Genomic DNA, 144,179 nt, shown 5'->3' with positions numbered 1-144,179 from the left:
GCAGCTTTCATGTCTTATTGCGCTTAAACTGTCAAATACACACAAGTTTATGTTAAAAACACACATGAGGTACACAAAACGGTTATGTCTGTGACTAAAAAGCTGGGAAAATAATTGCATGTTTATATTAGTCTTGTTTCCTGTGGCTGTGACTATAAATAATTTTCTGTGCTCGTCTGTGTAGCCAATGACAGAACAGTTAGCATGCTTAGTTTATTTTTTCACAAGCTTGCAAAGAAAGGCTTACCAAAAAATTTACTGGGTTGTTCTTTTTCACATTTTTTTTTCACGGCAGATGCACTGGGGACCCGATTATAGCACTTAAACAGTCAGATTTTCATGATATGTCACCCTTAAAAGATTAATCAATCAACTTAAAATGATTTCTAAAATTATGTCTGCATTATATAACATAAGTTTAAAAGTAATTTGCTGGGTTTATACTGCTGCCTTAACACAGCCTGAGCGAAGCAGCACAATTATTCATAGAGCAACAGTGCTTTTGGTGACCCATTCCCTGCTGTTCCTACTTCACAACAAAGGCATAGATGCTTAAAATATATTTAAATAAGAATGTTGTCGTAATATCTTAAAAGTCAATAAAAATGGAATGGACAAATGCCACTTCTATACTGTACATATGCAACCACAAAGCAAATACTGCTTGTGTAAAATGTATATTGTTTTTATTTTTGTATGTTTTGTTGGCACACCTCAGGCGAGGCACATCGGATTCACAAGGATCTTCCCTCAATTAGCAACTTCCAAGTGGATTTTCTTGGTTGCCATGCTCATTTCCCTTTGAGAAACTGACAGACCTCACAACACATGGCCCAGATTTGCACTCACACAGCCTGGTCCTATTAAAGCACTTTGCCACATCTCAGTTTATGACATGTATGACACAACTTCAAAGTCTTTTAGTGCTTCTTTAGAACATTAAATTCTCCTTCAGGGTGATGTCAATGGTAATTACAATGAAAATTAAAAAATTACAACCTAACAACCTAACCTTAACAAATCATCTTGAATGTTAAACAAAAACACTGAATCCATCCAAGTGGTTACTGAATCATCAGCTGATTCACCTATTGAACATCGTGTGCTACTTGAAATTAAGCAAGAACTGTTTTCGTAATACTTCAGGGTAAGTTCAGGAAAAGTCAGCATCATTTCTGACTGGTTGTTTAAATGACAACTGTATAAATAAAAATTTGAATTTGAATTAAAGCAGCATTGAGCTAAAAATGTAAATATTTAAAACACTAAAATGTTACCAAAACTGCATTGCTTTTTAATATATAATAATGCACAAATGTCAGGGCATGGAGCATTTTAAACTGACACAAAAACAGTATTTTGCAGGAAATACTGACTCATGAAATGCACACCAAAAATGTGCTTTTGGCTTGACACTCCTGACATCTGCAGTTAAACACATTAATAAGAAACGCCCTACACACCATGCAGCCGCTGTTCAACACAGACACCAACTCTCATATACTCAAATATATCATAACTATCACTAAATGCTTGCTAATCTCTTGTGACCAAACACATAATAATGCTTAAATGAAACATTCTGGCCTGGTTCACATGGCTCGTAAGTTCTCCCATCTATTTTCTTCTCCTCTTGCTCTTGTTGTGAGCTGCTGTATCGGTCTGGTTTCTGACCTCTTTTCATTTTGAACTTTGTGTTTGTTTTACTCCTGGGGAATAGCTAAATGTTTTCATGAAGTACATCTGTTAGGGGTCACCACAGGACTCTCCGCTGAATATATCAAATGTGTACTTGACCAGTTTTTCAGACCAATACAACATAAAAACTGACAGTTTTACTTGACAGTGACTTGTTTCAGCTCCAGCTATTTATGAGTGTGAATGTGTGAAAGAGGGATGTCGCTAAAAACAGTTCACATGACATTAGGAGCACTTATGTGCTCAAGATCGATGAAACCCGGTAGACCGGTGAGTTAACAGCATCACCGCAGGAAATAATCAATATACCACAAACTGAAAGCACCTAAAAAGATTTCTGAATCAGAGTAGGAACATACACATGTCCTCTACAAACATAAATATATATATAGAAAGTCATGAGGTAAAATGATAACATAATTTTCATTTTCATACACAAACACCAGAATATACCACAGTTGTAGCTTCCTCTGTTATATCAACCACATAACTAGACGTCAAGATTATGTAACATTTCACAAGCCTTCAATTACAGCTGCATGCATTTTCTAGCTTAGTTAGTTGGCGTCACACTGACATGAACCCTGACCTCCCGCCAAGGACAGAGAACGTACCATGCATAATTTATTCGTAATTATCATGTCAGACTTAATTTTATTGTGCTTAAAAAGTGTCAGCGGGGGCACAGCACAAAAAAGCATGTTCACTACGCTCAATTAGGTTTGGCTGATTAAATTATCCTAGAAACATAAACCCTCAATACGCCACAACACGCACAACCATTCGCCTATAACACTGAGCTAGCTAGCTCTAAGTTCAAAAGAATGATAAAAACCAGTGTGTGACACGTGAGAACAAGGAAGGGTCTGGGTCCAGGTGCAGGGAAGTATTTTTAATTAATAAAACAATAAACAAACAAACAAAAAGCCACACGGCAGAACATAAACATAAAGTCAAATCCTAAATAACAAAACCAAGGCCAGGATACAGGAACGCAGAGCAGACAGAGAGTTGACAGAAGACAATGCAGCCAGAAGGAGTAGTGGGAAATGAGAGTTCTTATAGACAAGATAATTGTGAGCAGGAGTGAGTGTAATCAGTGCTAATGACAAGACATGAGTGTACAATTAGGGGAAGTGCAGTGGAGGGAAGGGAAAACAGCGACCTCAGGTGGCTGAGGGAAGCCCCACAGCCCCGATCATGACAGTGTGGGCCATCACAATTTGTTTAATCTTAAAACAAGGACATATGACTAGAAAGGGGTTTTCGCACTGGGAGAACCTTTTGATAAATTTCTAGAACTATTGGTGGAAGTTCAGTGTTAGTTTAGTTTTGTTCTAGGAAATCTGTTTTGGGGAACTAAATTAGTTTCTACTTCAGAGCAGGGTCTAAAACCTATGGGTGAGAGTTCCAGTTCATTAGCTACTACAGGGAAATAACAAGCAGAATAACAACGTGCAGTAAACGGTAAAAATGTTTGCACTTCAAGCCATATTCATACTTAAGATAATATATTCAAATAATATGGTAAGACACACCAGTTTGCAATATTAAGCAGCAAAATGAGCTGCTTTGTACAGCTAAAAATAGCTCAATGTGGATGAGACCGGAAGCCAGACCCATAAAATGTACAAATGGCCATGTCCGCTCTTACAGGAAAAATAACTGCCAGTGACGTAAGTGTACGTGAACTGGCCAAACGCATACGAAACACTGGCTACACTGCATTTTTAAAAAGCAGTGTACAAATATTTACTCCACGAACATGGAAAACAGCGATAACGGCATTTAGCTACCTGTTGTCTGCAGCGTTGTGTTCTTTCTCAGCCTCGAAGATATGTAACACTGAAAGTAGTCATAGGAGTTTTAGTACGATTTTTGTGCTCTTTTATTCACGTAAATTCAATCTCCATTATCATAATACCAGCAACACACAACAAAAACATCTCAGACCATGGGGTCCTTCTTTACTGGTAGGGCTAGGGAATCGATTTAAAAAAGAATCGATTCCTTGATTCTGAGGTGTTGGGAATTGAGAGTCGATTCCAAAGGTTGAAATCAATGCCATCAAGGGGAATCGACTCCTCATTCAGAGCCGCTTTCAGTTCAACAAAGCTTATCTATTTGTGCCTCTCAAACACAATCCCTGAGTCTCGATTCATGAAAATAAACTGAACGAAAACGAGTCGGTACTGAGTTTAAGGATGCAGCCTTCTGTTTGAGAAGTACCTGCAATTCGCCTCTTGCTCGCTAATAGTAAAGTCTGATTCGTTTCCATGAAAAGGTTCTTTCGGACAGATCATTTTAATGAACCAGTTCAAAAAACTGATTCATAGGTTAATTTATGGTGGAACTGGCTTATGTTGTCTATAAATGTGAGCGCTATACGACAGATAAAATCATGACGTGATCGAGAGTCTTGATCTTATGTCCATCTTAAATAAAAGACTGTTTTTTAACCTTTCTACAGCCAATGATTATTCTGAAAGAAAATGCCAAGAGCACATATCAGTGGCAGAGAGCGCATCTGACTGACAGATAAACCACAAATGTTCTGGTTATTTTGTGTCAGTGTACAGTTCGTAAATTTTGTGCAAAGCATACAGTTAAAGTATACATCATTCAGCTGAACTGTGCACATGTATTTTAGGGTGTGTTCACACTTGTAGTTCAGTTCGTTTGGTTCATTTGGTCCGGACCAACAAGGAAAATGAGACATTTTGTCCTGGTCCGCTTAGCGTTCACACTGGCATTTTTGACAGAGAACCTAAAGATACCGAACCTAAAGGCATAGTGATACGTTCACAGCATGATTGGTCGAGTTGAATGACATATATTTCATGACGGAACTCAAAGGTGTGTTCGACTTAGAAGCTTCAAGTCGAATACACCTAATGCCATCTGTTTGACTAAGCACACTAATTGTTGTGTGTATATGAATTTATTTTCACCACCTGCGAACTCACAAAGAGCTCATAAAAGGCACTTTACCTCCTCGTTGCTCCATGTTTGCCCTCTGTTCATTTTGTTTTGGATACACCACTTGTTCCCTTCGTAAAATCATGTCATTACTTCCTGTTTTTGGTTCGTTTAGAAGCATTTGGTCCATGTTGCATTCATATTTAATTTGAACCGCACCAGAGTTTGTTAGGAAGCGGACCGAGACCCATCTTTTTAGCAGTCTCAGTCCGCTTGTTTGGGGCGCACCAGGGTTCGGATGGCAGTGTTCACACTTACTCAAATTAACAGCACTAACAGAGCAATTGCACCACAATTTGTATTAGTTGAACCAAACATGACAAGTGTGAACACACCCTGCATGTCCACTGCTGAGCAATTTCATGGGCAATGCAGACAAAATTACAATTTAAAATCAATCAGAGCTACAGAATTGTATTGTATTTTTTACAAATAAAAATATGAGAAGGCTACTTTCTATGATCTTTGTACCGGCAGTCATGGCAAAATTAGGCTCCTCCAATCTAATAAAAAAAAGAAAGGAGTCTGAATCGGACTCAAACTACTTCCCTAATATAAAATGCTTGGCCACTTGTAATGGTGCTCTAACACCTTCAGTTGTATATGAAAAGTGATTTTCATCACAGGTTGATAACATTATTAATCTGATAGGAGAATACAATAAAAATAAAGTACAAGGGTGCTGAGATATTAAAAACATCATCATGAGCTAAATTTAATTGATATCCGAGGTTATTGACATTAGTGATAACAGAAGGTTTATCACTGTAGGTTGCAACCCAGATTCACACACTTTTATATACACACTTTTAAATACAACATCAGCTATGGATGATGCTGTTGACTGCCTTGGGAAAAGCATGATGAGAAAATAATATCCTTGGGGCTGTTCTTAGATCAAGCTATTCAGACACTCGCCCACAACCCGGAGACAGCACAGTTGGGTCTCTCTTTTATCTCCCACCCCCATTACTGTGTACAACAAGACATTCAGTAATGAGCAATAACTATCCGTATGTAGATGGGCAGTGGGCATCCCTTAGCACAACCGCTCCGTCTGCCTTGAATAGCAATGTTACAATAACTCAAATCTATGTTAATTCCTAATGACATGCAAATGGAGCTGCAGAGCAAATGTCAGTAAATCTACAGGATAATTGTTCAAATCCATTTGTTCGTAAATAAAACATAAATTTACATGAATTATAAATATACTCGCATTTATTAATACATTTACATTTATTAATAAAAATACATTTACATTTATGCATCCAAAGCAACAATGGACATTTATGCAGTAACTTTGAATCAAATGCATGACCCTGTTATTGCACCATGCTTTTCTGGTTAAGTTACAGTGATGCGTATTAAAATTTAGCTATAACAGATGAAAATATTGGAATCAGTGATTTTGGTTCTGGATGAGGGAAACACTCATCCAAGCCAAGGTTAGAGTGAACTGAGCAAAACAACTGCCAATATGGTACATGTGTTCTCATAACTCATACATTTTCCTTCCCCAGTTATTAAAAAGTGTACAACAAACTAATAAATAATTCACTATAGGGATCTTAAAGTGCTCAAAACAAGCAGATGTTGCAAACGCTCTAGTGATCACTATCTTCAAAACACCAGGAGGTCAATTCATTTGCTGCTTATATAGTTTAGATCTAATTAATTGAGAGAGTAAATGTATGGAACACCAATGATAAAACACTACTATTTTATTTACTTACGAAGCATTACCACCTTGGTGTTTTACAGTGGATGAGGCCCAGGGGAGTTTCTTATTAAAATTATCATGAGCGTGAAGTAGAATGTGTTTTTGTCCGTTTCTGCTGAAGTGAATTTCCCTCAACCAACAAACTCACACCCACCACTCATACATACACTCCTTAAAACACACACACATACATGGTTCCAGTTGCAGAAACACAAAGCTTTATTGTTAAAGTCTGAGTTAGTCAGAGCCCACACAGTCCTGTTAAGGCTTGCATGCAGCTGAAAACACTATCATGAACATGAGTCGGGAATTTATGTGTGCTACTGGGACTGAACATATTATTTTGAAAAATTGCAACATCTTTAAATATTTCAGGCACAAATAAGCAAGCAGGTTATTGATGCCAAAAATACAAAAGGTTTGAGGAAAAAAAAAAGATTTAATGATCCTAGCCTTAAATAAAAATGGCAAAATAATGACTGTTTTCAAACAGGTTTTATAAACACAGTCCTGTCTGCCATCGGTCAGCCAGCCAGTCCCACCTCAAACTCAAGCTATTTAATGAGTCAGTGTTGTTGCATTGAACTGGTGTGGATGCTCAAACAAACAGACCAATGTTTTGAAAATGCCACTGGCCATTTGGTGTTAGCTGTTTTTGATGAAATATTAGCAACCAGAGACATTACTGTCTGGTACAAGGGTGTGGTGTTTTGTTTATGCTTGTTAAAGAGCTGCTTTTACAAACCACAGCCTCTCTGGACTGTAATGTATGTGTTTGAGAACTGCTGGTGGCAGAAAATAATGTGTGGAGAGACAATATCAAAATCTGGAAAAACACATACTGTTCTTTCTGTGATCTTCTAAACTGCACCACATTTAAACACTTAGAAGAGAAGTGACAACCATATTTAGCTGTAGAGGTTTGGGATCAGTCAGTTTTTAATTACGTTTCTAAGGCATCAAGGCTGCATTTATTTGATCAATCCAGAAAAAAATTGCAATATTGTGAAATATTATTTCAATGTAAAATAGTTGTTTTCTATGTGAATATATTTTAAAATGTAATTTATTTCTGTGATGCAAAGCTATATTTTCAGCATCATTACTCCAGTCGTCAGTGTCACATGATCCTTCAGAAATCAGTCAGTTGTGCTGCTTAATATTTTGTAGGAACCTGTGACACTTTTATTCTTTTTAGGATTTTTCAATAAAAGAACAGTTAAACAGCATTTATTTAAAATAGAAATCTAACAATATAAAACTACCATTTAAAAGTTTGCGGTCAGTAAATTTTTATTTTTTATTTTTCGGAAAGAAATTAATACTTTAATTCAAGGATGTGTTAAATTGATTTGTATAAAAAATGATAGTAAAGACTTCTATTGTTAAAACAAAAAAGAAAGAATCACAGGTTCCAAAGAAAACATTAAGTGTTTTCAGCACTGATAATAAAAGTAATAAATTAGTATAATCGACTGATTTCTGTAGGATCATGTGACAGTTAGGACTGGAGTAATATCTGATGAAAATTCAGTTTTGGATCACAGAAATAAATAATATTTTAAAATATATTAAAATAGAAAACCATTATTTAAAACTGCAATAACATTTCAAAATATTACCGTTTTTTCTGTATTTTTAAGTAAATGCAGTCTTGATGAGCATGAAAAATCTCCTTAAGAAGTATTAAAACGGATCCCGACCTTTTGAACGGCTGTGTATATATATACATATATATATATATATTTATTATAAAAAGCCTACAGAAACAACACCAAACAAAGAATTAAAATTAAACATTACAAATATACTGAATAAATAGAAAGTAATTAAAATGCAAAAGTTTATGGTTAATCTTTATCTTTCTTTTTCTGAAAGAAATTCTTATTTTTATTCAGCAAGGATGTTTTAAATTGATTGTTAAACAAGATTTCAATTTTGAATAAATGCTGGGTTTTTTTTTTTTATTCATCAAAGAATCCTGAAAAAAGTATCACAGGTTCCAAAAAATATTAAGCAGTACATCTGTTTACAACATTGATAATAAATCAGCATATTAGAATGATTTCTAAAGGATCATGTGACACTGAAGACTGGGGTAATGATGCTAAAAATGCAACTTTGCATCACAAGAATAAAATATATTTTAAAATATATATTAAAATAAGAAACTCTTATTTTAAACTGTAATAATATTTCACAATATTACCATTTTCTAGATTCAAATATAGATTTTTTACCCTTTCATTTTTTAAATATTTGTTATAGAAAACTTCCAGAAACAACATCCAAAAAATGTGTCAAATTAAAAATTAAAAATATACTGATCAAACAGAAAGTGACGGCAAAATCCATAAGATAAAATAAGAGATCAGATCTTGTTTATTAGATCTGACTTGAGTGAATTCTAAAAAGATATCTAGAGCTGCATGATGAATGTGATCAGCAAAACTAGGCATACAAACAAACACAACGTCCTGCCAAAAGAAAATGTAATCCAAAAAGAAACAGTCCTTAGAGAAAAAGTATTCTGGTTAATTGTGCTTTGCCTTGTGCTCAAGTGCTTGGGAGTTTGCTTGAGTGAACTGAAACTTTCATTCCCCTTGAGCCAACCTCTGCAAACCCCCCACAGTGATGCTCCACACACACACATACACACACACACACACACACACACACACACAGACAGAAATCCTGAGGGACACATTTACAACTTCTTGCTATTCCAATCTCTCTGCCTCATCACCCATTCCATCTCATTCACACTAGAGCCTCTGTTCTAAAGTCACTAGATGCTCTGCATTCACTACTTACGTTTGGGTCAGTGCACATGAACAGGTGCAAGAAATCCTTTTAAGTGTCATGAGAGCAGATTACAGCATCTAACCAGCCTGTGTTTTTTCAAGGAGTGAAAAGTCTACACTTTTAACATGTAAATGCGCAACTCAGGTTCATAGCACACACATAATCTGCTGGTAGTCGGTGATGTTTGAGAATAGTGAGTTGGAAATGTTTGTGAAAGAATAACAAACACTTCAAAACGGTGTAATTAACTTTTGTTGAAAGGTAATTAGCTAAGCTATAAAGAAAAGGACCTCTTACTGAGTACTATTATTGCAGCCCTAGAGAGAATGGCAAAGAGAAAGATGGAAAGAGATCCAGGGAAGAATTGAAAACAAAAGCACCGCTGGAGGCCTGAATAGCATTGTGAGCATGTGAAACACACAAGACCCTTGGAGCACAAAAGACAACTACTGGAAACCTCTGTGACTTTCACCAAGAAACTCTCTCTTTCACAGCTGTATTCAGTGAGGTCATGCGGTGCGTTTTTAAATGCGATTCATTCTGGTTAGGGTCAAGGCGTACTTTTACCTTGCTCTTCTTTTATGGCTAATGTAACTGAACAAGTGAACAAATTCATACTACTTTGAGCGTGACTTTTCATTCATAAAGTGTGATATTAGTTTTTGTTAATGGATCAGAGGATGCATGGTGGTGTGTCTGGGAACAACGGTCAGGCGCTGCAAGCATACCTTCCCAGAAGGACCCCCTCTATCCTTCTTTTCTTCATAGCTCTATTCATGCTTTCTTAGGAATTCATTCAAGGAGAGATAAAGCCTGACTCAAGCTATCCATTCACTTAGCCGCCAAGGAAAATTGCAGAGCTTGTGATGTAGGATCTCCCTAGGCATTCAAACGAACTCATTCATTGCAAATGACTGTCTTGCCCAAGATGTACTCTTTATCTGTGTTTTCTTTCCCATCATCTGACAATTTAGTGCTGTTTTCTTTCTTTTTGGACTATGTCTTATCTCTCTCCCACTCTCCTTCTAGGATCTTCCTACAGTCGGCCTTCTCCCCATACAGCAGTCACTTGTGAGAGACATGAAGGTCAATGGAAGTTCCACTGGCTGCCTCCGCAGGGCTCGTTTTTTTTGTGTGCATGAGTTTGTGTGTGTGGGAGGCTGCTGCTTTTGGCATTATGATGGATGATGAACTTAGAACCAGGCTGTGTATTAGAAACAGGCTGTGCATCAGTGCTATGGTCAGTTAACTTGATGCCTACTTGATGCCAGGAGGCCTAATTCTGTCTTGTGTGTGAGAGAGAAATGGAGAATGGGATCCATATCTTAGCCAAGTTAGGGAAAATTAGGAATGAAAAAATACCCAATGAGGTCACGCTGTCTTCCATACACGCACATATCGGTCATACCTACAGGCTTCATTCAAACAGACTCAGGGTTGGGGAAGCGGCAGACAGTCTTATTAGCCGAAAGATTTACAGAAAAGGACAGAGGGACAGAAAATATGCAGAAAGGATGTGCAACTCTAACGATGTCCAGATGGAGCAGCCACAACTATCTGTTACTAAAGGACAACTCCAACAGTAAACACTTGGCATGTTATAATTCTCATTATATAAATTTAAAGGATAATTTCTTACTTTGAACTTTGAAAGGAATCTAAATAATAACAGGACGTTTCGAGCAAACATTTAAGGCGGTTAGTTCACCCAAAAATGAAAATTCTGTCATTAATTACTCACCCATATGTCGTTCCAAACCCGTAAGACCTTCGTTCATCTTTAGAAAAACAAATGATGAAGAATTGATTAAATCCAAGAGCTTTCTGGCCCTGCTGCATTGACAGCAATGCATCTGACACATATTAAAAACATTGTTAAAATAGTCCATGTGACATCAGTGGTTTAAAGGCATAATATGTAAGTTTTCACCTCTAGAGGGCACATATTCAAAACAAACAAAGTAAGTAACAAAGGTGCAGTTTGATGACAACATGATTGAGTATGGAAACATGGAAGTTGTCTTCATCCTCACAGTCGATGCAATCCGACGGGACTCGGGCAGAAATCACATTCATGGATGAGCTAATGTGTTAAAGACCTCTTAAGGTCACTGCACTGCATAAATGCTTGATTTTTGGATTATTTTCAGCCAAAATATCTAAAAATTCTTAAATCAGGAAGGATTTTCTAGACAAGTAAAAATTATCGTCTTGTTTTCAGAAAAAAATAAGTCAAAATAACGTGAGTTTTTGCTTGAAACAAGCAAAATAATATGCCAAAATCTTATCTTGTTTTCTGTTTTTGCTTACCTCATTGGCAGATTATTTTGCTTGTTCTAAGCAAAAACTTAATTCTTACTATTTTTTTCTGAAAACAAGAAAATACTTTTTACTCGTCTAGAAAATCCTTCTTGATTTAAGAGGTTTTTTTTAGATATATTGGCTGGAAATCAGACAAATGGTCCGTTACACTAGTTAAAATAGCTTATTTCTCTGGATTTAAACATTCTTATAAACATTTGGGATAATGTACGTACACAAGTCAGCACAATATATAACACTGTTCTAGTGGTTTATAGATATTTTAATCAAAAAATCGTACATACTGTATTGTGCCTCTACCCGTAATTTTATGAAGCTGCGAGAATACTTGTTATGCGCAAAGAAAACAAAAATAATGACTTTATTCAACAATTTATCATCTACTGTGTCAGTCTTCAACACTAAACCACTTGTCTTCGGATGAACCACTGTTGTCACATGGATTATTTTAACAATTTCCTTACTACATTTCTGGGTCTCGTCCATGCAGGGTCAGAAAGCACTTGGATTTCATCAAGAAATATCTTTATTTGTGTTCCAAAGACAAAAGGTCTTTTGGGTTTGGGGCATGAGAGTGAGTTATTATTAACAGAATTAGCATTTTTTGGTGAATTAACCCTTTAAAGTTTAAATGAACATTTTCACAGCCAGTACATGTGCTTACATGCTAACTTTCTACTTTCTACAGGTTTAGAAACCTGCAATAATCAGTTGTGATTCTCTCATGTGGTTTAGGATCACATAAACCCATTTGACACTATGAAACGATTTATTACATTTATTAATTAAATCCTTAATAAACATCTGCCATATTCTTGACTTGCATGAGAATAAGAGAACCAGATGTGCTTACATGCTAACTTTAAATTGAGAAGTGGGCAAAAAAGAGATCAGAAACCTGTAATAATCAGTTGTGATTCTCTCATGCGGTTTGAGATCACATGTACAAAACGCTACGTTCACACTGCGAGCCTCAGTGCTCAATTCTGATTTTTTTGAATAGCTGTTCACATTGTTGTTTTAAATATGGCCAATATCAGACTTTCAGTGTGAACAGATCATGGTTCTGAACTGGCCTGCAACCAACAGGGTTTCCAGGTTTTCTCAACAAAATCTGCCCAATTGCTTCTCAAAACTAATCCAATTCATGGAGGTAAATATCGCGTTAGTGGGGTCACGTCAACCCATGAAGTTGAAAAACAACCTGCAACAGTGAAAAAAGTAGCCCAATTCTGCAGGCAAACTGTGGATTTGGCAACACTTCCACAGTGCACTGTCATACAGAAGTAAACACGGAGAACATAAAGTAAGCGGTTATGCATTTATTCATAGTGTGATCTGCTACAGAAGCCATCGAAATTATGCACAGGCAATATGAAAAATAAAGACAAGGATGTGACAGAAGAAAGCAGAGTTTTGAAACTTTTATGATACGAGCTCTCATGTTTCACTTGTATATAGAGGTGTCACTGTAATACTTACTGTACTTCCACTGACTACCTCTGCAGCTGTCTTGAAAACTTTGGGTATGTAAAATCTTTAAAGTGTCTCGACACGGAATCATGACAAATGCTGATTTAGAGTGACGCAAAAGTTGCATGAATTCCGATATGACTGTTCAGACTGTGGTCACATTACAAAACATCGGATTCAGAACCACATATGGAACTGGCACAAATCAGAGTTGAAAAGATCATATTCCATGTGGTTTGTGCTGTTCACATTGTCATGACAAAAACAGATCTGAGTCACATGTGAGCAATTTGGGCCACATTTGCCTGCAGTGTGAACATAGCCTAGTAAACAGGATAAACTACTCAAGTGTGCATGTCTTTATCATCATAGAATCTAAATTAAAAAAAATGTAATAGCATTTACTGTAAGAATTTAGTTTATGGTCCACAAATGGGATATTCCACATGTGTGACCTCTCACTTGCTCGACTGAATTTAGCAACAAACTATTAATACTGTTGCATCGGTAGGGAGAGAAACACCCAGCTCTTCGCTCCTATTAATAAAGTCTTTTCTGACACAGCACTGCAGATGGCCAGCACGCTCTATAAATAATGCTTTATCTGGGCCACGAGCCGAGAGACAGCCACTTTATGTGTACAAGAGATGCACATCTCGAACACATGAAGAGATGAAGTTACCTGACTGCTCATGTGAGCTGTGAACGTTCAAGTAAGAGGAAAAACAACACTGGGTACAAGCAGACAAGCAAGCAATCTAGCGATGCTCAATGTGATGGGTTCGAGCTGCCAAGATGTAGTTTATATGGCTGCCAAGGTATAATGGATTGATAATCCAGGGCCAAAGACATCGCCCAAACTCTGAGGTGGTCTACAGTGCAGAAGCAGCTCTGGATTCAATGTTCTGATAAGATATTACAGCTCTACATCACTCCCTAAGCGATTTCACAGTGAGGTAATGTGCAGTGGCAATGACTAAAAACAGAAAATTTGACCTATGCAACGGGTAAAAATCTCCACAGGGTAATGCTTTGCAATTTAAGACTGACGCTACACAATTTATTCCCTACAAGAAACAAACTCTCAGCCTTCAGGCTTTAACTTTACATGGATTGAGAACACAGACTCATGTATGGAAGGAGTCCTTTTTAATACTTAATGTTTTTTGTTTTTGACAAAATACAATCCAAAAAGGCTTGTCATGCTCACTAAAGTGAAAAAATGGTAATGGTAAAAAGCATAACCCTCAAGAAGAAATTGAGGGCAGAGAGAGAAAAGGAGAGGAGCCAAAGGGAGGGGGTGACAAAGACAGACTGAATACAAACCTAAACCCAACCCACTGGATGAACTACTTCAGAATTGTGGGGGCCCCACATTCTCACCATCTATCCTTTTCTGCATCTCTGCAGTTTCAGAGCTGCTTTTCCTGAATCATCTAAAGCAGTTTAGTGACATACATTGCAAAAAATGCCTTTCTTACTTAGATTTTTTGTATTGTTTCCAGCCAAAATATCTAAAAATTCTTAAATCAAGAAGGATTTTCTATACAAGTAAAAATTATTTTCTTGTTTTCAGTAAAAACAAGTCAAAATTAAGTGTGTTTTTGCTTGAAACAAGCTAAATTATCTGCCAGTTGGGTAAGAAAAATAATCTTGTTTTCTGTTTGAAATAAAAAAAATTGCTTACACCATTGGCAGATTATTTAGCTTGTTCTAAGCAAAAACTCATACATAATTTTGACTTGTTTTTTCTTTTTACTTGTCTAGAAAATCTTTCTTTTTTTTAGATATTTTGGCTGCTTTAATTAAAAAAGCATTTTTGCAGTGTACTTGGTTTTAATAAACATGTAAACTACAATTCATAAACCCTCCTTGTTGAGTAAAGCAGTTTCTTCACCTTTTGCTTAATAAAAAAACAAAAATCTAAAATTGTATAAAAATCATTGTGAGAGTTGACTCTGTTTTTACCAACTTTAACTGTTTTGGTATTCAGAATTGTCTGAACACGTTTGCCATTCTCTCATTCTCAGGATCTGTATCTGCATGAGGCAGGAAAGTCATGGATATCACAATCTTATATGTGAATCACCATTGTGTAGCTTCTGTAATGTTTTACAACCTTTGGCCTACTTTTTGTTGTTTTTTTTGTTTTGTTTTTCTCTGTCACGAGAAATTAAAGATCAACTTTTATGCAAAAACACACACATCCACGTGCACAAGTGAGAGAAATTACTCTGCAATGTTTTTTTTTTTTTTGTCCAAATCTCACATGTAGTTTTCATCCTGCCAAGGCCTGTAAAGTAGGCTACAAACTAGGTCACAGAGTTATGTTTCTGTTTTAGAATTTTGAATACTTCATATTAAAAAACAACAAGAACATTAAACCACCTCTCCAATGGTGCAACACCCATTACACGGCAGTTAGTTCCGGTTCGATTGGCCAAGCGGCGTGAGTGCTGATTTGTACATCATGTTGCCTTCCAGTCCACTTGGAAATCCCCTATTTCCAAGTTGTGCATTCAGTGTTTTGACATATCTAGCATTCAAGCTGAACAAATATGACAAATCTATAATAACATTTATTTTAATTTATCAAATTTTTAAATAAAGAAATCATCAGATGTCCATTTTCCACAAACTGATATGATTCTTTATGGTCTTAATGAAAAGTCTATAACAAACAGTGTAAAACAACACCTTTTTAACCTTGTCAAAAACAGCTCTGTTTATAGTGACCCGTTTCAATGCATGTCCCTTTAAATGCTAATGAGTAGGGATGCACCGATCCGTATCGGCCGATCACTTGCGCGTTTTGTCAGTAAAGCCGGTTCTGTAATCAGTGGTAAATGCCATCAGGTGCGTGATTTCACGTTGAGCCGTATATACTACACACAGCCGTTGTTCACTGACGAGCTGCGCACATTCACACTGATAATGAACACTGATTTGCGCAGCTCGTCGGTAAACAACGGCTGTGTGTAGTATATACGGCTCAACGTGAAATCACGCACCTGATGGCATTTACCGCTGATTACAGAACCGGCTTTACTGACAAAACGCGCAAACATGATCGGCCGATTTGTATCGGTGCATCCCTACTAATGAGCTCTGCTCACCCCACCCCTCTCTTTTCCGTGAGGTGACAAGCAGTTCTCTAAAACTTAGCCACATAATCTAACTAGGACATTACTAGGAAAGGTGATTTCCAAAGATTCATTAAAAAAAAACTTACACTGTACTCAATTCTTCTGTAGGTGAAGCTGGATCACGAATGATTTGTGAGAACATAGACGCATTTAGGGGGTGCATTCCCTTCAAAAACCAAAGTAATCCTTTGCGTCTTCAACGGTTCAGATGTCAGATTAAATGACGACTACTATGTTCATTATTACATCCAACAACAAAACACTTCAACTGCTTAGAAGACTTCTTGTCTACTCCTGCTCCTGTGTCGAAACAACAGTGGATGCTTTACAGCTCACTCAGAGCGGGTCTATGCTGAAACATAGTTTTGCCTGTGAACTGAATCTGTGAACGGCTTGATCTGAGAAAGTGGTTATGATTTATAAGGATTAAAAAAAAAACACTGGGTGGATTTTTTATCATTATAGGGTGGTTGTGTACACACACACTGCCAAGACTCATTTCAGTTCAAACAACATTTGAAAGTGAATTCCTTTAAGAATGGTATCAAAGAAAAACAATTATTTAACATAATGCAAACCATGAAAGGTGAATGATTAAAGTCAGCATGAAATGGAAATTGTGATAGTCTTTTCTCTATTACTGTGATATATATCCGAGTAAAACAGCTTCCTAAACAGGGCTTGATTTTGTACATCGGAATTGATTGGATTATTGGATTGTTGTCGTTTGGTAATTGCTGCGATCTAATATGAGTTGCAGGTTGCTGGAATGGAAGGATTATTGTAAAGCTCCCACACCGGTATAATAAGCACTGCAATATTCTATAAAAAAAGAAGAATCATCAATTTTGATTTCATTTGTTGTCTAAAGTTTAATTTGTACAGGGCACTTTAATGTTCGAAAAAATAAAGTAAAATATTATTAAAATAATCCATTCCCATTCGGTCAAAGAGCAAAAGAAAAACTCCATAATAGTGTTTTCACAACTTTCAAAGGGAGAAAAAAATAGAATGAGAGATTGATAGGAGCAGTCAGAAGAGAGAACGATTCTCTGTCACTCCAACAGCTGCTTTAGAAACACCCTTACAGCAGCGTTTACTAGTTTTTTTTGTAATTTGATGAAAAGGTAATATGTGACCCTGCACCACAAAATCAGTGTTAGGTAGCACAGGTATATTTGTAGCAATAGCCAAAAATACATTGTATGGCTCAAAATGATAGATTTTTCTTTTATGCCAAAAATTATTAGGATATTAAGTAAAGATCATTTTCCATGAAGATATTTCGTAAATGTACTACTGTAACTATATTAAAACTTAATTTTTGATTATAATATGCATTTCCAAGAACTTCATTTAGACAACTTTAAAGGCAATTTTCTCAATATTTAGATTTTTTTGCACTCTCGGATTTCAGATTTTTTAGATGTCCTAACAAAACATACATCAATGGAAAGCTTATTTATTCAGCTTTTAGATGATGTACACATTTCAATTTTAAAAGAATTACCCTTATGACTGGTTTTGTGGTCCAGGGTCACATATAAAATATAGTGTTATAAATCTACATATTTTTTTTTAGAAATTAAAGTATATAAAACTTGTTGATGACCACTGAAACCTATCATCGCACTCTGTGAATAGGGTCCATTGCTTGGAGCAGGGTTTCTCTTACTAGTTGAGAGGAAATTGAAAACCCAGAGTGGAGTCTGTTCTGTTCCAGTGTTTGCGCTATTCTCTGACAAGCCAAATGTTTTGGCTTCTTTTGGAAAGAATTTCTTTGGCAGAGAGAAAAAACATCAAATTTATCTGAAATAAATAAATGTACTCTAGATTAACTTTTTATTTATGGAACTGTTATATTGAAGGGATAGTTAACAGATAAAATCGCTATTAATTTACTCACCCTCAGGCCATTCAAGATGTAGGTGACTTTTCGCCTTTAACAGATCAGTAAAGAAGATTTTTGCTAAAAAACTGTGGTACTCTGAGATTCATAAAATGCAAGTCAGTAGCTACCAGTTTTTGAGAAAAAAAAAAGCATATCAAGAAACACAAAATGAATACCCCTGGCTTCTGATGATATATTAAGGTCTTATGAAGTGCAATGATCAGTCTGTGCAAGAAACTGAACATTATTACCTGTGTTATTAAGGCCATTGCACACTGAGTCCAAAAATTTTTTTTTTTATATTTGTCATCCTTTCCTATCAAAATGCTTGTCACGGATGCGAAAACGCAGAAAATCAAACCTGATCTGATTTTTTTTATGACGGACGAAAGTTATGGAGGCAGTGTGTAAACTTGATTGACATAACATGAGGTCGTATTTTCTTTTTAATGTGCAAAAATTTCGGATGAAAATTTGCTGTGCAATGGCCTTTAGGCCTACATGTAATCCGTAGCCTTAGGCAAATGCTCCAGTGTGATGTCCAGGTCTTTTGGATGAACTAGTTCACCAAATCGGACTAAAACCATCTGGAACAGTTCGTTGCACAATCAGCAAACTCACTTTTGTGCCTGACAGTCGTTCCAACATGAAATGAGCCAAAAATGATCATATTTTTTGCCAACTCATTCAGAACTCTAGTTCTTCCAAAAGTCCACTGAATTGAGGCAAATGTTCAATCTTGGACCGAAGAAACGATGAGTGCAAACATGAACCAAGCACTTGAATGAAACCCAGCAGGCACTGGACGACAATATAATGTCAGGTTAACATTGGACCCCAACGTCGGACAGACATTGCATTGGCTTGAGAAAGAAATTTGGATCCTGATATAAATTTGACATTGGCTTAATGCTGGATTTTAGTTACAACACAAGCTAAAAAACAAAATATAAACATCAGCTGATGTCAGTATTGGACATCAAATTAAGGTTGACATTAGATGTTGAAATGACATTCAATTTTGGTCACCCGAAGTTGCAACTGAAATTTAACCACATCAACCTCTTACGACATTTACGGTTTCTCATTGTTTTCGCAAAAAGGTGAGCTGATAAAGTTTCTTCCACAGACAGAACGTTTCGCTTCATAAGACCTAAATACATCGTCAGGAGCCATGGGTATTAAATTTGTGTTCCTTGATATGCTCTTTTTTATCTGCTGACTTGCAAATTATGAATCACCATGACTATGGTTTCACCCTAAAATCTTTACTGCTGTACAGAAGAAAAAAAGTCATGTACATCTTGGATGGCCTGGTGGTGAGGAAATTAACAAATTTTCATTTTTGGGTGAACTATACCTTTAAAGCGGTATCACATATTGTTCTGTTATTCTGAAAATCGCCCTGATAATCAGACCTACAGCGATATCGGTCATATAGTATAGAGTAAAGACCCAGACAGATAGACAAAGGCAGGTTATAAAACGGACAAAATGAGCTCAAGTCGGATAGGTCAGAACATGGAAACACCTCGGAATTTATGACTTGAGGAAGAGTAGGCTAAATTACTCCAGTGTACTTTCCTCTTCAAATGTGTACATGACGAATAACAATTTCAGGACAGTCTGTTGAAGCTCCTGTGTCTCGTTAAATAACATTGCGCAGTGTGAAACGACACGGTAGAAGGTGGCGATTAGAAACCCAATAGCAGCTCCAGGGACGAACAGGTAATGTGCTTTAGGGCAAAGTCAACGAAAGCAATCCTGCTCCACAAAAAGAAGCAGAAGGTAAAAGGTTTCCCACTCGTAGCCTATTCTTTCTGCAGGAAGCGATAATACATTCACATACCGCTTGAAAACAGAGCTGATAAACATCGCCTCTGGCATACAAACAACACATCAAAACAGCACGGCAAAAAACATGCTCAATATTATTCGCTGTATTATTCAAAATGAATTCAGTATTAATAATAATAGGCTAATAATGCGTAGAAAACCTCAAAGTTCCCACGAGTGAGAAATGAAATATGCACAGACTCGTCAGCCTTTTTTATGAAGTACTATCAACTTCTTATGAAAAGTCCTATATATCAAAGGTATAACATGAAGAACAGATATAGGCTCAGGTCATGGTGCGAATACCTGATATTTCTCATCCCCAAAACAAACTCCTGTCATCAATATAGCGTACTCGAGTGAACAAGCACTCACCTTCCGCCGTTAATTCTCCTCGGGTGATCTGGAAAACACTTCCCAAAGCGTGTAAAACTAGAACAATTCCCACAAACACATCGAGCGTGCTTGAGCTCGCCATATCAGATATCCACTGAGGTAGATGTCCTCAGTTTCTTTTGCTCTGTCCTCGCCAAAGAAAATGTAAAATAAAGACAAAACAGCGTGTGGTCAGTCGCTGAGCATTCCGCGCTCCTTCCCGGACTCTGAGTGTCGCGCCCGCTGCTGAAGCTACTGCCTCACCGCTTCTGTGATGCTCCCGATAACGCGTTTCCTTGAGACTCCAGACCCAAACAAATCCTAGCAGAGTTCGAGATAGTCTAAAAACAGTCCAGTCTAGCTCGCCTCTTATCCATGCATTCGCCACAAAACCAGGAGGTGTAGATGGCGTCACACATGCACCACCAATAGTGTCCTGACTCTGCCTTGCATGGGGGCTTCTCAGTCATGAAGTGGATTTGGAATTAGTGCCGCTGTTTTCATTAACACGGTTCACTGATTCTTAAGACGTAAGACAAAACATGTCACACGATTTTAAAACAGCAACAGTTCCACTTTAAAATTCACAAGAGGTTACTAGAATGTAATGAACAAAAATAAACAACTGATTTCATTTTTCTCGTTATTTTATCAAAATAATAAAATAACATTATCACTAACAACCCCGTAAATCACCGGTCCTTAACACTTCATAAAGAGCGACAAACATGAAATAGAGAACAATGTAATACAAAAGTTTACATACACCTTGCAGAATCTTCAAAATGTTAATTATTTTACTTAAATAAGAGGGATTATACAAAATGCATGTTATTTTTATTTAGTAGGCTACTGACCTGAATTAGACATTTCACATAAAAGATGTTTACATATTTATAAAATGTATAAAAATGACCCTGTTTAAAAGTTTACACACTTGATTCTCAATACTGTGTTGTTACCTGAATGATCCATACACTGTAAAAAGTAGTCATTAGATTCAACTTAAAAACCTAAGTTCAGCAGCTGCCTTAAAATTTTAAGTTAAATCAGCTTAAAACTACAAGTCATTTTAACTTATTACAATAAAAATGAGTTGATTTAACTTCTGAGTTGAAATGACTTAAGTTGATTTAACCTAAAATTTTAAGGCAGCTGCTAAACTTAAGTTAAGTTGAAACTGGTGAAAACATTTTACAGTGTAGCGGTGTATTTTTATTTTATTTTTTTGTGATTTTTTTAGTAATGAGTATCTTGTTTGTCCTGAACAGTTGAACTACCCTATGTTCTTCAAAAAAATCAGTTCCAACAAATTTATTTAATTTTTCAGCATTTTTGTCTATTGAAGACAACTTAAGGACTCATATGCAACTATTACAGAAGATTCAAACACTCACAGACGCTTCAGAAGGAAAAACAGTGCATTAAGAAACTTTTGAACGGAATGAAGATGTGTACATTTTTATTTTATTTAGTCTAAATATCTTCTTTTTTTCAGTACTGCCATTTAGAAGCTACAGAAGATACTTATATGTTTCCAGAAGACAAAATAAGTTAAATTTACCCTGATCTTTAAATTCTCTTAATGCATTGTGTTGCATTAAGAGAATTCTTCTGAAGCATCAGTGAGCGTTTGGACCATTCTGTAATAGTTGCATATGAGTCCCCCAGTTGTCCTCATTGTGAAAAGATGGATCTCAAAATCATACAGTTATTGTTGGAAAGGGTTCAAGTACACAAAAATGCTGCAAAAAACAAAGAATTTGTGGGACATGAAGGATTTTTTTTTTTTTTTTTGAAGAACTGTACAGGACAAACAAGGGACGACTATCACTAAACACACACACACAAAAAAAAAAACAGCTGTGGATCATTCAGATAACAACACAGAATTAAGAATCAAGTGTATAGAAAATTTTGATAGGGGTCATTATAATAAATGCAGCTTTCTCTTGTGGATTATATGTAAACATCTTTTATGTAAAGTGTCTTATTCAGGTCAGTACTAAATGACAAACAACATGCATTTTGTATGATCCCTCTTATTTTGGTGAAATAATCAACATTTTGCAGATTCTGCAAGGCACATGTAAACTTTTGACTTAAACTTTATATTTTAATATAATTATATTAAAACAGGTGTAATTTAAATTTCTATTACATTAATATAAACAGCACTAATATGCTGTTAGAAAAATGTAATTAAACAATAATTGTCCACAGTTGTGTTGGGCACATCATCAGACATTTATGATTACATTTAAAATTCAGGTAATAATTGAAACCTGACCAAATGCACAGTATACCAGAAATGTAATACCTAAATTTTGTAATTTTTTCTAATAAATATTCGAGACATCTAAATGTTTTAAAAAATCTAGATAATATGAACATATTAAAACATAATTTAAGAATAAGATGTGAAATATCTTACTAAAAAACGGAAATATATTATTTATATAATTAATTTATAATAATTAAATAATTTATTATTATTATTTGTATTATTTTTGTTTTCTTTGCACACAAAAAGTATTCTCGTAGATTCATAAAATTGAGGTTGTACCACTGATGTCACATCGACTAATTTAACAATGTCCTAACTACCTTTCTGGGCCATAAAATGTGACAGTCGCATTGCTGTCTTTGTTATCTTAATGTTTGTTCCTAAGATGAACAAAGGTCTTATAGGTTTTTGAATGAGATGAGAAAGTAATTAATGACAGAATTATCATTTTTAACTAACCCTTTAAGTTTGATTCAGTTTAATTCAAAGCACTTCCCACAATACATATTGTTTCCAATGTTACAATCAAGCCAGAAGTGACTGCGTCAAGTTGTTATTCTGTTTTTAGTTGCCATTTCAAGCAAATTTCACCAAACAGCATTGGTTCTTACATGTTGCACAACATTCTGTGGCAACAGAGGGCAAGATTAACATGAAATATAAATAAACACAAAACTGAATATATCAGGTTTCTACAGTCTGTTTTGACCCATGTGTCAGGAACCAGTGAAGTGATTCACATAATTTAGCCTATTACTAAATTATATCTTACATGAGAATTATGTATCACAAATGGTCATTGCTCTCAGTACTGATTGTCCTTGATATTTGTACTGTAAATTCTAAAAAAGCTTGCTTCTGTTGTCTCCTCCTGAGAGCCCAGAGGCAAGACAGGCAATGGAGGGGGTGAACGGGGGGATCATTAATGTTTGGGAATGGCACTGGCAGGCTTTTCCACACTGTCTGCCAAGCAGAGTCCCTCTAGAGGGCCGAGAGGCAGTGAGCTGTGGTTGAGTGCTAACCACCTCCCTCTGCTCCTTCAGATCAGGACAAGCAGCCTAGCAAAAACATTTAAGGATGAAGCATGCTAAAGCCGCCACATTAGCATTCCAATTTAAACACCCTTACAGTGTAGCATCAAGAGCCAAAACACGTAGAAGCGCTGACTGAAAACCTTGGTTCCCCCTCAGTCAAATCACTCCGACGTTACATGGGAACTACCCGAGAGTCCAATCACCTCTGAGCCTTATACAACAGGCCAATGAAAATTGGCGAGTGGAATTTGCATACCAAGCCACTCCCCCGTACATACGGGTATATAAGATGGCGGTTGCAACACACTCATCAGATTCATGCTTTCAGAGCCGTTCACATGAGCCGCTGCTGTTCTCCAAGCAAACGAAAACAGACTTCTTCAGAGTTCTTCAAGAGTTCTCACTCTCTTTCTCTGCTGGTGCGCTGCCAAATCACTAAAAGAGCTATAAGAGACTGTTTGGCAGCCACCAGCGATCCTCCCGCGGGCTGCCGTTCTAACGGCATCAAGCCGCCTGCATTCCAGCGAGCAAGCCCCGTCGACTGCACAGCCGCCCCGCGGCTTCTCCCTGGGCAGACCGGGAGCTAAAAGAGTCAATTTCTCACGGCCGATTCAGACGTTCTTTTCAGAATGCCTTTTCGGCCGTGCGCTTCAGGATGTGGCAGTTTCCTCTCCTCTGCGGACGGACATGATCTCTGCCTCACATGTTTAGGATTTGAGCATGCTGAAGCGGCGATCATGGATGGTTCATGCCCGCACTGCGAGTGCATGGCCATGGCCACGCTGAGGTCCCGCCGCTCGTTCGCGAGCCGGCTCCCCCCACCTTCCTCCCGCGGTAAGTCGTTAAGCCGTCAATGCTTTTCGGCCACCGCGGCGAGATGCGGGGGGGACCTAAGAGTCACCGTGCGGAACGCACCGCCGGCTGAGAAAGCCCTGCGGTCTTCTGCACCACAGCGTGACCCCGTCGAGTTCCCGCAGCAGTACGCCTCCCCGCCTAGCGGGCTGGGCGTCTCCTTCGGTGCTCCTGCAGACGATGAGATGTCTACCGCAGCATCAGAGGGAGAGTCGGTGGGCGAGGCGGACGCCTCGGCGGCGCGGCCACCTCGCTCCGTCTGACGCGGACGTCGAGCTCTCGGGTATGCTCCTCCGGGCCGCCAGGGGGATAGGTCTTGAGGTGCCTCCAGCGCCTCCGGCCGATCCCTCTAGGCTGGATGATTGGTTTTTAGGGAGGGCTCCCGCGGCTCCGCCGCAGTCCCCCCCCAGTCCCATTTTTCCCGGAGGTGCACGAGGAGCTGACTAAGACCTGGCGGGCCCCCTTTTCATCTCGGGCCCGCCCCAGCTCCTCTCCCCTCGCCACCCTCGATGGCGGGGCGGCCAGGGGGTACGTGGCCATCCCCCAGGTTGAGCGCGCTGTGGCGGTGCATCTCTGCCCACGCGGCGCTGCCACCTGGCGGGATCGCCCGCATCACCCGTCCAGGGCATGTGAACGCTCGTCCGCGCTTGCGGGCTGCGTTTATCACGCTGCTGGGCAGCCCGCTACCGCCTTGCACGCCATGGCCACTCTCCAAGTCTACCAGGCGCAGGCGCTAAAACAACTGCACGAGGGTGGTCCTGACCAGGGGGTTTTGGAAGAACTCCGCGCCGCCACCGACTTCGCCCTCCGGGCCACGAAGGTCACGGCGCGTTCCCTTGGTCAGGTGATGTCCACGGCTGTGGTCCAGGAGCGACACCTGTGGCTTACTCTGGCCCAGATGGCAGACGTCGACAAGGCTCGCTTTCTTGACGCTCCCATCTCCCAGAGTGGCCTCTTCGGCGACACTGTCGAGGACTTTGCCCAGCAATTCTCGGCAGTCCAGAAGCAGACGGAGGCAATCAAGCACATCCTGCCCCGCCGCGAACCTTCCATCCCGCCGCCGGTGGCCCAACCTCCACCTGCTCGTCGCCGAGGGCGCCCCCCCGCGGCCTCCAAAGAAAAACCCAAACCTGCTCCGTCCCCCGCCGAGCTTCACGAAGCCAGGCTGGCTCGACGTCGAGCTAGCCATGGGAGAGGTGCGTCGCCCGCCTCTCAGGGACCGGCTAAGAACACACGCAAGAGATCTGTGAAACGTCCCTGACGCGGGCAACCCAGAGGTGAAGAAGATGGCTCTTCAGGCGACGAAAACATCTACGTCCCCGCTCCCGGTGGAGGGCCGGGAGTTGCTGTGTACTCTGACGCTGCCCAAAACTTCACAAAAAGAGCCAATTTTCTCACCTCTGGGGTCTCGGCCCCGTGTTCCCGTCTCGAGCGGCACACTTCTGCCCTCTCGGTACCGGACGCGGAGCTGTCTATCGCCAGCTCGGGAACCGAGGAAGAAGGTAAGCACTGCCTCCCAGGACGCTATTCCTTCTGGACAAAGTCCCCTTCCCGTTCCCCCTTTAGGCTGCCCCACCACGGTCACGTCGGTCAACGTTCCCTTGATTCCCCTGGCGACGCGGCTGGGAGCCTGGCTTCAGCTTCCCAGCCCCTCGTGGTGGTTGAAACGGATGGTACGTCTCGGCTATGCGATTCAGTTCGCCAGGCGTCCGCCCAGGTACAGAGGCGTTCTCTACACTACTGTTTATTCGGACACACATGCCGCTGTCCTGCGTGCGGAAGTCGCAGTCCTACTGGCGAAGGACGCGATCGAGCCAGTCCCTCCAGCCGAGATGAAGTCAGGGTTTTACAGTCCCTACTTCATCGTGCCCAAAAAGAGTGGTGGGTTAAGACCCATCCTGGATCTCAGAGTCCTGAATCGGTCCCTTCTCAGGCTGCCGTTCAAGATGCTGACGACAAGACGCATGCTGACTTGCATCCGTCCCCAGGATCGGTTTGCAGCCATCGACCTGAAGGACGCCTACTTTCATGTCTCGATTCTTCCTTGCCACAGGCCCTTTCTTCGGTTTGCGTTCGAGGGTCGAGCGTATCAGTACAAGGTGCTCCCATTTGGCCTGGCCCTCTCTCCCCGCGTCTTCACGAAGGTCGCGGAGGCTGCCTTGTCCCCTCTTTGGCAGACAGGCATCCGTATTCTCAATTATCTCGACGACTGGCTTTTGATAGCTCACTCGCGGGATCTCTTGTGCGAGCAGAGGGACCTGGTGCTTCAGCACCTCAGCCATCTGGGCCTTCAGGTCAACCAAGAGAAGAGCAAACTCTCCCCAGTGCAGAGGATCTCTTTTCTCTGTGTGGAGCTGGATTCGGTCGCTATGACAGCCCGCCTCTTCAACGAGCGCGCGCAGTCGGTGCTGAGATGTCTGAAGTTGTTCAGACACAAGACAGCGGTTCCTCTCAAAACTTTTCAGAGGCTCCTGGGGCATATGGCTGCTGCAGCCGCGGTGACGCCGCTGGGCTTGCTTCATATGAGACGAGTCCCGAGACAGGCATGGCACCGTGGCACACTCCGGATTGGCGTTTCCCCGCAGTGTCGCCGCCTATTCAGCCCGTGGTCAGACCTTGCCTTCCTTCGGGCCGGTGTGCCCCTGGGACAGGTATCCAGGCACATTGTGGTTTACACAGATGCCTCCACCACGGGTTGGGGTGCTGTATACAACGGGCAAGCAGCTTCGGGCTCCTGGACAGGACCTCGTCTGCAGTGGCATATCAATTGCCTCGAGTTGTTGGCAGTCCTTCTGGCCCTTCGTCGCTTCCGATCGACGTTGCGTCAGAAGCACGTGCTTGTTCGCACCGACAGTGTTGCGACGGTGGCTTACATCAACCGCCAGGGCGGTCTCCGCTCTCCTCGCATGTCACAACTCGCCCGCCGTCTGCTCCTTTGGAGTCAAACGTGGCTGAAATCGCTACGTGCCATTCACATCCCCGGGGAACTCAACCGTGCAGCCGATCAGCTCTCACGGCAGTCCACCCTCCCTGGAGAATGGCGACTCCACCCCGAGACAGTCCAGCTGATTTGGAGCCATTTCGGGGAGGCCCAGATAGATCTGTTTGCCTCCCCCGAATCCTCCCATTGCCAGCAGCATTTTTCCCTCAGCAGGGATGCGCTGGCTCACAGCTGGCCTCCGGGGCTCAAGTACGCCTTTCCCCCAGTGAGCCTCCTTGCACAGACCCTGTGCAAGATCCGGGAGGACGAGGAGCAGGTTCTCCTGGTCGCCCCATACTGGCCTACCAGGACATGGTTCCCAGAACTCATTTCCCTCGCGGCAGCCCCTCCCAGGAAAATCCCCTTGAGGAAAGACCTTCTTTCTCAGGGGATGGGCACAATTTGGCACCCACGTCCCGACCTCTGGAACCTGCATGTCTGGCTCCTGGACGGGACGCCTCAGACCTCGCCGGCCTTCCCCAGGCCGTGATAAACACAATCACTCAGTCCCGGGCCCCCTCCACCAGGCAGGCTTACGTACTGAGGTGGGGTCTGTTCGTCGACTGGTGCTCCTCTCGAGGAGAGGACCCCCAGAGATGCTCGATTGCAGCCGTGCTTTCCTTCCTGCAGGAGAAGTTGGAGCGCAGGCTGTTCCCTTCAACGCTCAAAGTCTATGTCGCCACTATTGCTGCACATCATGACGCAGTAGATGGGTTATCCCTTTCCACGATCAGGTGGTGAACCTGCAAGCTCTGCCCATGGAGGAGGCAGACCCAGCTTCCGCGCTGCTGTGTCCAGTCCGGGCCTTGCGTATCTACGTAGACCGCACTCGGCACTTCAGACGCACCGAGCAACTCTTTGTCTGCTTCGGAGGTCAGCAGAAAGGGAATGCTGTCTCCAAACAGAGGTTGGCTCATTGGGTGGTAGATGCCATCTCCCTGTCTTACTTGTACCAGGGACAGCCGTGCCCCTTGGGTGTGCATGCCCACTCCACCCGGAGTGTTGCATCCTCCTATGCTTTGGCGCACGGCGCCTCACTAGCAGACATCTGTAGAGCTGCCGGCTGGGCGACACCTAATACCTTCGCCAGGTTTTACAACCTCCGCGTAGAGGCCGTCTCCTCCCGTGTCTTAACATAGACACCAGGTGAGCGGGAGGACGGCTGGTGTCGGCTTGCTGCGCCATTCCCCACAGAAAGGGATCCGTGCGCTATCTCCAGTAGGTTACCCCCGGTGAACCCTGGGTCCTCCATGCCCCGCAGTCAGGGCTAGATGCGGAGTAGTTCTCACTGTGTTCCTGCCTGGGACTCCTTCGCCCCGCAGGTAGTGGCTTATTTATTTATTTTTCCAGCGGAGAAGACCGCTGTTTCCCTCGTATATCCCTAGCCTTATGGATATATTGAATTTGCTCAATTTCCACATGCGTAAGAATTGTTCATGTGCTCCGCCCCCCCAACCCGTGCTTCAGTTCTCTGGCATCCCTGTGGGACCCCTTATTGGCCCCTAGGGCGTTGGGAAGGTTACGTGACATATCCGCCTGCTGGCACGTCCGCCTGCCGGCACGTGGGTCTGTGCGTAACGCGGCGTCTGGGACGTGGCCTGTTCCAGAGGGTCTGATTTATTGTGCTCATGTTTATGACAGCATTCCTTTGATAGGGGTTTGCAAGGTAATGAATTTAACTATAAGCCAGTTGCCAAGATGTTATCAATAATCCTCTTTAGTAACTGTAACCTAAATATGAGTCTTCATACATGCTGTATTAATAAACACAATGTATGACCACAATGAAACCACAGCATGTGTTAATAAGTACTGTTTGTATAAGAATAAAAACATGATATCAAAAGAGAGAAACAATAGGTACAATTTAAAAAATAAATCTGTGCTTCTGTAGATTCAATAAAAACGCAATACATAACTCAAACTAAGAACATAATTCTGTTAAATAATTTTTGTTTTAAATAACATTTTTGTCAAAGCTATAATCAGTGTGGCTGAACAATATATGAATACCATATGAAGAGATTACCGAGTTAATCCAACATGTTGCAAATAAGCAGTTTTACATTTATAAGCATTCCCAGACTAAATGCTTTCTATTCTCTCTTTCCAGCATGCACTTGAACACAAATCATTAATAGTTGCATTGTTTGACCATCTTCATGTACATTTCTGGCTGAAAAATACGTATTATTAAACAAATAAAACTGACAAGCTAGCTGTTTTTGTTGTGGACGTTTTATTCGATATTTATATATAACTGTGAGTGAAAAGAATAAAAATAAAAAATGTTATATATCAATCCACATATGTGATGGACATTGGTTATGGTCATCTTTAGTGTCTACTTTGAAGGCATCTTGAGTAAATCAGCCTTCTATTTAAAGGGGTCATATGATGTTGCTAAAAGAGAAAAAGAGCATTATTTTGTGTATTTGTTGTAATGCAATGTGTTTATGCAGTTTGAGGTTCAAAAAATATATTATTTTTTACATACTGTACATTACATGTACATTATTGTTGCTCCTCTCTTCCTGCCTTTCTAAAACAGTTCAATTTTTACAAAACTCATTGTTAATGGAAACCGAGGTGTTGTCTGATTGGCCAGCTACACGGTGTGTTGTGATTGGCCAAATACCTCAAGCGTGTGACGGAAATGTTACGCCCCTTACCATGCCGTTTCTCGGTGCGACGAGACAGTAACAATAAAACCCATTATAAACAAGGCATTTGTTGCATTCAGTGGGGACATAACTACTGATTATAATGACTCAAACGAATCTTTACTGCACAGACTCTGGCTCCAAACGAATCTCTACTGCTCAGACTCTGGCTCCAAACTAATCTCTACTGCTCAGACTCTGGCTCCAAACGAATCTCTACTGCTCAGACTCTGGCTCCAAACAAATCTTTACTGCACAGACTCTGGCTCCAAACGAATCTCTACTGCTCAGACTCTGGCTCCAAACGAATCTCTACTGTGCAGACTCTGGCTCCAAACAAATCTCTACTGCTCAGACTCTGGCTCCAAACAAATCTCTACAGCTCAGACTCTGGCTCCAAACAAATCTTTACTGCACAGACTCTGGCTCCAAACGAATCTCTACTGTGCAGACTCTGGCTCCAAACGAATCTCTACTGCGCAGACTCTGGCTCCAAACAAATCTCTACTGTGCAGACTCTGGCTCCAAACGAATCTCTACTGCGCAGACTCTGACTCCAAACGAATCTCTACTGCGCAGACTCTGGCTCCAAACGAATCTCTACTGTGCAGACTCTGGCTCCAAACGAATCTCTACTGCGCAGACTCTGGCTCCAAACAAATCTCTACTGTGCAGACTCTGACTCCAAACAAATCTCTACTGCTCCGAATCTGGATCCAAATGACGTAATTTCCCCCAAGATGGCATTGAGATGCTTTGGCTTCACTTTTCTATAGTGGAATGAAGCTGAGATGCGTTGTCCATCTTATTTTTTTACAGTCAACAGTGTTCAGCAGCAGCAAGCGTCTTTACTAATATTGAAACTTATACAGTTCGTTTTCCTAAATAAACAGCGCCGTTGTTACCTCGCATGTGAGAAATGTCATGTAGTTTTTAAGTTGCTAAACTATTTTATTGATAAAATCGTCAGAGTAGAGCTAACAACATCAACTATGTGTGCAAACTGTATGTGTGTGCGTCTGTGAGGGAGAGAGTGTGGGAGAAATAGAGTAGTTTTATGTGTTTTCCGTATATAATAAAACTAAAATTTTTGGCAAATGGATAAAACTAATCTGTCGTTTTATCCTGTTGATTACTGGATTTATTTGTTTGGCCAGTGTTGTTTTGGATTTTGGTTATTTTGGTTATTTTGCTGTTTGGCTGTAAGGACCTTTGAAATAACTGAAATCTTGTGGTTAAGTGATACAGACATTTAATACGGTCAAGACTTGCCTGGAACTACACTCGCCATGCGTTTCCCTGAAGATTAAAGTATTTAACGGCCCCTTAGTATAGTTTAAAACAAAAATGAATTCCCATGAACTCAGTCATGTTTTACAACTTGATTCCTTCTAAAATAAATTATTTATTACTTCTAAACTGTGGGTTTAATGAAAAATATTGCTTGTGATCTGTTGCCAGTAAATAAACGATATCAAACTTAACATGAATAATGCTGAGAACTGGCTGTTGTCAGACTCCTTGTGCAAACAAAAATCTCACTGAATCATTAGAAATAACGGCATAATTAATGTTTGGAAATGTAAACTGATGTGTCCTGATGTGACACACTACAGCAAAACATAGAAATAACTTACTTTAAACTTTTTTTAACTGGTAAAAATACTAGGGTTCTAATAATTTTGGCTACTATCTTTTTTTCTGGTGCTTCTCTTTCAATTGCTGAGAAAAAAAGCAGTCTCTAAAACACTGAAAGAGATGGCAAGATAAAGAAAGACATTAAAATGAAAGTGCGGAATTGATGAATGGACTAGGTTATGCTGGCTGCATATTTTTTATTCCTCTGAGATTCAGATGAACTGACTGTGCATTTATGCACAATAATGAAACACCTCGGCGCATGTGAGCATGTATGTGTATGCGTGATGAATATTATGCTGTCTCTTTCTATTAGTTTTTACACCTCAGCAATAACACTTAAATCTGGGAAAACAGTTCCACTGTCTTCAAGCAAAGCTAATTTGCTGTCTCACATGCTGTTAAAAGGAAAATCCCAGCTGTCTGCACACACATCAGGGTACAGACGTTCCAGTTTGAAAAACAAAATGATTATGGACATGATTAAAAAAACGAGACAAATAAATATATGAAGAAAAAATATCTGTAGTTTTAGAGAAGGATAGATGGAGGTGCTCTAGTGTGTTTTTTTGTTTAGTTTAGTTTGTTTTTTATTTACTAATAGATAGTTGTTCATGAGTGCCTTGTTTGTCCTGAACAGTTAAACTGCCCGCTGTTCTTTAGAAAAATCCATCAGGTCCCACAAATGTTTTGTTTTATCAGCATTTATGTGTATTTGAACCCTTTCCAACGACTGTATGATTTTGAGACCCATCTTTTCACACTGAGGACAACTGAGGGACTCATATGCAACTATAACAGTAGGTTCAAATGCTCACTGATGCTCCAGAAAAACACAATGCATTAACAGCCGGAAGAAACTTTTTGAATTTGAAGATCAGGGTAAATTTAACTTGTCTTCTGAGGAACATGTAAGTATTCTCTGTAGCTTCTGAAGGGCAGTACTAATTTAAAAAATATAATATAAAATAAGAAAAATGTACATCTTCATTTTGTTTAAAAGTTTACACCCCGACTCTTAATGCATAATTTTTCCTTTTGGAGCATCAGTGAGCATTTGAACCTTCTGTAATAGTTGCAAATGAGTCCCTCAGTTGTCCTCAGTGTGAAAAGATGAATACAGGATTACAAACACCAGAATTTGACATTAACATGACATATTTCATCATACATTTATAGTTTTTGTTTCAGTGTTCTGGTGCCAAAGAAATTTTCCTTTTCACTTAGACACTGCCACTGCACAGTTAACTACTTCACTTGTCTTTGTTTTGGTATCATTACAGTTTTCAATTTTATCATCTGTCAAAATGTGGTCTGCTTGAATCCAAAAGGAGACCAAGTGGTGATTGAACGCACAGTTAAAGTAATGAAAATACAATATTTTCAAAACCACAGGGATCTGGAAGGAGAGCAGGCTATGAAAACAAAACATCTCTGAAATGGCACCCAGAGTCCTTGCTAGATTTAATAAACCTTCCCAGATTAATGTTACATTGTGGTCATCTTAAATATTTACTTTCATTTCAATAAAGCTGTGATTTTCTTAAATTTACCTAATTTTCTAAATGAAACTGTTTAGCATCTTCATAAAAAAAAAAAAATCAAAAAACGCCTTTCAACTCATAGGAAGAAATGTTAAAAGTCATAAAACTTAACTTGAATATTTGCCAGGATTATATCAGATACTATTAATTAAGCTGTTGAACATACAAAGTCATCTATCAGCATGTAGCTTGTAAAATAAAGATTGGAGGTTAATTTCAGTAGCTCAGAGAGATTTCACAACATATGGAAGGTGTTACATGTCACAGATTATTATAAGAAACTTTATATTTATGAGTGATATAGTTTAACTGCTTCATTTTGCTTAATTGGAACTTGTTTGTGGTCACAAGTTTTCCTCCCACAAGTTTGTGTTTCTTAAAAAAAGCCCTCTAAACCTTAAACAAGTACAGCCATGTTGTCAGGGAGGCTCAAATTAAGTGAAAAGCACTCTAAATCTATAGGGACATGACAGCCAGTGTTTGTGTGTCTGTGTTTCTTCAAGCTTCAGAACTGTTTGAGCACTTGTAGAGTGGGTTGGAGAAAGAGAGTTTGCTTTCCTTTGAGCTGGAGACCTGAATAACACACACAAGCAAAGACAGGCCCAGATGAACAAAATGAAACCACTGCCTCTACTTATAGTCCATTTATGTATACAGAGCAATTCTGGAACACTCGAGTTGCCAGCAATTGCATCTCATCATTACTATTAGACATTATGATGGACATTTCTTCTGTTAAGATTTATCGGTTGCCTTCTCTTCTACCTTATTTTCATTTATTGCTTAAGCAGAAGAATAATGTATTAGGTCCTCTGCTCACAAGCCTTGGTCAAATCACTACATATCAAAACTATAACTGCAGTCAGTAAAAATGAGCGCAGAGCAATAAAGCAGTCCACAGATTGCATTGTACATCAGCGGTATGTCTTTTTAAAGCAGAAGTGCTTTTGGGGTGAAACTGAATGGTCACTATGTTAATTATGACAAATAGAGTTTCATACCTCTGGATTCTCTCTCCAAGGGTAAACGCTGATGTTTAGTTGAGGGTGTACTGGCCACCTGGCTCTAACGTCAGAAGAGGGCAGCTGAAACAGGAATTACACAGTTCATATTCACATATCATATTTAATAAAATGACAGCAATAGGAACAACAATATATAATAGTAACACATGAGCAAAATCACACATATTGCATGGCTACTCATGTGATACTGCGTTTATACAACAGTTTGATGGTACGAGTGTGTAAATACATAAGATACAACAACAATGTCTTTCTAAAACCCTTTTCTGTGCAGAACTACTTCCTTCCACCACGAATTCAAGTTTGTTATACTGTCGAGTTTGACAGTATAACAGCTGAGCCCAAGCCTCTGTTACTAATTAGAAAACGTCACTTTAGAACTAGTAACAAAGGAACGTTGCTTCATTGAAAGCTTATTGTATTAAAAACTCACTGTATTATGTACAGTATTATGATGGACTGAGCAAGTGTGATTACCGCCATCCATTCATTCTTCAGCTCAGTCTCATATTCACAATAAAACATTAGTTTGTATGTCCACTAAGGAAAGCGATATCTTTGTCGTACTATCCTTTCATCTGTTAAGGGTGATTTTCAATGACAGCGCTGCTCAGTGCATTTGTTGACTGCGTCCTACAAGGTGTTGCTGAAAGTAAAAACAACTTCCTTGTTTACAACCCTGGTTCAGTTTCTTTCAATATAAAAGTCTTTACGGCTGACTCCAGTGTTGCCACAGCCGTGGTTTTCCTGTGGAATTAGGCTCCTTTACACAATGTGGCCACTGGTTGTTTTTTATGTCCGTGGGTTGAAGCAACCACAATAACGGTATATTTAACCCCTCTAATGCGAACTGTACCAGGGGAACCCTGCCAAAAAAAAATTGTATTTTACCCCCCAGAATGCGATTTTTACTGGGCGACCTCCCTTGAAACCTGTTTGGGCTATTTTTGGGTCAGTTTTGAGTAGCAGTTTAGTTGTAAAAATCAGGCAACCCAGGCCAACACATTCATAAAAATGGCATTTAATGGCAGAACAATCTAACAATGGCAGAACAACTAATCACAAACACATACCCCGATTCCTAATACTAAATACTATTATTAAATACTACTATTATTTATAAAAAATTTTTTTTATTGAATAATAATATTAAATAAACAACAGCAACAGCCAACATAAAAGTTGCTAGGCAATTCAGTCAAAAGTACAAAGTCAGCACTGTGATATGCAGCTTTAATTAAATTGACATAAAATATAACATGATGAGATTTTCCCCTTTAGCCAATACTATTTGCTCTGGAACAAATAATAGATTAATGAGACCAAAGACTGCCCTTAGATTTACCCAAAACGAATTACATCTCATGTTTAACCACTATAGAGATATCAGAGCCAGCTGCAAATTCCAGAAGATCTGGCCAAAGTAAGACTGCTCTCAGTGGTTTATTGAGCGCTGACGCCCTCAGCCTCACATCTCGGAAAACATCAAAGCAAATTTTCAAATAGACATCATCTTTATTACCAAATTGCATATTTGAAGTCTAGACAAGTACATGCTCGCCTAAAAAAACTCTTAAAACTACATTCCATGACACAAAAACAGTATTACTGTATTTGTAAAATTATAGTGAATTCGGGCGTATGGCATGCCATGACACTCGCTGTGAGAAATACTGCAAGCAGAGTGAAACAAACAGTGAAATGGTAGGAGTTTCAATATCACTAGAATTTTGCACTCCTCTTAGCCAATCAGATTCGAGGACTAGAAAGATCTTTTGTATAACTTAATTTTATATTTAATTTGTATAATTTAAAGCTTGCCAAAGCCGCCATATTTCTCACAGCGAGCGTCATGGCTGACGCCCAAATCTACTATAATTTTATAAATAATACTGTTTTGTTTCACAGAATATAGTTTTAAGAGTTTTTAATGTGAGAATGTACTAGACTGGACTTCAAATATGCGGTTAAAGATTTGAAAATTTGCTTAGAAGATTTTAAATGGCCGTTCTGTGCTCATGAACCCGTCGAGAGCACCTCACCTCAGCCAGATCTTCTGGAATGTGCCGTTGGCTCTGATGTTTCTATAGTGGTTAAACCTGAGATATAATTTGTAATTTGGGAAAATCTAACAAGCAGTCTTTGGTTTCATTATCTGTTATCTGTTCCAGATTATTTGTTTCAGAGCAAATAGTTTTGGCTGAGGGCAAAATGTCATCATGTTATATATAACTTCAATGCTGTATATCAGAGTGCTGTCTTTGCACTTTTGACTGAATTGCCTAGCAACTTTAATGATGGCTGTTGTTGTTTATTAAATAATATTTAATAAATAATATTTAATATAAATAATAGTAGTATTTACTATTGGGAAACAGTGTGTGTGTGTGTGTGTTTACAATAGTGATTTTAGTTAAATTTTTCCGCAATTAGATGGCGACAAGAGACTGTTTTACGAGTCATTAGCCTTCCTTTAAAAGTTTGTTTGTTTTCAGTGTTTTCTTGTCCGGCAACAAACGTTACACCTGTTTTCCTTCGTTGTGCATGTGTTCTCCTGCATTTCCTGTCTTATTGTTACCCTGCCTAAGGATGTAATAAAGATTTTGCATGTTACTCCTTCGTTGTTTGCCCGTTCCTGTACGCACCGTGACAAAGTGGAGTTCTGAACAAGGAAGTTATTTTTTCTTTCAACACCAGCTTGTACGCAGCCAACAAATACACCAAGCAGCGCTGTTATCAGAAATCACCCTTAACAGATGAAAGAATAGTATGAGCCTATCGGACATTCAAACTAATGTTTTATTGTGAATGTGAGATTGAACTGAAGAATGAATGCTGTATCACATGCAGGTAATTACACTCCCTCAGTCAATCTCTCTCTCAAAATACTCTACTACGCATAATACACTGCTTTTATGACAGTAATACAGTAAGCTTTTAATGAAAACTACTCCATGTTCCTTCATTACTAGTTCTAAAGTGATGTTTTGGAATTAGTAATGGAGGCTTATGCTCAGCTGTTAAACTGTCAACTTTAGATTTAAATCCGTGGTGGAAGGAAGTAGTTCTGCACAAAAGAGCGCTTTTAAAGACACGCCATTATTTTGTTTATGTTAATATTATTGTAATATTTATTGTATAAACGCAATATCACACTCATAGACATGAGATATGGCTGTATATCAGCATGCAGTGATTACCTACGGCACTGTTGAGACTTTGTTTACAAATAGTTATTTTATTTTTCTTTGAATAGAGACATGTATTACAGTTCATGTAAATAACTGAGAAATGTCTGTTACTCATATGTTTGTTCAGTTAAACATTTAGCATATAAGCATTGTATTTGTATATGTGAAGTACATACTAAGTATTCATATACGTTGATAATACGCAGCTTGAAGTAGTGCAGCGGGTTGCTGACACGAAAAATAAAGAGAGACATATGATATACGTGTAATCGTCTGGAATCTTTTCCCCCGAACTTTCACTAATATTTTTGGTGCCGAAACCCGGGAACAGTATCGTGGAATAAGAATCTCGGAGTTAGAAGAAAATTGGAAGTGAAAGTGAGATCAGAGAAGATGGCTGCGCAGTTAGAGCATATGAAAAAGAAGAGGAAAACGATTTGCAGCTCGGCAACAAAGCTGCTAACTAATTTGGAAGAGGAGATTAACAACGAAGAACCAGACTGTGATAAACTGCGAGAGTTGCTTTCAATGTTATCCGTGAAGGAGGAAAGTTTAGTGGATCTTGACCGAGGCATTGAAAACGAAACTTCAACGGATGACTTGGAGGGTGAGATAACGAGCGCGCTGGAGTATCAAGACCGCATCATCATGTGGAAATCCCGGGCAAAGAGACTGCTTGAGAGAGCTTGAACAGGAAAGCGAACGGATAAGAAGTCCCGCAAATCACGAACGTTTGCCAGAAAAACGGTATGTCAAACTACCCAAATTAGTCATTGATAAGTTTACTGGGGAAATCAGTAAATGGCAGGAGTTTTGGAGTCAGTATGAAGCCGCGATTCATTCTAACGAAACGCTGAGCAAGAAAGACAAATTTGCTTATTTGAAAACGTACTTAGTTGACGCAACAGCGAACGCAGTATCAGGACTAACTCTAACAGACAGTAATTACGATGCAGCAATTGAATTACTACAGAACAGATTTGGAAGAAAGGATATTGTTATCAGTGCTCACATGTCTAAATTGCTGAATTTGGCTCCTGTTAAGAGATCGTCAGACATAAGGGCTCTGAGAAGTTTATATGATGAGTGTGAAATTCAGATTCGGAGTTTGGAATCTCTGGGTGTTCCATGTGACACTTATGGCAGTCTTTTGTGTCCAGTATTAATGCAACTGATGCCAGAGGACGTCGCTTTAGCCTATACTCGTCAGTTGGATTCTGATGGAGAATGGAAAGTGCCTGACCTTATTCAGTTTCTGCAAAGGGAGGTGCAAAGTAGAGAAAGTGCGCTGCAACTTACCAGATCAGAAAGTGCAAAAAAGGACAAACAGTTCAGCAAGAGATGCTTTATCAAATCAGAGATGACTTATGAAACAAGACCCAAGAAATGGACAGTGTCTTCTGCAGCTGCCTTATACACAGCTAGTCATGCTTCTAAGGCTTGTGTATATTGTGAGAATCTGAATCATAAACCTGAAAACTGCTCTGAATACTCAGTGGCTGCTCGAAAGGAAAGGCTGAAGAAGTTGGGAAGATGTTTTGTTTGTTTGGGGCCTAAACATATAGCAAAGTTCTGCAGGATCAAGGGAATTTTCTGCAGTAAGTGTGGACGTAAGCATCATCAGTCAATTTGTGAAGAAAACAACAAGCCGCTTGATGTTAACAGGGACAGTGCGGAGGATAATGATGCTAGTACTGAAGCTGTAGTGTCATCAGTGTCTAGCACTGTACAGCCAGAAGCTGGAGGGCAAACGACTGTGCTGCTTCAGACAGTTAAGGTGTGGCTAGAAGGTCCAGCAGGTAGAAAATTAGTGCGTTGCCTGTTGGATGGAGGAAGCCAACAAAGCTTTGTGCAAAAGAGTCTAGTGAAAACACTAGAACTACCAGTGATAAAAAAGAGACGTTGAATCTTCACACTTTTGGAGCTGAGGGTCCTGTAATTACAGAATACAGAAATGTGAAATTAGAAATTGAAAGTGTGTGGAATCCAAATCAAAGAATAGAAATCACAGCACTTGAAACTCCTCAAGTCTGTTCGGCTGTTATGAAAGTGCCTGGAGAACATGTGCATCAGAAGCTTGAAGCTAAAGGTTTGCAACTTGCAGATTTTGTATCGGAGGATACTAATGATTCTGAGCTTTCAGTGTTAATAGGAGCAGATTACTACTGGCAAGTAGTATCAGGAAAAGTCGAGAGATTAACTGAATCTCTTGTGGCCCTAGAAAGTATTTTTGGATGGGCAGTTCAAGGGCCAATTCCCATGTCTAGTGTAACAGACACGACTTACATGCAAATTTGTTTAGAAGAAGATATGCAGATATCAAAACAGCTACGGGCCTTTTGGGAAGTAGAGTCCTTGGGCATACTGAACAAGACGAATGAAAGTCCAGAGAAATCAGACGCCGTACAACACTTTAACCAGACTGTAACCTTCGAGAAGGGATGTTATCAGGTGGAGTTACCCTGGAAACCAAATAAACCAGAACTACAGAACAATTTCAGGGTAGCTAAGAAAAGGTTTGAGAAGCTGCAGAAAAACCTAAAAGCTGATGTAACCTTTTACACAAAATACAGAGATGTATAGAAGACTATGTGCAAGAAGGCATTTGTGAAGATGTTCCAAAAGAAAACTCACAAACAAGGAAAGCAGAAGCTGTTGAGTACTATCTACCACACCACGCCGTGATCAGAGAAGATAAAACAACAACAAAATTAAGGGTGGTGTTTGATGCATCCTCGCATGAGGAGGGTTGTCCATCATTGAATGACTGCTTGCTTACTGGACCGAACTTGAATCCTGATCTGTTAGATGTACTTATCAAGTTTCGACTACACAAAATTGCATTTACTCTGGACATCTCAAAGGCATTTTTGCAGATTGCTCTGGCTGAAAAGGAAAAGGATGCCGTCAGATTTTTGTGGCATCATGGTCCTCCAACTGACGACAAAGAAGTTGAGCTGCGCATTATGAGAATGTGTAGAGTGGTTTTTGGAGTTTCCCCAAGTCGTTCTTGTTAGCTGAAACCATTAAGCATCATATTCAGAAAAAGGAGTCAGAACAACCGAAAGCAGTAAAAGCCTTGAGCGAGTCGCTCTATGTAGATGATTTAATTGTAAGTTCTCCTGATGTGGATGAGGCATATAATATCTCCACAGCTGCCAGAGACATATCCTGCTAGAAGCGGGTATGAAACTGTGCAAATGGGTGACAAATTCAGCAGAACTAAAAGCAAGATGGACGGAGAATGCAATGGAGCAAGACCTAGTACCAGATCGTAGTGGAAATGTACTAAAAGTATTAGGTTTAGTATGGAGACCAGAAAGAGATGATTTTGTGTTCGATTTCAAGCAACTGTTGAATATTGTGGAGGGCAAAGGAAACACCAAGAGAAATGTTTTACAAACATCGTCACAAATTTTTGACCCCATTGGATTTCTGACGCCCTTCACTGTAAGAGTGAAATGTCTTCTTCAAGAAATGTGGGAAAGAGTTTGTCAAAGTTATGGACTCAGTGGTGTTGTGAAGTGCCACAGCTCCGCTTAATGAACATACCAAGGTGGTACGGAATTGAGATCCAACCTAACGTTCATGTGCACAAGCTACACATATTTTGTGATGCTAGTGAAAAAGTATATGGTGCAGTTGCTTATCTGCAAGGAGAGAATGAAGGTGGAGAAACTGTAACCAGTTTTGTAGCCTCTAAAACAAAAGTTGCTCCGTTGAAGAAGCTAACTTTACCACGTTTGGAGTTAATGGGAGCTTTAATTGGAGCTCGGATCGGAAATAATCTGCTTCGTCCCTTGAATAAGGAGAAAACCCACATATGCATGTGGACAGATTCACTAATTGCTTTACACTGGATCAAGAGTTCTGCACAAAGATGGAAGCCGTTTGTAGCTAATAGAGTAGCTGAAATTCAGAATCTCACGAACACTGAATCGTGGTCACATTGTGATGGAAAGAACAATCCAGCTGATTTAGCTACACGTGGAAAAAGTGTAGCAGACCTCGCACAGAACCTGCTCTGGTGGTGGGGCCCAGAATCCTTTACTCACGCTTACTCAAAAGAACCTGAGGAAACCTGCCTTGCTGAAGTGAACACTGAGCTAAGATCCAAGTATCAGGTCACCGTACAGTTTGGCGGTGTTGAACCAACAGAGCCTCTCTTGGATTTAGCAAAATACAGTAAGCTGAAAACAGTGTTGAGAATAACTGCATGGATAAAGAGATTCATAACAAATACCCAATCCAGGTGTAAAATTCAAGGCGAACTCTCAACAAATGAACTGATCGCAGCTGAGATATATTGGGTAAAGATAACTCAGGAACAGAGTTTCAGCAAAGAAATGCATTTGATTAAGTCAAGTCAAATGGTTGACAAAGATTCAAAGATCAAGGATTTGAACCCATTCATAGATGAGAATGGACTAATCTGCGTAGGTGGACTACAGCAATCTGAGTTCAGTTTTCGAGAACAACACCCATGGGTCCTTCCCACAAAGTCAAGATACTCTGAATTAGAGACCTGCACGGGACAGATTTTTCAGTCCCGCGCCCGCCCGCTCCCGCGGAAATAAATGTTATCTCGTCCCGCTCCCGCCCACGACATTCACGTTTTGTCCCGCTCCCGCCCGCAAAAGCCCGCTTAAATTAACCTATATAGATTTTTTCAGTACATCGGTTGAATTTACATGAAAAAGTTCTGTAACATCTCGTACGTTCCACTAGACCCCAGCATAAATGCTCTGGATAAAATATTTGTTATTTAGGCTAAGCATCAACATTCACAAACCACTGTTATTCTTAACAAAAAAGCAAACATGAGCTACTGCGTGCATCCACGGCAGAATGCAAGCAAACAAAGCTCCTTTAAAGCTGACATCTCAGTACATACACAATCTCATAAAGCTCTTATAACACAATTGATATTATGCACAATTAACCTTTCATAAATGTCTACACTTTGAGTGTTGTAATTCATAAGCACCCAATAGTCAGCACTGTTCAATACTTTTGAGCATTGAGTGGATTTTAACTTGAACACCACTGCCTATTCTCACACTTACTAATCATATTTATGTTGTTCTTGCAGCTTTTGTGCAATAGGTGAATAACAATTTTTTGTTTTTAGATATTTTATGTTTAGATATTTCTATTTTGCGGGAGTCCCGCGAATCATTTTATTTTCCCGCATCCCGCACACACACGAGTCTCTACCCGCCCGCACCCACACTTGTCCATCAAGTTTCGTCCTGCGCCGCACTCTGTTGCGTTGGGTCCCGCAGGTCTCTACTCTGAATTGCTAGTTCAGAGTTATCATGAAAGAGTGATGCATTCAGGTGTAAGAGATACTCTAGTTCAGGTAAGAGAAAAATACTGGATTCTACGTGGTCGCCAGCTTGTGAAGTACATTTTAGGACGCTGTAAAATTTGCAAAAGATTGACAGAAAGACCAGCTCAGCAAATCACTGCTCCTCTGCCAAGGGACAGAGTGACTGAAGCTTCCCCTTTTGAAGTAACAGGAGTAGATTTCGCAGGTCCATTGTATGTCAAATCGAACAATGTATCAAAAAAGGCGTACATTGCACTTTTCACGTGTGCTGTTACACGAGCAGTACATTTAGAATTAGTGTCAGACCAAACTACAGAGAAGTTTCTACTTGCTTTGAAAAGATTTATAGCAAGAAGAGGTGTGTGTAAAAAAATTTACTCAGACAATGCAAAAACATTTAAAAGGGCGGATCAAGATCTGAAAGAACTGTGGAAATCCTTTAAAATTTCTGAGCTTACAGAATTCTTTGCTTCAAGATCCATTGTTTGGAAATTCATTGTAGAACGTGCTGCTTGGTGGGGAGGTTTTTGGGAGAGACTTGTTAGGTCAGTAAAGAATTGTTTGAAGGAAGTCCTAGGGAAAGCTTCTCTAAACTTTGAAGAGATGACAACTATTTTGACAGAAGTAGAAGCAGTTTTGAATTCTAGGCCACTTTCCTACTTACACAGTGAAGCAGATGAGCCCCAACCTTTGACGCCTTCACATTTCCTAATAGGAAAAAGACTAACATCTCTGCCACCAAAAGCTGTGGTCTCAGAGTCCAGCTACTCAAACTTGACTAAAGAACATGCAAATCGGTGATGGAAGTACCGACAGAGACTGCTGACTACCATCTGGAACCGTTGGCGACAAAACTATTTAATGGATTTAAAGTCAGCGCATAAAAGTGATTCAGTAAAAGCTACTGTGTTAAAAGAAGGTGATGTTGTCTTAATTGGAGAGGACAGAGTACCACGTCAAACATGGAAAATGGGAACAATTGAGAAACTACATTCAGGAAGAGACGGCCTAGTACGCTCATGCAGTGTCCGTACTTCATCAGGCAATGTGTTAAGAAGACCTGTACAGCTAATATATCCCTTGGAATTAGTTTAAATAAACAACCCTAAAATGAGAGTATGAACCTAGTTCATCGGGTGGGAAGATGTTGAGACTTTGTTTACAAATAGTTATTTTATTTTTCTTTGAATAGAGACATGTATTACAGTTCATGTAAATAACTGAGAAAACTATGTCTTTTACTCCTATGTTTGTTCAGTTAAACATTTAGCATATAAGCATTGCATTTGTATATGTGAAGTACATACTAAGTATTCATATACGTTGATAATACGCAGCTTGAAGTAGTGCAGCGGGTTGCTGACACGAAAAATAAAGAGAGACATATTATGACATACGTGTAATCGTCTGGAATCTTTTCCCCCGAACTTTCACTAATAGGCACTCACCCTGTGGCCTTGTCTATTCGTGTGATATTGCTCTTATATTATCACATTACAAGCAAAGTACATACAAATTACATTAGTGTGTTAAGTGGCTACAATAAAAAAATACTAACAATTATGAAAATCAGTAATTGTTTTCAAAACACTAGGGTTCTGCATTAAATTTTTGAATCAGCTCACTAACATAAATGCATAACCTAGCAAAATGTGGAGAAATCTAAGTTAGCCATTAAATATTCCAGACTCCCTAAAACTACCCCTCACTGCACAGGAGTGAAATTTACTGCATGCCGCATACAAAATACAGCAAGTTTAGCAGTGAGCACTAAATGTACACATACTCACACCAACACAAATGCACAAACTTAAGCTTGCGGGTCAATATTTCCTATCAGAAGTGTGACAGTGCTCTCTCTCACACCTGCAGAGCAGTTCAAATTACTGAATAACACTGTTCCCTCCAAAGTGGAAAAAAGGCAGTAAGTGGAAAAAAAGAAATGGAGTGGGAGGAAAAAGAGAGTCTAGGGAGTGTATTAAAGAGATGTAACATATGAAACACGGCAGGGAAAATGAAAGTCTTTAATAAAAAACAAACAACTTAGAGAAATCGACTTATTTGATCATAGCTTTATATATTGAGGTATATGACTGACCTTTTTCTGTAAGTCAGAGGTTGAGCAATCTAACTCTTCATTATCAATAAGACTGGAGTCTCTGTTCAGTCAAAAACAATGCAGTCAGTATCCAAACATCTAACAGACACTTTCAGATTATGCAGAGTTCATTTGAATGGACTTACTTTAGTGAATGTCTCCTTTGAAAAAATAAGAACAAAATGACTCCAGTTGCAATGACCACCAGGATCAACGCTGCACTTAATCCAACACTGACAGCTGCAGAGTTCACAATTACACACACATATTGTTGCTCATCTCCTCATGGAAAATAGTATAATTATATTCACATAAACGCATGCGCATATACTCACCGATCTGACTGCCTAATTTACTATCCGGTATCACAGTTGTTGTGGAAGCAGTTGTGAGAAAAGGTTTCTCTTCGATATGACAACGATTACCAGTCCACTGTAATGGACAACTAGAGAAAGACAGAGAAAAACATCATTATTGCAGAATCACGCATACACTGACTTTGAATGGCAGAGATAATTCATAAGGGAATGTTGGCTCCTTGACTTTCCAAAAGAGAAATAAATAAATAAGTGTATGAAATTTTGCCTGGAGACATGAGCTTAATATCAGCAACAGCCTTCCCTCGGCTCCTGTAATGAGAAAAAGACATGCATTCTCTCTTTGTCTCTTCCTTTCTCCTTGTGTTTTCTTTTCCTTTTCTTGCATGTGGGGAAGATCTTTTCACATAAAGAATGTCCTTAAGCTATTCTGCAATCAACCTCATGCACACACAGATACATTAGTGTCTATGAACAAGAGACTTAAGTAATTCTCATAATTTATTAGCAATGACATACACCATTTCAAAGAGAAAGACAAGGAGAGAGAAAACATTTGAGGCTTTGGGGGGTTGATTTAAAACGGAGAAAGATTGTGTTTCTTGGCACGAGCAGAACAGTAATTACAGAAAGCCGCCGTTGGCAGTCCGCTGAAAAGTACACGTTTGAACTGAGAGTCAGGGTGCTGATACTCTTTGTATAACTCGCTCACATTTCAATGTGATATTCGGCTGGCACTGTAGGGTAGCATGAATAATTCAATGCAAAGATCTCCAACAGGGTCTTGTCACCTGCCTGACCATGACCGACAGGTGAAGGTGGGGATTTTTTTTTCCACAGGTAAAACTGAAAGGAGGTTTCAGGTCAGAATTTTGACTTTTAGTAAACACTTTCTGTAACCCAACAAAAAAACATTACGTATTTGTCCTCCACAACAACCATACAGTTGAGGTCAAAAGTTTACATACACCTAGCAGAATCTGCAAAATGTTAATTATTTTACCAAAATAAGAGGGATCATACAAAATGCATGTTTTTTTTGTATAGTGATAGTTGTTCTTGAGTCCCTTCTTTGTCCTGAACAGTTAAACTGTGCTCTGTTGTTCAGAAAAATTCTTTGGATCCCACAATTTTTTTTTTTAGCATTTTAGTGTATTTGAACTCTTTCCAACAATGACTGTATGATTTTGAGATCCATATTTTTACAGTGAGGACAACTGAGGGACTCATATGCAACTATTACAGAAGGTTCAAATGCTCACTGATGCTCCAGAAGGAAACACAATGCATTAAGAGCCGGGGGGGGGGGGGGGGGGTTGAATATGAAGATCAGGGTAACCCTTCTGTGAGACATGTAAGTATCTTCTGTAGCATATGAAGGGAAGTACTAAATGAAAAAAAAAAAACTATGATATTTTTACAAAATAAGAAAAATGTAAACATTTACATTCTGTTCAAAAGTTTTCACCCCTGGCTGTTAATGCATAGTTTTTCCTTCTGGAGCATCAGTAAGCATTTGAACCTTCTGTAATAGTTGCATATGAGTCCCTCAGTTGTCCTCAGTGTGAAAAGATGGATCTCAAAATCATACAGTCATTGTTGGGAAGGGTTTAAATACACAAAAATACTGAAAAACCAAAGAATTTGTTGGACCTGAAGGATTTTTATGAAGAGCAGTTTAACTGTTCAGGACAAACAAGGGACTCATGAACAACTATCACTAAACAAAAAAAAAAACAGCTGTGGATCATTCAGGTAACAACACAGTATTAAGAATCAAGCGTATGTAGACTTTTGAACAGGGTCATTTTTATAAATTCAACTATTATTTTCTCTTGTGGACTACATGTAAATGTCTTTTATGTGAAATATCTTATTCAGGTCAGTACTAAATAATAAATAACTTGCATTTTGTATGACCCCTCTTATTTTGATAAATAATTAACATTTTGCTGGTTCTGCAAGGTGTATGTAAACTTTTGACCTCAACTGTATGCTTTGAATTAATCTGTATTTGCAATACATTATAATCTTATGTTAATGGATAGCTTCTGTAATACTTTTAAGAAGAGTCAGTATTTGATTATTAATATTTTGGGATACAAAGTGTGTGCTTGAGAAACTCACATGCACACTGGTCCTTTTTCCTGTACTGCACATGTCCCTCCATTGAGGCAGTATCCAATGGGACACTCTGAAAAATATAATAATGACTTATTATAATCATATAATCATATTATAATTATCATACTGAATAATTAAGTGCAATTAGGAAGTCATTTTTACACTATTAATTAACACAGATCAAGTGCTACTTTCATAGTGGTTAAAGTTATGGGCTAGCAGCTAAACAGTACAGGTCCCAAGTCATTTCGGGTCAACCCTTAACAAGGGAGTCACAGGGAGTCTCCATTAATGATGTGTCCTTGACCGAGGCACTTCACCCCGACAGTGCTCCTGGGCCACAGCTCCTTTAATCTGAAGATTGCAGGGATAGTGCCCTGAAGAATGTGCCCACTTAATGAGAAGTAATATATTATGTAACTCCTAAAAAGTCACTTTATTTGATGGGCTTTATGTTGCTCATAAATTTTTAAGCTATAAATTTAACCTTTCATTTATGGAGTTAAGGAAAAAAAGTATGTACTGATCTTGTCTTTGTCTATCCCTTTCTTCCCATCCTCTCTCACATGATGAACAATAATTTGCAGTCTCAGAATCACTCAATCGCAATCATTTTTTGACTCAGATCAGTATGAAAACACTATTCAAATGAAATTCCAGAATTATTTTTATTCTTTTTAAAAAATAGATAAGAGTTATTGTGAAGGATTAGTTCACTTTCATAATAAAGATTTTCTGATGATTTACTCACCCCCATGTCATCCAAAATGTTCATGTCTGTCTTTCTTCAGTTGAAAATAAATTAAGGTTATGAGAAAAACATTCAAGGATTTTTCTCCATATAGTGGACTTCAATGGGAGCCAATGGGTTGAAGGTCCAAATTGCAGTTTCAATGCAGCTTTAAAGGACTCTACACGAGCCGAGGAATAAGGGTTTTATCTAGTGAAAAGATCAGCCGTTTTCTGAAAAAAAGTACATACTTTTTAACCACAAATGCTTGGCTTGTACTAGCTCTGCGATGCGTGTCCTCAACGTCATGGATTACATAATCACATTGGAAAGGTCACACGCGGTTAGTTCTCTGTCTGTGTACTGTGGTTTGAAAAGGTAGGGTAGGGACAAAAAAACTCATTTTCTCCTCCAATCTCAAAATCGTCAGACATCGTTGTTTTGTAGGCCGTTTGTTTGTTCCACTTTGGCTTTGTAAACACTCAGTATTTCTGCCTGAAGTCAAGCTAGTGCAAGACAAGCATTTGTGGTTTAAAAGTATATAGTTGTTGTTTTTTTTTTGTAGAAAATTTCTTATTCCTCACCTGGAATCGTGTAGAGCCCTTTGAAGCTGCATTGAAACTGCAGTTTGGACCTTTAACCCGTTGGGCACCACGGGTCCACTATATAAAGCAAAATCCTGGAATGTTTTCCTCAAAAAAAAGTTTCTTTTCGAATGAAGAAAGAAAGACATAAACATCTTGAATGACACGGGGGTGAGTAAATCATCAGGAGATTTTTATTCTAGAAAGTAATCTAATCTTTTAAATTTCTATTTCGCACAATATTACTAAAATGGTTAATTTCTAAAAGAAAGGGAGATACAAGTTTAAAGATGTTACTTTATGCTTCTTTAAATAATTAAGCGAGATAAATGAATGTGTTTTACCATAGCAGCTGGACTCATCAGAGTTAAAAGGAGGGCAGTCAACAATATGGTCACATCGACTTTGATAAGCAACACAGTCTGCTGTCGCCTCACACACTAGTTCTCCATCATCACAATCCTTAACAGCTACAGAGACAGACAGAATTGCATCAGTTTGTTTTACAGCTGTGATATACTACAATGTATATTAAACAGATTTGTGCTTGGGTCTTACGGCATCCATATTCGTCTTCTCCATCAGGGCAGTCTAAAACCATATCACAGCGCATTAGAGCTGGAATACAGCTGTTGTTCATGCAGCGGTATTCCCCCGTCTCACACCCTGTTTGAGGAGGCAAAGTGCCAGGAACCACACTCGCACACATCTCCTCATCCGAGCTGTCCAGACAATCCACCTCACCATCACACTGCCAACTCAGTGGTATACACTCAAACAGATACAAACACTGGAAGTGCTCCTTGTGGCATGTTTGTGGGATGGGGGTCACTGGACCTGAAAATAAACAGAAACAAAATGGTAAACCCAGTTTGAATTCAGCAAGAGATAAAAATCGAAAACAATCAGTGATTTTGTACCTCCAACAAGACATTGTCTAGTGAAAGAGATGTCATCCACGGCAATGTCAGTCCACTGGTCTGCACCCACTTCTGCGTGAACGATCACTCTGAATGGTGATGCATTTGATAGGATGACACTAGCATAATGCCAGCTGTCTCCATGGTTTCCGCAGGTTGCCCACATTAGCAGGGGTGTTCCACTGCGGCCCACGGTATACACCTGCAATATAGTACCCAGACTTCATTACGCAGCCTTCAAGAGGTGCTTTAAAGCTCAGTGTTTTCAATATTTCATTGAACTCCTGCATAGTTGGCTCCAAAACTTTAAAGCTTATTTTTCATTACTCATTTTATGAACCATAATATATGCACTTTTTTTTCATGGAATAAGACCAAAGAGGGAAATGTACTTTAAGACTGCTATCTAGCAGGATGCAGTGCTCCAATATGCTCAACTTTGTAAGGGAAATACTGCCCAGAGAGAGGTGAATATACACTAGAGTTAAATTTGTTTATAATGTTTAGTCACGTCACAATTAGATCATTAACACAGATGATTAATGTTTTCTAGTTTAACACAGGGGTGGGGCTAGGGTTGGCCACTCTACTCTGCTGCTTCTGTCTCTTTTTTTTTTTTAAAGAAATGCATTTATTTAGCCACATAAAACAGGAGACTTTATACTGTGCTCGTAGCACCTAGCAGCCTGTATCATTTCATATTAAAGTGCAAATGAAACTATGAGCATGCATGTCTGATTCGCGTCACATTTAGCAGTGGCAGCTCTTAAAGTAATAGCAGTCAAATAACCCAGTTGCTGTGATGTCTATTAATCCAAAAGACCAAAAGAAAAAAAAGAAAATCAATAACATTTGTAGCCAATAACATTTAAGGAGCCCACTATATTTAATTTAGTATTTAGTGTTTGATAACTTTCAATTTCTGTATATTTTCTACTCGCTGAAAGACACAGGTAAATGGGTTTATGGGAAGATTTCATTAAGTTCACTTAAATTAAAAATTGTTATTTTTTAAAGTCTACTAAATTGTAAAATTGATAGCTCTCAATTATACTGTAATGTTGAATGGCTATACAGTGAGGGAAAAAATAATTTGATCCTGTGCTGATTTTGTACATTTGTCCACTGACAAAGAAATGATCAGTCTATAATTTTAATTGTAGGTTTATTTTAACAGTGAAAAACAGATAAATCTATAATATAAAATATAAAATATATAATACAAATTGATTTGCATTTTAATGAGTGAAATAAGCATTTGATCCCCTATCAATCAGGAAGATTTCTGTCTCCCAGGTGTCTTTTATACAGGTAACGAACTGAGATTAGGAGCACTCTCTTAAAAAGAGTGCTTCTAATCTCAACTTGTTACCTGTATAAAAGACACCTGTCCACGGAAGCAATCAATCAATCAGATTCCAAACTCTCCACCATGGCCAAGACCAAAGAGCTGTTCAAGGATGTCAGGGACAAGATTGTAGACTTACAAGACCATCGCCAAGCAGCTTGGTGAGAAGGTTAAAACAGTCGGCTCCATGCAAGGTCTCAAGTTTCAATGATCATGAGAATGATGAGGAATCAGCCCAAAACTACACAGGAGGATCTAGTCAATGATCTCAAAGCAGCTGGGACCATAGTCACCAAGAAAACAATTGGTAACACACTATGCTGTGAAGGACTGAAATCCTTCGAAAATCAGCTGGGTATTTCAGCATGACAGTAACCCAAAACACACGGCCAAGGCAAGTGACTCAAGAACCACCAAGTACTATGTCATGTTTTGTGAAGGGGTCAAATAATATTTCACTAATTAAAATGCATATAAATTTTTAACTTTTTTTAAATGCGTTTTTCTGGATCTTTTTTGTTGTTATTCTGTCTCTCACTGTTCAAATAAACCTACCATCAAAATTATAGACATTTCATTTCTTTGTCAGTGGGCAAACGTACAAAATCAGCAAGGGATAAAATATTTAGTCAATGGTTAAATATTAGGAAAAAAAGAACAATTTCCTAAAAACATCAGTAATATTGGTATTAGTGATACTCACCTTCAGTCATAAAAAATATTTACCAAATATTAAAAATATATGGTCTTTATGTTGTTTCTACATTAATTTAAAGATTGAATGTGAAATTATTGCAGTTTAAAAGTATACTCAAAAACTTTAATGCTAGGTGGAATTAATCGTCATTAATCGCAATTAATTTTAGAAAAAATGTGTGGCTAAATTTTTTTTTTGTCTATTTCCAATAAATGCTGTTCTCTTGAACCATCTAGTTGTCACAGTTTCACAAAAAATACACATATAAAGCTAATTATAAATAATGTTTCTTGAGCAGCAAATCAGCATATCAGAATAATTTTAGACTGGAAATTCAGCTTTTTCATCACAGGAAAATATATTAAAAGAAAAAACAGTCATTCTAAATTAAATATTTCACAATTACAGTTTTTCTGTGTTTTGAATAAATAAATATAGCCTTGGTGACCTTTTCAGAAACATAATAAAAAATACAGTCTGCAAACTTTTGAATGGTATGGTAAAAAGAACTTATGCAAAAGATGTTGTGTGTATTTCGAGATTTATTTGTATTAAAGTACATTATTATCTCACCTTCAGTGCACCCACGTGACGTGAGCCGTACATGTGGAACCAAAAGCGCAGATGACATATACCAACACCCGCAGGAAACTCTGTCTGGCTTATTAATCTGGCAATATCTCCTTTTCTCTGAGCACTGGTGTTCACATACAGGTACCCCCCTCCTCCATCTGAAAGAGTAAACCAAATGTCATCTTCACCACATTAAATATTGACTTCAGCAAAAATCCCTGCTAAAATATGTAGGTTTTTAAAAATTACCATTAACAATTACCATGGAGTTTAAAAAATGTAATCATTCACAAGCATAAAAAACCTATTTAATACCTTTACACCACTACTCTCCTACAAATATTAGAAACAATTTCCTATCTTGTCAAAATGAGATTATATTATTATAGTATTATGATTGTAACAATAAACATTATATTTCACTGCATGACTCCTCCACAGCTTTACTCGAAAGACACACTGTGTAGCAATTTCCTTGACTCTTTGTCTGGCATGAAAAATCAATAGTAGGTTCAGTAAATCGATCACCTTTTAGAGGGCAGACTCATTTTCACAATTAAAATAATGTACACTTAACACTTTCAATGAGAGACACTGGTCTTTCAGCAGAACAGGACATGAGTATATGAGAGGCAGAAATCCAGCTCTTAATTACACCCACTGACGAAGTAGCCAGAAAATGGCTTTTGGTGATGGATTATTCTGAGCTTTAACCTTTTGGTTTTTAAATCATGCAACAATTCATTAGATGATTCAGACGGCTGGCTTCAATTTTAGAGAAACTGCATCTCATATTCATGGGAAACTTGTACGAAAATTGCTATTTTGTCCACAGATATTTACATGAAGTAGAAGGGTTTGGACTTAGATTCATATGTGGCTTGTTTTGGATCCAGAATCAGGTATTAATATTATAAAGCAGTCTGTATCACTGTTAAAAGGAGGTAAGAAGAGTCACTGTATTCACAGGGACTGTCAAATAGCCATTCAGAAAAAAACACTCAGTATAATTAGTGCTGTCAAACAACAAACAAAATAAAAGTTTCTGTTTACATAATATATGTGTGTGTGTAGTGCACTGTGTATATTTATTATGTATATATAAATGCACACACATGAATGTATATATGTAAGAAAAATATGTTGTGCTTATATATTAAAAAGTTATTTATCAATATAATATTAATTATATGCATATAAATATATACATGTAAATATTTTCAAAATATATAGTTTATGTGTGTGCATTTATATATACATAGGCTAATAAATATACACAGTATAAATACATATAATGTGTAAAAAAAAAAACATTTATTTTGGACGTGATTAATCACAACTAATTGTTTGACAGCACTAATTATAACAATAAACTTAGTTTTTAGCACTTAGTAATGCACATTTTCTTATTACATGAAGCAAAATAAAGATTTTATGATGTTACTCTTTGATGATGATATGTGTGTGTTTAATAGACATATTTGTATTACCCTGGTGATTTAAGATCATAGGTTTTACTAACCAGGGCTGTGGTCAGCTGATGGTCCAGTCCCATTATGCATTCTGCCATAGCCTATATCCCAATCAAAGTCATCGTAAGGATCCTGAGACAGCTGACAGGTCTCCTGCCAATGGTCGCTGGGCATATCAAAGTTACAAGCTCCTGGAACATTTACTAAGAGACCACATGAACAATTGAGATATTAGCTCCACAGATATTGTATTAATATCTATTTCATATTTTCATTGTATCTAAAGTCGAGGTCAAAAGTTTACATACACTTGATTCTTAATACTGTGTTGTTCCCTGAATGATCCATGAGCTTTATTTTTTTGTTTAGTGATAGTTGTTGAAATCCTTCAGGTCCCACAAATTCTTTTTTTTATTTATTTTTTTAAGCATTTTATGGTTTTTGAACCCATCCAACAATGACTGTATGATTTTGAGATCCATGTTTTCACACTGAGGACAACTGAGAGACAACTATTAGAGACGGTTCAAATGCTCACTGATGTTTTATTAGGAAAAACAATGCATTAAGAGCCGGGGGGTGAAAACTTTTTGAAATTTGAAAATCAGTAAATTTAACTTATTTTGTCTTCTCGGAAACATGTGAGTAGGGATGTCCCCATCAGGTTTTTTTGCCCTCGAGTCCGAGTCATTTGATTTTGAGTATCTACCGATACTGAGTCCCGATCCAATACTTCTATAATACGTAAAATAAATAAATAAATAAATAAATAAATAAAGAAGAGCGAAGAAACTGATCCAGGATGTTCCTTATTTTTTATTTAATTCACCTTATTTTAACATTCAGCAACTCTGTTAACAAACAGAGCACTTCTGTGAGGTAGCTTGAACAATCAAGTAATAAATTACATAAATTCTTCACTTCTGGACTTTAGTGCAATAGTAAATGTAAAAAAAAGTCTAATATAAAAACAAATAGCACCTCAACTTAAAATACCCGGCAGGCATGTAAACAAATAAAAAAATAAAAGTGCCACAGTGTTTGCTGTGTTTCTGTGTGGAGTCAAGTGGTCTAACTCTGTGCCACCGCATAACTATAGATGTGTTAAAAAATAATGAGAATATATATACCAGAGGTTGCGTTAGACTGTTACATTGCCATCATTTTGACGGACAGGGTCGTAAAAATTCATCATAATTCATTATTACCCGTCATTTTAATTTTCATATTTTAATTATAACACATTTAATTGCATTTATTTTTGTTCACGTTTTAATTTTAAATATGTTGAAGAGAACAGATGAGACTGCTTAACTTTTCATGTTCAACACCACACCCCGCAGTGACATCGATTTTAATATATTCTCATTTTAATGAGCAATATTGACCAGTAAATCCCAGTCGATCTTTTGGTCTATGCTGTTTTCAGTCGATGACTAACAAGTACATATAGTGCGCCTCCCATCCAATAAATCGTAATGAAACAAAGTCTCAAATTTCAAATTCAATTTCATTAGGAAATTCAAGCAATAAATACCGTTTTGGCGCTCTTTAACACTAGAACCGCCACGGGGTAGATTTTACCCGTACCTGTTATTCAAATGTAGCTACATAACAGATTTTCAGTAAAACACTCAAGTCTCCCAGTCATTGACTTTTACTATAATTGTGTAATTGAAAATCACCTGGTGTTCAAAAGTGTTTAGATAATACCAGATCCAAGGATTTACAAGGTCACAACCGTCACTTGCAGTTCAGAACTTCACTGAAAAATGAGCTGACGCGTATAGAATGTGCGCGTCCGGTGTGCGATACCTCCAGCTGTCCTCGGCGCGACTCGACGTTGCGCTGCGTTTCTCGTCCGGTGTGCGACCCCCTTTAGAATTTATACCTAAAAGCGCCAGCGCGGGTCAAATTTACCCACTATATAACGCGTGTATTTTAGTGCTGTCATAATCTTGCCGGTTATGTTTTTACATTGTACATTGCTAGGCAGCGCCTTTTACTCACTGAATTAGTGGTTATCAGTTTCATAAATAAAGTCAATATGAGTAAAAGAAGGCAGCTGATTTTTGATGAAGAGCTATTACAAGCACTAAATACCATGATTATTGGAGAGTCTCTTATGCGTCCTGGGTCGCCTCAGCATCTGACGGCTCATCTGAAAGTGATCTAATATTTAGATGTTTTAGCCTAACGTTACACATATTGTTAAAACTTTGGATTATTTATTTAATTTTTGTTTTGCAATTTCTATTGTTTATTGTTCGCAACTGTGTTGCTATTTATTCTAGTTTGATCGTTTTCTAAAAAAATCAAAATAAAAAATCCGATCTTGTATACTTTTTTTAATTTCTTTTTTTATTAAGTTTATTTGTGTTGTTCTCTTATTCATATTATAAATTATATAAGTAAACAAATTAATAATTCATTAGGTGAAGCTGTGCACTTGAATTTCACATCTCATCATCCTATGCAGTGTGCGCAAGTTATTATTGCACATTGTTGTCTATGGGCTATTTTCGTAATTTAAATAACATGAATTGTCTAAATTTATTGAATAATGACAATAAATTAATATTACACCACACAATTATGTAGTTACATCCTTTTAATTCCCTTTGTCAGCGCAGTCTTTATGTTAAATTGACTGTTATGAAAACTGACTGTAGCATGCATAAAAATCTATAAACAAAACAACAGGGCAAAAAAATAAGTTGATGACTAGACAATCATTTTTTATGACACTAGACACTTCTTTATCAAGACAGTGGCATAATACAGTGAAATAAAATCTTCTTTAGCCATATCAAAACACTTCTTTGCGCTTGGGTAAAATTTACCCGCATGGCGGTTAGGTATACAGCGACCTCTCATAAGTCGCGTTAAACGAAAATTGTCCGTCATTGACGGAATTTTTGTTGCAATGACAGAAAAATCTGAAGGCCGTCCGTCACTTTGACAGATTACACAGAAAGAGGGTGATCTAGTGTAATTATTAGCTGTAATTCCCACCCCTGTCCAGTTGGTGGCGAGTGCGCTCCAGTGTGGCAATAGAGCACTTCTTTACGGTGGCCGAGAGAGGCCAACGCGCTGCAAACAGAAAAAACGACAACAAATTAAGAAAACATCATCAGTTTGAAAACACAGGCTGCGAACACACGAAGGCGCTGCAAACTAACAAACGCGCTGCATATAGCTCGGTCCACAACGGAAATGTTTCAGGGGGACCTCAAAAAGTGACAAACTCATCTGGGACCTGATTATTTATATCACTGTATTACCTGATTATTTATATCACTATCACCTTTAAGTGATACTATACTATCACTAAAAGGTGATAGTTCACCGATAACACCTCTGCTCTGACCAACAGTCACTGAACAAATAATCAGGTCCCAGATGGGTCGTCACTTTTTGAGGTCCCCCTGAAACATTTCCGTTGTGGACCGTGCTATATGCAGCGCGTTTGTTAGTTTGCAGCGCCTTCGTGTGTTCGCAGCGCGTTTCCATATTTGTGTTTGCGTTGCAAGGATTTGCAGCGCCTGTGTCTTCAAACTGATGAAGATGTTTTCTTAATTTGATGTCGTTTTTTCTGTTTGCATGTGTTTTCTTGTTTGCAGCGCGTTGACCTCTCTCGTCCACCGTACTTCTTAGTACTACTGCGCCAGTGCGTAATGAAACGCATAGCAAAAAGCAAAAGATTAGTAACAGTTTATTTTCAGTTCTGGAGCAAGTGCTCTGTTGCCACACTGGAGCGCACTCGCCACCAACTGGACAGGGGTGGGAATTACAGCTAATAATTACACTAGATCACGCTCTATCTGTGTAATCTGTCAAAGTGACGGACGGCCTTCAGATTGTTCCGTCATTGCCACAAAAATTCCGTCAATGATGGACAATTTTTGGTTAACGCGACTTATGATATATATATAGGTAGGTAACGTCCGATTCCGATCGAGTCTGAAACCACGTGATCGGGCCCGATTTCCGATCACGTGATCGGATCGGGACATCCCTACATGTAAGTATCATCTGTAGCTTCTGAAGGGCAGTACTAAATAGTCATCGCAACTTCATTGTGTTCAAAAGTTTACACCCCTGGCTCTTACAGCATTGTTTTTCCTTCTGGAGCATAAGTGAGCATTTGAACCTTCTGTCATAGTTGCATGAGTCCCTCAGTTGTCCTCAGTGTAAAAAGATGGATCTCAAAATCATACAGTCATTGTTGGAAAGGGTTCAAATACAGAAAATACGGAAAAACCAAACTATCACTAAACAAAAAAAAATCATTCAGGTAACAACACAGTATTAAGAATCAAGTTTATGTAAACTATAAAACGCGGCCAACTATTATTTTCTCTTGTGGACTACATGCATACATCTTTTATGTGAAATGTCTTATTCAGGTCAGTGCTAAATAAAAATAGCAGGCATTTTGTATGATCCCTCTTATTTTGGTAAAATAATTAACATTTTTCAGATTCTGCATGTATGTATGTAAACTTTTGACCTCAACTGTATATTGTATTAATAGTCAAGGTGCATATACTTACTGCAGTCTATCTCATCAGACTCATCTGAACAGTCAGCTTTACCATCACACTCCAAATGATACTCAATACAGTCTCCATTATTACACACAAAATCTGTAACAGCAGGGCATGAACCAGGATGCACAGCTCCTGAAATACAAGGAAACTCTTTCAGTCTCGCTGATCTGAAACAGCAGAATTAAATCTTACAAAATGATCATCTAACAATGAAAAGATGTGAAATCCAAATGATCTATGAAGCATGACCATATTCAACATTATTGCTCAAAAAGCAATAAAACATCATCCAATCCAGAGCTGTTCAGTATGAATATCTTCAAATTCATTGAACGTAACATGACTGTAAAGTAAGATCATTCAGGCTAAAATCTGTCCTGTTCAATTCTCAGAAAATTTGAATTATAATGCCATGGGGATAAAAAGTCTTTATCTAGGAACAGAAATTCCTTCCAAAGCACATATTCCCACAAGAAAATAGGTTGTAAAAAATGGATTCCATTGCTCTGTTCCTCTTTACGGTTCGATAGAGCTCATTTATTTACACTGTACCACTGATCCAAGTTATACAGCCTGTTATATTACAGACAGCTGTGAGTAACTGTAGTTTAGTTTAATTATTTATTGGGTGCAGGGAAACTTGCTGTACATTTCAAAACCAAAAAAGAAAAACCACAACTGCAAAAAGGGTCATGTTCCTATACCTAAAATATATGATAAAGCCATGAATGAAAAAAACAAAAAAAACAAATTATGCTTTGATCACAGATCTGCTTCTCACATAGTCTTACTAAACGATCCACAAGCTCAAGTGTAATTACTGTGATTCAGAAGTGCCAGTATGCAAATTAAATCTGACATTTTCCATGTCAAGCCTAAGAAGCAAAAGAGGAACTTATTCTGACTTTCATGTTGTTCCCTGATGGCTTGTCAAAATTAGCAAATCAATTCTCATCCAATTAAACGGTGGTACTGCTTTCCATCAGGCGCTGCCGAGCACAACCCTCAGAGCCCTGAGCTGGTCAAGCTTATGCATGAACATTAAGCAAAAGAGACTCGTGGGAAATAAATGTGGAGATGAGAACTGGAGGCATTGTTGCTTGCCTCTGAGCATCACTGCTCAAACTAGACTTTCACTCATTGTCCGTAGAGCGTGTCCTCAAGCGTACATTGACATTTATGCTCACATCACCTCAGGTAGTCAGAAATCAAATTTCAGCTTGTTTAAAGCTATATTAACAATAAGAATGGAAATCAACTACCTTGAATGAAAAAAAAAACACTTACGTGGTGCACAGTCAATGAACTGCAGGTCGTCCAGAGCTGCTCCACCACTCACGTCTTGTGTTCGAACAGCTTCAAATATGAGAATAAAGTTCCTCAGGCTCTTCAGGGGTACCTCCGCTTTTCTCCAGTCCCTTCGCATCTGCCGCTCTGTCCACACCTCCCTCAGCTCATTTTCTGTCTATCCATGACATAGCAAAAATTGTAATTTTTTTGTCTTTTCTGCATAAGATGTATGAATTCTAATCCACTTTATTTTTGCTGTTTGTAAATTTAATGTATCTGGCTTCCAGTCTTATCCACATCCAGCTATTTTTAGCTGTACAAAACAGCTCGTTTTGTAGCTTGATATTGCAAATTGGTGTGTCTTACCATATTATTTTAATGTATTATCTTAACTATGAACACACTGGTTTGTAGTGCAAACTGTTTTACTGCACGTTGTTATTCTTCTTGTTATTTCCCTACAGCGGCTAATGAACCGGAAGTCTCGCCCATAGGCTTACATACGTTGAAGAATAAGGTGGATTATACACACATATTTTTATTTATGATCTCTAATAATCTTTAAAGGTGGAGTATGTAATTTTGACAGTTAGCAGTTAAAATAAGTACTGCAGTCTAAATTCAAAATATTAAAAGATTACTCAGAGTTACAGTTTCTCCCGCCCCCTCTTCCACAGACTTGATGCTCATGTGGGTTGCCAGATTGAAGACAAGCAACAGGAACAAGTGCATATGACAATAGAAGATGACAAGCTTTATACTATACGCTGATGAGTTGATATATCCATAATTTAATATGCCTATTGTCATAGAGCTTTTTAGATGGATGCCTTGGCTTTTTAGGTCAGGTTGAATCTACAATCTCTGATTCAATTTGTTTAATGGATTCCATGGTTACAATACGCCAGGGGTGTCAAACTCAATTTAGGGTGAGGGCCGGATGAAAAGAAATGTGACCATGTGCGGGCCGAATCTCCTTTTTTCATAGAATCTCCTTTCAAATCATAGTGCACCAAATTACAAATGAATTTGCAAAAAAAATAAAAAAATAAATAAAGAAAGAAAACTAGAAATACACAATATTCTGTAAAACTGCATTAAATAAGTCCTCAGAAGAAACTGTTCATTAACACTTGTATTCCTTTTTGGGAAAACAAAGTTGTCTAAGTAATGGCAAACAAAACCCTTTCCTTTTAACATTAATATTATTTGTCAGATACTTTTTAGTAATAAGAAATAACAAATGCTAAAGATTATGTGTACAGACAGTTACATTAAATATGAAGCTATATGCTACAATATAATTTACAAACTAGAAAAACACTTGCCAATTAAAAAAAACTGCCTTTAACATATTTAAGAACTTAAAAGCTTATACATAAAAATTACATTAATACATAAAACACAGTGGACCAGCAGCTGACATGGCACCCCAGACCATCACTGACTGTGGGTACTTGACACTGGACTTCAGGCATTTCCCTCTCCCCAGTCTTCCTCCAGACTCTGGCACCTTGATTTCCGAATGACATGCAAAATTTGCTTTCATCCGAAAAAAGTACTTTGGACCACTGTGTTTTATCAAGGGCAGGGTCAATGCAGCTAGCTGTCAGGAGATTTTGGAGCACTTCATGCTTCCATCTGCTGAAAAGCTTTATGGAGATGAAGATTTCATTTTTCAGCACGACCTGGCACCTGCTCACAGTGCCAAAACCACTGGCAAATGGTTTACTGACCATGGTATTACTGTGCTCAATTGGTCTGCCAACTCTCCTGACCTGAACCCCATAGAGAATCTGTGGGATATTGTGAAGAGAAAGTTGAGAGACGTAAGACCCAACACTCTGGATGAGCTTAAGGCCGCTATCGAAGCATCCTGAGCCTCCATAACACCTCAGCAGTGCCACAGGCTGATTGCCTCCATGCCACGCCGCGTTGAAGCAGTCATTTCTGCTAAAGGATTCCCAACCAAGTATTGAGTGCATAACTGAACAAATTATTTGAAGGTTGACTTTTTTTGTATTAAAAACACTTTTCTTTTATTGGTCGGATGAAATATGCTAATTTTTTGAGATAGGAATTTTGGGTTTTCATGAGCTGTATGCCAAAATCATCAATATTAAAACAATAAAAGGCTAGAACTACTTTCAAATGTGTGTAATGAATCTAAAATATATGAAAGTCTAATGTTTATCAGTACATTACAGAAAATAATGAACTTTATCACAATATGCTAATTTTTTTAAAAGGACCAGTATGTAAAAAATAATGGTTAAATCTAAAGAAAAAAATACTTTGGATAGGAACAATAAGCAGGCACTAGAAATGAGAACTTTAACAAATAAACATCTAGAATGCATTTGTAATGCATTAGGTTTGACATACGCACGTATACATGCGTACTGAGATGCGCAGATGAGCTCAAACGTCACTCGAATCCGCAGCTTCAAATAAATTATCCGCCCCTGTATATTTCTCTGATTTAGCTAACTTTAGCCGATCTTCCTATTGCAGTTATTCTATTCTAATTCTTAGTTTTGCATGATGATATGATGAATGGATGGTTCATTTTAACAGCTGATCTGATCACACACTTATATACGCTTAATAACTCGTGCTTTTAAAACAAATCCACGCTGAAAAGAATGACGTTAACTGACATCTGGACGTGACTCTCCGCAATCTCTGATGAAATCGGTCAGGTTTTCTCTATATTAGAGCCGTTCTGAACTTACTATATGAACGCATACTGGATCCTTGGACTAAAAGGGGTTCACCAGTATAAGAAATTTCAGATGGTAAAATTCTGTCTGTTTTCATTTTTAAGGTATTATTTTAGTTGTAATGTACTGAATAAAATTAGTAATCAATAATAATTGTTATTTTACCACTCGCCTCCCGGACGGAGCGGGCGGGGTAACGTTAACGTAAACAGTGCATCAACATCAGCAACCAGCTACGTCGTTAACGTTAGTCCTCTCATCGAGTGTTACAGAGAAAGCAATGAATATCTTAACTTTGTCTTTCAGCTGATGGTTCAAGTCTCTTGCAAGGTCCCCAATTCTTTCAGCCACTGTATTTCTTGACAAGCTAATACTGGCAAAAGCCTGTTTTTTTTTCTCAGGACACACAAGCTCCGCTGTCTTTACCATACACGCGAGTGCTTGCCACACATCTCTTCAGTTAGCCGACGTGTTCGAAATTTGATTTAGGCGCCGCCGCTTTAGAATGCGCATGCGTGTTAGCGGTTCCTGCTGAAGCGCAATAGAAGCCAAATGAAATTATCAATAATAAAATAAAAATGAATAAAACTAAAGACGATATTGCCGCGAATACTCGTACATAGACTTTATTTAATACTACTACTACTAATAATAATAATAATAATGATAATAAAAAAAGATTTAATATTAAATATTATTGTTCAAAGCATTCCGCGGCCGTATTGGACGACTTAGTGGGCCGTACTCAGCCCGCGGGCCGCATGTTTGACACCCCTGCAATACGCTGTTGTTTCAACCAACTGGCCACCCAGGGGTCCAAATACTATTGGGTAGACTGGCAGTGGGCAGAATCACAATGACCAAAACAAAAACAGACATTCTGACACAAAATGTGCATTTCAAAGTAGAATAACTGGGTGTAGCATTGAACTTAAAGGGTTAGCTCACCCAAAAATGAAAATTAGCCCATGGTTTATTCACCCTCAAGGCATCCTAGGTGTATATGACTTTCTTCTTTCAGACAAATCCAATCAGAGTTATATTAAAAATTGTCCTGGCTCTTTCAAGCTTTATAATGGTAGTGGGTGGGTCTTTTTATTTAACAGTCCAAAAGAAGTCCAATAAAGTGCATCCATCCATAAAAAAGGTGCTCCACACGACACCAGGAGGTGAATAAAGGCCTCCTGTAGCAAATCGATGCATTTTTGTAATAAAAATATCCTGTTTCAGGCAGATGACCTAAAACGTATGCATAGCGCTGGCACCCATGAGAATATTTTAGTCTCGCAAAAAACAACGTTTGTTTACAGGAGCAAAGGAAGCAAAATGTCCTTACTTTAGCAAAGGAAAACCAGTCTCCTCTTGGCTTATATCGAAATCATCCGACATTTTTCTTTACAAATCGTCATTTTTACTTCTAATTCGTAACCGGTGCTTACGTCATCTGCCCGAAACAGCTAGTGTTTATATTATTTTAAATATGGATATTTTTCTAACAAAAACGCATAGATTCGCTACAGGAAGCCTTTATTCATTCATTATTTTTATCACATATAATTTTTTTGGTTTATGAAGCCGTTTTATTTGGGTATTCCTCTTGAGGTATGTTTCATAACACAAACTTGATGTGCTAAATGGTTTATCTCAGCTTAGAATCACACATAACACAGCACTGAGAATTCATGTAAGAACATGTTTCGCAATTTGACATAACTAGTTTCAGCTCATGTCAACAAAGCTCTAAAGAAGACCTACATACTTTCCCTGATTTATTCCAGTGGCACTGTGTTTTTGCTCCGCTTGCTAAGATCTAATCAGGTACCTTAAGGAAGAGCCGGATGATTCCTGTGGCTTTCTCAGAAATATAGTACCAGAAGGTGAGTTTACATGTGGCACTAGACTCCTTCCACACAGAACTTCTCATGTGAGCTTTATCACCCTTCAAACCCACAGGAGTAGCTGCCAGATATACAAAGTGGCCTGTGTGGAGAAAGACTGACATTAGTAATACCCATGTAATAGCTTTTATATCATCAACAAAATTCCTCATGGAACAAACCTACTAAGTGGTAGAGGTGTTCAAACTTATATCCTGGAAGCATTCATCAAGATTTAATGCCACAAACTTCACACACTTTTGTAACTTTGGCTGGGTCACTTTTAGAAGAACTAATTTTAGCAGTCTTGCAACTAACAAAATGGAACAGACTGATAAAAATCTGCATGCACGCACTCCTGAAAGTTTTATAGTGCAAACTCCACCTCTTGAATTGATTAGAAGAACAGAGCAAGGATTTGTGGGCATTATCAGTCTAAAAGGCATGCTTCCATGAGTATTTCAAATATTCACTAAAAATAGCACAGTAAAAGGAACTTTGATTAAATATTTTGAATATAACAGAATTTTGGATGCACAAATCTTGATCTGGCAAAAAACAAACTGAAGTGTAGTTATTCTGAAAATTACAAACAGATGAAGCTAAACTGCAATTGTGCATGCTATTGGAGTCAGAAATAATAGAAATATAGGACTGCCAAATGCTGATGTATAGACTCTGCTAGGACATCTGACTATCAAGAATGGATTTCTCACTTACTGTATCTTTTTTAATGGGATTTTGGGATCATGCAGGACTGTTAATGCTAGAAAACTTTGCTTTTGGAAAAACAAACAGAATCACAAGCTCACAGCTACTTTATTAATAAAGATATCTTGCTGAGATAAAGTGAAGCAGAGCACCAAATCAATAAAGGAGGCTACACTGAAGAGACAGTGTTTGAAATCATAAAAACATGTCTAGGACTGGTAAGACTTCATAGCTTGCAAGAGAAATTTTCATTTTTTCATTCCACCGGACTGGGTGTATTATTTAAAAAGGCTAAAAAGTGCTAAACGCAAGTTAGAGAAGAGCCTGATCAGTAGAAGCCATTAAACCGCCTCATTGACAATTTTTCCAGCATCTCTTCGCCTTTTCTATTTTTCCTCATTTTATCCAATAACCTACCATTATTAGTGGTTTTAGCTTGATTTTAGCTAGTGAACTGAACACTGTTTGAGTGAATATACTTACACTCATTTAAAAGGATATCAGATCAGGAGTGTTTGCTTTCTATCTGTTTTATAATGTGCTGTAGACACATTATTTACAATATTTTTCTAATGTGGGTATGAAGTTATTAGGGTGGCAGTTTGGTTAGGCCTCCACATGAGATCCATGCATTTATTGTACATATTCAGTGGTATACAGTGAAGTCTTACCGCTTTCATTTTTAAATGTGTGATCATAAGGAGGTCTGGTCATAAGAATGGAGCCAACCCCATGAGCCCAACTAAAGGTGTCTGCCAGACTGCTTTTCCAACCACATAGCCCATGTTCAAATGAGCAGGATGTCCCACAATCCAATTCATCAGCTCCATTTCCACAGTCATCAGTGAAGTCACAATTCTGCTCTTGTTTGTAGCAATTGCCATTGTTACACTGTAGAGAACCTGGTGGACAGGATCCTGCCAAAACACACACATAGATACATATATTAATGCATAAACAGATGCTAATGTTTACAATACTGAATGCTTATCTTTTTTAGAGTTTTTAATGTTTTTAAATGTTTGTTTGAAAGATCTCATATTTCACATAAATTCAAGACAGAATTTTTGTGAAATTTGTGTGAATTTATGTGTAAAAGGTTAATATTGTGAAATATTACAATTTAAAAGAACAGTTTTTTGTTTTAATATATTTTAAATGTAATTTATTCCTTTGATGCAAATCTGAATTTTCAGCATTATAACACTTAAAAGTCATAATTAGCATTAAGTATTATAAATCGAACTCTATATTAAGTATTATCATCTAACTACCACACAGCATCTGATTCTGCCTGCAAGATATAATGTATACTCATGTTTTGTTTCGAGGAATAGATGATTTTCTACGGTTTCTCTACCCTGCTTTTTTTCTCTCCTTATTGTCCTGAACCTACTATTGGAAAACAATTATGCTGAAAAAATAAATAAACAAAAAGGATGTTTATTGTCAATAGTAAAGCTCATAGATTGATTATGCATTTGTGGAGCATCGTTACACAGTTACTTTACACAGATAGCACTGCATGTACTGTATATATGGCACCATTAGTACAACTGTACCTGGAAGAAACCGGGGATTGGAGTCTATCTGAAATGTGCTGCTAAGAACACAGCCTGATGAGAAGATGATGTCATCCAGGCAGATGTGAACTCTGGTATTTTGGCCCACCTGGCCTTCAAACATAATGCGGAAGTTGTCAGTAGATGAGATAGGCAGTTCCTGTCTTCTCCAGTAGTTGCCTTGATTACCAGTAAGGCTGAGTAAGAGTGAGCGGTTGGAGTTTGTAGACATGTACACATTCAGAGTGCCAATGCCATCACCAGACATATGGACATAAAAGACCATCTTGGAAATCAGACAAAAACAAAACAATACTTCATCAATATTATGACAGGAGCAAGAGTGTTATATGCAAATATGCCTCAGTAATCACAGCAGTATGATTACTAGTTTAATATTATTTATTCAACAGTTACAGTTGAGGTCAAAAGTTTACATCCCCCTTTCAGAATCTGCAAAATGTTAATTATTTTACCAAAATAAGAGGGATCATACAAAATGCATGTTATTGTTTATTTAGTACTGACCTGAATAAGATGTTTACATATAGTCCACAAGAGAAAATAGTTTAATTTATAAAAATGACCCCATTCAAAACTTTACATCCCCTTGACTCTTAATACTGTGTTGTTACCTGAATGATCCACAGCTGTGTTTTAGTGATAGTTGTTCTTTGGTTTTCCAGCATTTTTGAAATCTTTCTAACAACTGTATGATTTTGAGATCCATCTTTTCACACTGAGGACAACTGAGGGACTATTACAGAAGGTTCAAACTGATGCAGGCTCACTGATGCTCCAGAAGGAAAAAACATGCATTAAGGAGGAGGAGGTGACATGAGGCCAAGTATGGTGACCCATACTAGGAATTTGTGCTCTGCATTTAACCCATCCAAGTGCACACACCCGGAGCAGTGGGCAGCCATTGCTACGGCGCCCGGGGAGCAGTTGGGGGTTCGGTGCCTTGCTCAAGGATCTCACCTCAGTCGTGGTATTGAGGGTGGAGAGAGCATTGATTATTCGCTCCCTCCACCTACAATCCCTGCCGGACCTGAGACTCGAACCCGCAACCTTTGGGTTACAAGTCCGACTCTCTAACCATTAGGCCACAGCTGCCCCCCAAAAAGCAGGGGGTGAAAACTTTTGAACAGAATAAAGATGAGTATTATCTTGCCTAAATATAATTTTTTTTTTTCATTTAGTACTGCCTTTCAGAGGCTACAGAAGATAGTTACACATTTAAGTTAAGAAAAAATAAGTTAAATTTACCCTGATCTTTAAATTAAAAAACGTTTTCACCCCCGGGTTCTGAATGCATTGTGTTTCTTTCTTGAGCATCGATGAGCGTTTGAACCTTCTGTAATCGTTGCATATGAGTCCCTCAGTTGTCCTCAGTGTGAAAAGATTAATCACAAAATCATACAGTCATTGTTGGAAAGGGTTCAAATACACAAAAATGCTGGAAAATCAAAGAATTTGTGGAACCTGAAGGATTTTTCAGGACAAACAAGGGACTCAAAAAACACAGCTGTGGATCATTCAGGTAACAACACAGTATTAAGAATCAAGTGTATGTAAACTTTTGAACAGGGTCATTTTTATAAATTCAACTATTATTTTCTTTTGTGGACTATGTACAAACATCTTTTATGTGAAATCTTATTCAGGTCAGTACTAAATAAACAATAACATGCATTTTGTATGATCCCTCTTATTTTGGTAAAATAATCACCATTTTGCAGATTCTGAAAGGGATATGTAAACTTTTGACCTCAACTGTATTTGAAAATAGTTTGTCTACTGCTGCTCAGCCATTATAAATGGCTTCAAGTCAGAGCCAAGCCTTCAATTAAAAGGATAAATCATTTGTCAATGTAATACTATAATCCAACCCAAAAAATATTCCAGATAAATTCCAGACTCTCTCTACATCTTAACTAGCAAATCTGGAAACACAGTTCGCCACAACGGTGTCTCTCTGGGAGAGAGCCTTGAAAGGTTTCTCTTTTATTGATTGATTTTGCTTGTTTTGGCGGATGATATTTTTCTTTTGTTTCTGTATGTATGTGTAAATGACTCCTGTCATTGTTTGACTGACTGGTGAGTTAGTAGGAGAGTCTGACCTTTTAGGATCAGACAGTTGATTCTGTCACGCACAAATTTGATACTTTACTAGGTATATAACACAAAATATAAAACAACAACAACAAATGGCTATGTTCCTAATTGTAAATTACAATTTTAAGAAACGTCTAACCAAGGCTGACAAGTACACACCAAAACTCCTCCTTCAGCTGCTTCTTGTGATTGATTGATGCAAGCTGAATGGGATGACAATGGGAAAACGAGTCTCCATGGGCTAATTATCTCACACGCACATACACACCTCTAAAAAGGATGAACACAGTCTGTCAAGTTAGAGGAGACCCAGAAACATGATTGCCTTCACACACAAACTGATGAGAGCTTTGAAAGGTGCTCCTCTTTCTCACACAGACATTTTGTGTGTGTGCGCTTGACAGGATGATTGAGTGCTGCCGGCTGGCTCAATGACTGCGTTATGTGCTCCACAGTAACACAGACAAATCCTGACATTCACTTCCTCCCAATATATTCAGCAAAAGCTATGGATCCAGCAATGAAAAGGGAATTAAATACCCTCATTGTGCAAATGATCTAATTGGAAAGATCAATCTGTAAAACCTTCCTTAAACACAAGTATTATTCGAAGAATCCCTTTGTATTGTCCAGGGCAATGAAGCCACCTTGCTGTAGGTAGGCAGAATAAAACTTTGCAGAGGTAAAGCTTTTTTGAACCAGTTGATGATTGGCAGGTACATTGGAACATTTTGAGAGGTTAAATGTAATGCTGGAGGATTTTTGAAATTAAAAGCAGGGAAGTTACAGAAATGCTTCTGACTCCTTATAGTTTCACTGTTGTGTATACCTCATAGTTGTAAAAAGTGTATAACCGGGGTCATCAACTGGCGGACCGCGGTCCAGATTCGGACTGCAAGATGATCCATGCGGACCGTGAAAGCTTTTGACGTAATTAAATGCCAAGCCAAACGCTAATTTCTAATAAATAAATATATATCAAGCACACCAGGGTCAGCGTTTGGGTGCAATCTTCCGTGCAGTGATGAGGGCAGAGATCTGCGCTTTGCGTACAGACAGATGTAGCTTTCAGTGAGTGAAAAATATTGATGTAGAAAACGCATTATGTTGGGGTTACGTCGCAAAATATTGTAAATATATTTTTATACTGTATTTTTATACATATTTATGTTTTAAACCATGAAGGTGAGCCAATGGATATCACACAAGCAAAGTGAAAACGTACTCGGTTACTAACGTAACCTCGGTTCTCTCTAGAGAGGGAACGAGTACTGCGTAAGAAGTATCTTACGCTAGGGGAAAATCCTTTTCTGCGAGATATTGAAGCCAAAAATTATCCTTAATTTTGAAATAATGTAAAGCGCGTTGCAGCAGCATACAGACATAGGCGAAACAGCTTGCGCGCCTATTGGCTGCTCTGCGGCAACTGCAGCAGCCTATTAGAGCGAGGCCTGACGCGACGCCAGATCCAATGGGGGCATTTCGCGCCCTTTGCGTCGCTTCGCGCCCTTTTCGTAGCTTCCCGCCTAAAAGGGCATGGTCTAGACCTATAAATATCGCTCATAGGCAGCTATTATCTGGTTTTTCATCATCAAAGCAACCAGAGCGTGCGCATGCACGGCAAGATACGCAGTACTCGTTCCCTCTCTAGAGAGAACCGAGGTTACGTTAGTAACCGAGTACGTTCTCTTACGAGAGGGAACGAGTACTGTGTAAGAAGTATCTTACGCTAGGGGACCCAGTGTAAAACGCCGTGCATGCTGAGATCTGACACCAAAGACCCAAGGGCGAAAGCCCGGGGTTCATACAGTTCATAATCACCTATAGAACTCACAGGGAGTCCGGGGAAGAGGGAGGGGCAACGCCGCACTCTTCCACATAGTGCAGCGTCACTCAGACGCTAAGTAAACGTACATACAGGGCGGGGTTACGGCCTGAGCTGACGTAAGAATAAGGGTCATCACACAGTTTGCTCAGACACATCTTGTGCTATCACTTTCACTGTCGACCCTAGAGCTGTGCTCAGTAGACGCAGCATTCCGAGCTGATAACATCAGGTCAGACAACACTGAACATCTAGACTGACAGCAATCTGGCCTGTAAGGCGGGAACCTCCAGGTTGTAAAACCTTATAAATGTAGACGGAGAGGCCCAGCCCGCCGCCGTACAAATATCTTGCAAGGCAATCCCACTCGACCACGCCCACGATGAGGCCACGCCCCTCGTGGAATGTGCTCTGACACCTGACACTGCATGCCCTTGGAAGCATATGCCAACGCAATAGCATCAACTATCCATCTGGATAAGCTCTGTTTCGACGCGGCCAGTCCCTTGGGACGCCCGTAAAACGAAACAAAAAGCTGCTCTGTCTGTCTAAAAGCAGACGAGCGAGACACGTAAGCTCGTAATGCCCTGACTGGGCATAGGAGGCTCGCGTCCGTTTCCTCATCATTGACCGGTAGGGCTGACAGCGCGATGACCTGTGCCCTAAACGGTGTGTTGAGTGATTTTGGAACGTAACCATGTTTGTGTTTGAGTATGACTTTAGAGTCATTAGGTCCAAATTCCATGCACGTCGCGCTCACAGAGAGTGCGTGCAAATCCCCTATGCGCTTCACTGAAGCGAGAGCCAGCAGAAACACGGTCTTAAGAGACAGGTATTTCAAATCAATCGTCTGCAGAGGCTCGAATGGTCCACCTTTCATGGCCTCTAGTACCACAGAAAGGTCCCATACGGGGACTGTGGGAGGTCTGGGGGGATTTAGTCTTCTAGCTCCCTTCAGGAAGCGAATAACTAAATCGTTCCTTCCTATTGACTGACCTAGCGTTGTGCTCGAGAACGCTGTTATGGTCGCCACATAGACTTTGAGCGTGGACGGGGTTCTGCCCTTGTCCAGCAGCTCTTGTAGAAAGGGAAAGCACCTCCATCACACCAGAGTTAGTGGGTGACGAGCCGCGAGCTGCGCACCAGCCCGAAAACACTGACCATTTTGAGGAATAGAGCCGTCTCGTAGACGGGGCTCTAGCCTGCGTGATCGTGTTTAATACTCCTTTAGGGAGTTCATCATATATTCGCTGGTGGCCCAGACATGAAGGGACCACAGCTCTGGGTGAGGATGCCAAATCGAGCCGCTGGCCTGAGAGAGAAGGACTCTCCTCACTGGTATCGGCCACGGGACAGTGCTCGTCAGCTGCATCAGCGCTGGGAACCAGGGCTGGTTTTCCCAAAACGGCGTTATCAGCAGTATTGAACATCCTTTTTCCCTGACCCCCTCTATCACCTGAGGTAGGAGAGAGACGGGGGGAAAAGCATAGAGATGACGGCGGGGCCATTCGTGGGCCAGCGCGTCTCTGCTTTTTGAGTAAAATTCCAGACAGTGAGCGTTGTTCGGAGACGCAAACAGGTCTACTTCCGCTCTGCCGAATTTCTTCCACAGTAGTTGTACTGTCTGTGGGTGTAGAGACCATTCGCCTGCTGGAACATTGTTCCTGGACAGTCTGTCTGGCCTTATGTTTAGAAGCCCCGGCACATGCGCTGCTTTCAGCGAGCGCAGGTTGCGCTGAGCCCATACCAGGAGGCGTTCTGCAAGTCTGTATAGGTTTTTGGACCTGAGACCGCCCTGGCGATTTATATAGGAAACCACTGACATGTTGTCCGAGCGGACTAATACATGGTTTCCTTTTATTTGGGGACAGAAGCGCATCAGCGCGTTCTGTACTGCCAACATTTCGAGGCAGTTGATATGCAGGAGCTTTTCCCGTTCTGACCACTGGCCAAAAAACGGTCTGCCCTCGAGCAGAGCCCCCCATCCCGAGGTGGACGCGTCCGTAGACACCACTTTTATTCTCGAGGAAGTCCCCAGGCTTACACCTAACTGGTACCAGTCGATTGCTCTCCACGGATTCAGGGCTGTGACACATTACTGATTGACCGTGATACGAAGCCGACCGGGCGCCCACGCTTGACGCGGGACGCGCGCTTTCAGCCAGAGCTGCAGTGGGCGCATACATAGCAGACCCAGCTGCAGAACTGATGACGCTGAGGCCATGAGACCCAGCATTTTCTGAATTTTTTTTTTTTTTATTTATTTTTTTTTTTTGAGCGGGACAGACGCGCCGCAGCGGAACGAGCCCGCTGTGCGCTGAATGTCTGCTGCGCGCTGTGGTGACAGCCGCGCTATCATTGACAGCGAGTCCAATTCTGTGCCCAGGAAGGAAGTTTTCTGACTGGGGGACAGTGAGCTCTTCGCCCAATTGACTCTGAGACCCAAATTCTCGAGGTGATCGAGTAACATGGTCGTATGCTGTACAAGCACTGAGCGAGACTGCGCTAGAATCAGCCAATCGTCCAAATAGTTCAGTATGCGCACGCCTTTCAGTCTGAGAGGAACGAGCGCTGCGTCCATGCACTTCGTAATGTACGGGGTGCCTGGGACAAACCGAACGGCAGGACTGTGTACTGATATGCCTGGCCCTCGAAGGCGAATCTCAAAAATCGCCTGTGACGTGACGCTATCTGTATTTGAAAATACGCGTCTTTCAGATCCACTGACACGAACCAGTCTCCTTGGCGAACTTGCGCGAGGATTTTTCTGGTCGTGAGCATCCTGAACCGACGCTTCACCAGCGCTTTGTTCAGTTGCCTTAGATCTAATATGGGTCTGTGACCCCCGTCTTTTTTCGGTACCAGGAAATATCTGCTGTACAGCCCCCCTTCGCTTTGAGCTTGAGAAAGGGGCTCTATGACCTCTTTGCTCAATAGTTTCGCCACTTCGGCTCGAAGCAGGTGTGCTGCTTCTGTCTGCATTGTGGTCTCGACGCGCGCTGTATAGCGGCGCGGGCGTCGGTGAAACTGTAGCGAATAGTCTCCTTTTATAATGTCCAGCACCCATTTCGAGACCCCTGGAAGCTTTTCCAATGCGTTTGCATGAATAGCTAGAGGCTGAATACGAAGCGCGCTCCGTTCTTTCATTAACGGAGTGGTTTCGGTATGCTGTGGCACCAGAGACGTGCTCGTGACATTCGGGGCGTGGGGCACGCTGATAGCGGGAACTATTATGTCTGTGTGTGTATGTGGTTGTGTGGCAACAGGCACATTTAACACACTGCAAACACCGTTCGCCTGCATACACGTTAGTTTCGTTTGTACAGAAACCTTTTGACGTGCATAATGTGATGTCTGTGGGCACTGTTAAGTGGACACGTTTACCACATGTGAAGCGCAATCGATCTGAGCCGATTTTATGCGCGCAGGGTGTATGACAGGTTGTGCTTGTGTGTAGAAATGGGCACTGGAGGAGTGGGCATTTTGTCTACACGTGAAACACCATCGGCCGTGGCCGGGACTCCAGAAAATACACTCTATTGGGGATTTATCTGGGTAGCCGTGAAAACAACCTTTGTGTGCAGGCAAGCGGGCGACAGAACCGGCTTGTTGGCTGCAGCAAACACTGGAACAGTCACATTTAACACACTCCAAACATCGTTCGCTTGCATGGAGCGAATGCACGCTGATTTCATGCAAAACGTGCTCGTGATATTTGAGGCATGGGGCACGCTGATAGTGGGAACTATTATGTCTGTGTGTGGATGTGGCTGTGGGGCAGCGGGCACATTTAACACACTCCAAACAACGTTCGCCTGCGTAGAGCGAATGCACTTTTGGTTTCGTTTTCACAGAAACCGTTTGACGTGCATAATGTGGTGTCTGTGGCCACTGTGAAGCGGGCATATTTACCACGTGTGAAGCGCAATCGATCTGAGTCGATTTTATGTGCGCTGTGCTTGTGTGTAGAGATGAGCACTGCTAGTGGGCATTCTTACACGTGAAACACCATCGGCCGTGGCCGGTTGTGAAGCGCAATCGATCTGTGTCGATTTTATGTGCGCTGTGCTTGTGTGTAGAGATGAGCACTGCTAGTGGGCATTCTTACACGTGAAACACCATCGGCCGTGGCCGGTTGTGAAGCGCAATCGATCTGTGTCGATTTTATGTGCGCTGTGCTTGTGTGTAGAGATGAGCACTGCTAGTGGGCATTCTTACACGTGAAACACCATCGGCCGTGGCCGGTTGTGAAGCGCAATCGATCTGTGTCGATTTTATGTGCGCTGTGCTTGTGTGTAACGTTAGAGATGAGCACTGGTTAGTGGGCATTCTTACGACACATGAAACACCATCGGCCGTGGCCGGGACACCAGACAATACACTTTATTGGGGGTTTATCTGTGTAGCCGTGGGAACAACTTTTGTGTGCAGGCAAACGGGCGACGGAGCCGGTTTGTTGGCTGCAGAAAACACTGGAACAGTCACATTTCCTGGAACTGGACGAGCGAATAACTTTGGTGGGGGTCCGGCAACAGCGGGACTCGTACACCGTTGTTTTCCCAGTTGTGCTAGGACGATTTCGGAGGCTCAGGTTTCAACTCAATCCTGGGCCGCGTCTGGCGGGGCGGCGGCCAGACGAGAAAAACGTCAGAAAGCGTTAACCACGGGTGCCTCTCAGCAACGGTGAGAGACCATGTTACGCAGCGCTGACGCGGCTAGGCGGCGGCGAAAGCGCGGCGAAGCAGGTTTGACGTCTGACGGCAAGCTTTAGAGGGGAGGGCCGACTTAGCACGCCGTCCAGCGGAGGGCAGACATAAGTGGGCTGCTATCGCCTCTTCTGAGCAGCATGCGCGTTCCCGCTTTGGCGGGAAACGGAAATCCTCTTCCTCCTTCATGGCCCCCCTCGTCAGCGGCGTCGATGGAAGCGGTGGCAGACAGCGGCCGCTTTACGTCCGGAACAGAGGCTGACGAGGTCGATGAAGCAGGCGGGCGAACCGGCGAGCTTTGTCGGCTGGGGGAAGTGTCCGGGGCCCGCTGGGCACGGCGCTTTTTACGGCGCTACACCGCGGCGGGCGGGGGAGCAGTCTCAGTGAAGAAGGCAAGGCAAGTCCTCAGAGTCACCATTGGCATCTGCACGAGCCGTATGAAGGCATCTTTAAAAAGACGCTTTGCTCTTTTTAGAGAAACAGTGTGTATCGCAGCGGCGAAACACACTGTAGATTATAAAGGATATAGGCGCCGGAAAGCGCAGCAGGAAGGCACGGAAGGCGGCGTGGCCAGCAGCTTCAGTGGCTCGTCCCGCTGAGATGCTTGCAGTCAAACGGCGGCTTCTTATCCGGCTCCAGCGATGCGTGTGCTTCGCTTGAAGGATGAAAAATCAGATAATAGCTGCCTATGAGCGATATTTATAGGTCTAGACCACGCCCTTTTAGGCGGGAAGCTACGAAAAGGGTGCGAAGCGACGCAAAGGGCGCGAAATGCCCCCATTGGATCTGGCGTCGCGTCAGGCCTCGCTCTAATAGGCTGCTGCAGTTGCCGCAGAGCAGCCAATAGGCGCGCAAGCTGTTTCGCCTATGTCTGTATGCTGCTGCAACGCGCTTTACATTATTTCAAAATTAAGGATAATTTTTGGCTTCAATATCTCGCAGAAAAGGATTTTCCCCTAGCGTAAGATACTTCTTACGCAGTACTCGTTCCCTCTCGTAAGAGAACTGCGCAATATGTTAAAGTGAAAGTAAAAACAGCGCTTTCAGCATCTGACATGCACATTCTCTCAGGACAATGATAGACGAATATACTTCATATGCTGATATTAATTTACTTCCTAATATTTCTCTTGTGCGCCAAACACAGTGGGGAAAAAATAAAAAGAAACGTATTTTGTGTAGGCTAAGGGTTTGTTTTTGAAAGTCCTGTTTAAAATAAAGCTCTTAATTTTCATTAATGATTATTATTAGGGGGTAAGAAAGTCTTAACTATGATTTCAGGTTGTCTTAAATTGGGGACTAAAAGGCAAGAATTGCGATGAAACTTTAAAAGGCTATCCATTGAATAAATATGAGCGCTGCACTTTCAAAGTCAGCTGCGGCGCTGCTTTGTGTATCATTCTGATAGCGCCTCCTGCTGGAAGAGAACGATCTGCCATTTTTAATCAGCTTGTACGTCTGCTGTTGTCAAAAAGACAAATGTAAAAAAATCAATCCATGGTTTTAAGCAGCAAACACGCAGAGCTGTAAATGTAGACTGATGGATCAACACGATAATGTGTTATACAAATTTAAACAATTAAGGCAGTAAAATATATGTATATGTTAAATACTTGATTGACAATAATTGTTTAAATTAATATAAGAATTGATACTTTTGACTCTTGAAGGCTGGAATGTGAAGTTTATAATTTAAAAAAATCTTTTTTGTTTTGTGAAACCTGCATCTAAATTGTAAATCATGTTTTTTTACAGTCATTTTAATTATTTATTTATTTGTTTATTTTTTGTTAAGGTCTTTAAATGTCTAGAATTTAAGATAAAATAAGCTGCAGATACCCTGGTCTTGCAAAAAACATAAATAGTTTTTTATATATTGTCCGGACCTCGGCTGGTGAGCAGGGTTCATTACTGGACCTCAAGCCGTTTTAGTTGAAGACCCCTGGTGTATAACAAAGAAGCTATAAAATACCCAACCAGGAAAAAGTCCCAGATTTCAAATTTGTGTTCTGATGTTAACCAAAAAACACATTTGCCATTATCTTTTTAGAGAAAAAGATAGTACTGATTTTCGGTACTATAAAAAACTCAAAACTTCCTACCCACTTACAAAACAAACACTATTTATTGAAAATTCACTGTAAAAAAAAAAAGCATACTACTTTCAATTGCTCTTCTTTATAAGCCCAATAATAGGATTGCATTCAGTCAGTTTTTAAAAAAGGGAAACTCCTAAATGTAAACTTCTGCAAATAGTGTCCAGACGTCGGTAATATCTGCACCACAGATGTCAAAGATGCTGACCTTAACATGGAAAAAAATAACAGTTTTCCATGAAAAAAGAAAGAAGGAACATATGAACAAGACAAGGAAAAATAAAAAGCATGTACCACTGGTCAAGTCTATGGAAATGTCACAATAGAGGGTTTACATTTACGTTACAATTCGGTCAGTTACCCAGATGCGAGGCAATTTTTGGAGATACTCAGATGTAAACAGCATGGATTACATGGTTACTGTACTACTGAATATGTTGTTCTGCTAATTTATACTGTCTAAACCACAGACAAAAAACGTGTGGAAGCTGCTAAATCATTTAGTGAAGGACTTAGTAAGCAGGAAAGGGCGCAATATTTTGATAAACTAAAGTTAATAGGTGGTAAATATATGTACAAGCAGTATTAATTAAAATATTAGCCCAATATTTCACCTACCTGACCGGAAATGATAAGAACAAACACGAATGTTGTCAAGATTCTTTCCCTGGAAATTCTGGTTCAGTTTGGTCATCCACAAATGCCTTTTGTTCCTCAGATTTGTTATAACTTTTGTCAGTCTATAGTGCTCTAAATCTTTTTCTCAGACCGACCGATTAGTACAGCCCAAAACATGACAATAACTGACCATTTTCAGCAGCAATAATTAGCGAGTTTCGCTCAGTTCTGTGGCACTGTTTACGTTCAGTGCCGCCAATATGGCCGGTTGATGATGCGTCGTGAAAACAATATTATCATTCATTTTGTTGATTGTTTCCATTACTGAATATAATGCAAGTACAAACTCATCCTGGACTTTAGTGAATTGATCACATAAAAACACCAACAAGAACTTACTTTACAATCTTTGCTGCAGTAGCGGAAAACAGGTCCTACGATTCGGGCAGTATGTCCAGTTGTCTGTGGGAAGGACCCATCTAGATATAAGTAGTGGCCTGACGGGTTACGGAGGGTGTGATCAGTGGATGGCCCAGTCCCATGTGTGTCCATATTTCCTGTTTTAATCAACCAATCAAAGTCATCATTTTGGCTCTGTCTCCAGGAGCAAAGATCAAATTCAAAATTGCAGCGACCACTGAATCCCTCTGTGGAAAAAAAACATGAATATTATTAATGGGACAGAGAAAGTCACTCATCAGTCACTCACCCTTATGTTGTTTCAAACCTGTATGACTTTTTCTTCTGCCGAAAACCAAAAAAAGATATTTTAAAGAACACTGTATTTTAAACAACAATAGAGCCCATTGACTTGTTGAGTATATCATGACAGTATTTTATTTTTGGGTGAACTATCCCTTTAAAACAAACATGAGTGCACATACAAAATACATGTCATACTAATCGTATAAATTCACTACAGTGTGTGAGGTGTAAAGTTATTCCATACATAAATTTGGTGACTGACCACTGAAATACATTTGAAAAACATCTGTGTTAAAAGTGTCAGGGAAGAGGATGATAGATTTGTTTCTTACTGCATATGTAATGATTCTCATCTGAGCCATCTCCACAGTGATCAATAAAGTCACACAAGTTGTCCTCAGAAATACAGTGACCGTTGGCACAGATGAACTCGTTGATACCACAAGGAAGATCAGACGTTATTGGAGGGGCACAGTTCACAAATGCCACATCGTCAACAACAACATCACCCATGTAGCTGATGCCTCGCTTGGCTCGAAAACCCACCTATTGAAACCAATAAACCAAAATGTGACCAATTATAAGGGTTAAGCATCTCACAAAGCTGAATAAATAAGCTTTCCATTGATGTATGGTTTGTCAGGATAGGACAATATTTGGCCGAGATACAACTATTTGAAAATCTGGAATCTGAACATGCAAAAAATTTTAAACAAAGTTTTTAGCATTGCATATTACTAATCAAAAATTCGGTTTTGTTAAATTTATGGCAGGAAATTTACAAAATATCTTCATAGAACATAATCTTTACTTAATATCCTAATGTTTTTTGGCATAAAAGAAAAATCAATCATTTTGACCCATACAATGTATTTTTGGCTATTGCTACAAATATACCCGTGCTACTTAAGACTGGTTTTGTGGTCCAGAGGGTCACAAATATGCATAAAATCAACATGTCAGGTAAACACGCTAAAGTGAAAAGCTGTCACTCAAAATCAACTGATTCTCTTAAAAGAAATGCAACAAACAAGTATATGTCTGAAACACTAAAGGAAAAAACTACACATAGAGATTGTGAATTGGAAGTGCTGCAAGTTAAAGACCACTAAGGCCCCTGATAGTACACAGCAAAAGGGCAGTCAGCACTAATGAGTGAGGGTGTCATGAAGCATCTAGCACAAGGAAAGAACTACATTTGTAAGGGTGTTTCTATATAAGAAGTGTTGATAAATATTAATGATGCAAGAGCCAGATGGAGAAAAGGTCATGATATTTCTGATCAAGCAGCAACAGTCCAAACATCAGTTTGACACTTAACATTTTACTGTGCATTTCAGGAATACTAAACACACACAGTTCTCCCATCACCTTTATAAAATGTAAATCAATTTCATATTTTTTAAAGGGGATCAAGACATGAGAAATCAAATTTGCCTTAATCTTTTGGCATATAAGAGGTCTGTGTATACCATTAAAACATCCTGCAAGTTTCATAGCTTAAATCCTCCTCCTCATTATAAACAAAGCGTTTATTTAATCAAGCTCCAAAAACAGCTTATTTGGATCAAACATTTGCATAAACTGCCTCCAGAGCAAGACATTGACAAAAAGTCTTCTTCTCACCATAAGCCCAGCCCATTGGAGTTTAATAGCTTAAAGGGATAGTTCAGCCAAAAATTTAAATTTAATGTTTATCTGCTTACCCCCAGGGCATCCAAGATATATGTGACTTTGTTTCTTCAGTAGAACACAAACAAAGATATTTAACTCAAACTGTTGCAGTCTGTCAGTCATATAATGGCAGTCAATGGGACCCACGGCTTTGAGAGTCAAAAAAACATACACAGACAAAACCAAATTAAACCCTGCGGCTCCTGACGATACATTGAGGTGTTAAGACACAAAATGATCGGTCTGAGCACATTGATGCATCACGCGCCGGCTGTTGTGAACGTGCTCAGGATAGTTGGACACAGCAGTGGTTTAGAGGTAAAATATGATATAAATATTGTTCAGTTTCTTGCTCAGACCAATCGTTTTGTGTCTTAACACCTCAATGTACCGCCACAAGCCGCAGAGTTTAAATTGGTTTTGTCTGTGTATGTTTTTTTTGACTCCCAAAGCCGTGGGTCCCATTGACTGGCATTATATGACTGACAGACTGCAACGTTTTGAGTTAAAAATCTTTGTTCGTGATCTACTGAAGAAACAAAGTCACCTATATCTTGGATGCCCTGGGGGAAAGCAGATAAACATCAATTTTTTCTATTTTTGGGTGAACTATCCCTTTAATGGCTGACACGCTGAATTAGAGTGCGTCAAAAGCAAACAGAAATTACAATCACTGCCGCTATCTTGTCTACACTGAATACAGTACACAGATGCACATTCGCTTTCTGACACAGTCCAAGCACTCAAATCTTTCATCAGTTGGACAAATGTAGTAAAAGAATGTTCATGGAGTATCATGGAGAATTCACAAAGAAACATTTGTTGAAAGATCAAGCAGAACTAGATCTGATTGCAGCTGCATCACAAACTGTAAGTAAATGATTTCGCAATGCTTTGCCTGGAAATTACCTTTTTTTAATCATGTTGTCAAAACACTCACATGCAATAGCGACAGGGCGTTTATACTGTTTTTCATGCAATTAGCCAATCACAAAAGTCGTGATTTTTTTTAAAGGTTTAGGCACAACAGGAGAACCAAAGGGAAGAAACTGGACATTCAAAATCTTATTTATTAAATATGTGAATTTTGCCTATTGCTACAAATATACCCATGCTACTTAAGACTAGTTATGTGGTACAGGGTCACATATGTATTTTCAAATGTATTTTCATTTCATAACAGAAACACTGACCTGGATGTTATGACGGATTCCTATGAAGACCTCACCCCGCCTCCAGCCGATGCCTTGGCTACCACTTTGGGACCAAACTTCATGTGTGACAGTACGTGATTTGATAAAGACCTGCACATACAATTTTGAGATTGTTTTAAAAAAAACTGCTAATTGTTCTCTTCATAACAATCCTTCATAACACAATGAACACAACGGAAGACAAAATGAAGCATGCAATTTATTCTGTCACATTAATAATATGTTTTGATGTTTTCTAGGCATGGGTTACCAGTGCAGCAAATGAATAACAATTAAATTCATAATTTCTAGATAACTGCACCTGCAGCGTTCCGACAGTGAAGCCACTCATGTGATACCAGAACACAAGCGTGCACTTGGGTCCTGTTATTTTAATGGGAGCAGTCAAGAGATCAGTGGTGTGACCATATCCTCCATTGGAGCTGTCTGCAAATATATACCAGCCCTCTGAAGAACCACTGCAAAACACGTGTACAGATGAGTAAACACACAGACACATATACACACCTGACCATGCATTTATAAACAAAAGCACAAGCACATTTCCAGCAAATGATGCTGTTTATTGCTCACAGTGTGTGGTCATTATCAGGTCTGTGGTTCTTTTCTCCTTGGTGAATACTCTCCCCTTGTCCTCTCTGCCAGCGAAAGCCATGAGGAGGAACAGGAGTGGCTGGGGCACTTAAATACCAACCACAAAGAGAGTCCCCTTCAAAATCACAATACTCCTTCACTGAGAACAGAGAAAACAGTAATATCAGAAGAATGGATGGATAGTTTGGGGTTGGTTACAATTTAAAATAACTGTTTTCCATTTGAATATATTTTAAAATGTTACTTAATTCTTTGATGGCAAATTTGAATTTTCAGCATTATTACTTCAGTCTTCAGTGTCACTTAATCATTTAGAAAACATTGTAATACGCTGATTTGCTTTTAAAAAAAACATTTTTATGATTATCAATCAGGATTCTCTGATGAATAGAAAGCAATTAATTTGAAATAAAAAATATTTAGTAAAATTATAAATGTCTTTACTGTCACCCTTCATCAGTTTAAGCCATCCTTGCTCAGAAGTGTAAAAAAAAAAAACTTTTAAACAGTTGGTAGACAGATAACTGAGATGCCTACCACAGTCTTCTTCATCAGAGCTATCGGAGCAATCTGGTTTGAAGTTACACACTTGGCTGAGGCTCACACACTCTCTTGTAGTTGAGCACACAAACTGGTCAGGAGGGCAGCTATGAGGGGGTGCTTCTGACAAGGTGGGGATGGGGGCAAAGGTGCTGGGCTCCTTTGAGGGCAATTCACCTACAGCATACAAAGATATGTACACAAAACTACATTGAAACCAAGAATTAAGAATGTCCTGGGCAACTGGATCCATATTGACACTACCAACTAGGGTTGCCAGGTTTTCACAACAAAACCCGTTACTCAAAACTAGCCCAAAAGTAGCCTAATCGCATTTCGAGGGGGGTCCCTCAGGAAAAAATTGTGTAAAATTGTGTTTTCTGGATTATTTCCGAAGGTAAAATTAGCATTCCAGGGGGTAAGTATTACATTATTAGGGTCGCTTCAACCCGCAGACATGAAAACATGAAAAACAACCCGCGGCAGCAGTGTTAAAGTAGCCCAATTCCATGTGAAAAATGCGGACTGGGCAACACTGCTAAAAGCTGGATACATATCGACAGTACCAGTCCTAATAAGAATGTCATTTTTTAAATCTGATGCTTTAGAGAACTTTACCATCATATGGCTGACAGCCAAGGAAAGACAGATCGTCTATGGCAATATCTCCTCTGAAGTCATCACCAACAGTCCCCTCCACTAAAATCTGTAGCACCAAGAAGAAAGAAAGTTTTTTAAAGAGTTTATCTTTATTTTGCAGCCTGCATATTTTTTGGATGGCAAAGAATATGCTTACAACGTTCTAAAAATAAGTTGACTACAATGGACATTACACATACACTGATCAGGCATAACATTAGACAACTGACAGGTGAATAACAGTGATTATCTCTTCATTGTGACACCTGTTAGTGAGTGGGATATATTAGACAGCAAGTCAAAATTTTGTCCTCAAAGTTGATGTTTGAAGCAGGAAAAATGGGCAAGTGTAAGGATTTGATCTCCAAAACTGCAGCTCTTGTGGGGTGTTCCTGATTTGCAGTGATCAGTATCTATCAAAAGTGGTCCAAAGAAGGAATAGCATAGCTGCAGACCATTCAGGGTGCCCATGCTGACCCCTGTCCACTGCCAAAGGCGCCAACAGTGGGCAAGTGAGCATCAGAACTGGACAACAGAGCAATGAAAGGAGGTGGCCTGGTCTAAGGAATCACGTGGATGTCCAGGTGAATAAGCGTCGCTTACCTGGGGAACACATTGCACTAGGATGCACTATGGGAAGAAGGCAAGCCGGTGGAGGCAGTGTGATGCTTTGGGCAATGTTCTGCTGGGAAACCTTGGGTTACTTGGACACGTACCACCTACATAAGCATTGTTGCAGACCATGTACACCAGGGATCCTCAAATCTGGCCCACAAGATCCATTTTTCCGCAGAGTTTAGCTTTAACCCTAATCAAACACACGTGAACATGCTAATCAATGTCTCCAAGATCATTAGAAAATCACAGGTAGGTGAGTTTTATCAGGGTTGGAGCTAAACTCTTGCTCCCAAGGCAAGATTTGAGGAACCCTGATGTACACTCTTTCATGGAAACGGTATTCCCTGGTGGCTGTGGCAGAATAATGCGCCCTGCCACAAAGCAAAAATGGTTCAGGAGTGGTTTGAGGAGCACAACGAGTTTGAGATGTTGACTTGGCCTCCAAATTCCCCAGGTCTCAATCCAACTGAGCATCTGTGGGTTGTGCTAAACAAACAAGTACGATCCAAGGAGGCCCCACCTAGCAACTTACAGGACTTAAAGGATCTGCTACTAATACAGCGATTTCTGATTTATTTTGGAAATATGAAGCTGAAATGTTGTGTTGGTTGTTTGAAAATAATGTTTTTGCTCTTGCAAAATTTGTGGAAAAGGCCTGGTGTCTGCGGCAAAGTATTTTGTATCCCACTTGACAAATTTTTTCCTTTTTGTATGTGTCCATATGTTGTGCTTTGCTTAGTATTCTGCCACGTGGCTATTGTATATGATCTGTCAAAGTGTCTAATAAGCCCATGAGGGCTGGGCACCAATTAAGGTGTTTGACACTCAAATAAAATATATCATCATCATCACTAACATCTTGGTGCCAGATACCACAGCACACCTTCAGGGGTCCAGTGGAGTCCATGCCTCGATGGGTCAGGGCTGGTTTGGCAGCAAAAGGGGGACCAACACAATATTAGGAAGGTGGTCATAATGTTTTGCCTGATCGGTTTATATGCTTTGGTTACGGCTTGTCTACTTAATTTCTTTCTGTGTTAAAAATAACACTTACTAGACCTTTAAAATGGACACATTTATAGCTAGTGAATCAACAGAGTTACATTCACTACTCATAATTATGATCAATAACTCACCTGAAAGTGGTGGGCGCTGTTGATCACCAGTGTGTTCCTGTGCCAGAAGTTGCCTTGGTCACCATAGCGAACCCACAACAAGTTGCCCCGTCCACTGTTACGTGTGCGTATGTACACAGCCAAACGAAACACATGCTGGCCAAACATGTGATAGTGGAACCTGAAAACACAGGGCGGTTTGGATTCAGGACCTCGGCGAGGAGTTTGGAGAAAAGGCCTGCTGATAAGAACGGCGGTGTCTTTGAACTTCTGTGGCTCTGAAGATTCGATATAGAGGAAGTGGCCATCCGCACTGGCTCGTGTGTGGTCCTTCCATGGGCCTGTGTTGAAAGTAGGAGTGGGTCCTTGGATACGGGTCCAATCAAACATGTCCTCCTCATGTTCCTGAATCCAGCTGCATAGGTCTTCCTCAAAATCACACATTAGCTCCGGCGCTGATAAGAGAAGAAAAGATTGCTGTAAACCAATTGACAAAAAAAGACAGTGCTAACATCAAACAATACAATCTGCTTCAATGACCATTTTAAACTCCACCAATACTGACAGCAGTTTTCCTCATCTGTTCCGTCTCCACAGTCATCGATCAGGTCACAGATCTGGTAATAGTCCACACATGCTTTGCTTCGGCTACAGTGAAGGTGATCAGGAGTTGGGCACATCTTCACAGCCTCAGGCATTGAGCAGTTATGGAACATAATATCATCTAAGGCCGAGACTCCTTCATACACAGCCAGGCTCATTTTTGCAATGGAGATGTAGAAAGGCCTGGTCTGCCTGCCAATCTGGATGGTCACTGGGTGCCACTGGTTTCCTTGGTTGTAAAGTGTTTGCCAAAGTATAGTGATGCTGTCTAAGCCCTCTATCACCAGGTGCATTTCAGCAGCACCAACAGAATGGCCAAAATTATAGTGCCTGTAAGCAATAAAATCACTTTAAATATTAAAATCTAAACAATGGATGCTAGAAAATGATGAATATTGAGTGATGAATAGTGAAGAATATTGTTTTATTAGTGTTTTTGTAAATATTACAAAAATATAGTATTTCTGGTATAGTAAAATATAGTATTTTTTACAAAAATATAGTGTATTTTTAAATATAATACACTACCAGCCAAACATTTTTGAACAGTATGATTTTTTATGTCTCTTTTGCTCACCAAGCCTGCATTTATTTGATCCAAAATACAGCAAAAGCAGAAATATTGTAAAATATTTTACTATTTAAAATAACTGCTTTCTATTTTAAAATGTAATTTATTCCTGTGATCAGTTGATTACATTTTTTCAAGATTCTTTGATGAATATAAATATCCAAAGATCAGAATTTATCTGAAATAAAAAGCTTTTGTAACATTATACTTTATACCATTATACCAGCTTGGAATAAGTGTAATTATTATTTTTTATTTTTTGAAAAGAAATAATAGAAATTAATACTTTTATTTAGCAAGGATGCATAATAAAATATATTCAAATAGACAACTGTTATTTTAAATAATAAAAATATTTCAAAATGTTACTGTTTTTTTTTTAATGTTACTGAGCTTTGGATCGAACAAATGCAGGCTTGGTGAGCAGAAGAGACTAACTAACTAAAAAAACATTCAAATTCCTACTGAGTTAAAGTCTGAGCCTTACCAGAAAGTCATGATGCAATCTGAACTTGTTTGCTGGAATGTAGGACTGCGCAGCAAAGCCTGTTGGGAAAGCCTGCTGCTCCTCTTGAGAATAAACATAAAGTGGCCTTGAAGGGGAGAAAAGGAGATAGTAAAACATTAAAAAGCAATAACAGAAACTTAAAAATGGAAATAGCATTTGCAACCATTCCAGTAATTCCTATTTAATTTAATTGTGATTTGAACACCCAGAGGCCAAACACAATTATCTATGAGAGCACAATAAGAAAAGCTGCACTATTTTTCTTTGCCAGAGCACTAAAATTTAGTGAGAACTTGCCTAATTCTCACACAAATTACATTCCCAGATGATTTGTTCATGGCTAAACTAAAATTTTAAGAAGTGTGCACATGGAATAAGTGGATGCGGTTTATAGTTTTTGCATTCTTTGGGAGTGAGAGTAAATTAAATTTGAGACAAAATCCTTTCATGCCCTCACCTGCACTTGTATTAGTAGAGTGGTCCTGAGGTGGTGTTTGGTCTATATACTCTATGGCGATTCCATCAGATGAGCCTCTCGCCCATTCAAATCCATCATCCTGGATAAGCTCATACCAGCCACATGAGTCAGACTCGAAATCACACTGTGCCGCTGAAAGTCAAACATCATGAGATAAGTATGAAATAATAATGAAGCAATACATGAAAGGATAAAACCTTTCATTTACAAATAAAACTGTCAGAAAATGTTATTTATGTTCCAAGGAAGACAGAAAGCCATATACAGTAGTTTGTAACAACATGAGGGTGAGTAAATTATAATAATCATTTATGGGTATTTATAAATGTCTATGCAGAAACTTGTCAATTGCTCAAAAAATGTATTTGGTTTCAATCAAAGTAAACGTTTCTTAAACAATGACTCATGTTCCAGTGAAATCATGTCTGCTTTGAGCTGTTTTAATCTTCTAGTCTCTATGTATCTTATTCTGCAATGCTGAAGTAATCTATTTTCTTTGAATGTGTGAGACTTACAGTTCATTTGCTGCTCTGAGTAAATAACTTTAAGAATAGCAAAGTGCAGTAAATGGTAAAAATATTTGCACTACAGACCAGTGTGTTTGTAATTTTGATAGACTGAAATGATATGATAACAATTACCATTTTGCAATATCAAGCAACATGATGGGCTATAATTACTTTAAGCGAATGACACTGAAATCATTCATTTCATTTACAAATGCCAGTTCATAAGGTTACGTTAAAAAAAACAAGGTGGATACTCACAACATTTGGCCTCGTCCTCTCCATCGGGGCAGTCTGAAGAGAAGTCACATACTTTCACTCCGTCTACACAGACATTTGCCCCACAGTGAAACTGAGATGCGAGGCACTGAGTTGGAAGAGGTGCCTTGATGTCAGTCTCTGGTAAAATCAATAAAGCCAAAATACATATTTCATAGAAAAGGTAAGCTGAAGGTCAAGATGGGACTTATAAAGTGAAGTGTGGCTGAGAGCTTCTTCCTGCATTATCACTTTTGTTAACAATGTCATGTGATGTAGATCTGAACATGGGAACATTATTTTGATTAATCTGCCTGTGCAGGATGCTACTGAAATAAATCACAATAATGCGGTATCCTAACACACATTTACAGCTAAACACATAAACTTTCCTCTGATGCGCTTGGTCATAGAAAAGATACAATCAACCTTGTTCTGTTCTGTGCAGGCCTGTATTTATGGTGGAAAATAAAGCATGATTATCTTTTCTCATAAACAGTTAAGCATTTTATTGTGATAAATGTGTAAAGTAAGAGTTTTTGACTTACTACAAAGCTGTGTCAGCAGCTACATGTTAAAATGTAGATCTATAAAATCTTCAGGAGATAATAAAACCACACCATGATTTTGTCATGGCACTTATATATACTCCAAATTAAAAATGTAACTGATGTCTCTCCCTCTTTCTATCTTGGGCTGAACTGTAAATTAGAAAGTTGCTGAGGTTCCCTTCTGCCTGTCACTGTTGTCTCTCTGGTGTCCCAGTCTATCCAGCACAGGCTGTAAATGTATTAGACCTTATTTACAGCTTTATATTCCTGCATCTCTTGAGCTGTCTACTCCTCACACCCTTCAGGAATTTCATCTCAGTGAGAAAAGCCATCACATAACTTCATTTATGTGCTTTTACAAACAGCTGCATTATAACCCAAACATGGATATCTAAAGCAGGAGCATATTCATACAGTTGAGGTCAAAAGTTTACATCCCCTTTTAAGAATCTGCAAAATGCTAATTATTTTACCAAAATAAGAGGGATCATACAAAATGCATGTTATTGTTTATTTAGTACTGCCCTCAATAACATATTTCACATAAAAGACATTTACATATATTCCACAAGAGAAAATAATAGTTGAATTTATAAAAAAAGATTCTTAATACTGTGTTCTTATAGAAATGATCCACATCTGTGTTTTTTTGTTTAAAGATAGTTGTTCATGAGTCCCTTTGTTTGTCCTGAACAGTTAAACTGCCTGCCGTTCTTCAGAAAACCTTACAGGTCGCACAGATTCTTTCGTTTTCCAGCATTTTTCCAGGAAACACGATGCATTGAGAGCCGGGGATGCATTAATGTGATGATCAGGGTAAACTTAACTTATTTAATCTTCTAGGAAACATAACTATCTTCTGTAGTATCTGAATGGTAGTACTATATGAATTAAATATAATATTTAAGCAAAATAAGAAAATTGTACACATCTCTATTCTGTTTTCACCCACCCCCCGGCTCTTAATGCATGGTTTTTCCTTCTGGAGCATCAGTGAGTGTTTGAACCTTTTGTAATAGAGTCCCTCAGTTGTCCTCAGTGTAAAAAGATAGATCTCAAAATCACAGTGTCATTGTTGGAAATGGTTAAATTACACAAAAATGCTGAGGATTCAGAATAAGGGGGATGGGGGCAAACTTTTGACCTCAACTCTACATACTTGATTTCACAGTTTATTAAGTTTTTTTTTTTTTTTCCTGACTGTGCCTTGAATCAGAGTGCATGAAGCAGTTGCGGAACCACTGCATTTGAATCACAATCCAAACAAACATGTTACATGTCGCATGAGCAGTTTTTGATGTAAATTAGATTGTATAATTTGAAAAATTAGCGCAAAAACAGAATGCTCTGACCTTAGCTTTGTGAAAGCAACAGGTGGCAGCATTTCATTGGTACCGCTGTAAACAAACCAGTGCTGCACTTTTTTAAATACTATGTTAATATGCATTATACAGAGGTAAAATGAAAATAAAATACCATCTAAACTTTTCTGAAGACAATCAGTACTTTTCAGAGATACATTCATATAAACCCCCACCCCCAATTCAGTATTTAGGATTTTCATCCGATATTTCACGCATCACGAACAGTGAGCTGATCTGCCTGCTACAGTATTTTCTCCTCTTTGCATTCATCTTCAGCATCTCTGACTTCTGTTAACACCCGTCTACAGTTGGCTTATCTGCCCAGTTAAAGGTCCACTGAAGTGCTTCAAAACACGCAGTGTTATTCTATGTTTTAACATAATTTCAACTGAAACAGGAAGACAGGGCGAAAAATATCAAGCAGTCAAGCTTGAGCCAGAGCCACTGAGCTCAGTAAAGTCACATTTGACAGCGTATAACTGCCACAATCTCGCTATAAAATATAGCATTTTGTGTATAATTCAAATGGGCTCGATATGTTTGGTGGTCTGGTCTCTGGACCAGAGCAGACTGTGACACAACATGAAACCAGACTTCATTTACCCCAATGGATATGTCTGAATCCCTATATAGTGCACTACGTGCCATTCACCATACAGAAAATAAAAATTTTGTGAACAACTGACCAATTTCAGCTGCAGCTTCAGCATCTATTTATACTGTAGGGGGCAGAACACTTCCGGTTCTAGAGAGCATTTAATTGGACAGAAAGTTTGATGAGAAGCTGAAGTGCAGGGTGATGTCATCAAAATCGTTGATCTATATTGGCGGAAGTTAGAGACTAGAGCTAGAGTTTTTAATGCTTATATCTTCTAAATGCAAATCTTTTTTTGGAGCACACTAGCTTATAGGTAACCCTAAATCTAACACATTCATACAAAAAGCCAAAAAACGTCTCAGGTTACGTATGTAACCCTGGTTCCCTGAGGAAACGAGACACTGCGTCCTGAAACGCTATGGGGAACGCCATTGGCGAGCCGCACTCTGAGTCATAGTCCAACAACCAATAGAATGACGGGAGTGACGGGGAAAGTGATTCCAATCCTCAGAGGAGAAAGAACGACTGCGGGTAAGTTGCTGCTTAAATACTATTTTAATAGGCGAACGTTACATTGAGCTGCAGTTAAAAGCACTCGTTTGAATTTATTAATTTATTCGTTTCTGTTTGCTTTGTGCTGCTGATAAAAGCACTCTGTCGTTGGATTCGTTCATTTATTCGTTCTGTTTACATTGATCTGCTGTTAAAAGCACTCTGTCGTTGGATTCGTTCATTTATTCGTTCTGTTTACATTGATCTGCTGTTAAAAGCACTCTGTCGTTGGATTCGTTCATTTATTCGTTTCGGTTTACATTGCGCTGTGGTTAAAAGCACTCTTATATTTATTTAACTAGGGTATTCGTTTATATTTACATTAAGCTGCTGTTAGTTAAGCACTCGTTGGTCTGTTATTTGCCTTGCTAGTGGTTTCTGCGTTTAATAGTAGTTTTGATTGTGCTTATTAAAATTCAAAACTGAGCGGACGGCCAAGGGAAGCTTTGGTTATTCATATCGCGCCCTTCCAGAGCAATTAGAAGTGCGAAGTTTGTTGCATTTAAGTTTCGATTAGAGACATTTTGCGTGCGTGCAATACATTTGCGGCTGTACTGAGCCCAGGAGGCGTGGCTAGCGAGAATACTGCTTAAATAGCTGGCTCACTTTCCATATTGTGGGAAAGTGATTCCAATCCTCAGAGGAGAAAGAACGACTGCGGGTAAGTTGCTGCTTAAATACTATTTTAATAGGCGAACGTTACATTGAGCTGCAGTTAAAAGCACTCGTTTGAATTTATTAATTTATTCGTTTCTGTTTGCTTTGTGCTGCTGTTAAAAGCACTCTGTCGTTGGATTCGTTCATTTATTCGTTCTGTTTACATTGATCTGCTGTTAAAAGCACTCTGTCGTTGGATTCGTTCTGTTTACATTGATCTGCTGTTAAAAGCACTCTGTCGTTGGATTCGTTCATTTATTCGTTTCGGTTTACATTGCGCTGTGGTTAAAAGCACTCTTATATTTATTTAACTAGGGTATTCGTTTATATTTACATTAAGCTGCTGTTAGTTAAGCACTCCTTGGTCTGTTATTTGCCTTGCTAGTGGTTTCTGCGTTTAATAGTAGTTTTGATTGTGCTTATTAAAATTCAAAACTGAGCGGACGGCCAAGGGAAGCTTTGGTTATTCATATCGCGCCCTTCCAGAGCAATTAGAAGTGCGAAGTTTGTTGCATTTAAGTTTCGATTAGAGACATTTTGCGTGCGTGCAATACATTTGCGGCTGTACTGAGCCCAGGAGGCGTGGCTAGCGAGAATACTGCTTAAATAGCTGGCTCACTTTCCATATTGTGGGAAAGTGATTCCAATCCTCAGAGGAGAAAGAACGACTGCGGGTAAGTTGCTGCTTAAATACTATTTTAATAGGCGAACGTTACATTGAGCTGCAGTTAAAAGCACTCGTTTGAATTTATTAATTTATTCGTTTCTGTTTGCTTTGTGCTGCTGATAAAAGCACTCTGTCGTTGGATTCGTTCATTTATTCGTTCTGTTTACATTGATCTGCTGTTAAAAGCACTCTGTCGTTGGATTCGTTCATTTATTCGTTCTGTTTACATTGATCTGCTGTTAAAAGCACTCTGTCGTTGGATTCGTTCATTTATTCGTTTCGGTTTACATTGCGCTGTGGTTAAAAGCACTCTTATATTTATTTAACTAGGGTATTCGTTTATATTTACATTAAGCTGCTGTTAGTTAAGCACTCGTTGGTCTGTTATTTGCCTTGCTAGTGGTTTCTGCGTTTAATAGTAGTTTTGATTGTGCTTATTAAAATTCAAAACTGAGCGGACGGCCAAGGGAAGCTTTGGTTATTCATATCGCGCCCTTCCAGAGCAATTAGAAGTGCGAAGTTTGTTGCATTTAAGTTTCGATTAGAGACATTTTGCGTGAGTGCAATACATTTGCGGCTGTACTGAGCCCAGGAGGCGTGGCTAGCGAGAATACTGCTTAAATAGCTGGCTCACTTTCCATATTGTGGGAAAGTGATTCCAATCCTCAGAGGAGAAAGAACGACTGCGGGTAAGTTGCTGCTTAAATACTATTTTAATAGGCGAACGTTACATTGAGCTGCAGTTAAAAGCACTCGTTTGAATTTATTAATTTATTCGTTTCTGTTTGCTTTGTGCTGCTGTTAAAAGCACTCTGTCGTTGGATTCGTTCATTTATTCGTTCTGTTTACATTGATCTGCTGTTAAAAGCACTCTGTCGTTGGATTCGTTCATTTATTCGTTCTGTTTACATTGATCTGCTGTTAAAAGCACTCTGTCGTTGGATTCGTTCATTTATTCGTTTCGGTTTACATTGCGCTGTGGTTAAAAGCACTCTTATATTTATTTAACTAGGGTATTCGTTTATATTTACATTAAGCTGCTGTTAGTTAAGCACTCGTTGGTCTGTTATTTGCCTTGCTAGTGGTTTCTGCGTTTAATAGTAGTTTTGATTGTGCTTATTAAAATTCAAAACTGAGCGGACGGCCAAGGGAAGCTTTGGTTATTCATATCGCGCCCTTCCAGAGCAATTAGAAGTGCGAAGTTTGTTGCATTTAAGTTTCGATTAGAGACATTTTGCGTGCGTGCAATACATTTGCGGCTGTACTGAGCCCAGGAGGCGTCCCTAGCTGTTTCAGTAAAGCTTTGTTTGGTTGTGTATTTAACGGTGTCATACCAGCTGACGCTGAAGCGTCAGCGGAAGCGTTCAGCCTCCTCGCGTGAAGACCGACAAGAGTAAAGACTGCGACTTTTCCTGCGCGACTTAGCCGAGCAACTACACCGACAACGCACTTAAGTACTCCTTTCCTTTTTCTCACTCTTCTTTCTGTCCTTCTCTATCATGTGTTTCCAACTCATTCCGGTGCTCTCTACACACCGCACTAACATCACACGCACACGCCGACGCAATCTCTCTAACCTGCGTCCAATACACACCTCTTCCACTGAACCTTTCTCTTTCACGGTTGGACTTTGGAACTGTCGATCAGCCGTCAACAAAGCCGACTTCATTTCGGCATTTTCCTTGCAATCTGGCCTGAGCATCCTAGGTTTGACTGAGACCTGGATACGTCCAGATGACTCTGTAACCCCAGCTGCTCTATCTAATAAATTCTCCTTCTCTCACACCCCTCGTCAGACTGGAAGGGGTGGGGGTACGGGACTTCTGATTTCCAACAACTGGAAATACTCAACCCATTCTCCTCTATGCAATTATAACTCATTTGAATCTCATACAATCACTATAACATCTCCTATCAAACTCCATGTTGTGGTCATTTACCGCCCTCCTAGTCAACTTGGCATCTTCTTAGAAGAGCTGGATGGGCTGCTATCCTCTTTTCCAGAAGATGGCAGCCCACTTCTGGTCTTTGGAGATTTTAACATGCATCTGGACAAACCCTATGCTGCAGACTTCCATTCACTTCTTGCTTCATTTGACCTAAAACGCACTACCACTGCATACACTCATAAATCCGGCAACCAACTTGATCTCATCTACACACGAAACTACTTCAGACGACATTGTGGTCAAACCCCTTCACATCTCTGACCATTTCTTCATTACACTAAACCTACATCTTGCTACTTGTGCACCCCCACCCCCCCTACCCGTTACTTTTAGACGAAACCTACGCTCTCTCTCACCCTCCCATCTTTCTTCATCAATATCCTCCTCTCTTCCCTCTCCTACCCACTTCACATCTCTGGATACTAATGCAGCAACCGACACGTTATGTTCCACTCTTACTTCTTGCCTAGATGAAATATGCCCTCTCTCCTCCAGGCCAGCACGGGCTGCTCCTTCCAACCCTTGGCTATCCGATGTTCTTCGTGAGCATCGGTCCAAACTTAGGGCAGCTGAGAGAAAATGGCACAAATCTAAGGATCCATCTGACTTGAGTATGTATCAGTCTCTGCTGTCATCTTTCTCTACCCATGTCCATACTGCCAAATCTTCATACTTCCACAACAAGATCAACAATGCTCCGGACACACGCAACCTTTTCAAAACTTTTAATTCACTGCTCTGTCCCCCTCCACCACCTCCCACCACTTCTATAACAGCTGATGATTTTGCCACATTTTTTACAGACAACACTACATCTATCAGTAATAAGTTCTCAGCTCCACACATACAGGAACTAAAACTGACCACACCCACGGCTGAAACTCCCCTCTTCTCCTTCCATCCCCTTTCTGAGGCAGAAGTAACCAAACTTCTCCTCTCCAGCCATCTGACGACATGTCCTTTAGACCCCATCCCCTCACACCTTATCCAAGCAATCTCCCCTACAATCCTACCAGCGCTTACACACATCATCAACACATCTCTTCTCACAGGCACTTTCCCCACTACATTTAAGCAGGCCCGGGTAACCCCACTGCTCAAAAAACCTACACTTAACACTTCACTCATAGACAACTATAGACCTGTCTCTCTCCTTCCGTTCATAGCAAAAACATTGGAACGAGCTGTTTTCAACCAGCTATCTTTATTTCTCTCACAGAACAACCTATTGGATGCTAACCAGTCAGGGTTCAAGAGTGGCCATTCAACTGAGACTGCACTACTGTCTGTCACTGAAGCCCTGCGGATTGCAAAAGCTGATTCCAAATCATCAGTACTCATCTTACTGGACCTTTCTGCAGCATTTGACACGGTAAATCACCAGATCCTTCTGTCTACCCTCTCATCGTTGGGCATCACAGGGACTTCACTTCGCTGGTTCAAATCCTATCTCTCTGGTAGGTCTTTCAGAGTGGCCTGGGGAGGGGAGGTTTCCAAAACTCATCAACTGGTCACTGGGGTTCCTCAGGGATCAGTTCTTGGACCCCTCCTCTTCTCCATATACACTACATCTCTGGGCCCCATCATACAGGCACATGGCTTCTCCTACCATTGCTATGCTGATGACACACAGCTCTATCTTTCTTTCAAACCAGATGATCCATCAGTAGCTGCAAGGATCTCTGGCTGCCTGGCGGATATCTCTGCATGGATGAAGGAACACCATCTTCAGCTCAATCTAGCTAAAACTGAGCTCCTTGTCTTTCCCGCCACTCCAACTTTACAACATGACTTCTCCATCCAGTTAGGTTCATCAACAATTACCCCATCGACTTCAGCCAGAAATCTTGGTGTAATCTTTGATGACCAATTGACTTTTAAAGAACATATAGCTAAAACTGCTCGATCCTGCAGGTTTGCATTGCACAACATCAGAAAGATCAGGCCCTTCCTAACAGAGCATGCTGCACAACTCCTCGTCCAGGCCCTGGTCATTTCCAGGCTGGACTATTGCAATGCTCTTTTAGCTGGTCTTCCAGCATGTACAATCAGGCCTCTACAAATGATTCAGAATGCAGCAGCACGGCTCGTCTTCAATGAGCCCAAGAAGGCCCATGTCACACCTCTCTTCATATCCCTGCACTGGCTACCGGTTACAGCACGCATCAAATTCAAGACACTGATGCTGGCCTATAGGACAGCCACCGGCTCATCACCGGCCTACCTCCATTCACTACTACGCATCTACACTCCCTCCAGAAGTCTGAGATCCTCTAGTGAAAGACGCCTTATTGTACCACCACAGAGAGGCACGAAATCACTTTCCAAAACATTCTCCTTCAATGTCCCTGCCTGGTGGAATGATCTTCCCACCCCCATCCGAAACGCTGACTCCATTACTGTCTTCAAGCGACTGCTGAAAACCCATCTTTTTCGACACTATCTGACTATCTGAAAAAAAATAAATAAATAAAAAAAAAAAAAATAAAATTCTCCTCTCTTTCCTGATCTTCCCTTTCTAGCCCGTACTCATCTAACAACGCCTGACATATGGTACTTTTGAGCACTTCCTATGTCGATCTGCCTCCTTAGGATGAATTATTTGTTGTATTCCCAATTGTAAGTCGCTTTGGATAAAAGCGTCTGCTAAATGAATAAATGTAAAATGTAAATGAGTGACGTCACAGGCGTGGTGACGTCAGCGACCAGGAAGTATAAAAGCACGTGCGTTTGAAGCCGGCATCAGCTCATAGGAATGAAGCGAGCGCCGCAGGGCTGTGGGAATTATGGTCCGAGACGCAGTGTCTCGTTCCCTCAGGGAACCAGGGTTACATACGTAACCTGAGACGTTCCCTTCCGGGAACTTAACACTGCGTCCTGAAACACTATGGGGAACGAGATATCAACGCCCCCATAATTCCAAAGCCCTGCCTAGTGTCTGCTAGGACAAGGGTGGAAAGAGTTGTGTCTGGTGAATCTTGCCAGAACACAGGAACAGACCTCAGCCTGGGGAAATTGCCAGGACGTGAGTGGTAATACATCTCTGTCTGTGGTACCCACCAGACAAGAGGGAGATAGATGTACCTCGGCCCTCGGGCACACGAGGAGAAGGTAGTAGTCCTTCGTCTGGGAGCACCCAGAACCAGAGGGACTCAAGTAGTGCCTGGTGAACCTGCCAGGACACTGGAATGGCTCCGCCTGGGGAAATTGCCAGGACGCGAGTGGTAATACATCTCTGTCTGTGATCAACCACCAGACAAGAGGGATATAGGAACCTCGGCCCTCAGGCACACGAGGAGAAAGTGGTAGTCCTTTGTCTGGGAACAGCCAGAACAAGAGGGACACAAGAAGTGCCTGGTGAACTTGCCAGGACACTGGAATGGCTCCGCCTGGGGAAATTGCCAGGACGCGAGTGGTAATACATCTCTGTCTGTGATCAACCACCAGACAAGAGGGATATAAAAACCTCGGTCCTCAGGCTCACGAGGAGAAAGTGGTAGTCCTTTGTCTGGGAACAGCCAGAACAAGAGGGACACAAGAAGTGCCTGGTGAACTTGCCAGGACACTGGAATGGCTCCGCCTGGGGAAATTGCCAGGACGCGAGTGGTAATACATCTCTGTCTGTGATCAACCACCAGACAAGAGGGATATATGAACCTCGGCCCTCAGGCGCACGAGGAGAGATAACACACCACTTGCCTGGGAGACTGCCAGGCCAAGGGGGTAGGAATACATCTCCTGTCTGGGGAACTGCCAGACCAGGAGGAGTAAGCAATCCACCTCAGTCAGGACGCAGCCATAACACTGAGGGGTGAGGAGTGCCTGGTAGTTATAGGTGCCAGGACACGAGTAATGCGCCTTTGTCTGGGGAAATTGCCAGACCAAAGGGGTAAAACATTTTTTCCTTGATAGAAGGAATGCGCCTTATTTTGACCTCTGGGCCTAGCCTTGCTAGGGCGAGAGGACGAACGAGCCAGGAGTGGCTCTGAGGTCAAGTTCGTAAAACCTGACGAACGTTAAAGGTGAGGACCAACACGCCGCACTGCAGATGTCCTGGATAGGGACACCTGCCATCAGAGCTTTAGAGGCAGAAACGCCTCGAGTTGAGTGAGCCTTGACTCCCAACGGAGATGGGAGACCAGAGGACTCATAGGCAGTTGAAATGGCATCAACGATCGATTTACTGATAGTGGGCTTCGAAGCCGGGCACCCCCTCTTAGGGGGGCCGTAACAAACGAAGAGTTGCTCTGATTTATGCCACAGGGCAGCTCTGTGGACGTATGTGTCTAGTGCTCTTACTGGACACATTAGGTTATACTTCCTATGGTCGTGCTCCACGAATGGAGGAGGATAAAACGCTTGAAGCGTGATTGGCTGTGGTGTTGATGACGGGACCTTAGGGACATACCCAGCTCTTGGGTAAAGGAATGCTTTGGCCAACCCAGGGGCAAAGTCAATGTAAGAAGGGGCCACCGAAAGGGCCTGCAGGTCCCCGACTCTCTTAAGTGAGGTCAGCGCAAGCAGCAGTGCTGTCTTTAAGGTAAGCATCCGATCGGAGACCTCCTCTAAGGGCTCGAAGGGAGGCTTACATAGCGCTTCCAACACCACAGCTAAGTCTCACGTGGGGACTCTCGGTTTCACACGAGGCCTCAGCCTGAGTGCACCGCGGAGGAAACGTGAGACCAGGGGATCTCTGCCCACTGAAAGGCCACCATGAAGGGCGTGGTAAGCCGATATAGCCGCCACGTACACCTTCAAGGTGGAGTGAGCTAACCCTGCGGAAAGACGAGTTTGCAGGAACTCCAGCACTGTACCGACCGGGCAGTGAACTGGGTCTAATCAGTGTTCATGACACCATGAAGCAAACAAGTTCCACTTTAGGCCATAAAGTTTCCTCGTAGAGGGAGCTCTGGATTGAAGGATGGTCTCGACAACCTCGGTTGGGAGACCGGCTTCTATGAGTTGTGCCCCCTCAGGGGCCACACCCATAACTTCCACCTCTCTGGGTGGGGGTGGCAAATTGCGCCCCCAGCCTGGGAGAGAAGGTTCCTCCTGACAGGAATCTCCCATGGAGAGCCGTCGAGGAGGGCGATTATGTCCGAGAACCATACTCGGGCCGGCCAGTACGGGGCTACTAGTAACAGCCGTACACCGTACCGGCGTACTCTTTCCAGAACTCCCGGGAGCAGAGCGATCGGGGGAAAAGCGTACAGACGAAGCCTCGGCCACATCTGTACCATGGCATCCAGTCCAAGAGGAGCTGGGGGAAATAGAGAGTACCAAAGGGGACATTGCGATGTCTCCTGAGTCGCAAAGAGGTCCACTTGGGCCTGACCAAACACTCTCCAAATTTGCTTCACTACCTCTGGGTGAAGCATCCATTCCCCGGGCCTTGGCCCCTGCCTCGACAGGACGTCTGCTCCCACATTGAGGCGTCCAGGAATATGAACTGCTCTCAATGAGAAAAGCTTTCCTTGAGACCACAGGAGGATCTGGTACGCCAGCTTGTATAAGGGGCGTGAACGCAGACCCCCCTGGTGGTTTATGTAATAGACTACCGCAGTGTTGTCTGTACGGACCAGCACGTGACGGTTTCTTAGGTCTGGGAGGAAATGCTTCAGAGCCCGGAATACAGCCAGCATCTCTAGGCAGTTTATGTGCCAGGAGAGATGGTAGTCGTTCCATAGGCCGCGGGCCGAGCGGCCACTCATGACCGCTCCCCACCCGGTGAGGGATGCATCTGTCGCTAGCGTGACGCGGCGGCAAGGAGCTCCCAGCACTGGGCCTTGAGATAGGAACCAGGGCTTCTTCCACATGACTAAGGCACGTAGGCAGCGCCGCGTGACCTTGATCTTGCGGAATGGGTTCCCTCTCGGGGAAAACCCTTTGGTTTTGAGCCACCACTGTAGCGGCCTCATGTGCAGCAGACCAAAAGGTATCACGTTGGATGCAGCTGCCATAAGACCTAACAGTACTTGGAACTGTTTGACAGTGAGTAGCAGGCCTAGCTTGACCGCATTTGCTGCAGTAAGGATCGACTCGATCCGAGCAGGTGACATTCGTGCCTGCATCGTGGTCGAATCCCAAACTACACCTAGATAAGTGGTTCTCTGTAATGGAGAAAGCACACTTTTCTTGGCGTTGAGCCTCAACCCCAGCTTTTTCATATGAGCAAGAACAACATCTCAATGTTGAGCCGCTAACTGTTCTGAACTGGCTAGGATGAGCCAGTCGTCTATGTAGTTGAGTATGCGGATGCCCTGGAGTCGCAGAGGAGCCAGAGCAGCATCCACACACTTCGTGAAAGTTCGGGGTGAGAGCGCTAGGCCGAACAGAAGAACTCTGTATTGTAAGCTTCGCCCCTGAAAGCGAACCTGAGAAACTTCCTGTGTTGAGGAAGGATGGAGACGTGAAAGTATGCGTCTTTTAGATCTATCGTGACAAACCAGTCCTCGGACCTGATTTGAGACACGACATGTCTGACAGTCAACATTTTGAACTTCAGTTTTCTGACTGAGAGGTTTAGCTGTCTGAGATCTAAAATGGGCCCCAGCCCCGTCATCCTTCTTGGGAACAATGAAGTACCGGCTGTAGAACCCGGATTCTCTGTGTTGAGGAGGGACCACCTCGATGGCCTCCTTCCTCAGGAGAGTTTTTACTTCCTGTTTCATTACCAGACCCTGCTCGGGGCTTACAAGAGTAGGAAATACCCCGCTGAAAGGTGGCGGCTTGGCGCCGAATTGAATGCAATAACCTTTCTCTACAGTGTGCAGGACCCATGTAGAAACATTTGGCAGTAGTTTCCACGCTGCCAGAAATTCTACTAAGGGAACCAGCCTTTCGAGACTGGTTTCTGGATTTATTTGAGGAGCTAACTCGGTGACCTGTAACAGCGAACTGGCAGGATGCACCTGAAGTAAGCGCTCTAAAGACCCCCGTGGGGGTGGCGAACTCTCTGGTTCCGCTACGTTTCCGGACGGAGAGACCGGAGGATGATGTTCGCGGGAGATTGCCGCGCCCTGTAACACTGGCAGGGTTAGCTGACGAATCTCCTGAGGGCCCCCCGAGGAGAGGTGGCCACCGTAAAAGGTGGTGGGGCACCCAACTCCTCGAGAGGGGCTGCCCTCATTGGCCCTGGGCCACGACCATCAGGGCCGTTTAGCCGAGGCCCTCTTAGACTGGAGGACGACCCTCAGGTCCGGCCTCGTCTTAGAGGACCCCGGCTTGGAGTGTTGCTGAGCCCGCCCTCTAGGTCTTGCCGGAGGGGTACGGGTAGCAACACTCCTTTTCTGTGTCTCCCTGTATGAGGAGCTAGAGCACGGCTGGGGCTGCTCCCGTCCAGCAGCCCCAGAGGAGTAAACGCGGCGAGGAAGGTATCTCTGGAACGCCGCTGCCTGCTTGCGGGCCTCCTGGTGCCTGTTGACAACTGTGTCAACAGAGTCACCGAAGAGGCCGGTGGGATGCAGGGGGGCGTCCAGGAGCGTGACCCTGTCCTTCTCTTTCATGTCGGACAGGGTCAACCAGAGATGCCTCTCCGCGGCACGGGCGGTCTCCTTGGTGGCGCGGAGCGCTAGGTCTGCAGTCCTGCGCATCTCTGTTACGCTCACTTCCTCGCCATCGCTGAACTCCTTCAGCAGGTCAGCCTGGTATGCCTGAAGAACAGACATGGTGTGTAGACATGCACCAGCCTGACCTGCCACCGTGTATGCCTTGCCCATCAAGCCAGATGTAATTTTTAGTGGCCTGGTGGGCAAGGACGGAGCCTTCAAAGACGATGCCAGGCCAGGAGACAGATAGCTCGCTAGTGTCTGCTCGACCTGGGGCATCGCCTTATAGCCGTACTCCTCCATCCCCCCCACATTACCGTAGTAATCAGAGGAGGGGGAGAAAAGGCGTGAGGAATACGGCTTTTCCCACGATCTCGCAATCTCTTTATGGAGATCGGGGAAAAATGGAAGGCTCCGTTTGGGAGGTGCTGATTTAGCCCACAGGAAGCGCTCCTCATACTGGGGTGAACGGGGGGGCGGTTGTGGGTCGCCAACGCTTTCAATGTCAACCTCCTCAGAGGAAGACAAATGAAGCGTTGACTCCTCCTCTTGGAGGGAAGGAACCGCAGCGCGGGCTTCCTCATCCAAGAGGAGGTCAATCGAACCACTAGGTGAGGAGAGAGATAGGGGATCACCCGTCTCAACTCCCTCTAGTAGATCGAGCTGCGAACCCCACGAGTGCAGCTGCCACTCCGCCTCAACGGAAGCGTTGCCAGGCCTGTGGGGAACGCTGGTGAAAGCCCCCTCCTCGAAGAGGGCTTTCCGGGAACGGAGCAACCGCAGCGGCATCCGCTCGCACTGCGGGCAGTCAGCCCCCTCAAGAGCTGACCTAGCGTGCTCCGCTCCCAAGCAGACCACACATAGATCGTGTGTATCCCCACCAACAATGAAACGTTGGCAGGGAGGGACACACTTTCTATGGGGTTGCTCAACCGCTTTCCTCTCTTTCTTAAAAGATCTCTTTCCCCCCTTAGGCATACTGCTCAAATAAAAGTTGTGCAAACTGGCACAAAAAAACAGCAGTATGAGACAGACAGACAATCGACATAGAGCGCTCTCGCTGAATGACAAAAGCTGACGCCAGCTTCAAACGCACGTGCTTTTATACTTCCTGGTCGCTGACGTCACCGCGCCTGTGACGTCACTCCCGTCATTCTATTGGTTGTTGGACTATGACTCAGAGTGCGGCTCGCTAATGGCGTTCCCCATAGCGTTTCAGGACGCAGTGTTGAGTTCCCGGAAGGGAACTTCCATTTTGATTTCATGGGGACTTTAAAGAATTTGTTGTGTGTTATTAGTAGTTAGTAAAAAACTGTTTCTTCGAACTCCCTTCTATCATCTTCCTAAAGTTTAATAAAGAAGAGGCTGTTGTCATACAATTAAACCTGTGCAAAACAATCATGGGAGCAAAGTATCCATCAGTCTGTTCTACCTATCAAAATCCCTCATTCTGAATGGCCCTTTGAAGTAACCAGTTCTGAGCACTTCTGTTTAGACTGATCCTTCAATATGCCCTGAAGTGCCCTTCAGAGGCAGAATTATCCTGTTTGGAACGCAGTGCTTTTTGCTAACCAGTTTGACCGATTAGATCAAAAGCGTGATTCATTTATGAATATGGCATTGCTAGTTCTGATTCTAGACAGCTAACAGAAAACAGACATGACTTGATTGCTGAAATAGTATCAAACAAAATGATTGTCAGGTGAGTATATGTCAATCCCACTAACATAAAGTGATTTATTTTTTTACTGGGTCACACAGCAGTCTCTCACTAGGGCCCCAGTAAAAATGGTCTAGCGATGTCCCTGACTGATACTAATGTGACACATAGGAAAGTCAGTCATACAGATTTGCAATGACAAATGGAATTTTTAGGGAAGGTGAACGATCCTTTTTTGGATTTAGGCAGCCTTGTTGGAAATACATGGCGCCCTGAAACTGTCCAGATTGATTTAGAAAAAAAAAAACGCTCTTGAAAAGACACATTAATGTTCACTCACCTACTGCTGCCACACATCCTCTGCTGAAGGACACATCATCAATCGCTACAACTTCATATGGGTCACTGCTGCTGAATATCAATCCTCTAATCACAACCTGCAGATTCACAGTGATTTTGTGTTACTGATTGAACTATACACCATACATACTTCTAATAATAGTCCTTCTCCCAAACACACATTAGCCCTCATACAGTACATGCACACCAACCTTAAACTCCTCTCTGCTGTTTAACACCACCACTGTTCTCATCCAGGGAAGCGTGTGTGGATAAGGATTTGAGGTGGACTGAAACCAAACCTCTTGCATTTCTCCCGAAGATGTGAACTGGATCAGAACCTGCAAAGCCCCTGCCAGCTTCCCAATATGCCGATAGAAAGTTAGCTGTTCAAAGGAAAGGACAACAAAGAGAGAGAAAATATAGCTAAATCCATCAAAAGAATGTGAATAAAGGATTCAAGAGGTGCATTGCTCGCTTCATTACACATGTTGAGCTTTAAAGCTGAAACATTAAAGATATTCAGCATTTGTCAAAATGAGACTAAATTAATGCTGATAGCAACTCATACTCAAAGCAGCTTTGTTGTAAAGTGAGGTCATGTTATTGCATCTTACTGCCAAGTTCAATGTCATCTTATTTTTGTTTAAGCAAAGAAGCACTCAAAGTGAATTACACCATCTCGATAACAAAGTATCTAAAACCATAGATCACAATGAATGCATGCACTACCCACTGTGTCAAAGCTCTGACAGCCTATGCATAACTCTTTGCTGTCAATAAGAGTGTGTAGCCGAGGCAGTGGATAAGTGCTCTACACGTATAATCGAGGGCTTGAGCTAAGCACTTAACAAGATGCTGCTTATGGTTTGTGGTAAATTCTGCACTATGTCTCTCTTGTCAAAAAACAAACATATTGGACGGGTTCATTTATTGAATTACTAAAATCTTTTATAGAATTTTAATAGGCTATATAATTTGTATCACTCATCTGTGTTTGTTTAAGACAAACTGTCAATATGTGCATTAGTGGTGATAATTTGTCAGCTAATTATTTTGTAGGATTTACATGTTACATGAGCACACAACCTGTCAAAGGTTTTTGAACAGTAAGATTTGTAATGTTTTTAAATAATTATCTTCTGCTCATCAAGCCTGCATTTATTTGATCCAAAATATAGCAAAAGCAGTAATTTTGTGAAATATTTTTACTATTTAAAATAACTGCTTTCTATTTGAATATATTTTAAAATGTAATTTTATGTAAATTTTATGTATTAAAATGTAAAAAGCCTTGTCTTCAGTGTCACATGATCCTTCAGAAATCATTCTAATATGCTAATCTGCTGTTCAAGAAACATTTATTAGTATTATTATCAATATTTAAAATAGCTGAGTACATTTTTTTAGGATTCTTTGATTAATAGAAAGATCCAAAGATCAGCATTTATCTGAAATAAAAAGCTTTTGTAAGATTATACACTATACCATTCAAAAGCTTGGAGTCAGAAAACATTTTACATTTACAAAAGATTTATATTTCATATAAATGCTGTTCAAAAATTAACTCATCTGTTTTCAATATAATAAAAATAATAATAAATCTTTTTTGAGCAGCAAATTAGAATATTAGAATGATTTCTGAAGGATCATGTGACTGGAGTAATGATGTTAAAAATTCAGCTTTGAAATCACAGGAATAAATTTAATTTTTATAGTATATTCAAATAGAAAACAGGTATTTTAAATTGTACAAATATTTCACATTTTTAAACAGATTTTCAAGAAATTTGTTTTTGCTTTACTTTGGATCAAATAAATGCAGGCTTGGTGAGTAGAAGAGACTTCTTTAAATTATTTCTGTTCAAAAACTTTTGACTGGTAGTTCAAGTGGTGACAAATGCCTTTATGAGTGAACCATTCACTCAATCTATTAAATCAGGAACTAAACCAGAGCGAGTCATTGAATCATTCATTCAACCGATTTACTCAGAATTGATGGCGCAAAAGTAACTGGCAATATTGTGTCTAAAATATAAGTCAATATTCATTTTGTGTTTACTAAACAGATGTATAAAATCAATATCACACAGTAGGGTATATATTATGACAATTAGTGTTTTAATAGCTTGCTCTGAAAAGCAAATGGTGGTTTTAGCAAACAAGCTACTGATTTATGTGGTATCAGAATGTGGTAAAATAATTCATTTAAGGATAGACATGTTTAGTCATGTTTTTCTGTACCCAGCATGTCTGCGAAGGCTGGAAGAGAGGACTGTATATTTCAGCGGTGACTACTCCTCCATTTTTCGAGTGTGTATAGAGGCAGTGACCTGACAAAAGAAAATAAATAGTGTCCTGAGAAGTCAGAAAATACAATATTAAGCTAAAATTTACTAACATCTAGTACAGTATTATATAGTGAGAATATGGGGCTTACATTTGGAAGAGAAAAGACCCAAATTGATTTAGTATGTACTATCAGTTAAAGGTTTTTCAGAAATGTTTGATCATGTTGATAAATAGAGGCCTTCGAAATGAATGTATCAAATTTTAAACAGTAGGCCTTATACAGTGTTGGGAAGGTTACTTTAAAATGTAATAGGTTACAGATTACAAGTTACCCTATTTAAAATGTAACTGTAATGCCAAGCCAGCAGAGGGAGCCCTTACCCATGAACTGACTGTTGCTGCTCCCTCTGCTGCCTCGTTGGAAACTTCCTGTTTGGTGGCCATTTAAGCAGGGCCTAAACCAAACAGGCTTCGCGAAGTATTGTTTTTGCTGTAGCAGACTCTACCAAGCGTTTTTCCTTGTTTTCATGCCATTGCCATTGCCATTGCTCTGTTTTGTTTCATTGCCATAGTTTTGTTTCATAGCCATAGTTCTACCTTGTTTCACTGTTTTGTTATTTTGTTACTTTGGACTGCCCTCTTGGATTTTGACCCACGCCTGTATTTCTGGATTACGCTTTTGTCGGTATTTGACCCTGCCTGTTTTGACAACGATCTGTAATAAAGCTCGCATTTGGATCTATCAACACTGTCGTCGAGTCCTGCGGTTACAGTAACAAGTAGTGTAACTATTTTAATTACATTACTTTATTAAAGTTAAAGTTTATTCAAAAATTAAGGAAAGTAATCAAAATGTAATCAAATGTAATCCATTACATTACTTTATTAAAGTAATGTAATGGATTACATTTGATTACATTTTGATTACTTTCCTTAATTTTTATATTTCTAATTTTCATCTCTTGATCATTTTGAAACATTTGAAGCAGACAGGGTTAACCTTACAGTAATACTCAACACTGATCACAGTCAGACTTTCAAAATATTTCATCACTTGAGATCATAATAATTTAATTTTAAAGCACAACCACAAAATCAGACTTTAGCAACTCTTTTTGCTTTGAGATCATTCTGATGTTCAACACAGATTTAAATCATAAGATATAGTTTAGTTTTGATATTGTTTTTGAAATCAAATCTTTGCATAGCTAAAAGAAAACACTGGCATCTAACAATACCTTTGAAAAAACTGTCAATCTTAAAAAAGCATATATGTAAACCCAAATAGGAAATAAAACAGTTATCAAATAAACGTGTCATATTCTGTGTTCTAAACTCCTGAAACATCGGTGTCTCATAATTTTAATGCAATTTGGTAAAGAAATCAATCAAATCTGTATGTAATCAGATGTAACCCCCTTTGTAGTTGTTAACATATTCATAAGTAACTGTAATTTAATTACACATTTTACAGTTATATTAATTACAGATTACAGTTACATTTATTTATTTAGTAATTACATTACATAATTCCATTGCATGTAACTACTTACTCCCCAACACTGGTTAAGTAGTATCCATATAAATACACAATGAACTGTTTCACTTACCAGTAACATTTTCTCTGCGGTCTGTCTCAGTACTGGGACAGCTCAAACCTGATCCTCTCATCCAAACATGATGTTTGTTTTGAAGTTGAAAACCACAGAAACCTTCCTCAAAGTCACATCTAACAAACTGGGAGCCTATACGAGAAGAAACTAAAAGCGTTATCAGGCCATAACAGTAAAATAAACACTGGTGTCTGCTAATCAGTTCAAATCTATCACAGAGACACCATTCAAAAAATGCAACTAAGCACAGCATCCATCATAACATTTAATAGACACTTGACTAAAAATCCGGTGTCACAAAACAGATTCAGCAAATGCAAAATAAGGGAAATCCTAGTTGTATAATATAAAACAGGTATACAGAATAAAGGTTTTGCGTTTAAATGGATGTCATATGATGAAAATGAAAATGCTAAAAGAAAATCTTTCCTTATTATCATTAAAAGGATAGCAATAGAGGTCAACCCTAATTCATCAACCTCAATTCTGTAGCGTTCTGCCTTTTATAAGCCCCAGAAGGATTAAATCAATATTATAAAAGCACTGTTGTAAGACCTCCCAGTGTGCTCCTTTATGATTGTGCCATAAATCTCACTATTTACACACGAGGGCCTTTAGGAGCATTTCAAATCATGTTGTCAACAGAGAGGGAAAAAAAGAGCCATTACTGTCAAAGAATTGCCAGCATAAGCACACAAACAAAAGAGCAGAAAAAGGAGCTGAAGAGCAAACTTGAACAGACTAATACTTACAGTTAGTCTCATCACTGCCATCTTCACAGTTCTCTTTGAAATCACATACATGCTCCTCAAACACACAGCCGCCTTTCTCACAAGTAAACTCCTCAGGCAGACATGGCGTAGATGATACACTCGCCAGGACACACAGCAGAAATGAGGCCCACACGCACGCCCTCATTGAGCTCTCTGACAGACAATTCAGTAGCTCATTCAGATCTACATGTAAGCACAAACACAGACAGACACACTTACACCTCTGTATCCACAAAACATAAATCCTTAAAATCCAAAGATTGGCAGTTTACTGTATAACTTCGACTTTGTGCTGCGGACATCCGCGTCTGACAGTACACTAGTGCAAATGACTTTATGGCTGTTACACAACAGCCCTGCTTTCTTTCATTATGTATCACTGTGTGTGTACCTGATGTCAAACTCCATGCAATTGGCTAGAGATAAAGTGAAATAAACTATTATTTTATGACAATATTCTGTGCAATAAGAACAAGTTTACAAGCTTGAGTTAAACAAACATATTTAGGTAAAGACATATAAAGCAATTTAAACTATTAATAGAAATATGATGCTGTCTACATTTCCTTCATTTTCAGTTTTAAAAAAAGCACTGAATAAAAAAATAAGATGACAATGTAATCAGTCAAGCGTTAGTTCCACCCTCTATCCTGCACTGGCTTTACAAATGTTCATTCAGCTATAATTTCATTTTTCATAAATCAATGACTAAAATCATTATTGGGGTGTGATTGAAGATAAGCTCTGTTGGCTGTAATAATATCAGAATAACCTTCAAGCACAAAAGGACACAGTGATAAGGAATAAATAATTGGGGATTAAGACATTAGCTGAAATGGGCTATTGTAGGATAATAGCTGGTCAAATAGAAGGTGACTATACTAATAATCCTCCTGTGAGTGATAAGATCCAGAGACTGTGAAGTGATAATGTAGTCTTAAGACACACAAATCCTTAATAGTCCAATTGAAGAACAAACCTTGTGTCACCAGGGATGTCACTTTCTGTCTATGTGATTAGTTGGGTTTATTGATTGTCAGTGCTGGGAGATTTAAGTGGCTGTGTTCTCACTTAATGGACACTAATTATTGTGTCAGTCACCAAGACAGACAACACAACAGAAGACAGACAGTATATTAAGCATTGATCGGTCTTTGAATAAGCTTTCAGGCATTTACATACACTCATGCATTTTAATAATATTAAAAGAAAAGTTCACTTCTAGAAGGAAAATTTCCTGATAATTTACTCACCCCTGTGTCTATCAAGATGTCTTTCTTTCTTCAGTCGAAAAGTAATTAAGGTTTTTGAGGAAAACATTCCAGGACTTTTCTCTATATAGTGGACTTCAATGGTGGCCAACAGGTTGCAGTTTCAATGCAGCTTCAAAGGGCTCTACACAATCCCAACCGAAGAATGCTTGTCTCGGGTTTTTCGGCCTACCCTACTTTTTTGAACAGAAGTACACAGACGAAGAACTAACCCCACGTGACCTTTCCAATGTGATTATGTAATGCATGAAGACGCACATCGCAGAGATACTGCAAGATGAGCATTTGTGGTTAAAAAGTATATAAATTTTTATTGTTTCAAGAAAATGACCAATCGTTTCGCTAGATAAGACCTCGGCTGGGATCGTGTAGAAACTGCAATTTGGCCCTTTAACCCCTTGATCCCCATTAAGTCCACTATTCACCTTTTTCCTGAACAGAATGGAATGGAAGTCTCGGCTGACTGGAATGATGGTTTACATTTCCGGTCAAATTAACGTATTTTATGCCGATAATATAATGTTAAACCTATGAAAATGGTTTCGCAATGACCATCCGTTTGCAGTAACATTAACTCACCTGTCGTAGTATAATGAGTTGGAAGATGACATGAAGTAACCCATGTCAGTGTTACCAAATCTGTGGTTTTGTCTGCCAGAATTGGGCTGCTTTAACACAGTTGCCACGAGTTGTTTTTCATGTCCACAGGTTGGAGCGACCATGGAGAGCCCCTGGAATGCGAATTTTACCAGTGGAATCCCACCAAACAAAATGTGTATTTTACCCCCCAGAATGTGTTTTTTAGCGGGGGCCCCCTAACTGGGCTAGTTTTGAGTAGCAACTGGGCAAGTTCTGTTGCGAAAACCTGGCAACCCTGTTAGCTGCACTGAAAACACATGAGTGCACATCCCCACGTACAGCTTCCGTTCAAGGTAAAGTTTGGTGGATTTTGTCCACACATTTATAAGAGCACACATTATTTTAACAGGTTCAGTTTAATTTAATTCAGTCAATCTTTTTACCATATTTTAACAAGACTTTCTATGGAGACCGGAAGACGAGAACACCCAAAGAATCCATCGTGGCGGTGCTCATCTGTTAATCAGGAAAAAATCCTGAAATGTTTTCCTCAAAAAAAGTAATTTCTTTGCGACTGAAGAAAGACAGACATGAACATCTTGGATGACATGGGGCTGAGTAAATTATCAAGAAATTTTCATTCTGGAAGTGAACTTTCCTTTAAGGAAGATTGTTCATCATCTTTTTTTTCCAACTCTACTCTTCTAGGTAGTCGAGCCCAAAACTCATGTCATTGTAGCCATGTTACAAACAAAGCTGTAATATTATGCATCACAGAAACACAATGTGTATAGTGTTTGGAGTAATCAACTTCAGTAGAATGGTTCACCTGAAAATGATCTTCATATTAAGACAGGTTAGGAGAAAGTCTTGTAAAACTAAAACAAAAATAGTAACTCCATTAAAGGGATAGTTAAATTACATCCTGTAATAACTTTTACTCACCCTCATAGTGCTTCCAAACCTGTGCGACTTTCTTTCTTCTGTGCAATATTTTTTGTTTGTTTGTTTGTTTTGAGAACCATTTTTGAGCTCAGTGCTGACATCCTCCCTTAACACTAAAATAACAAGAGCGAATTAGCACCAGTGGTTCAACCGCTCATTACCGTTAGTTGCTACAGCCTACAGTTTGCTAGCTTGCTATACTTTCGTCATGTAAATGCATATTCCAAAACATGTATGGCTGTGTAAATCTAATTAAGCTGCTACAAGCAGCATCCATTCAGGTTGTAGCGGTATTTAACGATCGAAGGAGGCGGCAGCTTTCCCGCGAGTGGGCGTGGTTTAAGCGCCGACAGCGGACACGCCCCCAGCGTTTGAGGGCAGAGAACACTGTTTATTTTTTTCTAGATTTTGATAACTTATTTTATTTACTTGACGGTTTTTTTTATCACTCACATTGGCTGGGTGGTTAATAACTTTTTCTGTGGTGCGACAAACTCAGAATACATTTAATATTGCTTACACAAATTGTTTTGATAAACAGTCATAAGATTCATCCACTTGTTAATTCATAATATAATAAGAAATATAACCAGTTAAGGCTGTTTACTAACACTAAGACTGTAGAAAGTCCTCTCTTCTGGACACTAATGATTTTGTAGCTCTAATGCAACTTTGCCTTCACAACCCTTTGTGTTCATCTCAGACTCACAAAAGCTGTCACTGACTGTCTACTTCTGGGAGCTTCATTCTCTTCCCCTGTATCTTTCTGAATTGAATAAATGCAATTTTATAGTCTGTGTGTTACCTGTCAGAGCCAAACTATTAGCCTGGCATGGCTGCTCCTTGGGTCATCCCCCCATTTCATCACCCATTTCATTGCCCTTCAATCCTGTTTTCTTTAAAACAATAGTTGCCACACTATTTATTTCAGGCACTCTCAGATCTCCTTTCTTTGTTTCTCTGGTGGTGTAACCTCAAATTTTGTCTTTTACTGGCAGGTCTGTTGAGTTATTTAAGAGTAATTGTTAAGACTACAACTATGTGTTCACTGCTTAACGATCCACATAAATTGGTTAGGAAAGCATCCATATCAAGAAACCCATATAGTCCAAAAATTCCCAGTTAACATTTCAATTTATAGGTCCAAAGCATGTTATTCCCTCTGAGGGAATTTGACGCATCATTCCTCTTCTACTTGAGCTACCATACGTTCTCAATCAAAATACTAAAGATGATCAACTCAGCAATCCTTTTTTTCTATTTTTATACTGCCCCCTGGCCTGAAGTGCTTGGTTAACTGTCTGACAAAATACACAGGGGTTTGAAATATGGACCATTTTATTTATAAGGGGAGTTTTACAAATGGTCTGTAATGTAATGTTTGAAAGGCCACAATAAAACTAATGGAGGACAGAATGGTACAAAGAGGAAAATGAAGTGTTCAAAGTGATTTAAAGTACATGTTTAGTGACAACAGTTGTTTCAATAAACAAAATTTAAAGCCATTAAACCAAATGTTCCCAGTACATTATAAATAATCAGATGTTTTGAAATAATTGTTGTGAAACTACCCCAGTGAAACCATAAGTGCAGCTTAGTCACAAAGTCTACCCACAAAAAATAAAAAAAATTGTAGCACAGTTTTTGCTTACATTTTAAAAAAATGCATTTCCAGATATTATACACACAAGACCTTTGTTCATCTTTGAGACACAAATTACATGATGAAACCTGAAAGCTTTATGTTTTTACGGGTTTTTATTGATGTGAGGGTGAGTAATTAATGACAGAATTTTCATTTTTGGATGAACTATCCCTTTAATGGTTGCCAATTAAAGTACTAATAACATTTTCTGTAAAAATATCTAGATGCAGCTCATTTTTTATTACTTGCAAACAACACCTGGAGGATTGAATCTTTCAAAAATATTTTGAGCAAACCCACTATTTATTCTCTCTGTCAGCAGAGCTGACCCTTATACACACAGATGTGTGTCACTGTGCACAAGTAATCTAAATATAACTGCGCTTTGATCATATTATCCAGGCTGCCGTGTTTGTAGCACAGAGAGGTGGAAACTATATGCATCTCAATAAACCACCATGAATTTTGAAGCAAACAAAATGTTTCGTAAATGACCATGAATTTCATTTCCTTGAACAGGTACAGTTGAGGTCAAAAGTTTACATTTCAGAATCGGCAAAAGGTAATTATTTTAACAAAACTGCATGTTATTGTTTATTTAGCACTGACCTGAATAAGATATTTCACATAAAAGATGTTTACATGTAGTCCACAAGAGAAAATAATAGTTGGATTTAAAAAAATGACTTTGAACAAAAGTTTACACCCCCTTGATTCTTAATACTGTGTTGTTACTTGAATGATGCACAGCTGTGTTTTTTTTTTTTTTCAGTGATAGTTTTTCATGAGTCCCTTGTTTGCCCTGAACAGTTAAGTTGCTTTTTTTCAGAAAAATCCTTCAGGTCCTTTTTACTCCTTTGGATTTCCAGCATTTTTTGTGTATTTGAAACCTTTCCAACAATGACTGTATGATTTTGAGATCCATCTTTTCACACTGAGGACAACTGAAGGGCCTCATATGAAACTATTACGGAAGGTTCAAACACTCACTGATGCTCCAGAAGGAAAAACAATGCATTAAATTTGAAGATCAGGGTAAATTTAACTTATTTTGTCTTCTGGGAAACATGTAACTATTTTCTGTAGCTTCTGAAGGGCAGTACTAAATGAAAAAAATATGATAGTTAGGCAAAATAAGAAAAGTGTACATTCTGTTCAAAAGTTTTCACCCCCTCTTAATGCATCAGAGTGTTTGAACCTTCTGTAATAGTTGTGTGAAAAGATGGATCTCAAAATCATACAGTCTTGTTGGAAAGGGTTCAAATACACAGAAATGCTGAAAAACCAAAGAATTTGTGGGACCTGAATGATTTTTTCTGAAAAACAGCAGGCAGTTTAACTGTTCAGGACAAACAGGAGACTCATGAACAACTATCACTTAACAAAAAAAAAAACACAGCTGTTGATCATTCAGGTAACAACAAAGTATTAAGAATCAAGGGGATGTGAACTTTTGAACAGGGTCATTTTTACAAATTCAAATATAACCTTTTTTTGTGGATTACATGTAAACATCTTTTATGTGAAATATCAGTACTAAATAAACAATAACATGCATTTTGTATTTTCTGAAAGGGGGTGTAAACTTTTGACCCTAATGGCTGAACACTATTTAATCTGAGCAACTTTATATCACTGACAGAGATGGAAGAGCTGCATTGTGCACAGTAAGAGAAATGGATGTTGTAAATGTACAGTAAAATAGTTGCGTTAGGATTTTAATGATTGTTCTTGATTGCATCCTCCATCTTTGATCATCTCTCTTTCTTTAGACTAGACTTGTCCTGAGCTTTTATCATCTTTTCTCACCCAGACAAGTTTAAACAAGATGTTTAATCTTTAACAAGGCTGCACACACACTGTCAGGATTAATCGCATATATATGTTTTAAGATTTCAATGTGTTTGCACAACTGGGTCCGTGGTAAGACATACAGTAACATATCTTTTATCATGTGTTGCTTCTAAGTGATGCTGATGTCTGTTAGTCTTTTGAAACTAATTAAGAAAAAATGCAGAAAGGAGATCGGCACCAGATATAGAACATAAATGGCAGGCTTGAAGTTAGATGAAAGAATTGGCCGCCTGTTTAAAGAACACATCAGTCATATGACATCAAAGTTTAATGAAACAACAAGCGCATCTAAATTCTCTATATTTGGATGACCTCTACACCAATTTGTAAACTGATCAAAAATGTTTGAGGCATTAAACGTAATTGGGTTTAACAATAGACCTTTTTCTGCAAATCGTGCACAAAATGCTCAGAGAGCTCAGTTTGGACATGTAGAAATATCTTTCTTTGTACAAAGGTGAAGAATTGCAGTCATAAATAAAGTGGAAGAAAAGCGTCACAGAATAGGTTCCTGTAACCAAAATAGCACAGACAACAGACAGACAGACTTGATAGGCCCCAGTGATGAATTAATGATATGGGAACATATCACAATGGCTTTGGGTCTAATTGCTTTAGCCAGAATTAAATCTTCTTCAGGAAATTAAATTTAGCCTCGGATCACCTTATAGTAATAACCTAAAAGGGATTCATTAATGTTACTGATGTGGCCAAAACTATGCAAATGAAGATATGGAGATAAAGTCACAGAACAGTGTTGACAGTAATTAGGGGGAAATATTTTCTCAGCTCAGCCTCTACAGTTTCAGGTAGTAGGATAAAATATTCAAATCCTATTAACAGAGGCAATAAAATGATATTCCTGGCACTAGAACAGACTACCCATATTGGCATACGTCAATTCCCATTCCTCGAGTTCAAATAAAAGGTTGCACTTTGTATTTGACCCAGTCGTTTCATCTTCAGTTTCCCCTGTCCTTCACCTCCTTTCCTTTATGTCTCTGACTCACTTTCTCTTTGTTGGCAGAAATATTCTGTTTAATACAGAGCTGCACCTAGGCCACAGAATAGACTGCAGCCTTTTAACAGTGGGGTTACCATGGATACCTGTTATTATGATCTGTACTGATGATGACAGAGGACCCAGAGGATCCTAAGTGATTTGTCAACTTGAGCGAAAAGGTGTACAGATCTGCCCTCACAAATAGACAGATGAAAGTGTAAGCTGGACCTCTGGGGACCTAGACAACAACAACAATAATAAAATGTGAGTACTTTAGGTTTTGGATGGAACATTATAAATAATTATTAGTATTAGTTAAAAAACATAAGACTAAGAACACAAGTCTATGTTTAAGGGATAGTTCACCCAAAAATTATGTTTTTGGGTAAACAATCTTGCTCCTGCGCCAGCAGCACCACACACGTGTCGTGGTACTCTCGTGAATGGCAGTGGAGATCGACACAGAAGAGTAGAAATTGTTGAATAAAGTCCTTATTTATGATTCCTTTGCGCACAAAGCGTATTCACGTAGCTTCAGAAGATTATGGTTGAACCACTGATGTCACATGGACTATTTTAATAATGTCCTTACTACCTTTCTGGGTCTTGAATGTGGTAGTTGCATTGCTGTCTATGCAGGGTCAGAAAGCTCTCGGATTTCATCAAAATTATCTTAATTTGTGTTCTGAATGGTTTTGAAACAACTTAAGGGTAAGTAAATAATGACAGAATTTTCATTTTTGGGTGAACTATCCCTTTTAAGTCTATAGATTACATTTTTATATTCTTCCATTTAAAAGGCAAGGCAAGTTTATTAATATAGCACATTTCATACACAATGGTAATTCAAAGTGCTGTACATAAAAGGAATTAAAATCATAATAGCATAAAAATCATACAAATTTATAATAATCACAACAATAAAAACAAAATTTAAGAACATTTAAGATGATTTAAAAAAATGATTTAAAATTAATTAATACAGTAAAATGATTATACATAAAGTAATGCAATCTGTTCGGACGTAGCACAGTGCTCATTCAATAAATGCACAACTGAACAGATGCGTTTTGAGTCTGCATTTAAATGTGGCTAATGTATTACCACATCTGATCTCTTCTGGAAGCTGATTCCAACTGTTGGCGGCATAATAGCTAAAAGCGGATTTCCCCTTGTTTTGTGTGAACCCTTGATATTACTAACTGACTCGATCCTAGTGATCTGAGTTGTCTGTTAGGTTTATATTCAGTGAGCATATCTGCAATGTATGTAGGTCCTAGGCCATTGAGTGCTTTATAAACAAGTAAAAGTACTTTAAAATCTATCCTAAACATAACTGGAAGCCAGTGTAGGGACCTGAGGACTGGTGTAATATGCTCTGATTTTCTGGTTCTAGTCAGAATCCTGGCAGCAGCGTTCTGTATGAGCTGCAGCTGTCTAATGGTCTTCTTGGGAAGGCCGGTGAGGAGACCATTGCAATAGTCCACCCTGCTGGTGATAAAGGCATGAACAAGTTTCTCCAAGTCTTGACGGGAAACAAAACATCTAATTCTTGCAATGTTTTTGAGATGATAGTATGCTGATTTAGTTACTGCTTTGACATGGCTACTGAAACTGAGGTCTGACTCCAGAATCACACCCAGATTCTTGGCTTGATTTTTTTTTTTTGACCCCTAGTGTCAAGGTACGTATTTACCTTATGAACTTCATCTTTGTTTCCAAATGCAATGACTTCCGTTTTCTCCTTGTTTAACTGTAAAAAGTTTTGGCACATCCAACTGTTAATTTCATCAATGCATTGGCAGAGAGAGTCAATGGGGCTGTAGTCATTTGGCGATAAGGCTAGGTAAATCTGGGTATCATCTGCATAGCTGTGATATGCAATTTGGTTCTTTCTCATTATTTGACTTAGTGGGAGCATATACAGGCTGAACAACAGCGGTGCCAGAATTGAGCCTTGTGGGACTCCGCATGTCATGGACGTCCACTTAGACTTATGCTCTCCTATACTTACGTAATAGCCTCTCCCTTCTAAGTATGACCTGAACCATTTGAGAACCATCCCAGAAAGAAAGGAAAGTGTATGAAAAAAACTCAAACTCTGAGGTCAAACTTATTGCAGTTTAAGTTCTTTTCTTCGATTCCATTTTACATTCATGACATATTAATCATTAATAAGACTGGTGTAAGGTTGAGGAGAAACAGATGTTTCCTTCCATACTGGCTAACTTTTGAGTAGGCGTGTGAGTTTTCTAATCACAGAGCCTCCAGAGAACAAAGCATGGTATGACAAATAGATTTCCACTGGATACTAATACAATGTAAGCCATTACATTAGAAGGCTAAGTGTGCATTATCTCGACCATATAAATCACAGTCTGAAACTGTAATGATTACACATACTCTGATGAAAGCCTTCTATTAGAGTATTACTGGAATTCTTGATAGATCATTACACCAAATGACAGGTATGATTACTTTGATAGATTGATTAATAACATTCAATCTCAGCTGAATCGTTTTGTGCACGCGTATATTACAAAGAGAAACACGCAAGGCTGATGAAAGGCAAAATGGATGTCAGAAAATAGAATCTCACCTGTGGTTATGACTAAATTGCGATATTGTCTGACACAAGATTTGTACTCTGTGAAAACCATCTACAAGTGCCTATTCACGTTCAGTATAAACGTTCTTTCTACAGAAATGCATAGAAAAAACAAGTGTGAGAGTAAAAAGTACCAAAGATAAAGTATTAAGTAAAACTGTAAAATGCTGTTTAAATGCTTTCTGGCACCCAATTAATACAGTTTTATTATATTTAATATAATCTAATGAAACCTATAAAAACGTATATGTGAGAGTTAAATTTTCTACCATTTTTGCTTTTCATTAGCCTTGCATGCTTCGTTTTGTATTTCATGCTTGCACTCACGCTTTAGCTGACAAAACGTAAATACACAAGCACAATTTCAGTTTCAAAATTACCTGTGAAAATAAATAAAAGACTGAAGGGAGAGAAAGCGATGTGAATATTGTAAATGTTGGTTTGAACGAGGTTTGATAACCATGTTTGTGGTGCACTGACACGAGACAATATTACACCCTAGTGGATAAAACGCGCAATTGCAATTTCTGTTATTTAATCAAAGGGTATGCATTTTGGAACCTAATCAAATATTGACTAAACACACAGTCATACAATACAATTACTGAACCTGACATTAGAAAAAAATGACATGGTGAGAAAGTTAACCACTAGCTTTGAACTTTTAGGGATGTTTAGCCTTGTGACAGATCTGCTCAGTCCCATCTCAGTGTTTTCTAACTTGCTGATTAGCAGTTAGCATGGTTCACAACCTGAGCTGCTTCTAAATAAATTAGATAGACAGATAGATAGACAGATAGATAGATAGATAGATAGATAGATAGATAGATAGACAGACAGATAGACAGATAGATAGATAGATAGATAGATAGATAGATAGATAGATAGATAGATAGATAGATAGATAGATAGATAGATAGATGACCTATTTGTCAGTTTAATGTTGTGCAGCATCATTTTCAGGCTTTTCTTAGAATTTGAATTAATTTTGTTAACATAACTACATTTAAGTAGTTAAGATATATTGTGTTTAGTGCAACATATCAGCTTTAAAACCAAATAAATTATCCAAAGGAAACTAGCACTAGCAAATTGTGAACTCAGCACTGAGATTCTGGAGACTGAATTTAAAATAAAAATACAACCTAAGCAAAAGCCCTAAAAATTACACTGTATTTCAATCATTTATTAAAGTGCTCCCTTTATGGCACAAGATTTATTTATTTATTGCTTCACCATATGGACAGTTTACATCAGACTCAATTACTTTCACAGTTGAAAGCATTCCTTGTCCAGCTACAAAGCCAATTTATAAAGAAATGGATTCAAACAAAGCACAAGTATGGCCAATTTCCAAATGGATACACAAGACTAGTCCAAGGCTGTGCAGTCTGTACTTTTCTTCTGATAACCTTGAAAATTCAAAAGTACTAAAAATGGCTTTAATAAACTCACAAAATGCACAAAAAGAACTTACCTTCTGTTATATTATTAGAAAGTCTCATGTGGAATAAGATGCACATATCAAACCTTGCATAATCAAAGCCTTTCTAAAATCTCTTCAGAATATTTCTTATATCTACCTTTATCTAAAACAGGCACTCTTCAAGAGGTCATGACATGGATTGTTTAAGTTTAATAAGTTCTGTGAGGGTCTCTTTTAATGTTAATAAAAAAATAGAAAAAATAAGTAGAAAAATTATTTTTAACCTTCTGTTTTAAACGACCTGTTTTAAGGGGCATGTCCTTTAAGGATTCTCAGTAATTGGCCACTGTGATTGGGTAACGTCACTGCATAGAAAACAGTATCAACACCTCCTCACTATTGCAGTGTTTTAGAGTGTTTTGACAACATTATCCAAAACGAAAGACATTTCCAGACAAAGCATTATGAAATAATTTACTTACCATTTGTGATGCAGCTGCAGTCAGATCTAGTACTGCTTTATCTTTCAATAAATGATCTTTTGTGACCTTTCCATGACACTGTGCCTCAACTACAAAACAAAATGATCCGATCAATCCTCAGATACGATCCAGGATGCCATTAAAACTAAACTATACACTTGTTCCTTACTCTGGGATCCTTCTTATATCTGTACAAAGACGCGAACGAGCCAAAGTTCTTTCACTCCATTTGTCCTATTGATGACAGACTCAAGCACGTGGACTGTCAAAATGGCAAACGCACATCTGTGCTGTATTCAGTGTAGACAAGATGGCAGGAGTGATTGTAATTTTTTTTATTTTTTTGTGTTTTTGACACAACGCAACACTCGCATTCAGCATAATCAAGTGTCAACCATTAAGCAACTGAACATTAGTGGGCGGGGCCTCTGGTGAAAAGATGACTATTCGTCGATGCCTTGCTCTGGAGGCAGTGTTTATGCAAATGTTTGCGCCCGGGTGGCGTCACTTTGGGGACACTTTCCAGTGATATCGTATACTATTTGAACTGAACTGGATGATGATACCACTGAACTCATTGATGAACTGCCTTTAACTAAAAATTGATTATTTACAATAATGCGTTACTTACACACTATTGTGCTGTTTAAATACTGTGCAGTTGCTTTGACACAATCTGTATTGTTAAAAGCGCTATATAAATAAAGGTGACTTGACACCTCAGATCCAAATGAGCCATTTTTGGAGCTTGATTAAAAAAAAAGCTTTGTTTATAATGAGGAACGTTTTAAGCTATGAAACAAATGATACAAAGACCTCTTATATGCCAAAAGATCAAGGCAAATTTGATTTCTCATGTTATGACCCATTTAAAAAAAATTGTAAAATAGAAAATGTTAAAAACTGAAACCAGCTTTTGACCCAATAATGCAACAATAACACAATTCAGATTTCAAAATAAAAGCTTTTATTATAAAACTATAAGAATTAGGAAAGTTGCTACAGATTTCACCTGCTCATGTAGAAATGGCACATCTGAGAACCAAATGGTTTGACCACGAACTTCAGCAATGAAACTGAATATTATACTCCTCTGAACCATTGGCATTCCCATTCTGACAGGTAAGCCACATTTCCACTATTAAATAGTTTTTGTCCAAAGGACCAACATGTTATGATACAATATAAACTTATTTCAGGTTTGTAATGATGCATATTAACACACACACCGATTGTGAAAAGATCTTACATAAATCTGACCAATGACACCTTCTTTGTTAAAAGTCACAGCAGCCAAATTATTTTCTTTTTCCAATCAGAGAAGTCTGCATGGGAAATTTTACTGAATGTTAAACAGCACATCCACAACAGTCAGGCAATGACCTCAAAGAGTCACACAAAGCCTTGCAAAACAGAAAGAGACAGACCCATGGGATTGATTTGCCTAGATCAGCAGCCAATAACAATTATGCAAATAGATTTCAATGTAGGGAGGGAAATGTCAGTGAGAGCACCAATTTGTAGACTCTGCATCCAAGTCTTAAAAGAGTTTCCCTTAGCTGAGCATAGGGCATGGAGAATATGGAAAAATCAGTGAAAACACAAGAGTTTCAGCTAAAACCAATCAGCATATTGGCAAAATTAGCACGCAAACAAATAAGAACTAGTGCTCATGGGTTCATATTGTACCATATGACCTGGAAAAAAGAAAGTTGACAAAAGATAAAACGTCCGGAGCTAAAAAAATCTGAATAAAACCGTAATCACTTATATAGAAACAGCAGTGAATAAAAATCATAATACTGAGTTACTTTTGAACATTATTTCCTCATAATAACTGAAGGACCTTTATGCTATAACCACACTCCAGCAAGGAGAACGGTTATTAAAAACACACACGCAAAAAAATGCTAGTTCCCCTGCAGTGATGTTGGTTGGACATTCTCACATACTCACAAATCTGTAACAGGCATTTCAACAAATCCAGCCAACTGCTGCTTTCTAATGTGTGCCATTTCATAATAAGACCGAAAAAAGACACTCTGCTTTCTTCATCTTACAGCAATGATCATACCTGGTGTCCTTTAAATTTGCGGCTCACATAAAAGATGTTTTAAGCTGTAATGGCCACGCCTGAAATGGTAACAGCACCCTCTACTGTAACTAATGATTGAGGTAATGCGTACAAAGTGATATGCTCAGGTGTTTTCATGATATGTAGTGGTGTTGCTGGGTACCCATGGCACTTTAAACACTTGATACCCAAAAAGCTTGATAACCAAAAACCCAACAAACAAAGACAAAAAACCCAAAGATTCCAAAAGTGAAAAAGTAACATTTTAACCATTTAAATCATTTCTTCCCCGTAGATGTAGAGAACATACATGATTAGCTTAATATACTTTCCTGGAGAACATCTTTTCCACTGCCAGAGTGTTAAAAACACAGTCCCTCCTTACAAACACATACCAGCAATGTAGTGCCTCTCTTTAAGTTCAAATACTTTAGACTTTGAAGATCTTCTGTTATACACCCAGTACAAAAATCCAGTCGCTCCTGATATAGTATTGATCGACAAGACCATCAAACTAGATTCACGTGACTGATAAATCCCAGCTGAGGTAGTTGTCCAGAGAGTTCAGCTGCAAAGTGGCAATTCTGATTAAGAGATAAAAATAAAACATAAGCAGCCAATAGGATGAGCCTGCGATGCCACCGGTGGGAATCGCTGTCAATCAGTTCAACAAGAAGAATCAGAAGCTATCTGAGTCCAGCCCTTGAGGTCATCCACTCTAAACCTTGACACAGCCTGAAACAACACACACACAAAAAAAGTTCAATAGGGATGCACCAATGCCTATAAAACTTAAAAACATCACATTTAACAGTTTAATAGTTTTAAAAGCTATAGCACACAGCACCACGGCATTATAATGTAAAGTATTCATTTTGAGATTTTATATCATCACTACATTTAACAAGGTTATTAAATGATTCATGTTTCAAGCACATTCTTAGCAGAACAAACAAGGCTACTAAGATGATCTAATGTCAGTGTACATCCTTTCACAGAGTAAAATTTTCATTTGTTTTCTAAAAACCATTTATTAATTTTAACTGTCTGACCTTTTTGGGATTATTGTTTCAGTTAAGGCTGTTACAATTCTTCAATTGAATTTGAGTAACCGTGTCGAGAAACCAGCAAAATACCGGAAGTTGCGCAGTCCATGGATGAGAATCCATGAAAAAATTTTTAGTTTTAGAAACCGTTTTCTAAAGGCTGCATGATATATTAAACCCCATCTAAAAATCATAATAAAGAATAATACTATTGTAAGTTCACAAACCCTTCAATTCAGTTAAAAAAAAAAAAAAACGTGCGTCTTAATCATTTACATCTTTGTACATTACATACGTGAGTTTCAGTGCGGCTCTGTTCACAGTAAATGCTGCTCCACATGAACCGTTTATATCATTTACATGTGCGGCGTGGCTCAAACTCCATCTCTGCATATTGCTGTGAGTTTGGATTTATTATAACATTCATCTGGGAACGCAAAGTGCTCCATTTCATCAGATTTGTAAGGTAAATCATTTATAAACCTACGCAAACACAGGAGAATACATCAATATCTTGATAAACATGCTATCTGTTCATTGCAATCTCAAAATAAAACTCTGAGTTGACATTTTAATGTCCACATATTAAAAAAAATTTAAGTGGTTGTAGCATTACTGTCAAAAAGAAATGGCCCAATATTAAAGATGAAGTGGACATTTGAATTAAATTGTGCAGTAAAGTGTAAAACAGGTCATTGGCACCCTCTGCAGTCATTTATTATAATATGTAATGTACATAATTGTTTATAATACATTATGTATTTTAAGAGTTTTGTTTAATAAAACCATGTTTATTGCTTTTGATACTTTATTTGAACTAATCATTATTGCCTCATTGCTATCATATATGTATGTTTAGTCATTTTAAAGTCTAATGTTCACTTCAATTAATTAATTATCAAAATATTCTACCGATTACTTGATTACCAAAATAATCATTAGTGATAGCCCTAGTACTGGTGTTAAACCCAGGTTCATTGAAAAAATGTGCCTGTGGCAATCGTATTCAAATTAGCATTTATTTATTGAAGTGATGGTTCACCCAAAATGGAAAATTCTGTCATTAATTACTCACCCTCATGTCATTCCAAACCTGTAAGACCTTTGTTCATCTTCAGAACAAAATTAAGATATTTTTGATGAAATCCGAGAGCTTTCTGACTCTCCATAGACAGCAGGGGTCCTTCCATGTTCAAGGCACAGAAAGGTACCAAGGACATGGACAAAATAGTCCATGTGACATCAGTGTTTTAACTGTAATTTTATGAAGCTATGAGAAACTTTGTGGGTGCAAAAAACCCCAAAAATAACGACTTTATCAACAATTCTTCTCCTCCGAGTCACCCTCTGCCTCCATTATGGAGAGTACCATGTCACATGGATTATTTTGGCAATGTTTTTATTAACTTTCTGGGCATCAAATATGATCCCGCCACCCCTTCTTTGCGAGTTCTTCATTGGCTCCATGTTCATTTTAGGACAAATAAAAAAAAAGATCTCCTATTTGTTTATAAATGTCTACACAACCTTGCCTTGTGTTACTTCATCAGAATTAATTATTCAATTAGAATATACTTATAACCCTACCAGAGATTTAAGATCTGGTAATCAAAACCTAGTTATGGTTCTTTCCACAAGGATGAAACACAGAGGAGATTTTTCAGTGATGGGCCCTAGATTGTGGAACAGCCTGCCAGCACACCCCAGAGCTCCTCCACCTTTATTGTCTTTTTTAATCTCTCCCAAAAACTCACTTTTTTTTTTTTGATTTTGCAAGTTTATGTTGTTTGTATGTGTTTTTACCTTTGATCATTATGTTGTACAGCACTTTGGCCAGTCCTGCGACTATTTTAAATAAAAGAACTAGAACTCAAACATGGAAGGACTCTTGCTGTCTATGGAGAGAGTCAGAAAGCTCTCGGATTTAATCAAAAACGTCTTAATTTGTGTTTTGAAGATGAACAAAGGTCTTACTGGTTTGAAACGACATGAAGGCAAGTAATTAAAATCAGAATTAAAATTTTTGGGTGAACTATCCCTTTAAGTGACTTACAGCAAAAACAGGAACTGTTGTGTCTAAAATGTGTTTCACCAACAAAAATAGCTCCAAACAAGCCATAGCAAAACAGTCTCTCAGCAACACACAACAGTGTTTCCTTACTGAATTAATCAGCGGTTTGAACAATTGGCTGAATGAATGACTCAATGACTCACTCATGCAGTGACTTGCCGCAACCTACTGGCAATTTTGGATTTACATTTAAAGTATATTTTCCTCTTTTTCTCTCTCCCTATTCAACACGAAACAAGAAAGCTAATGCATACATTTAATTAGGTTTAATAATTTGGCTCTATGAAAGGCAAAAATGCCCTTGAAATGTAAAAATCCATTTAAACCTATTTGAAAAGTTCATTTCTGTCACTGCTGCAAACTAAGCATCTCACAGAATATGAAGAATATCAAAAGCTTTGGGAGTCAGCTGTCCACGGTAGTCCTTACTAGCACAATAAAACACTTAGCAACTGGAAATCGACCAATTTCCAGAAAATATAGAAATATATTGTGTCATTAATCACACACCCCTACTTGAACTTGTCAGTTATGTTGCTGTCTATGCAGGGTCAGAAACCTCTTGGATTTCATCAAAAATATTTGTCTTCTGAAGATGAATGACGCTCTTATGGATTTGGAACAACATGATGGTGAGTAATTAATGACAGAATTTTCATTTTTGTGTGAACTACCCTTTTAATCCATAATCTGCCCCGTAATCATAATACATGTATAGGTACATTCTAGAGTTTCGCACAATTGTAGTTAGGGCCATATTTTTCCAATGAGACTGGGTTGATTGTATTATCGAGTTGGTTGTACGTTTTGCAATCATTATTCTATTATACCATGCAACATCTACAGAGTAGTGGAGTTAATCCCTGTGTCTATACTGCAGGTCTTACCCTTCTCCAGTGAGCGCACAGCAGGACTGGATGTGCCAGGGATGATCCTTGATGGAGCTGAGGGTCAGGTATTTGGAAATCTCTGCAGCAGACATACAACCCTTCATGTCCTGCTTATTAGCAAAGATCAACACTGCAGCTTTGCGCAGATCCTGAGAGAATGAAGACAGAAAACAACAACTGTGAAACAGCTTTTTTAAGACAGGATTTATATTCAGTCTCTGTGTGCTGTAAATGTTAAAGCATTACCTCGTGTGCTAGCATCCTGTAGAGCTCTTCTTTAGAAATGGCTAGTCTTTCTCTGTCAGTACTATCCACTACCAGTATGATGAACTATGTGAGAAAACACACACACACACACACACACACACACACACACACACACACACACACACAAAGCTTTATTATCAGATGTCAGGCAGCATACTATTGCACTTGCACTTAGGGGTGGTTTCTAAGTTTAGCAAGGCCACAGTTGTTTGTAGCTCAGCGTGTATGTCCTTGGCAGACATCATGCATCTATGATCTCAAGAGCAAGTGCTCCTGAATAGAGCTTGACAGCAGGGCTACACCACAAATCTCAAACGCACACTTCCTGAATGAAAGGCAGGGGTCTTGCCATTCATACCTCTTTTTAAGACCCTGAACTTTGAACTCTGAATCAGACACCAGCTGCTTGGGTCTGGCAGAATTACCGCTGTGCACAACTGTTGTTCAAACTATTGTTCACAGCAGACTGAACACACAGCTGTTGCTCAGAAACCATCTCTACATACTACCTTTAAAAATGCTATTTATATAGTATGTTGTGTTAGTTACTGATACTAAAAATATCAATTTAAATGTCTGTAGGAGGACATTCTAGAGAAAATTGGTTTATTTTGAGATTGAAAAGTGTGGGAAAACTTCAAAACAACAAGTTTCATTATGTTAAGATAGCAAAAATTAAGATCTTTCCAACAGAATAAGCCTGTCCACTTAAACAGGAAGTTGCAGAACCTAACAGGATACAAGTCGGTTCCACCTCAATTGTTATTTGAAGTGGAAATAATGCATTTTACACTACAGTTCAAAAGACTGTGTCAGTAACATTTTATTGAACGAAATGAATACCAATCTATTATGCCTTACAGACACTTATGTTACAACACTTATGTTTCTATTCATCAAAGAATCCTGATTTTTTTAATCATTGTTTCCACAAAATTATTCAGCAGCACAACAGTTTTCAGCATTGAGAACAAAATGTTTATTGTGCAGAAAATCAGCATATTAGAATGATTTCTAAAGGATCATGTGACACTGAAAATTCTGCTTTTCCACAACAGGAATAAATTATTAATACTAAATATTTCTACATGGTTACAATATTTTTAAACGTTATTCTAAATCATATAGATTTTTTTTCCCCCACAAAATTACAATTTTATATATAAATAAATGGATCCTTAGTGAGAATAAAAAAAAATTAAAACAACAAAAATACAATTAAACCCACACTTTTAAACTGCAGCATGCAAACCAAAATAATTTTCTCCTCTTTTTTTTTTTTTAAATCATTTATAAAGTAGCTTTCGAATAACGTGTATTGCATAAAGTGCTGTACAATTAAAATTAAAATATGCTAGCATACAGCTCATACTGTGAGGCTTAGTGCTCAATTCCCATTTTTTTGAATGGCTGTTCACATGTTTGTTGTAAATGTGGCCAATATCAGATTTCCAGTGTGAACAGATCATGGTTCTGAACTGACCTATATGAGCAAAACAACAACAATACAAACTAGGTTGCCAGCAGTGTTGTTTGTCAACGATGACGATGACGAAATCATTTCGTTGACGCAACTTTTTTTCATGACGATAACAAGACGATGACGAGATAAAAATGGCTCGTTGATGACTAAAACATGACGAGACGTGCGTGAGTTTTCGTTGGCGAGACGAGAATAGACGAAAATGTTAGTGGGTGGTCCGTCAGACGTTTAAAATGCACGACATTTCTGCTTATTGTGCATGCCAATTAAAACCTAAGAAGTATCTGCCGCTATGGCAAGCCGTTTTAGCATTCTATCCTTGTTTGGTTACGCCCACCACCTGGCGTGCAGCGCACAATGTGCTCAACATGTCACATTGTTGTCACTCAGACAGACAGACAATTAACCATGATGGCGGCAGTTTGCACATTATTTCAAATATATGTCTTATGTCTAAAACCATTCCTTCATTATTGTAATTATTGGTGAAAATAGTCGATCCGGAAGCTCACATTGTGATGAACTATAGATCTGCTATTTTCACAACTTATAAGTGACACTACCCAACAGCAAAATACTTACTGACCTACATTAATTTGTTAAAAGACTACTTTTCCCCCTTTTTTGACTAAAACTAGACTAAAACCTTTATGACTTTTCGTCGACTAAAATTGGACTAAAACTATCACATATAGAAGTGACTAAAATGTGACTAAAACTAATAAGCATTTTAGTCCAAAAGACTAAGACTAAGACTAAATCTAAGATGGTTGTCAAAAACAACACTGGTTGCCAGGTTTTCACAACAAAATCCACCCAATTGTTTCTCAAAACCAGCCCAATTGCATATAGCATTAAATATAACAGAGTTAAAAAAAAAACAACCCGCGGCAACAGTTTAAAAAATCTTTAAAAAAAAACTACCACTATTCTGCGGGGAAACTGTGGACTTGGCAACACTTGTGCAGTGTCATACGGAAGTAAACATGGAGGACATAAAGTAAGCAATTATGCATTTATTTATTGTTTGATCTGCTGCAGAAGCCAGTGAAATGATGCCCCAGGAATATGAAAAGGATGTGGAAGAAGGATGTGAAAGAAGAGAGCAGTGTTTTGAAACTAAAATGACACAAGCTCTCATGTTTTGTTTGTATATAAAATATTTACACTGTATTCACTGTAATGCTTATGAGTTCTGACACATCACTGTACTTCTGACTAACTTTCGCAAGTGTCTGGATAACTGGATATAAAAAAAAATTTGAAGTATCTTCCATGAGCACAGAATCGTGACGTAAAAAAAGTCACATGAATTCCGATATGACTGTTCAGACTGTGGTCGCACTGCAAAACATCTGACTTTTATCGGATTTAGTACCACATATGGAAGCGGCACAAATCTGAATGAAAAAGATCAGATTCCATGCGGTTTGTGCTGTTCACATTGTCATGAGAAAAGCAGATCTGAGTAACAAGTGAGCAAAAAAATAAAATTATAATTCGGATTTGGGCCACATTTGCCTGCAGTGTGAACCTGACCTGAAAGTTCTTGCTCACTGAGTCGTTAAAAAAATAAATACAACCTCATGTTGTGTCAATCTCGTTTACACACTGCCTCCAAACCTTTTGTCTGTCATAAAAAAAAAAATCAGATCAGGTTGAATTTTCTGCGTTTCTCGCATTCGTAGCAAGCATTTTGAAAGCTGTTTTTACAATTCCGAGCCACTGTGACGTTCTGTGCATGACTAATTACGGACTCACTATGCAAGGACCTTTAGCAGTCTCTGTGAAGTTGTGTGAACACAAATACAGGCCTAAAACCAAATACAGAAAATTTACCTGTGGTTTGTTTATTGTAAACATTGACCTATACACAGTGGTCACATTTACAATGTACAGGCTGTTTGTGACTGGTGTGTGGTCACAGACAATCACTCTGTGATCTGTACAGCTTCTATTTCACTTATCAAGCATTTTGAAAAAAAAAAAAAAGTAAATGTAATCCTCTTATTTCTAAAGGTCCTCTCTACATGAATTATGTGTGAAGTTTTCAATTCTGTTAATAGAATCATCCTTTATCAAACAGGTTCAGCCTCAAGCAGTGCAGTGTGTATGTGCATTACCTCAGTGTTGGAGTAGTATGTGTTCCAAGAGGAGCGGAGACTCTCCTGTCCACCAATGTCCCACATCAGAAAATGAGTTTTCTTCACGACTATTTCCTCCACATTGCTGCCAATTGTAGGAGACGTGTGCACCACCTCATTCATTAAACTGCACAACAAAACAGGTTCAGATTAAACATTTATATGAAACTATATTTCTCTATCTTTTGTTTTACTTTGCTGTATACAGTTGCAATCAAAATTGTTCAGCCCTCTTGGCTTGCAGCCGTGTCTCTAGGAACTTTTAATGTCTTGGAAATCTTTATATAGCCTTAGACTTTTTTGAAGTAATAAAATAATTTCTTCTCTATAGCTTTTGAGAGCTCTGTTGACTTTATCATATTAGCTACTCAAACTTCAGCAAATCCCTGGGCTAACCACATATGTGTGTAACAGCTCGAGCTAATTCTGTTTTCTAATAGAGTTTCTAAAGGTAAAGTTGTGTTTAAAGACATTTTTGTTCCCCTCCATAAAAAAAAAATTACATTATATATTGACATTAATTTTAATATGCCAGTAAACCTTTAGAGATGCCATTTTTATAAAGTCCTGGATCTTTAGAAAAGCTTGTATTTGTAAAGTACTGCAGTCTCTGGGGGGTTGAATAATTTTGATAACCTTAGATTTTGACAACCCTAGAGCAACAAATAGTCTAAAGAAAATAAAATATCCATTACTCACAATTGATAAAGTATTGTGGTTTTCCCAGCATTGTCCAGCCCCACAATAATCACCTTGTGTTCTGCATAACAGAAATAAAAATACATATTGATGAGAATAGTCAACCCAATAATAAATCCAACCAATCAAACAGCCAATGAAAAACAATTGACTATCTCAGTAAATAAGGATGGGAATATATGTGAATGCCAATAAAATGTTCAAATAATGGAATACATTATTTACATGAAATGCACAGATACAATTTCATGCCTCAGCTATAACGTTAAAGTAGGTTCATCACATTAACTGTGCTTATTCCTATCATTCAGAGCTAGTTTGTTTCTGTTGGCCTCTCAGTGCTATTAACTGGAAAGTAATTGGTCCAGCAATCCTATACAAACACACAGCTCTGCCACACGGGATGCACGCTTGCGTAACAGAAGAAGATGTGATTAGATAAACTAGTGACCCATCCTTGCTCAGAGCAATGTGAGGAAAATCTGACAGCCTGTGCGTGTATGTGAGAGAAAGAAAGCACGCATTTGTATTTTTTTTTTCCACCTTTAAACTCTGATGTGAACTACAGGAAGCAGGACTGGATAACTCATGATATCTCTGACAGCTCCACAAAGACACAGTATATTCCACAGCTATTACTTCCTCAATGACCGACCCCTATTTTACTCCTGTATGCCTGCAGCAAAAATGTAACAGGACAAAGTGAATCCATAAAGAGACATGGTTTTTCCAAGACTACAGTTAACGCCACCCACAGCTTTAGGTGGAACTTTTCAAAACAAACTCAAGGACAAATTTAACCTGGCTTTAATGTGAGACTACTAGAGATAGTGCTCGAAGCTTTAGCCAAAGGATAAAAGCTTTGAACATGAGTTCTTAAACTGGACTGTTGACTATTTACAGCATATTGCAAGAATTTCCATTTTTGTAAAAGACTGCAGGAATGTTTGTGTGTTAGAGAGTAACTCTTAGTTTAAGGAAGTGACTGGTCCTCTTCAGGACAGTAATCCAGGGAATTGGGAAAGAGAATGATATTACAAATCCAACAGGCAGAATTCCTTCTATGTCTGGAAAAGTAGGCCAAAGAGTTATCCTACTTTCTCCCTGGAGCTCCTTCTGGACCTAGAGAAAGACTCGGCATCTAGCCCAGAGGACTGGCTAGTTCATTGGTAATGAATGCATCTAGCACACACAAGAATACCATATTTCAACAACAATTAAAATGTAGAACCTTGTATGAATGCAAATAGTTTGAAAGTGCACGCAATATCGACAAATGTCCATTCCGGTGTTAAAGGACATTATAGCAATCTGGATCTTGTTAGGAATGTTTGTCATGGGACAAAACTGCTAAAAATGCAAACAATTAACCAGGAAATACCATTCTGTTGTTTGCACACAAATTCTTAATTCTAAAAATATGCATTCAGTGTTAAAATGCAGTTAGAAGAGTAACTTTTTGACACAAGCTACTTCATAAAATTAAAAACTTGTGCAGATGTCCATCATTGTGTGTCCTGAAGGCTAGATGTCTCTGGGCAGGCTGAACTGACAAACAATAGAAGAGGAAAACGGTTTCCTCGCGCTGCTTTTGTTTGCCAGGTGGTCGTGGCGTCTGTTTCTCTACACAAAAGCATTTTCAATTCAAATCAGTTCCTTTTATTGTCATTGCACAAGTTGAAGCTGATATCTGACCCCTCTGTCCTTTGGACCTACGTCATGAGAGACACATCTGTCACAGCAGCAGTGAAGACATACAAACATGTCAGAGAACAAAACTTAAGAGAACAAATCAGATCTGAGAAATCAAACAAAAACACATGAAGCAGAGCTGGAGAATAGTTGGAGTTTTTTCAGACAAGCGGAGAGAAAACCAATCCTGCATTTATTTGATACAGAGTACAGCAAAAACAGTCAAATTTCAAAATATTTTGACTATTTAAAATAACTGTTTTCTGTTTGAATACATTTTAAAATCTAACTTATTCATGTGATCAAAGCTAAATTTTCAGCATTATTACTCCAGTCTTTAGTGTCACATGATCCTTCAGAAATCTTTCTAATATGTTGATTTGCTGTTCTAGAAGCATTTGTTATTATTATCAATAATTTAAAACAGTTGAGTATATTTTGTTTTTAATAGAAAGATACAAAGATCAACATTTATCGGAAATAAAATCCTTTTGTAACATTATACACTATACTATTAAAAAGCTTGGAGTCAGTATAATTATAGAAATGATAGAAATTAATATTTTATTTAGCAAAGATGCTTTAAATTGATCAAAAGGCATAAAGGATCAAGGCATTTATAATGTTACAAAAGATTTCTGTTTCAGATAAATGACGTTCTTCTGGACTTTCTATTCATCAAAGAAACCTGAAAAAAATTCTACTCCGCTGTTATTTAACACAATAATAATAATAATAATAATAATAATAATAATAATGATGATGCTAAAAATTCAGCATTGAAATCACAGGAATAAATTACATTTTAAAAGATATTCAAACAGAAACTTATTAACAGGAGACTTATTTAAAACATTAAAAATCTTACTGCTCAAAAACTTTTGATTGGTAGTGTATATTTTAGAAAACAAACAAACAACTGTGATAATGTACTGTGATGAATCAATTAGAGAAAGTATGGCAATGTCTAAATAGTCACCTGTGGTGTTTTGCCTTAAAACCTAACGTTAGTTAGCTGCCAAACAATATTTTGGGCATCACAGTAATGTACCTACATTATATTAACACATTCTCGACATTGTACCAATGTAATACCATGTTTCTAGACAAGATACCATAATAGTACTGTCTGTATATAATCATTCTGTTCCATGGTCTTTATCAAAGTACCTGATAGCGTCACTTTACCATAGTACAGCAGTACTTTTGAGGAAAAAAAATGGTAGTGTCTCTGAGCCAGACTCCTTGTCTTACCTTGATTACTACCTACAGTCTTCAAAAAGCACATTACTAGTTCAACAAGTGGACATATACTCCATTTGCAGATCATTAGTAGACATTTTAAATGAGTCGTACGTTACCTTTATCACTAACATCTATATAATCTGATGTGTTTGAGCTACCGGGTGAAAATAACGGACCAACTAACCGACGACCAAACCGTTACAATTATGAGGTGAAAACACGACCTGGTCTAACGTTAGTTTAAAATATACCAGAAGTAAACGTGTCAGTGCGAGACTGTGGTTTTCATAGGTTACCATTAGCTCAACGCAGCGGATTTAAACGAGCTCACTAGCATTAACGTTAGCTCAGTTCCGCTGGATATCAGCCCGAGGCGGACAACAGTGAAAAACACTCACAGAAAACAGCCAAAGCACAATCTCCTACCTTGATTACAAAAGAAACTCCATAGTTTGGCAAAAATTAGACCCATTTCTTCTAGTGGATGAGAGACCGCGTCCGGTAAGAGTGAGTTTAGCGGAGAGGCCTACAGCAGCTGTCCGTGAAGCCGTTATTTCTTCATAAACCCCATGTGGCTACGGTAACTCAGTACATATCTCCGTGTGTCGGTGTGTGTAACGTTATGTCCACGGTGTGTTCACACAGGTAAGCAGGTCCAGAGCACCACTTCTTTTGTGTGGTCAGATCAAGTGTGCTACAGATGCGAGCGCAGCGGATACATCTCTCTCCAAACACAAGCCTCTTCACTTCCCAGATCGCTCTGACCTCATCCACATTTTCCTTATGGACAAAAAACGCACATCAGTTCCCTTTGTGTGGGTACACACGTGTAAGTGCTCGGGAAGAGCTCAAGGGAGTAAAACTTGAGGCACACAGAGTTCACAGCGGCGCGCGCGTGTGTGTGTGCTGCTCCTGGATAAATAAATAATAAGAGCTCACTCTCTCTTGTGTGTACACACACACACACACACACACACACACACACACACACACACACACACACCATCCCCCATCAGTGTCAAGTTACACGTGTGAGGATTGTGACGTGACATATCCAGCCCACAAGTGTCACATCCATACAATGTGCTAGAAAGTTTATATTTTAAAAAAGAAATCTTGAAATTCAGTTTTGAGTTGAATGTATTGAATATTAAATCTTCTGTTCAAACTGACATGGACAAATGTGACCCTGGACCACAAAACCAGTCATAAGGGCCAATTAAAAAAAAAAAAAAAAAGATTTAGCCTATATATGAAAGCCGAATAAATTAGCTTTCCATTGATGTATGGTTTGTTAAGATAGGACAATACTTGGTCGAAATCTGGAATTTGGTGCAAAAAAAATCTAAATACTGAGAAAATTGACTTTAAATTTGTCTAAATGAATTCCTAGCAATGCATATTACTAATCAAAAATTAGGTTTTGATATATTTATGGTAGGGAATTTACAAAATATCTTCATGGAACATGATCTACTTAATATTTAATGTTTTTGCATAAAAGAAAAATTGATAATTTTGACCTATACAATGTATTTTTGGCTATTTAAATATACCTGTGCTACTTAAGACTGGTTTTGTGGTCCAGGGTCACATATCCTAAGCAAGTCAGAAACAGTCCACAATTCACACATTGATGACTGAGGCGGAACTGGTTACTTATATTAGCCTTTCTTCTATGTTGCCTGAACCACAAGTTCCTTCCTGCCTGCATCAGAGCTTATTTGCACACAGTCTGAAATCTCTGAGATAAAGAGATATGGAGCCTTAAGTGAGTATCGTGTCAGCTAAGAATGTAGTAAGAAACTAAATAATCAAAACATCTAAAGATTTGGCATTTTATTGAACTCTGTCAGCACAGCAGAATATTTCAGATTACCAACTGGTATGCTGTGATCTGATTTATAAACACTTTCTTTATCACGTTCATCAGAAATCTGAACACTTAAAGCAATATTTATTAGTCAATACCAAAACATTCTTTAGTTCAAATCAGAACTAGCAGAACTTTAATGCTCAGCATTCATGCCAATTTTTGGATAACCACATGAAATAATCAGTGTGTTTAGACCATTGGTAAACATGTTTACGGTAATGCAATAAGAAGCCTAGGTATGCGCACATGGTTTAAATACAGATGTGAGAGAACTCTGACATTTTTAAAAATATGTATTTATTTATTTAAAGCTGTAAAATTGTTGAAATCATTATTTTAAGACATTTTCTTGCCTACTTTTAGGTCTGTTATAGATTTAGCCTAATAATATCTCTGTGGGTAAAGTTTGTTCCATGTAAATTCTAGTAAAACATTGACTAGGTTCAGTATGCAAACTATGTTTGCGGTAAACAGTATATGTGGGCCATTTTACAGAATTGGTTTAAAGTCAGAATTGGAAATGGGGTATTTGTATGTATGCAAATCATATAATATCCATTTCTAGTAGTTGTGCAGTTAATTAGGGCCCGAGCCCAAAAGGGCGAAAGCCCTATTGTTCTTCTAAGGGTTCTTATTGTTTTTTGTTGTTGTTTTTTTTGCTAACCTTCCGGGCATATAAGGGGGTCTTAACATGCTTAATATGCGGCCATCAGGACGCCACAGAGGCTGGTACCGGGGCATGGCAAGGGGACTCTACAGCGCCCCCTGGAATTTTGAGGGCCATATAGCACACATACTTGAACGTATATGAAACTCGGTACACATATAGAACTCATCGAGCTGAACAACTTTTGTACTCTATGTCATGGGCTCCACGCAACAGGAAGTGAGATATTTAGGGCTGTGTAAAAAGCGCATGCTCTGGAATTTAATGTACTCCTCCCAGGATTTCCATAGGATTGTCACCAAACTCGGTCAGCATGATCTCAAGATATTGGGGATGCTAAATTGCGAGGGGATTTTTGATATCTCGAACGGTTTGGCCGTGGCAAGGTTATGGCGAGAAATGAGAAACAGGAAGTGTCTAATAACTGTTGCACACATTGCCTGATTCTGATGAAACTTCACCAGTTTGTTCGTTGTATGATGCCGATTCCATAAATGTGACTATTATGAGTCAAAGTTATAGCGCCACCAACTGGCAGCAGGAAGCGTGTCATTTTCAAAATGCTTTGAAATCAGCCTCTTAATTTTACTTGATTTTCTTTAAACTTCATCAAAATCATGTCAAAACACGGCCGATAAGAATATGTAAAGGGGTCGATGATAAATCAAATGCTGTTGCCATGGCAACGTGTCAAACTTTAAAATTAGATTCCTGTCTTTTCGAGGCAGATAACATGCTTAGAATTTCATGAAACTCAACACACACATCAATATTAATGATAGTTAGACACTGGCAAAAGGTCATAAATGGGCGTGGAGCAGGCACACAATAGCGCCATCTTTTGACAAAAGTTGGGGGGTTAGTTTTTCCTACAGTCACCAAACTCTGTACATATATTGTTCTCATCAATCTGGACAACTTTCTAAATTAAACTCATTAGCTAAGACCAACAGGAAGCCGGCTATTTTGATTTGAATGTGGATTTTTTGAAAAATCATGCTGTAAACAAATTCACACTCCTTCTAAGAACAACAAGCTGTTCACACCAAACTTTTTTAACATGAAGAGTAAATTTTTGAAGATGTTAAATTGTGAGCGGATTTGGGATATCTTTAACGGTGTTGACGTGGTGATTTTTTAAAGATGTAGTAAAAAACATAACCCTAATTTTTTATATCTTTAAAGTGCAGCATCCAAACTCTTTAAAACTTTTTTCACACAGAGATCTAATCATTATGAGCAAGTGCTGGTAATATCATAATTATACAAGCTTCTATGAATTAAAGAAAATTAAAAAAAAGAAATCAGTAACCTGCTGTCACTGGGCTGACTGTCTGTGTTGAGTCACTAGAAGAGTGACTGAAGGGGGGAGGGGTGAAAGGGAGAGAGACCAGTGGAACATGCTGTTTTGCTTAAGACCATCTTTGAGGAAGATGCACATTGCACATTGCACATTGCTGTAGTGTAATCTACATAAATATGTCTGAACTTTGAGAGTCTGATCTTTGAGAAAATATAAAGGGTCACGAACTCTTTCATTCTTTGTATATTGCAGTTGTTGTTTTTTTATTTATTTTTTACTGAACTGTACCATGAACTTGTCCTATTCAGTCACATAGCAAAAGATTAAGAAAAATACAACTTTTTAGCATGAGCGATTTATCTTCATTGATAGACATTTATTTTCATAATTTAAATTTTAGATTCAATAAAAAAAAACACTAACAATTTCAAGACAAACTTTGACAACAAAACAAACTTTGCTGTTATCTGTTCAAAACATCTGAAAATTGTACAATTTTAAGATGAGTTATATTTATATATCGCCCCATTACAATACCCAACTTGATTTTTAAAGATATTTTGAAAGAATGAAGCGTTTATAGAGCACTTTATTGTGTTTTGCTGTACACCCACATGAACTGTGTTCATGTTCATGTTAATTCACAGTACATAAACTAATGTTAAAAGATACTAATTTACCTTTAAACAATATATGAGTACTTTTTTAGGTTAATATTAATTAACATTAATAAATGCTATTTAATTATTGTTCATGTTAACAATGTTAATGTTACCAATGCGGTCTCTGTGGCTCCCTCTGACCGTCGCCAGCGGGAACCCTCACCTGAGTACTAACACTACATTACCCACAATCCTTACCTGGGACGCACACTTCTGGTTCCGGGTCGTCCGGGTTCACTTCCTCTCGGTCGGCCATTTAAGGATCACCTCGCTGGCTTGTTCCTTGCGAAGTTTTGTATAGTTATGCTGACAATCCCGAGCGCTATTACCTCTGACTGCCTACCTGTTGCCGACCGGACTGCTTATCCACTTTGTGAACGTTATCTGCCTGCCTTTTGTCGACCCACGCCTGTCTCACGGATTACCCCTTTCGATTGCGGCCTGCCTCGACCCTTTGCATGGACTATCGTTCACTCTAACGGATTATCTGCTCCACACCAGTCTGCTGTTATTCGACCTTGCCTGTTTACTTTGATTGTGTTAATAAAACTGTTGCAAATGGATCCAACGCCTCCGGATCAGTCTATGACTTCGTCACAGAAAACTTCGCCACATCCGGATCCAGCGACAGTTTACCAGCTCACCACGGAGCTCTCGGCCCAGGCCTCCGTTTTAATGACGCACCAGCAACAGCTGGATCGACTCACCCAACTCACAGAACAGCTAGTTGGAGCTCTGCAAAGATTGCAGATACCCGCTCAACCCGCCGCTCCTCAGCCGAGCCCACCACCAGCAGGGATTCAATCTCTCACGGCCAGCCCACGTCTAGCCTTCCCGGAGAAGTTTGACGGTACGTCTAGCAAATGCAAAGGTTTTCTGTTACAATGCACGCTCTTTGTGAATCAACAACCGCACTTGTATCAGCACGATGAGAGCAGGATTGCATTTGTTTGTTCTCTTCTTACCGGGAGAGCTTTGGATTGGGCCACTGCTGTTTGGGATTTGGATCGACCCACTTTTCCTACCTTTGCCACGTTTCTTCAACGGTTCAAGGAAGTTTTCCAACCCAGCTCAGAGAGTGGTGAGGCGGGGGACCAGATCGTCATGCTGCGCCAAGGTCGACGTACAGCCGCTGATTATGCTCTCAACTTTCGCACACTCGCGGCTCAGAGCGGATGGAACGATGGGCCTCTCAAACTGCATTATCGCAAAGGTTTGCACCCCGATCTGCAGGTGGAACTAGCTTGTAGAGATGAAGGACTCACCCTGAATCAATACATCGATTTATCCATCCGGGTGGATAACGTCATGCGAGCACGTAAGGCCACACGTACATTCACTTCTGTGCCCTCAACCTTGCCGGCAGCCGAGGCCGCCCCAGAACCCATGCAGCTGGGGGTTACTAAAATCTCCCTGGAGGAGAGGGAGAGGAGGCTTCGTGGTCATCTCTGTCTGTATTGTGGTCTGGCAGGACACATCAGATCCAACTGTCCCACTCGACCACCTCGACCGCCTACATCGGTGAGTAAAGTCAAAGCTCCACTCAGCCGATGTGAAATTCCCGTGAGATTAACCTCTGGAGATGTTTCAATTCAAACCACAGCCCTTATAGACTCCGGTGCTGCTGGAAATTTCATTGACAGTGACTTTGCTATTTCTAATGGTTTACCCATTCTCTCCTGTACTCCCTCTGTGGCAGTGGCCGCCCTCGACGGGAGACCACTAGGATCCGGACGGATCGACCACACCACCAACGACCTTACCCTACACATTCACCCCGCTCATCAGGAGACCATCCGATTCTTCATCATCTCCTCACCTCAATCACCAATCATCCTAGGCTATCCATGGCTCAACTTGCACGAACCCATCATAGCTTGGACTCGGGGAACCATCACCAACTGGTCATCTCACTGTCAACGGCACTGTCTACAACCCACCATCCGTGCACCTGAGTCAACACCTCCTCAGGACCACAAATGCACCTTACCCAGCGAATATCATCATCTCAGGGAAGCATTCAGTACTACCCGAGCCTCACAACTACCTCCTCATCGCCCAGGAGACTGCGCCATTGATCTCACTCCTGGATCTACTCCACCCAGGGGCCGTATCTTTCCACTCTCCCAACCGGAGACTGCTACCATGAACACTTACATTCAGGAGGAATTAGCTAAGGGGTTCATCACTCACTCCACCTCACCTGCTTCGGCGGGATTCTTCTTCGTCAAAAAGAAGGATGGAGGCCTTCGTCCCTGCATTGACTACCGGGCACTCAATGACATTACGATCAAGTACCGCTACCCACTTCCACTCGTTCCCTCCGCCTTGGAACAACTGCGGGCTGCCAAGATCTACACAAAGTTGGACCTTCGATCAGCTTACAATCTGGTCAGGATTCGGAAGGGGGACGAGTGGAAGACCGCCTTCTCTACCACCTCAGGTCACTATGAATACCGGGTCATGCCCTTCGGCCTGGCCAACAGTCCCTCGTTCTTTCAGGCTTTCATCAATGAGGTGTTCCGGGACATGCTGAACCGCTGGGTAATAGTCTACATTGACGACATTTTGATTTATTCAAACTCCTACACCGAACACATCCAACATGTCAAAACTGTACTCCAGCGTCTCATCCAACACCAACTCTATGTGAAGGAGGAGAAATGTGAATTTCATCAGGAAAGGATCGCCTTCCTCGGCTATATCATCAGCCCTGAGGGAATCGCCATGGATGAGAAGAAGGTGAATGCTGTACGTCACTGGCCACTTCCTGCCACTCTCAAGGAACTTCAGAGGTTCTTGGGGTTCTCCAACTTCTACCGCCGTTTCATCCGACAGTTCAGCACGGTGGCAGCTCCCCTCACTGCCATGGTCAAGAGGGGTAGTTCTCGTCTCACCTGGTTACCACCTGCCATCCAAGCCTTCAACGACCTCAAACCACCGCACCCATCCTTCACCATCCAGATCCTGAGAAGGCCTTCATCGTTGAGGTGGATGCCTCAAATAGCGGTGTGGGGGCTATCCTATCACAGAGGCAGGGTCAAAACCCTAAGACATTTCCTTGCGCTTTCTTCTCTCACAAACTGACCCCCGCAGAGAGAAATTATGATGTGGGTAACAGAGAATTGTTAGCCATCAAACTAGCACTCGAGGAGTGGCGACACTGGCTTGAGGGCTCCCAACTCCCTTTCACAGTAATAACAGATCACAGGAATTTGGAGTACCTTCGCTCTGCCAAAGTCCTGAATCACCGCCAGGCCAGATGGGCCCTCTTCTTCACACGGTTCCAGTTTCAGGTAACCTATCGCCCAGGCTCTATGAACACTAAGGCTGATGCCCTCTCACGCATTTACGAACCTGACTATTCCCCACCATCCTCGGAGAACATCTTACCCACAGCCATTATGTTGGCTCCTGTTAACTGGGATATCATGACCGAGATCTCGGAGGGACACACACAGGACCCCACACCAGCCAACTGCCCTGCTAACCTCACCTACGTTCCCCTCAATCTACGTCCACGAGTATTGGCCGAGGTCCACTCTACTCCGAGTTCTGGTCATCCAGGTATTGAGGCTACCCTTCAATTACTCAAAAACCGTTTCTGGTGGCCTTCCTCTCGCCTTGACACCATCAATTTCATTCAGAACTGCTCAGTCTGCAACACTGCCAAGGTCCCTCGCCAATTGCCTGCCGGTCTCTTACAACCTCTGCCCATACCTCAACGTCCTTGGTCCCATATCGCTGTGGACTTCGTCACAGACCTCCCATCTTCCAACGGCAAAACCACCATATTAACTGTCATCGATCGATTCTCCAAGGGCTGCCGTTTCATACCTCTCCCCAAACTTCCCACAGCCATGGAAACAGCAGAAGCACTCTGTGACTCAGTCTTTCGTTTCTACGGGCTACCGGAGGATATCGTCTCTGACCGAGGGCCCCAATTCACCTCTCGTCTGTGGTCCAACTTCTTCCGCCTCTTAGGAGTCAATGTCAGTCTCACATCGGGATACCACCCGCAATCCAACGGACAAGCCGAGAGACTGAACCAGGAGTTGGCCCGTTTCCTACGTTCCTACTGCCAGAATCATCAAGAGGACTGGAGCCGCTACCTTCTATGGGCTGAGTATGCCCAGAATTCCCTACGAAAACCTTCCACCAACCTCACTCCATTCCAATGCATCCTAGGATTTCAACCACCTCTGTTCCCCTGGTCTGGCGAACCCACGGAACTACCTGCGGTCAACTCCTGGTTCCAACACAGCGAGGAGACATGGGATCAGGCTCACGTCCATCTACAGCGGGCAGTCCATCGCACTCAGATCCAGGCCGACCGTCATCGCCGACCCAATCCCACCTATGAACCCGGACAATGGGTCTGGCTGTCGACCCGGGACCTACGTCTACGCCTACCTTGCAAGAAACTCAGTCCCAGGTACGTGGGTCCTTTCAAAATCATAAAACAAATCACTCCTGTATCATTCAGATTAGAACTCCCAGCCGAATACCGTATCTCACCCACATTTCATGTATCTCTGTTGAAGCCCGCTGGGGACCCGGGAGGAGAGGAGAACCTAGATGAGACCACTCCCCAGGAACCTACCCCCCTGATCATCGATGGCGAGGAGGTATACCGAGTCAACACCATCCTGGACTCCCGACGCCGGAGAGGTCACCTCCAATATCTGGTCGATTGGGAGGACTTCGGTCCTGAAGAAAGATCTTGGGTGCCTGCCGAAGACATCTTGGATCCCTCTCTTACCACCGACTTTCACTCCTCCCACCCTAATCGACCAGCCCCCCGTGGAAGAGGTAGACCTCGGCGTCGGTTACCTCCTCGCGCCAGGAGTCGCTCGCAGGGGGGGGGCTCTGTTACCAATGCGGTCTCTGTGGCTCCCTCTGACCGTCGCCAGCGGGAACCCTCACCTGAGTACTAACACTACATTACCCACAATCCTTACCTGGGACGCACACTTCTGGTTCCGGGTCGTCCGGGTTCACTTCCTCTCGGTCGGCCATTTAAGGATCACCTCGCTGGCTTGTTCCTTGCGAAGTTTTGTATAGTTATGCTGACAATCCTGAGCGCTATTACCTCTGACTGCCTACCTGTTGCCGACCGGACTGCTTATCCACTTTTTGAACGTTATCTGCCTGCCTTTTGTCGACCCACGCCTGTCTCACGGATTACCCCTTTCGATTGCGGCCTGCCTCGACCCTTTGCATGGACTATCGTTCACTCTAACGGATTATCTGCTCCACACCAGTCTGCTGTTATTCGACCTTGCCTGTTTACTTTGATTGTGTTAATAAAACTGTTGCAAATGGATCCAACGCCTCCGGATCAGTCTATGACTTCGTCACAGTTAACAAATGAAACTGGATGGTAAAATTGTATATTTAGTGTGTATGTGTCTGTGTGTTGATTTTAAAGTTTAACCCTTTCAATTCTGTAAACTTTAAATCCAAACTGGCTGAGGGTTACTGTGAATGCATGTGCCAACTGGGCACCGTTTTCCTAATTGATTCTTAGTTATGTAGCGCTTAAGAGTGATGTCTTATAACAGGAGTCACCAGCAAAGCAATATCCACATACAAATTGTACAGATAGGTAACGATGACATTTAAGCAGAAGTGGTGGGCGTAAAGCAAGCAATAATAACATTTTGTTATCATCATGAATCATGTTCTTATCTTCATCATCAGAATATAGGAAAAATGTAGCATATTGGTTCACAGTTGGCATTATCTGAAGTCCTTGCAGGGGTTTAGGTTTATAGCAAACTCCTCCTAGAGATTTAATGATATCAACATTATATTTGGTCAGTCTGATCTAGAGGCCTTAGAGATGTTAAATTGTTAAGATCTTGAGTTAAAGGGCGTTAGTGGCGGCCTGACAAAGTTTGTTGTTTCGCCATGGACATAAAAG

At 39.7% G+C, this 144,179-nt stretch overlaps 3 protein-coding genes across 3 annotated transcripts in view; all 3 read right to left on the bottom strand.

The window, feature by feature from the left end:
- plxdc2b (plexin domain containing 2b) overlaps window positions 1–20,684 on the bottom strand; it is a 74,331-nt gene extending 53,647 nt beyond the window's left edge. Inside the window, exon 1 of the mRNA XM_073836594.1 lies at window positions 20,249–20,684. Within this exon, the coding sequence (XP_073692695.1) occupies window positions 20,249–20,351 (103 nt within the window). The 5' untranslated portion in view covers window positions 20,352–20,684. The remainder of the gene's footprint in view (window positions 1–20,248) is intronic.
- Window positions 20,685–33,137: 12,453 nt separating this feature from the next.
- Window positions 33,138–108,622, bottom strand: malrd1 (MAM and LDL receptor class A domain containing 1). The gene is made up of 33 exons (XM_073835865.1): window positions 108,301–108,622; window positions 107,546–107,680; window positions 105,888–105,976; window positions 103,856–104,029; window positions 103,645–103,741; window positions 87,763–87,900; window positions 86,975–87,127; window positions 86,497–86,602; window positions 85,401–85,768; window positions 84,857–85,290; window positions 83,082–83,169; window positions 82,461–82,640; window positions 81,903–82,062; window positions 81,631–81,787; window positions 81,309–81,419; window positions 78,774–78,987; window positions 78,136–78,383; window positions 66,374–66,659; window positions 65,483–65,728; window positions 64,046–64,203; window positions 59,498–59,675; window positions 58,214–58,342; window positions 53,708–53,860; window positions 52,186–52,343; window positions 49,568–49,769; window positions 49,206–49,484; window positions 48,992–49,117; window positions 47,337–47,403; window positions 45,228–45,337; window positions 45,039–45,132; window positions 44,893–44,953; window positions 34,248–34,331; window positions 33,138–33,819 (listed from the first exon to the last, which is right to left on the bottom strand). The coding sequence occupies exons 1-33, from the start codon at window positions 108,464–108,466 to the stop codon at window positions 33,745–33,747; spliced, it is 5,424 nt and encodes a 1,807-aa protein (XP_073691966.1). The 5' UTR covers window positions 108,467–108,622; the 3' UTR covers window positions 33,138–33,744.
- A 12,456-nt stretch (window positions 108,623–121,078) lies between these two features.
- arl8 (ADP-ribosylation factor-like 8) lies at window positions 121,079–134,665 on the bottom strand. Its single transcript, XM_073836928.1, has 6 exons — window positions 134,172–134,665; window positions 130,809–130,869; window positions 130,089–130,236; window positions 126,462–126,545; window positions 126,213–126,364; window positions 121,079–122,943 (listed from the first exon to the last, which is right to left on the bottom strand). Exons 1-6 carry the CDS (start codon window positions 134,215–134,217, stop codon window positions 122,895–122,897), a joined length of 540 nt encoding a protein of 179 aa, XP_073693029.1. The 5' UTR covers window positions 134,218–134,665; the 3' UTR covers window positions 121,079–122,894.
- Window positions 134,666–144,179: the final 9,514 nt, after the last annotated feature.

The sequence above is a fragment of the Garra rufa genome, chromosome 3 (genome assembly GCF_049309525.1).
Source record: "Garra rufa chromosome 3, GarRuf1.0, whole genome shotgun sequence".
Taxonomy (NCBI): domain Eukaryota; kingdom Metazoa; phylum Chordata; class Actinopteri; order Cypriniformes; family Cyprinidae; genus Garra; species Garra rufa.
This window is presented reverse-complemented; position numbering and strand designations above follow the sequence as displayed.

Coding starts and splice junctions, on each gene's coding strand:
- malrd1 (XM_073835865.1), bottom strand. CDS start 108,466: ATGAGGGCGTGCGTGTGGGCCTCATTTCTGCTGTGTGTCCTGGCGAGT. Junction 85,291..85,400: donor AACAGATGAGGAAAACTGCT/GTCAGTATTGGT, acceptor TTCTCTTATCAG/CGCCGGAGCTAATGTGTGAT. Junction 53,861..58,213: donor GTCTGATGAGATAGACTGCA/GTAAGTATATGC, acceptor GTGGTCTCTTAG/TAAATGTTCCAGGAGCTTGT.
- arl8 (XM_073836928.1), bottom strand. CDS start 134,217: ATGGGTCTAATTTTTGCCAAACTATGGAGTTTCTTTTGTAATCAAG. Junction 126,365..126,461: donor ACAGGATGCTAGCACACGAG/GTAATGCTTTAA, acceptor TCATTCTCTCAG/GATCTGCGCAAAGCTGCAGT. Junction 122,944..126,212: donor TGTGCGCTCACTGGAGAAGG/GTAAGACCTGCA, acceptor GTGTTGTTTCAG/GCTGTGTCAAGGTTTAGAGT.